This window comes from Diadema setosum, chromosome 22 (genome assembly GCF_964275005.1).
Source record: "Diadema setosum chromosome 22, eeDiaSeto1, whole genome shotgun sequence".
NCBI lineage: Eukaryota > Metazoa > Echinodermata > Echinoidea > Diadematoida > Diadematidae > Diadema > Diadema setosum.
In genome coordinates this window covers 4,351,240-4,459,745 of record NC_092706.1, presented here as the reverse complement: position 1 = coordinate 4,459,745, position 108,506 = coordinate 4,351,240, and the positions used below count along the sequence as shown (strand labels likewise).

General features: G+C 39.1%; 4 protein-coding genes across 4 annotated transcripts; 1 reads left to right on the top strand and 3 right to left on the bottom strand.

The window, feature by feature from the left end:
- Positions 1-13,975: 13,975 nt before the first annotated feature.
- On the bottom strand, positions 13,976-20,789 carry LOC140245386 (Golgi SNAP receptor complex member 2-like). The gene is made up of 6 exons (XM_072324962.1): positions 20,732-20,789; positions 18,836-18,900; positions 17,875-17,983; positions 16,349-16,481; positions 15,420-15,560; positions 13,976-14,260 (listed from the first exon to the last, which is right to left on the bottom strand). Exons 1-6 carry the CDS (start codon positions 20,758-20,760, stop codon positions 14,099-14,101), a joined length of 639 nt encoding a protein of 212 aa, XP_072181063.1. The 5' UTR covers positions 20,761-20,789; the 3' UTR covers positions 13,976-14,098.
- An 8,436-nt stretch (positions 20,790-29,225) lies between these two features.
- LOC140245566 (shiftless antiviral inhibitor of ribosomal frameshifting protein-like) lies at positions 29,226-44,431 on the bottom strand. The gene is made up of 5 exons (XM_072325130.1): positions 44,345-44,431; positions 38,546-38,716; positions 36,449-36,600; positions 33,757-33,904; positions 29,226-29,450 (listed from the first exon to the last, which is right to left on the bottom strand). The coding sequence occupies exons 1-5, from the start codon at positions 44,429-44,431 to the stop codon at positions 29,226-29,228; spliced, it is 783 nt and encodes a 260-aa protein (XP_072181231.1).
- A 9,546-nt stretch (positions 44,432-53,977) lies between these two features.
- LOC140245006 (solute carrier family 35 member F5-like) lies at positions 53,978-105,564 on the top strand. The gene is made up of 13 exons (XM_072324598.1): positions 53,978-54,161; positions 61,610-61,756; positions 73,872-73,931; positions 78,120-78,207; positions 90,304-90,360; positions 94,255-94,388; positions 95,421-95,502; positions 96,276-96,363; positions 99,019-99,185; positions 100,868-101,027; positions 103,161-103,251; positions 104,029-104,225; positions 105,151-105,564. The coding sequence occupies exons 1-13, from the start codon at positions 54,057-54,059 to the stop codon at positions 105,239-105,241; spliced, it is 1,467 nt and encodes a 488-aa protein (XP_072180699.1). The 5' UTR covers positions 53,978-54,056; the 3' UTR covers positions 105,242-105,564.
- On the bottom strand, positions 69,213-70,493 carry LOC140245372 (uncharacterized). Its single transcript, XM_072324946.1, has one exon. It carries the CDS (start codon positions 70,491-70,493, stop codon positions 69,426-69,428), a length of 1,068 nt encoding a protein of 355 aa, XP_072181047.1. The 3' UTR covers positions 69,213-69,425.
- Positions 105,565-108,506: the final 2,942 nt, after the last annotated feature.

The following is a 108,506-nucleotide window of genomic DNA, read 5'->3' as shown; positions in this document are numbered from 1 at the left end:
ACCCATTGATGAACAATACAATGTATATGATTATGTAGGTATTTCATCATGGCAAAGAATTGCGTTGTGGAATGTGCGTCAGTTTACAGCTACAATTAACTATTTCCCTTCCCCATCCCTTCCCCTTCACGCTTTGCATGATGATGTCACCATCAAATATGACCATTTCGAAATAGCCTTCATGCATAATGTTGTCGCCATCAAAAGCTACCATTTTGAAATGATCGTCAGTTTGGTTTGTGTCGAAGGAACTACCCATTGTATAGTGTCGTGTTTACGGACATTTCTTTCACGTAAAAATATTTTTCTTCCACGTCTTCGCTCAAGATGAAATAAGAATTCGTTCAGAAAGTAACTTTTAAAAACACTCAATTCAGAGACTCCAACCCAAAGCACCTTCTGATCTGGAGATTATCCCGCCTGAAACCCCTAGCAAACGGGAGACTCCATTTTGATGTGTACGAAGTGCGAAGTTCCTAGGTTTCTAGATGCTCTCTGGTGCTATCTAAGGCTTATTTTTTCAACACACGATAGCAATAAGTAAGAAATCCTTTCCAACGGGAGACACAGAGCCAGGGCGGGAGAAATTAAATCTCAAGCGGGAGAACGGGAGATTTTGCAAAAATGGGTTTTCGGCGGGAGATCTCCCGTCGAAAACGGGAGAGTTGGAGTCTCTGTCAATTAACTTTATCTAATGTGTTAAATAAAAGGGGGCACCGACATCTTTACTTAATTCTAATACGGTGTAACCTCACATACTTTTTAAGGCAAATGTTATACTAAGACACCCAACCCCTACCCACACATAACGGAAGTTCCTATAATACATGTATACTCTTACAGAAAATTGATCATGCGCTACCTTTGTGTCCGTCTTAAACTGAAAATTATGTGTGTATGTAAAGACTTTAATAGCAAAACAAGTTAACTCAACTCGTTTGAATCTGAAATACATTTGTATTTGCAATTAAAGCTGCTAAAAAATCAAAGAAAATAATAAGAAGATATGGGATACTTTTAATCATAGCTTCAAGACTATTTCTTGTTGTGCATAACAAGTGAAGTATCACTGGAAATGTTATATTGCTCTGTCTGATGATGGACTTACTCTGAAATGTTTACAAATGGCACTTATCTCGTTTGGTGATCAATCTCTCCAGGGAGGTGGAAGAGCTTCCATCTCCCTGATCTCTCTATGTATTTTTGAGTATTTTTTTTAAAGCTGGTATCTTATCCACTCAATCTCAGGTCAATTCAGTCAATGGTGGTCTCCTATTTTCTTGTTTCTATAGGTGAATGTGGTATTACAATGCCCAGCAGTGATATCTTGAAGTAGGGAGGGGCTGTAGTTGGAAAGTTAGTATAGTTTAATGATTTTGATTGATCGTAGTCATGATGAGGACATTATAACATAATTCCATAAGTGGTTGCAACTGATATCATATGTAAAAACTAACCAACGTACTGCTGTGAAAACATGTGAAAGTCTAAAATCCCATAGCCTTCCCGCCCGATGATGGTAAAATTTCTGCCTTTATTATCGTCAAAGTTAGCTTAACAATGGAGTGACAAGGCACTGTACTCAAGCTCCATCATCTCTCCTTTTTCTTCTGTTCTTTCTCCTTCTCCAGTTTCTCTGCACGTGCGCTTTCGCCGAATTGCTAAACTTTGACTGAAAACTCAAAGGATACAATGAATGAGCGAAACACGGATGGGGAATGTAGCCTACTTGGTAAGCAAATATTTGAATTCCCCAATTGTTGCACTTGATACCAGCGTTCAAAAGAGCTACAGACCCTAACCAAGAAGAAGAAGAGGACAGATGGGAGGGAAAAAAAGAAGAGGAAGACAGCGGAAAGGGCGGGAAAAAACTTGAGGCGATGCACTCTGAGACGGTCGAATTGTAACAAACATCCGTTTCACTGTAGTGGTCTGCAACAACACTGTCGTTATGTGGCTCGACCCGAATGCATTGGAATCCTCCCTGACTCGTAAAAATCAGCCACCCTCGACATTTCAACAGCAACATCCTTATTTTTCGTCACTCAGTCGCGGCAGCGCGGCAAATGCCAAGAATTCATCGAAGATTCGGTTTCCGCCGAATTCTGGAAACGCGACTCGGGTATACCGTAGCGTCCCCCTGGAATTGAGGTTGCGTCCGTGCCAAGAAAAGTGAAACATTGCGGAGACATAATCGTTGTGCGGAAGACGACATGGAGACGAGGTGGTTCACGTGTGGTAAGCTGTTAAACAATATCATACACGCAATCCATATCAACCAATGTGAACTAAATGAATAGCAAAATCTGTCGTTACCTATTTACAGCGACACAATATTTTGGAAACTTCGATTTCAGTCTCACAAAAAAAAAGGCAACAAATTTGATACTTCCTGACAGTAAGAGCAGAAATGATAAAACAAGCTCAAGTGGAAAAAAGAATTGTTAACGATATGTTTATAATGTGACATTAATGTTTCCTGTCGTGAATGCAGTGAGCTCAAGATTTTCGGTGAATGAATGACAGAACATGCTGAAAGCATGCCAAAACATAAAGATAACATGCTGTCCGCACGAAGGAAAGTTTGATCACGCACTTGAAACATCTGAGAGTTTATTTCATTATAAATATAGGCCTACTTAGTTTCGTATCAAATGCGGTACAAATCTACGGTCACATATAAATGCCCTAGATGTGTTTTTGTACTGCAAACATGAAACTAGTGAGCGTTACTCCGGCTTTCGGTAATGGGCATGTCATTAGAAAAATAGAGTCAACGTAAACGATTAAAATAAAAATCCTCGCTAGTTTATATAGACCATCATGATATAAGTTAGCAAATAATTTCCGTAAGATTGGATGTAAAATGCTATAAAAAAACTGAAACCAACACATCAGGTTTACATTCAAAGATCAAGCAAACGACGGTCAAATAAAAAAGTCACATGCTGATGTTTCATAAATTCCACACTGATAATTCCATAATATGACTTTGTTGTAGGAGAAGCAATGTTTGCCATGTCTTTCTACGTCAAAATGCATCTCTAATAGCAGGTAATATTCATATTTGACCTTAACTTGATCAAACACACAGGCCCACTCTTTTCCGTTCTGACAGTCTGAGGGACGCTGTAAAGTGGGCGCGTCACGAGTTCGACACCCACGAGTCATACAGCCCATGAGCTCGACACCAGGCAAACAGGGCCCACGAGTTCGAAACTGGGCAAAAAAGGCCCACAAGACCGGCACATTAACCCCTGTGATATAATGCTGGTCTCGTGGGCATTTTTGTCTATATAGTGCCGGACTATGGGCCTTGTTTGCCTATTGTCGGACTCATGCGCTTATTTGCCTTGTGTCGAGCTCATGAGCTGTACGACTCGTGGGTAGTGTGACTCCTGGGCTGTTTGACTCATGGACCTTTTCCAATGTCAAACTCGTGGGCCGTATGGCTCGTGGGATGACCCCAGTGGAAATGCCCTTCTATAACCAAAAAGCTTGTGTTTACTCGACGGTTTATTAACTTTAAAGCATCTCCTAAAAGTCCTTATTGTTTAGTCATCAAAACTTTTTACTAGGTTATGGAACATCTCACCGCGTAACAAAATCCTACCGACACTGTTAAAGGGGAAATCCAGTCCAAATATAAGTTAGTCTAATAAGAAAGAGTAAAATATTACGAGTTTAACAGTAAAATTTTGATTGAAATCGGATGAAAAATAAGGAAGTTATGACATTTTGAAGTTTCGGTAATTTTTGAGGAAACAGTTCTTGAACGGTCCACATGAACATGCAAATGGCAAAGTGAGCATGTCATCCCCTCACAATTTGCCATATAGTTTGTACATAAAATTTTGAAATTTCCAGTTTTTCAGTCAAACGCAATCATGCCCGAGGCTCAAATCCTGATAACAACTGATACCTATTCTGAAGTTATTCAACCAGGAATAACATGTTTCAGACTTCAATGACAGAAACATTGAATTTTCGTCATTTTTTGTACACGATCAATGGAAAATTGTGAGGGTATGAAATGGTGAGCTCACTCATTTGCATATTCATATATCCACTGTACAAGAACTGTTTCGCAAAAATTAGCAAAACTTCAAAATTTCATAATTTCCTTATTTTTCTTCCGATTTCAGTCAAATTTTTTACCGTTGAATTCGTAAGATTTTACTTTAAAAAAAAATCAGACTAACTTATTTTTGGACTGGATTTCCCCCTTAATATTGGCAGTGGCGAACGCAAAATAGGAAAGACCGGAAATCCAGAACAAGCGTCGCAAAAAGAGAATTGAAAACAAGGGAAGCATAAAACGTTCATGTTCCAAGGGTTTATACGGAGTTACACAAAGTGGACGACAACGAAGTGATGATTCCCCTCTACTGGGCTAATGTCGCCTCCCTGTCGACGGGGAGAACTGCTCAGGCCGTGTGGTCCTTAAATCAGGCTCGCTTTTATGAGACATGCGGTTATTACGGTTCTAAATCATGTGATGATATTTGAGACTAGCTGTGGTCGAGCACAGAGACAAAACTGACCGCGGCAGAAAAATTATTTTCTCATTTAAAACTTTTTTGGGGGGGTTGTTTTCCAATGGAGATAGGGGTCACTGTCACCTGCTTTGGCACGATCAAGGTGCTAAAAATCTGCCTTTGGATACTTAATTTGATCCGAGGATACGCTTTTCCTGCCCCCCCCCCCCCTCAAAAAAAAAAAAAAAAATCCGAGGAAGTGTTTCTGTATCACAAAATACACAATTTGTATTTTTCTTCAGTTAAGCCTGAGTGGAGTTCAAAGGTGTAATTTACCGGAAACTCGTGATTAGTATACAAAAGCAAATATAGTTTTGGGCATTCATGCCGCCTGTTATGGATCTATAATATACTGCGATTTCTTGTGAAATTCAGGCTTTAGACTGCGAAGCATAATTATCTCAACAGAATACAATCGGGCAATTTGTCAATTAGTTGCAATGAAAACAACTTGACGCAAGAATTCAATTGATTTGAAAAAAAAAATCATCTATTCATTTTACGATCTATACACAGACAGCTATCCATCTGTTTACATAATAGTATATCTCTTCACATAACTAAATATCGATCTACCTATCTCAGTCATCTGTCTGTTTACACTCCGACCTCTCCTATCCGGCCTCCCATTATCCGGATCTCTCTATTACCCGGATGCAATCTCACTGTGATTTCTTTTTTTTAATGTAATAATATATTATGTAAGAAAGGGGATTTCAAACTCAAACAAAATTCCTGCACAAACTCACATGAATTACATAATATTTCCAATATAATTCACATACATTCACTTCAAATTGTCATTTAAAATAGCATGCATTCAGACATGCACTACAGCCAAATTTTGCGCTGATGGCAAGAAAAGACTTTCAGTGTACGCTATACCTGCAATATAGGTTACACGTACATTTGCAGCTGCGTGTATTAAACATCGAGTCTCCCATATCCGGCCAAATCCCTTATATCCGGATGAGCGCCGGTCCCGACAGATCCGGATAGGAGAGGTCGGGCTGTACTATTAATTTCTGTAACTAGCGAAATATATGTATTTTCAGCGTGTCGATGGCTATCGTGTAAAAAAAAAAAAGAGTGATTGTAATGCATGTACACTGCAGGCCTATGTCTTAACTTCTGAGCATTATCTACATCAGTATCCAGCTCGAAGGATATTATAGCGTACATCCATAATTTAGGCCTATTATCATGCATACATCTCTTACATTCAACTTTTGTTCCGGTGCTTGATAAACCAATAGTGCAAGGCAATCCACTGTGCCAAATATACTAACCTCTTGGGGATCGGAGGAAAACTGTTTAATGACGATGTTCTTGCTTCTAATCTCCGCGCTCTGCACAGAAACGAAAATATATAAATTGCATCCGCCCGTAAATTACGCCGCAAGACATTTTTATATATCAGCGTTTTGATTTAGTGATTATGGAGCTGGAGCTCAGAGAGCTGTGTTTATTTGTTGGGACGAAATACCCTGCGATATACACGGTAATTTGCAGCAGACAAAAGACGCGACGGGAATATGTCAGAATTTACTGCTACGTACAGGCTCAATCCCTCGTCAGACTTTGGTTGGCATTTTCGTTTCCTTCCAACTCATTTCCGTATTGAGTTTTCAACTCAAGATTCATTTCAAAAGAAGTTGCAGACATATCACGTCTGGGAGTCTTCAAATGGAGCAAAGGTTAAATTTGTTTTGTTTTGCTTTGTTTTGTTTTAAAGTCGCTTATATCATGTTTACAAGACGACAATGCGTCTAGTCGATAAGATTATAATTTCGTGGTGTTCCGGAAGATATCAAAATTACATGAGATATAATACAAGAATATGTCTCAGGTTCCTTTTCAAATTCTTGAAGTTAGACGATGAAATATATGACGGTCAGGGGTCAAAGGTTACTGTCATAATACGAGTGTTGTTGTTCTTGCGCAAATGACTCGAGAATTGCACCGTACTCGTATCCTGGAGCTTAATTTCGGTGCAACTGACGACAGATTCTGATAATTCCTAGATGTTTTTATATAGTCTACAACATACAATCGAAATCTCATTTCCTCTGACGACCAGAGTTTGCAAGAACATCATCCCATGGTATCTAACATAAAGGGGTGACGAATCACGGGGGGGGGGGGGGGGGAATAAACATTACAGACTGTATTCTATTTCTTCTCACACTCACATTGGTATACGCAGTAGGGCCTACACGCATTACACATAAATCGGCCGCAATATGGCTACTACAGCAAAGGCGTAGGACGAACCTGTTTTGAGTCACAACATCTTGTAGTTTACAGGGATTCTTTCGGCATTTTGTGGTGTTTACTTCTTTTTTCCGAGAAGTCGACCGAAGACAACGGTAATGTGAACTCATCACTGGTGAGATCACTTCCCCCCAATCTGTTCGTTTTGTTTTGTTTTGTTTTGTTTTTTTGCTTGTTTTTTAAACCAAGGCATATATCTGAGCCTTTATATGATTCCTCTTTCTATATGGGCCAGTGAAAACTGACTGGAAACTCCCAGGTTACACGATGTACTCTTTTAGCGAACTTCCTTAACGTCTGATTCCAATCATCGTGGTCTATTCTTTGTCCGGCTCCTCTCTTGGGGCATTTTCTGCCGAGTAACCGGCAATTTTACTGCGCGGACAACCTCCGATCGCTAAACCGCGTTTCCGTTTGGCATCGAAAGAGGGCGGCGTCACCCGGAAATTTGGCCAGTGCACGCCCTTTTATTACCGAGTTGGTTCAGCGATCACCCGCGCTCGTTCCCTGGCACTAATCGTCCAGTCAGCCCTTAAAGTTGGCTCGTGTTGTAGGCAAGTCTGTCGAAACATGTAACAATGGCTGTGGAAAAGAAAAGAAAAGAAAAACAAAACAAAACCAAAAACTTTGCAGTTTGTCAAAAGTGCCGTGGAGGCACGGGGAATACGATAGACAAGATTATTAATTTTGTGCTCTGTCCTTCTCCTGGTCAGTTTACGCACACTTATTATTTTCATTGTACTGTACAGGTTGAGGACATCGACGAAATACGAAAACATTGAAAGATGAGAAATGATGATGAGAGTTGTCAACGATCGAGATATATTATTGATGAGGGAGAGAAGATGGAGGCAGGGAGGACGACGACGATGACGATGACGAAGAAGAGGACGAGGAAGGAAAAAAAAAAGAAGAAAGCAGAAGAGGGAGGAGAAAGAGAAAGAGAAGAGGAAGGAGGAGCTAAGAATATGACATTTTATTTTGACCATTCACATACATAACTTGTCATTACCCGAAACACTGCATCAGTGGCGGATCCAGAGGGGGGCGCAACCGGCGCACGCCCTCCCTTTGTTTTTCGTTAAAAACAAAAGAAATGAAAGGAAATAAATTAAATGAAACCCGGAAGTGGGCACCAGAAATATTACTAGCGCTTCCCCTTCACAGTATTCCTGGATCCACCCATGTGCATCTTTGTATTTTTGCAAAGGTCCAAACAATCGAAAAAATCTAACAGGGTACCCAAAGTGATAAAACAAAAGTAGTCATCTCCAATGCGCCGTCGTGCGGTGCGTCGTTATATGCACCATCATACTGTGGAAATGCGTCTACATCATTCGTTCGTTCCTTCTTCAATAAATGGGACTGGGGCAAATTATTTGTATAGGGCCCCATTTTCTCTCTCTCTCCTTTCGTTCTTTAAAACAACAACAGCAACAACACTGTCGTCTAAAAACAATGCATGTATGACATTTCGATAATTTATTCATTCATTCATTTTATTCATCCATCTGTCCACGTATTTACATACTTATATGCGATTTAATTCATACAAATGTATTCTCTCGTCGTGTAACCTTCATTCATTCACGTACTAATACATGTAGTCTTTACCCTGATATATTCCTTTACACTAACAACCAATGTTAACTCCACTCCACCAAAAACACATTAATTTAAGACGGAGACGTGTGTTTGCTTTCCGATTTAATAGACGCACAATTATTTAGACTTGGAGCACAAACATACAATTGTATAAATTGTATTTTTTTTAAAGAGTTTTGGAAGGGGAATAAAAAGAAAATAGCGAATGTTTACAAGAAATACATGTTTGAACATGACGCATATTTTATATATCAATGGCCTATTGAACTTCCAAGATGGAAAAAAAAAAACCATGTTGAATTGAACAAAGTGTAATCTGCGTCAGTAATCAGTTCGAAGGTATAATATTGAAATACATACGGAGTAATGTGGAATTTTGAATGTGATGATAGTACTGAGTCCAAAGTGTAGTTTCAACATATAAAGCATGAAAACTGGGTGAGAACAGTAAAGCTTTCATATTCAGCTTAGATCAAAATCTCAATTTTTGAAGGAAACCAAAACCCAATGAGAAATGTGGATTGAGTGAAAGCAGCAACATTGGTACACTGTAGAACACATCAGTGAAAGTTTTAAGAAAATCGGACAATGGATGCAAAAGTTATTAATTGTTAAAGTTTTGGTATCGTAATGACTGAATAAAGAGACTACTAGAGTTCATGATATCATGTGTGGACAACAATATAAAGAAAATATAAAGAAATTTCCACACAAATTCATTTTTCATTAAAATTTTTCATTCCATCAACTTGATACGAACATATGTTGAGGGTAGTAATTATTCCCCGTTTTCTAAAAGCGGTTAGTCAAGTGCCCTTTCATTATGCTAGAAAAGTGAAAGCATGTTGAATTTTCTTTATATTTTCTTTATATTGTTGTCCACACATGATATCACTATAGTATAAACTCAAGTAGTCTCCTGATCCAGTGGTTCCAACACCAAAACTTTAAAAATTCATAACTTTTGCATCGATTGTCCAAACTTTCACAGATGTGTGCTACTAATGTTGCTGCTTTCACTCAATCCACATTTCTCTTTGGCTTTGGGTTTCCTTTAAAGGTCAAGGAGTCTGAATCAATGATCCCCTCAAGACTTAAAATGAAGGAAATCCAGCAAGACCAAATTAAACTCATCCCACATTCATTTTACATTCATGGCAATGTTATGTACGTTTGCAGAAAACAATAAATTGAAGCATGTAAACTGGTGCACACAGATTGAAAGAAAAAAAAAATCTATTTTGAGATGGCAAAAAAATATCCTTAACTTGTTTTAAAATTGAGGAAATACCAGGAACAGATCATGGTGAGTAGAATGACTGGCAAATTCATACTTTTCATTTCACAAGATAATTACCTCATTTGGACTGAAGAAAATTAAATGTACGCTTAACAGTACCATAGCACATACATACTATTTTGCAGGTGTACGGCTAACGAATAATTCTGATTACTCCATTTTTAGCCAAGTGTTATAAAGTGAAGAAGCAAATCTTATGATTGATTGGGAGCGTACATGTGTCCAGGTATTTCTTTTGCTTTACACATAATTTTGTTAAAGACCGGTCAATAACAACATAAAGTATACTGACTGGTCATTAGCACTTTTGTGTCAAGATAGTGAACGGGTGAGATTCTATCGTCTTACTACTCGTGAAAATGGCTGCCTTGGAATTTAAAACGCCTACATTTGAAATTCTTTTGATGACAAGTATCTGCTTCATCACTTTATAAAACAAATAATACACATCGTTTTGTTTGAGCATTAGTATAATGATACCTGCAATCGGTACCTTCGAAACAGTCCACACTCCTTCCAAAGTACCTTGTGGTGTTAAGACTTACTGTGCATACCCAAGACAGTGAACGACTGCTACTTCATGAAGTATGTCTCATCAAATTGTAAGGATGATGTAAAATATAAATTGTAATTACACAAATATTTCTGCCAGAATGAAGGGCTCAATGTGACAATAAAACTCTTTCATAAACATTCATGCGCAAATAACAAGGTTGCATGACGGCATAGCAGTATTTTAAACATTTAATTGCTGCATAAATCATGTTAGCTGGAATTGTGAGTGCTGAATCGTGAATCACCCGCACACTATATATTTGAGTATCATGAATTCAGTGGGACACACTTGTGTACGTGCAATAGCCTATAGTTAGATTTAAATCAACACAGAATAGCCTTTCTTGCATTTTGCATGGGCTAGGAGTCATAAAATTTTGCAATGACTTTGAATAGGGAAGCTAAGTTTGAAATGTAACTGATCGTAACACTGCTTTGCATATCAATGCTGCAATTTGCAAAATAACCATAATCCACTAGAACTTGGCATTTCTGCTGTAGATGCAGACTAGCATATTACCTGGCATTTTGTTGACTACTTCATCGTCCTTGTGCTTGAATTTCAAATGAACACATATTCATCCCTTACTGCACCACGTAAAGGAAATCTTAATGGAACATCACCGTAAAAGTGCAAAATGAATGAACGAAGCAATCCAAATGAGACAAAAGGCATAATATGAAAATTGACGTGAACAAACTCATCTCTATTCATGTCAACCACCACAGGGATGCCATAGAGGCAGTACAGATGAAAAGTGTGGTGTTATCTGCCTAAGTCGAACAGCATACATACATGTCGAATGATTAGCTAAGTCATTGAAAATAAAAAGTCACAATTTTACATTTATAGCCTGAGGCATTGCATCAAAATTATGACCAGCAGGAACCCTCAGGATCCTGCTTGAATCAGGATCCTGAGGGATCCTATTCCTGCTGGTCATAATTTTGATGCAACGCCTTACTGTGTTATTCCTCTGCTAGGGCTGAAGTTGAGTGTCGCATAAGACAATATGTTTTTGATATGTAAACTGACTGCAGCTCACAAAGACTGCCACTTATGAAATGTTGGCTGCAGATGTCATGGTTTCTAAATCTTTTTTTTTTTCTTCCAGTACAGGAGGGGATTTGCAATGGACATGCCAAAAATTAGCCAAACTCGTGGTGGATTCAGTTTCCCCAAGGTGTCTCTTACATTACATGTGTAGTCACAAGCAATCCAGTGATAATTCACTTGCAAAGTCATTGTCAGATGAAGCAGCACACTGCCTGTATTACACTTTAAAGGAACCGTATAGTTTCGGTTGAGACCAAACTTCAGGTTTGTAACATTTTTTGGTTAGGTAATGAGAAACCTCTTACAAAATATGAAAGAGCATGGAATTCTGAGAGGAATTCAATGTTTACTTGATGAAAATCGTATTTGAAATGGCTGAGATATCCAAAATAGAGCCATCTTGATAAAAGGTGGGACCCATCTTTTATTTCGATAGCTTTGTTTTACTTTGTTTTTTGATGTCTCAACCATTCCAAAACCGATTTTCAGCAAATACACTTTGAATTCCTCTTAGAATGGTATGCTCTGTACTATTTCATAAGGAGTTTCTTGGTATCTCACAACGAGTTAAAAGCCCAATCCTCATCTTTACCAATACTATACCATCACTTTAACACCGCTACAAACACTCTCTTTGATCATGGTTACCAAGATGAACATCACACGCCGGAGGCATCTTCACTTCTAGACCTCGGGACCCTGCTCCTGTCTTCAGTGGAATGGCAATTTTTGATCATCTCTCCGTCTATTCCAGTAAAAATTAGGTCATCAAAACTCATTTTGTGCTGTGGCAGGTCCAAAAGTTCTCTCTCTCGCACAGAGGTGGAATCAACCTGCGAGTGCCTGTGTCCAATACCGAGCAGCTATAAACAATTCAAATATGTTTTTTTTTTTTCTTTTGAGCCAACACCTAAAAATAACATGATGTCATACCCTACCCTTGAGGATGAAACAGACATCAGTCACTGCCAATTCCAACTTTGATTTTGATGACAACACATTCATGGAATTCCCAAGAAAAGGATATATCCAAAAGCACCCACCTGAAGAACACAGGGCACCACTTTGAGGACAGAGGTTGACATCATTGACAAGGAAACAAGATGGTTTGAAAGAGGAGTCCATGAAGCCATGTATGTGAATGCGGAAAACCCTTCACTCAACAGGGGAGGGGGACTCTGACACAACCTTTCACCAACATACAAGTCGGTAATCCACAAAATTCCTTGAAGTGCAGACAATAAAGGCAGTAACATCTCCCATTCACCCTCCACGGGTGAATGCTCACCAGCCAGACAGAGCTGAAGAAGTGACTCAGACGAGTCACGAAACTGTTCTCTCTGTGATTTTCACAAGTAAGTCCAGTCGAACAGATTTAATTTACACGCTTTTAGAATACTACCTGCATGAATCAAAATCTACATCGATATCTTTGGAAAATGGTAACAATGATAATATTTATTCTAACTCAATGTGAAACGCCTTGAAACCAACATGTTTAGCAAACATTTGACATTCCAGAGCCCAGAGGATTATCCTTCAACCCTTTCTATGCCAGGAACTTTGGACAGTGTGTACAATGCCATGGGGGTTTCTGCACCAATACGCACTCAAAGGACAAAAAGAGTCAAGAATGGTCCAGATACATGAATTCACAGTGGTCCTCTACACACTAGTTTGAACATTATTTCAAATATAATCGGTTAGAGATGTTTGCACTGTAAAAGGTAGACCTCTTGTGTGATTACAGTGCACTCGCGTTATAACGAACACGTTATAACGAAATTCGGGTTAGAACAAAGTAAAAATTAAGGCCGCAATATTATGCACTCTATGTATTTTTATCATTTATTTGTTCAGTTATAACGAATTCCGATATAACGAAAGAAAATTGCCGGTCCTGAGGACTTCGTTATAATGGGAGTCCACTGTACATTAATTTAAAGAGGTCACAACCCTAATATAACTCAGTGGTGATAGTGCACAAAATTGAAGCTTTGCACTGGTCCCTTGCCTGACCATTTGCTCTTTTTGTGATTATTTGTGTACTTATTTATGTATACAAAGTGTACATCTACACATACAAAAGAGATGTATATTACATACGTACATGTACATGCACTAGGATCGTAAAATACAGTGCATGTATGTATGTGGATCCTTTTTTATTGTGTGTGTGTATGTACGAGTGCATGTGGCTATGAAGAAGTGCATTAAAGAAATGTATTTTTACGATATCTGACTATTTGTGTCATGACCACCTCAAAGCATGATACTACTCTTGCTAGCTGATCATCATTTACAAGCACATGGTAAAATATCTGTGTTAAACATCACTACGATTTTGTATGTGACAGGTTGATCTAATCATGATGTTTGCATCATTTCATGAAATATGATACGATTTTGACAAGAGCTGATGCAAATTTGGTATCGCTAACCTGGCACAATACACAGAACTATCAACATACAGTAAACGCACCTTACTGCAGCAGATAGAGCAAGCTCATGGTTGGAATACATGCCTCTCAGATGTAATACAATTGTTGACTTGTGAGATATTCATAATTTGTTTAGAACTTTTCAAGTGCAGCCTGTACTTGCAGATGACCATTCTACCTGCCGTTTCAGCGAGCGCATCTGGGGAAAGACACGCGAAGGCACTCGAAGGCTGAAACCAATGTTGATCACGTGAAAGAGATGCCTTTGCGTGGAGAGCACTTTCAAAGAGAGTTTACCGTGAACACTTCACTGGCATCAGTGGAGATATCAACCAAAGTACTTGTAGATGAGGTACATGATGACGAGTGTCACAATCATCCCGCCAAAGAGAATGATCTTGTCCTGGAATGTCCGCTTCTCGATCAGCCGCATCACGGTGTTGCTCAAGCCGAGCATGTTCGTCACATCCAGCATCTTTCGCTGCGCTCCCTGAATGACATAAACAAGGTGTGATGACATGTGATCAAAACCAGTCAAACTCTGGACACAACATTTCTTTCTTTTAGTGCTTATCTTGCTCTCACATGTTCTGACAATTCACTGTAAGTGTTTAAAGGACAAGTCCACCTTCATATACATGTGGATTGAGTGAATGCAACAATATTAGTAAAACACATCAGTGAAAGTTGGGGGAAAATTGGACAATCCGTTCGAAAGTTACAATTTTTTAAAGTATCTGCGCAGTCACTGCTGGATGAGAAGACTACTACAGTGTAAGATGTCATATGCGTGCAACGATATAAAGAAAATAAAAAGAGAATTTCACAAAACTTCGCTTTTTGAATAAAGTGCGCATTTCTTGAACTCGTTACTGACATATGTTAAGGGTAATATTATTCCCCCTGCCTTCTGAAAGAGAGAAGTCAAGTGTTCTCTTGTTATGTGAGAAAAGTGAAAATGTGTTGAATTTTCTTTATTCTTTCTTTTATATCGTTGTACACATGTAACATCACAAGCTATAGTAGTCTTCTCATCCAGCCTTGAGTGAGCAGAAACTTCAAAAATTCATAACTTTTGAACGGATTGTCAGATTTTCCTCAAACTCTCTCTGATGTGTTCTACTAATATTGCTGCATTCACTCAACCCACATGTCTATGAAGGTGAACTTGTCCTTTAATAAGGATGAGTACTGTGAAACCAGCAATCTTCACGTTTATCTTAAATTCATGAATTTTCTGAGAGGCAAGGTTTGCAAAATCAAAATGCACATGAAAGTTCTTGTCTACACTATATTTGTTGACTTCTCTGTTACAAATAAATGCCGGTCCATGATCATTACTTGTGACCTTGCATCACAGAAGCAGCAAATGTTCACCAGATAAGACTTTTCATTTAAAGTTCAATTCTAAAACAGGATAATTTGGCATGTAAATGTCACAAACAAGTAAACTCATATATGAAATGACATGCATTAGTGAATCAGGAAGCTAAATACAGCATGTGCACAATTCGTTCAATTAAATTTTATCAAATTAAAAAATCCATCTATCTCTAATGATCTTTCCTTCTGACTTTTGGGACATTGTCATTGTTTGAAGTATAATCATCTCAGCTTGAAACTGTTTATATGCACATTCCTGAACTCACCTTCAAGATCCCTCTCTGATCTCTCAGGTTCCCTATCGTTGCTGCCCCTGATGAAATCAGGTTGTCTATTTCTCGATGGCTGTTGTGCAGTGACGTGTTGTGCTGAAGTTCATGGTCAATCATTATTGAGGTGTTATCATCCTGAAAAAAAAAAAGAAAAGACGTAAAAAGATTGCAAATGCATGCCAACCACACGGATATGCCAGTTTCTTCCTACATTTCTCCTTTTTATTGTCGATTAGTAGCCAAAATGAGACGGAGAAGTAGGTGTTCTCAATCACAAAAGCAACCTTTTTTCTTTTTTGTTAAAGAGTGTGCGGAACACTGGGCAGAGGTGTAAAAGGCCATGCAGTGCTTCCCTATCCAAATTAACAGTTATTTTAATTCTCGGTATCGCCAATACCTGGGTGCCACGCAACAAGCATTGCTTTAGATGCATTATGAGATAGTTCGGGGAACAAACTTGCAACCGGTTTTGGCTGCATATGCACTCAGGTCACGTACTGTCTTAATCCATGGGTATTTTTTGTTGAAGATTTCTTTGCTTTCCATCACGTTACCAGCACATTGAAGCCTGGCAGTAGCGCACCATGGCTCCAGTGACCACAAATCAGTAAAATTGAGAAGTTTTGAACTCTTTTTTTTTTAGCTTAAATCTAACAGGAGAAAAAAGCAGCCACCAAAGAAAAGCAGACAAAAATTGCATTGCATCACATGGAAACTGAGACACGCCCAAGACAGCCACAAGCGACAATGCTCCCAAGGAATCCTACAGTGCATCTGTGACACAGGGCCCTGCAACGTGCGCAAAAGCTTTTTGCCCATTGGCGATGCCGGGAATTGCTTTGCCAAGATCTGTCTGTATGGGGTGGGTGGAGATGGGGGTGGGGATGGAAGGGATTGGGGTTCCTGGTTTGAGGAAAGCTCACGTTGGCTGTGAATCGTCTTGTGAGGAGCTCCTCCCTGTCTCTCTCCTCCTGTTCTCTCATCTGTCGTCTGTGCTGGATGTTCCTCAGGGCGGCGTTTAGATGCTGGCAGTCGTACTTCAGCTGGTCCACCTTTCTGGAAGTCAAAAGAAAAACAAAACGAAACACTGAATCGGTGCAAATATCTTCTCTCTTGTGAATTCACAAACATTTTCATTGATCTCTTCAGTGAAACAAACACAATGAATGGACCAGGTAACATTAACATTTCATAAATATGTTGGGAAAGCAACTCTTGCTAGAATAGCAACTTCTTGTAGCAACAGCCAATCACGACGCAGGATTCTTGTCATCACTTCGACACTTGCGACTGCAGCAACAGTTGCTATCATAGCAACATTTTTTATGAAATGGGGCACAAGTTTTCACATGTGTCAAAGCTGCCCTCTATGTTTTCTTTGTTACAGTTTGATGTATGTTTTCAAGATACTAACTTTTACTTTTATTTCATGCCCTGTAAGTATTGGAATAAATGTAGTAAATGTGCTAATTGCACTCTACAATGTGTGTGATGAAATATGTTTGATCTACTTTGGGCAGAGTCATGAAATATCTTTTTTCCTCAAAGAATGGAAAGTAGCAGGGCTCAACATTAGCGGTGGCCCGGGGCCATGATGCCTAGCCACCAGATTTTCAAAAAGGCTATCTTTTGGTGGCCCAATCGGGCAGCTAAAATTCAAAATGAATTTTTATGTTCATACTGTATGTATTTTGGGCCACCAAAATGTCATATTCAAAGATTTTAGTAGCCCGAATGGGTGACCAGAGAAAAAGATTACTGTCAAGCCCTGAGTAGTGGCATTTCATGCACAAAGATCAGGATAAAGATAATGATCAGTGGTGCGATAATAAGAGCTCGATATCTGAGAAACCCTAATTACTTGACTCTTTAGCAGCATTTCGCAAAATCGTTATGAAGTCCTGATTTGCAAAAAAAAAAAAATAGACTTGCTAGATTGTATATACAGTGCACTCCCGTTATAACGAACACGGTTATAACGAAATTCCGGTTACAACGAAATAAAATTTAGGGCCGCAACATTATCAACTCTATGTATTTTTATTGTTTATTCATTCGGTTATAACGAAATTTCGTTATAACGAAAGAAAACTGCCGGTCCCGAGGACTTCGTTATAACGGGAGTCTACTGTATGCCGTATATAATGTTACAAGCCTTGTCACATTACTTCCAGATAGATACTCTGCTTTAGTGTTTGCATTTCACCAGTTTTAGTTATTTTTCCCACCCTTGTGTGGGGAATCCTCACTGTAATGATTGCACCTTATTTTCACCCCTCTGAGCCACATGTGAATAAATGTTTTCCAGCATATTCGTATCACTGGACAACCCTTAACGTGTGTGGACATAAGAAATTGAAGCAGATGACCCCTAAATATGATTACCTTTAATATATATGTGGGCATTGGGGAAGGGGTGGGGGAAGCAGTAAACATAAGTCACACTCACAGCTTTGCATTTTGTCGTCTGGCAGGGGGCTCCTTGTTCACCATGATGTCCAGGGTGTCACAATTGCTTGTCACTTTGTCCAGTCTGGCCCTGATTTCATTTTCTACCACTGTTGAGGGAAATCACACCAAGCAAGAAAAAGTAGGGTTTGTGAACTCTATCAGTACCACTACCACCCCACTAACAGTGAACTTCAGGGGGACTAAAGAACAATTCATATCAAAGGAATAAAAGAAAACAACAACATCCATTTGATGAAAGTTTCAGTCAAAGCAAACACAATGTGTTATGAATGTTGTGGCAATGTAAGTGATAGTTAGAAATCTCATTTGGATATCCTATGGAGATCTTGAAATAGAGATCTTGGTCACCTGACTTTAACACTACGGAGGCAAAGGTTAACACCCTCATTGCCATCATCATCATCATCTTGGGTAAAATTTATACCACTTTGAGTGGTAAAAGGGACAATGCGCCATTGTTACATCATTATATTAAAGGCGTGTTGTGACCAAGCTAGTGGCGCAGCTTGCATGGTTGGCATGGGCACAGCGCATATTTTATTTTTATGAGCTTACAAAGATGCAGGATTTAATTTATATTCATTTTTACTTGAGAGACGCATAGATATACAATTACATGCTCTGAGCTTGTCGATATCATATACAGTAGTTGATACGTTTATTATGGTTTAGATGCACTGGGACAGTATGCAAAGGTTAATACAGTGTACTGGAGTTTGAGGCAATCATAGTATCGGTGGACTGGGGTTGTTTTATTTGTGTAATAAATGCAATTTCAACTGGTGATCATGGCTGTGTCAGACCTCGTCATTGAAATACGAGTCCGGCTTGCAACATTTGTATGAAGTGTGATTTTCAGTCATGTTGCATAATCTATATTTGTATTACGGAATATACTAGAGAGTCAAAAGTATCGACACTGCCTATCTAATACATACGATGTGCATCTTCTCGTTTTGCCTGTTCCACTCGACTCAGTCCATTTTGAACATCCAGAACAAGCCTGCATGAAGCAAAAGCCAATACACATAAATTGTAGAAAGAAGAGGCCAAACATGTTATTAATATAGCATTCTGGAAGCAATAAATGTTTACAGTAAGTTCCACATCACTGAACATTATACACTCTCAGCTGGACTGGTTTACTGCAGCATTCTGCTAATATGCAATAATTTCATAAATGCACTAAGGTTAAAAAAAAAAAAAGGTTAGTTTGTGGTGGTAGCACCATGGAATAGTGGATGAAGTGCTTCATTTGTAAACATTCCAGGTTTGGGGTTTGAATCCTGCCTGGGGCATTTATCCTTGGACAAGATGTTTTGCTGACAATGTCCTCTTGACAGAGGTGTAGAAATGGGTAACTGGTACGCGTGATACACAGATATCCTCCATAAACACTCTATCAAAGCACTGAACTCCATAAGAAGAAAAAAAAGTGTAGGCCTATTGCAACTGATTGACAAATTGCCCTACATCGACGTAAATACGCACCGATTGTTTTAGAAGTAGCCATGATAAAAGAAATCATGGACGTACATACTTGAGCAGTATTCGAACCTACAACCTCCTGATCTCTGGACAGGTGTCATCTCCAATACACCACCGAGCTTCTGCCCGACAGCAAGTGTTGATTCTAATCCTTATAGCATGCAGCGGGTACTCTTTTATCATGGCTACTACTAAAACACTGATCAATTCAGTGCTTTAATAATATGCATGTCGATGTAGGGCAATTTGTCAATCAGTTGCAATGAAAACATCTTGACGGAAGAATGTCATGAATTTGAATAAACTGCAGTGTACAAACATAGGCCTAATTCGTAAAAAAAAACCAGCACTTTCCGTGCCAAATTCGACTGTGCACAAAAGCATAGGTTTTACATTTTCGACGGCATTATGGTCAAATTAAGGGTGGCTTGAGCTTGCTTTACTGGTGGAAAGGCAGGCAGGCTATCCTGGGTTTTGGGGGGCTACATGTAAATCATTTTAGGCTTCTAACTTCAGCACAGCCCCTAAGCAACCTAACCCTACCCCTAAACTCTAACCCTATTGACCCCTAACCTAAAGCCACCTAAATTTAATTCATATTATTACTTTTATACATATTGCTTTTTTTTTCAATGTCTAGCAGGGGTTAAATGTACATATGGCTTAGGTAAGTTAGAAGCCTAAAATAATTTAGCCCCCTAACGTTAAACCCTAGTGCCCCCAGGTTGAATGCTGCCAGGATTGCAGGACCGGACAGGCAGAGGTGGAAAAATTTAGCAGATATCTTATTCTTACAATTTATCATAACACAATTCACAAAGCAACTAGAATCTAGATCACAAATGGAATGTGACAATTTAGTGCAGGGTAGAAATAGAATTATACCATAATCAAAATAAACAATTAATTTAACAGTGCCATTAGGCCTAACATTAGTTAGGCACCTGCTACTGTTATGAATAGCATTGGTTGCCATTGTCTACATTGAACTAGATTGAAGTGTGACTGAGTCTGTAGTGTTATTATGACCCTCTGTCATCTGACTCGAGGATGAGGTTCTGGGAAATTCACACAGCCTTGACAGGCGGACAAACATTCACGCGAGTTTTTGTTGTTTTAAACAACATGGAACAGAGAACTATCATCATTATTATCCAGAAAGGCCAAAATTGTCAAATCAACACCCTATGAATGATGACCTGTACTGCTGTAGAACAAAATGGCAAACATGTAAATAAATGCATGGGACTGCATACTATTCTGCCGGCTCCCTGCTCACAAACATACGGCATAATTATCTTGCTTATCCTAAAGCAGCGGCACTCCGATGTAACGAATTTACTTACTTATTTGTCTCATGGTACAATTTCTCCATATTTCTTTCCTTCGTCACTAAGGCAGTGATACGCTGCGGCTGACTACTTATATTCATATGTTAGACCAATAATGCGCCGTACACGTTGCGTTTACCGCACTACTACTGCGGCACTCTGCTCGTCTCTCTGGTCATGTCACAGTGTACACGTTGCCTAAAAGTGTGTGTGTGTGTGGGGGGGGGGGGGGGGGGATCGAGGGACCCAATGAGGGAGAGATGGGGAGAGAGAGAGAGGAGAGAAGAAGAAGAAGAATAAGAAGGGGCGGGGGGGGGGGGAGAGAATAAGAGGAGGAGAAAGAGGGGGTCTTGAATTGAAGGGGGTGGGGCACAACATTTCAAGAGATTATATTTGGTGGACTGATAGGGGCCATCAAAACTTTTTTGAGTGTGTAGTGTGCGTGTTGTTTTTATATGTTTTTATCATCCAGAATATTGGTAGTACAGGAGTAATAACTCGCCGCCCAGTCTCATCAGCAGTGGTGTTTGCCTGCCGCGACAAGGGATGCCATCATATCGCCGCTAGTCTTTATGAACAAATCTTTTTCTCTCACGGCCAAAACACCACTGCCAAATTACGTCAATCCATCAGTAAAAGACTAAGCATATACTCACTCATATAATTATGTAATAATTTTCATGAATATGTTGGGTCATGGAAAATCATGTTAATGCCTCAATTCAACATTAAAGGGGCCCTGAAATCGAAATGCATGTTGATTTGTGTTGATTTATGATACCCTCAACATCACTTTGCGGTGAAACGAATATCTAGAAACATTCCATATATTTTTAACGATTTTTTTTTCATCTATTTTTCTTTAGATTACTTGGGAACGCCCACAAAGAAAAAAAAAAATCCTTCGAAACTAATATTCCTCAGATGACCTCATATGCCAATCATCGCTAAAGTACTGAAATGTTTAACAAAAGACATTGGAATGCACCTTCCCCTCCACTCAGCAGAACTTGCATGTTTCTGTGATATTAATGTGACTAACAAAAGACATGGCGAGGGAACATGCAAGTTATGTTGAGTCGAGGGGAAGGTGCACACATTCCAATGTCTTTTGTTAAACATTTCACTACTTTAGCAATGATTGACAGATTAGGTCATCTGAGGAATATTCGTTTGGCAGGATTTTTTTGGGTGTTCCCGAGTAATCTAAAGAAAAATAGAAGAAAAATCGTTAAAAATATATGGAATGTTTCTAGATATTCGTTTCACAGCAAAAGTGATGTTGAGGGTATCATAAATCAACACAAATCAACATGCATTTCGATTTCAGGGCCCCTTTAAATAGTCAAAATTATGTAAGGCATTAGGAGAACCGAGTCACATTATTATTACTTGAAGCCCTGTGCAGTCTGATGATATACCGACCAATGTTCACGTAAGTATAATTATTGTAATACACCGTATTCTATTTCAATTCTATCCCCCTTTTTTTTTTACTTCTCATAATAGTCACAGTCCATGGTATTTGAACACTTTATTTTACAGGAACTTGCCACTTTTAACACGATTATCATGGTTTTATTTTAATGTTGTTTTATATCATGGAAATAGTTCTTTTGTTTTGCTCTATTTTCGGGCCACCAAAATTATTGTCGGGCATCCGCCCAGAAAGAAAAGAAAAAATATATACAAAGGCCATAATATATCAAATTATGAAATTTGATGATTTTGGTGGCCATCAAAAGAAAATGTTAGTGTCAAACATTGATTTATGAATGCATGTATGGATATAAAATATTATATATATATATATATATAAATATATATATATATATATATATATATATATATATATATATATATATATTATTCATTTATCTATTAATTCATGTGTATTCATTCGTTCAATCGTACACATATACTAATATGTCTGAAAAATTATCTACACTGCATATTGAAAATTGTCAGCCCTGACAAGTTTTCAGTCTCTGACGATTACCATAGTAACAGTTGGTGGCCAGAGCTTCTCAGCCAATCAAAACCAAGGATTTGACTGAACTTGTCAGAGATTGAGAACTTGTCAGGGCTGACAACTTTCATAAAAAGGTGCCCTGGACGACGGCAGATAACAAAAGTGACCACAAACTACAAGGCAAATCAAGAACCTCTGGAGAATGTGCATGGATTTATTCCTGTTTTGCGAGACATTTTTTTTTTCATTTATTTCCATACTTCTCGTATATGAATATTACATCAGAAACAATAATACAAGTTCTTTTACCTTGTAAACAATGTGCAAAAACAAACAATATACAGTATGTCCTAAAAAAAAAATTACAATCAAATTTTTCGTATTGACAACATCCAATATGATTAAACTGTCTAAATGCTACTTCAGGGTCTTAAAATATAACATCTTAGCTCTACTTTGCAGAAACCCCATTCAGTTTGGATAAGCGGTCACAGAGAAATGTGGAATGTTGTGAAGCATGTCATGAGTCTGATTCTAGTCTGAAGTTTAGCACTTTGATGCTTTTGTGTGTGAAAACAATAGACAGAACTTGGAGAGAAGAGATTTATTGACATCCTCTACAAAATTCCTCATTTCTCTTTGACCACTGAAGCAAATCGAATGGGGTTTTCTGTAAGATGTGGGCAATGAGTTATAGTATCATACCCTGAAATTGTATTCGGATTGATTCACTATTTTTCAAGATATCATTGCGAAGGGTCCCGTTGTATTTTTTTTTTTTGGGGGGGGGGGGGACATACGGTACATGGTAATAACACATCAATTGTAATAACTGGTCGAAATCGAAATGGGGTTAAGAAAAGTATGACGGGACCTACATGAAAGCAAGCTTGTTTGGCCCCGAGTAATCAGTGTTTGTGAAAAAGAAACGGAGAACGGATAGAAGAAAAGACCAGGCGACCAAATAAGAAAAGCGGGGTATGCCTATGTGATAAAAAAAAAAGAAAAAAAATACACTAAAATGTGAACCATTATTGTAACCAAGCTATCATTCGTTTCCGGAGTAGAACATGATTTGCATATAGAGCCTACTTTGGTATACACTATAAACTGTTGTTGCATTAAAACTATCACAAGATCGTGTTCAATAAAACACAAAAGTAACATGTACAGCTATTAAGTCATTTGGTGCCTGTCGTCAAGCTCTGGGTAGAAAGTGAGAGAGAGGTAGAGGGAAGGAGGAAGAGATTGAAATGAAGTAGAGTGTGGAATTGCTGAATTCGGAGAACCTGGCGGCAAGGCCCAAAATGCAATCTGCAGCGTGTTGACAAGAATGTTTGATCGGACAATAACATACTACAATATTACAAAGGACATTACACATTTATTTAGTGTCTGTAAGATATTCACTCAATAAAAACTCTTTTATTATGCGTTTAAAGGAATATAAAGGCGAGCAGCTTGCTATTTCGGGGGAGAGGTCATTCCAGTATCTGGGGCCCGTATACATTATCGTGGTTTTTTTTTGTGTGTGTGTGTTTTTTTTTTAAAGCGAAAACTGTTCGAGTACGTGGAAGGTGAAATTTGTCACTTTGGCGGGTAGGATAATTATGAATCAAATAGTTTTTCGTGAACATGCGAGTAAAAACCATGCGGTAACTTCTTGGCAGAAAATTTATACATGAATATGCCGACGTTATAACTTTCAGTTATAACGTTTTCAGTATTTTATTTTTGAAGAGTAAGTTATTCGTGTGGGACAAATATCCGACATGGTTGATATTTCTAATGGCGCGTTTTTGAATACGAAACAGTACATCAAGAAAATTTCTAGTTGCATCAAGAAGATTTCTAGTTACATCAAACCACGAACGGGTGCAGACATCCTCAAGAAAAGTGTTTGACAGATTTAGTCTGAAGGTTAGTGAATAAAAGGTAAGAGTAATTAATTACATAATGCTACACACCTCCTATACCATGCTTTAGTTAACTCAATAAATTGAGTAAACCTTAAAAATCCACAACAGTAGAGGTAGCATAACATGTCACACTGAAAGGAAATTTAATTGAGATTAAAAAGTGGAAATATAAGATAAAAAGAATACTCCATTAATAAAATATGTTTAAAATCATTTTCACACGAGTATAACGACTGCCAGAGTCATTAATATCGAACCACGCTGGCGCATGTGGAAATCTGCCTTAAGTCATGTTTTAACCACTTATAATCTTGCAATGGGAATATGATTTTTTTCTTCTTTTTTTTTTTATTGAAAATGGGGGAAATAATGATCGTGAGTACTTCATAAAAGGCATGGCATAGTTTTGGTTGAGATGAAGGATTCAGATTTTAACTTTTGGCGAGATAATTAGAAACCACTTATCAAATATTAAAGTACATACAATCCTGAGAGGTATTCAAAGTTTTGATGAAAATCGGTTTTGAAAAAAACAACAAATTAAAACAGAGTGGTCCTAATTAAAGGTGGGTCACACCTTTTATTAGGACCTTTTTGTTTTTGTACATTTTAGCCATTTCAAAACCAATTGTCATCAACACAAAGAGAATCTTAGTCTTTCCATTTGAACTTAGTATATAGTGCATTATATATACATGTAATTATACCGGTAACTCTTATAGTCAGAGAACGTGGATGGAGGTACAATGGTTATATAGCCTATAACAGACTTTTATACCGCGTTTACAGAGCTATTCCAGACGATTTACCAGTATAATAACATCGTGGAGTACATAAATCGATTGTACCACTTGTAGATTAGTAGAATTTACTGTGTGGATGGTCCCTGAGCAGAATGAACCCATACTCTAAAAACCCAAAACAAAGTAAACTGAACAAGGATGATGACACAGAATGATAGGCTGCTCACAAATTCCAGTATCAATAGCATGCAATAGCAGCTAGTCCCATTGCACCTGGGTAGAATTTTGCTGATTTTCTTTCTTTCTTCTTCTTTGAGCACCCAGTCATATATCATGGTTTCTTATGTGAAGCTCCTATGTCGCCATAATTGTATATACATCGTGATTTGTTATCAATTTTGAAAATATTCTTATTTCTCATCCCAATCAATATAGACTCTCCAACTGTGTAACCATTATAGTGGGGCAGATATGTGAAAAAGGCTCACATCCGGCTGAAAGCATGAAATTTTGCATACAGGGGTATTTTGAAGCGCTGATTTCAAAAACTGCCGGATCCAAGAGATCGGACCACGGGGTCGGCCGCCATTTTGAATTCCAATATGGCCGCCGTCAAAGATCCCTATCTTCAGTTCTGAATGACATAAGCCATTGGAATTTGATACATACAAGCATGGTGATATGATGACTTCAATAACAGACTTATATGTCTGACAAGCTGCATGGCAACCAATTTGAATTTTTATACACAGTTGCCATGTTGGAGTGTTGAAAATCTCTATCTCGGGTTTGTAAATTAGGCTACCTGATTGAGCGCGCGTTTGTAACTCATTAAGTGCGCGCTGCTGTATTTACATTGTGATGTCAGTGAAAGGGTGCATTATGCTTCCTTTTTGCTTCACTTTTTGACATGCCCGGGAAGCGTGTTTTTTTTTTTTTGTTAGTCGTGATGTTTGTCTTCGTAGCCACATTGGAATTCAAAATAGGAGGCATTGCGTTTGTCAGATACATCACATTAGTTAATGTTTCAACTCAGTATGTTAAAATACTTGTTTACACCTAATTTCAGCGTCACTCACAACTTAGAAATCGAGATAGGCATGGAATATTTCGTCGAGGCGGCCATATTGGAATTCAAAATGGCCGCCATTCGATGTTTGTCAGACACTTCAATTCAATCTGTCATCAAATTCAGTATGTCAAAACGCTCATGTGTACCAAATGTTGGTGCCACAGGTCATTCAGAACTGAAGATAGGGATCTTTCAATTTGTTTTGTGATGGCGGCCATATTTGAATTCAAAATGGCGGCCGACCCCGTGGTCAGATCTCTTGGATCCGGCAATATTTGAAATCAGCGCCCCAAAATACCCCTATATGCAAAATTTAATACTTTCCGCCGGATGTGAGCATCTCGACCAAAGATGGTACATATCTGCCCTACTATTATGACTAAACATGACGGCGTTCAATTGCAAAAGTCGGAAAGTCATCCGGAAATCTCCTTCTGTTTACTTTTCCTACTAACTTTAGTCATTTTATTCCGGAAAACTGACACATGTGCCCCGTTGCATAAAAGTTACTGTTGTGGTAACTTTGCCATCCAATGGTAACTACCATGGTAACAATACTCAACAGCCATTCAAAATCAAGAATTCCATGGTAGTTACCACTGGATGGCAAAGTTATCACAATAGTAACTTTTATGCAACGGGGCCCATATGGAGTATTATACAACACAAGTATAGATTCTTGCCATCTGATTGGATGAATGCGAGTCTCATGACATTCAGAAGAATCAATTATCCCACGCTCACTCTTAATGCGCAGTGCAATATAGACGTCAGTATATTGAACGGTAAACCAAGCGAGCCAGATGTGCAATAAAGATCCTATAGGACACAGTGAACTTGTGTATCGTATAGTAAAGCATTTAAATGTATGTGCGCACCCGTTTGCGCTGCCAGCAAGACCTAGAGCCAGATCTAAATCTAGGCCCGTTAGTCCTCCTCCTAGATAGGCTTAACGTTTGATCTATTTTGGTCCAGACCAGGTCTATATTGTGTGTTGTATAAAACAAATATGTTTTATCATTCGTGCGACGGTTCGAATATTACAATCGGTGTAAGTTTAACTGTTCTATTCAACTCCGCTTCGCGTCGTTGAATAAAACGGTTAAACTCGCACGCTCATTAACATTCGGAACCATCGCACCCATAGACATTGAATATTTTGTATATTATATACTGCTGAATAGTATATTCTGCTTCACACTGAGTATAGGCACAACGGAATAAAAAAAAATCAAGTTCATCATTATCAACTATACAATGTACTGCAACAGACGAGGGTATATACCCGTTTCATATAGCAATACCTAAATTTACTGCATGCAGTAATGGGCTTGACATGCATGAATCAAGCAGCATCGAGTATTACAGCTGTTGCTGTTGTTATAAACAACGTATTTCAGTTGTTTAACCAACATTGCTATCGAGTCTGCATGGCAATAATCAAAATGCATGAAATCACGTCTTTGCATACCGGATTTACGACAGTCAGAGTTATTAATTATTATGCCTGTATTGTGTTTTTTCATCATCAACACTGACAATGAGGATTTAAGTCCAATCAAGTAAACAGCCGACAAGTGACAAGGTAGCAATAGACAAGATAGAACTGTATATGATATCTGTATCAATTAACTTTATATTATTCAATTAAAGTCATATATAGAACAAATACTCGGAATCCATGTGGAACGGTTAAAAATTCTGTAATATGACTAAAAATACAGATTATTCACGAATAACTTATTTGGATTTCTTTCGACTCCAATACAGATTCTCAGCACAGATGACTGTATATCAGTACTGTTTTACAGTAGGAGGACATTTTGAGTCGTATAGACTGTTTTACTGATAATCCTTCATTATAACTTCTGAACTGGGTTTACGCTGGCTTAAAGCATATAAATGCACGGAGAGTTTTACAAGAGTTTTATCAGTCTATCTGCAGAGAGATAAATACAATATTGTACATGATAAAATTGGCATGGCAACGTTGATGAACGCTCTTATACAATATTACACAAATGCATTCACTACGTAAAGTCAACCTTATAAAGTCTCCGCTTAATTGAGCATGTTTATGACTTAGAATGATACCATTAATGCGACTTTTCACAGCTCATGGAGGCTTCACATAAATCGGGTGAAATTAGACGAACAGAGAGTAGGAGGCTTCGTTAGAATGGAATCTAAGTAAGAGGGTATACTGAAATATCAGAGTTTCACTTTTATCTTTTTAATGAAACGCTGGTTTTACCGCAAAACACGTTCAAAGCAGGTATACAGTAATGATGTCATGCCCTCACAATTCACACATTGATCCTGTTGACTGCCCTTGTTTTCACGTGAAATCAGAGAGAAACAAAACTTACATTTAATTTTCTTGCGCCTCCAGGGCGGAAGGGATATTGTTGCCAAAATGTCCCACCAAAACCATAATCTGAACGATACATATTATTTTGTTTAGATATCAATGGGAGAGCAAGTTGCGATATGATGAGGTCATGAATTTGATAAGATTATCATTCATCACCTCATCAAATTTGCAAGCGTGTTACGACAAACACCACTAATCGGTAGTACACGGTACACTTTAACCTCTAACCATAAAACATTAACCCTTTCTGCGCCTGAACTTTGGACTGAGTGTTTACAACGCTGTGGGATTTTCTGTGCCAATCGGCAATGAAGGCACCCAAAGGGTTAGAATTAATTATGTATAATGTGCATGTCTTTATTGGTAGAATTCTGTCAGTATTATGCAGTCCTGGCATCATCGATCACAAATACGATCAGAGAGATGGCCCTAGTCGAACTCGAGATCGATCTCTGACATTGTATTTTGAGTGAGGAAGGTGGAGACCGTAGACCCCGTGCTTTCGTGTGGCACGCTGAAGTATTGTATATGGGAGTACGACGGGCAAGGGCGGATGTGGCCGTTGTTGCAGGCTTGGCAGGCGTGGCGACCCCTTGGCCTTCGATCATCATCATCATCCCTCGCGGGCTTGGGTCCGATTTTGTCGGGTAAAACCTTTAACAACAAAGGGAAAACAGATAAGAAATCATCAGTTTTCACCGGCAACAATACTAGTATTGACTGACTGAGGGCGAGGGGCCATATTTTATATATGAACATAATAATCCCATATCAGATTCTTATATACAAGTACATAGACAATTTTCTTCTCGTTTAAATCATTAATTGCCTATTGTGGTAACGTAATGAGCCCTCGCCTGATAATCATGAAAGGATAATCAGAGTTTAACATCTTATTTATTTTCAAAGCATTTTAACATGGTAAAAAGAAGGAAGGTTATGCACCCACCATCGAATATTGTTTTGATTTGGGACTACATGGTATGTTTTCCAAAATGGCTCGAAAGAAGACAGGACATCATGCGAATTCATGCGAAGTGTGCGGATCAGAGAAAATCAGATAGACACTAAAACTCAAGTTCGGAGAATTAAAGTTTTGTGAGTTATAACGATGGCCACCGCAATATCTGATACTTTATGTGTGAGAATCTGCTTAAACCATCGGAATAGTGTCATAATGCAGTCAAAACTGCCTATAGCGGTCACCCAAGGGAGACGAAAAAGTGGCATTTATAGGCGTCCGTTAAGACAGATTCTTTAATATGCTTTTTCTCTATTCAGGAGGGAACTGTTTTAGTGGTCGTATAATGGCAGGTGGCCGCTATTGACAGGTGGTCGCTAAGACAGGCTTGACTGTATTGTTTTTCAAGATAACTATTAGTTAATCTTTGCATCTCCCACTTTGAAATGTGCTGCCAAAGCAAGTAGTTGCTGAAAGTTGAAAGTTGAAAGTTATTCACTCACAACCCAAACTCTGGGTATCGGAGTCCAATGAAAAACATATAGCACATTATAATATCAATAAATAATAATTGCAAATAACTCTGAAAAGTGTACAAAACAACTATAACAAAAAAAATAAGAATGAAATGCGATTGATGAAAAGAAAAAAAAATGTACAGAAATATACAATATATACACGATATATGGTAAAAAAAAAAACAAACAAACAAACAAAGGGAAATATGACGAGAGAGGAGAGAGAAAGAAGGGACATGGAGGTGAAGAGGGAGAGTGAGAAGGACACAAGACTGGTGAATTAACAAAAGATATACGAGTGACTTTTGGTTCAGGAAAAAAAAAGAAAAATACAAACAGAAAAAAGAAAAATGCAAAGACATACGGAAATGAATTCATACGCTAAGTGAACAAGAATGAAGGAAATATGGAGACGGGAACGAGAAGAAGAAGAAGTAGAGAGATGGAAGAAAAAAGGAGGAGAGAGTGAAAAGACAAATAAATAAATAATTGATCCATCTTCATAGTGTTTGGGTATTTCCAGTAATATTTTTTTTTTTAAGTATTTAAAAAGGTAGTGAAATTCATCGCCAATTTTCTCTTCATTACAATGGGTACAAAATCTTTCGTTTCTTGGAATCTGATTGTATCTTCCAGAAACAATTGGCAGTTTATGATTAGCGCAACGGAATTTACATAAAATTTTTGCCTGTGAATCATTAAGGTGTCGAAAATACTTTTCAAAATGAAGATCCTGTTTAAAAATTCGATAATTTAAACATTGAGAATTTTTGTCTACATTACTATGCCACTCTTGTTTGTAAATATCATTTAATCTGGTACTAACTAAACTTTTGAAGCCAGCTAAAGTGAGATGTGATGCTTGGCTGTTCCAAATTGCAGTAAGACCTAAGTTGTTAAATATTTCTTTTATCCTAATTACCCATGTCATCGAATTTTCTTGCCTCGCCGATAAAACATATTGAAAATTATACAAAACATGCGCTATCTTTGACATATTATTATTACTGTTAACCAGTTTAAACCAAAACATTAACATCCGAAGGGTCACTGTTTTTTGTAATCTATCTTTACCTATTTCTCCGTGAACCATACAATTCGGAGTTCGCTTATGTAATCCAAGAAGTTCCTTACAATATCTACAAAAGAAAGTTTCAATTTGGGCGAGGTCTTCAAAAGCCCAAATTTCACTGCCGTAAAGCAAAATAGGCATGATCAAATGTTCAAATAGCTCTAGTTTTACGTCGATTGGAAGAAGGAGAGGTAAAATTTTACTTTTCATGGAATACAACGCTCTTTTGGCTTGGGTTACTTGTTTGTTTATAGCTTTCTTAAAATTGTTATTATAATTGAACGTCGTTCCTAAGTAAACATAATCATCGCAGACACAAATTTTGTCATCTCCGAAAAGAAAGGTAGGAGCTGTTCTAACTTTTCCACGGGAAAAATAACTATCTTAGTCTTAGCAGTATTAACGGTCAGATGCCACAGTTGCCAATAATCAAATAAAGCATCAAGAGCTCACTGGAGTTCCTCGGCATTTTCAGCCAACACAATCGTATTATCTGCATATAGTAATGTGAATAAATCAACAAACATATTCACTTCTTCGGTAGAACACGTTTCATTGATACCTGACGAAAGAGAATCCAGGCCAGGGTATCTCTGAGACAGAAATGACGAAAAATCGTTTAAATACAACGAAAATAATATTGGTTATAGATTCTCGCCTTGTTTTACACCTATGTTACTCTTTAAAGAATCTGATTTAGAATTGTTATAAAAAACGCAGGATTTTGACTTTCTATAGATATCCTTAACGACCCGGAGTAATTTACCATTAATTCCATGGTCAAACAATTTCAACCACAGTGAAGATCTATCAACCAAATCGAATGCTTTTCTGTAATCAACAAAAGCTGTATACACCCTTTTCCTTCTCTGTAAATAAAAATCAAGAATAGCATGTAATGAAAATACATGGTCCATAGTTGAATATCCGCATCTAAAACCAGCTTGTTCCTCTCCTAACAGGCATTGTGATTCTACAAACAAAGTTACTCTATCATTTAATACTGCCGTGAATAGCTTCCCAACACAGCTCAATAATGTAATACCTCTGTGGTTGTCAACACAATCTCGTGAGCCCTTCCCTTTATGTTGGGACAATGCCACTGTCGAATACAAGGTTAAACAATTTGGTTATCAACTTGACCAAATTTTTTGAACTATTCTTCGCAACCACACACGTGCGCGCGCGCACGCACACACGCACACACACACACTGTCAAATACTCATCGGCACATTGATTTATTTCATTTCTTTCTCTTCTGCATTATTTATACAACATCGATCTACCTTTTCATGATTACAAAAAGATACAAATAGTCGGGAGGGGGGATTCCTTACAAAACAGTGAAAAAAAAGCCAAAAGATCGCAAATTTTTACTGAATAGCTAAAAGAGAAGGCGCTGGGTATCACTTTGAGTGAATGGTTAGAGCGCTCTTTGTCCAATTAGGGTGATCACGTGTTTGTTTTTGGTGACACCATTGAGCTATACCAGCTCTTTATGGTGACACCTAACTGCTTAAAAACTGCTCAAAACCCACAATGGCCCGAATTCACGAAGGCGGTACAAAATGAAACCATGGTTTAAACCATGGACAAAAACCACGGAGCGCCAAGTGTCGCACAGAATTTCGTTACGAAATTGGTCATTTCGTCGACAAAATGACCGTTTCGTTAACGAAATTATCATTTCGTGGACGAAATGTTCATTTAGTTACAAAATGTTATCATTTCGTTACAAAATAATCATTTTCATCGACGAAATGACCAATTTCGTAACGAAATATTCCGTGCGACACTTGGCGCTCCATGGTTTTTGTCCATGGTTTACACCATGGTTTCATTTGTACCACCTTCGTGAATTCGGGCCAAAAAGTCGCATATTGGGATTCTCTGTATCATAATGGAGCAAAAAGTCATTTGGGTTGACCGACTCAAATCTTTGAAGTTTGAGTGACCATTATCTTTAAATCCTCTTCTCTCATTTTTTTTTGTTGTTGTTATAAAACTGCACCTCCTAACTCTCTCATATTTTTATCACTATTTGAATGGGTAAGGATGGTCCAGTTTAAAAAAGTATGTCATTTTAAAGCTTAGAGATTACTCTTTCAAACTATGTAGAAAAGTGAATATTCATTTTGGCCTATACCTTTTTTTTTTTTTGAGGGGGGGGGGGGGGTTGAGCCGGGAGGTCACCTATATACATGTACTTCCGTATCCGTATTTCGGATAACACCGCCGTTTGTGATGCTACAATCAGAAAGAGTGTCTCTGTCCTATATAGTGATTTTGTTTGATCTCGATTGCGTCCTCTATTATTATTGTTTCATGATGTCAATTGCAATGCTCGTGAAGGGCAAATTTAAAGGGGGTTATGCACTTTTCATTGAGTATTCTTTCGTAAAACTTACCATTTGATCGCACCTGAAGCAGGGTGCAGGTACACCGGCCTGCGCTCGTCCTGTGAACACATTCCCGCAGTTCGGGCAGCGGTACTTGCCCCACCCGAACTCCCGCTCTTTTGGAATCGGGTCGTAACGAACATGGCACCTTTGACATCTATGTTATCATAGTATTAAAAAGAACCCCAATAAGCAACAGCAGCAGCAACAACAACGACAACAAAACAGCAAAATCACACTTGTTGAAGCGCAATATATGACATCATGTATTTGCATGTATACATCACAGCGAGACAAACGATTTTACAATGAATTATATTCGCGATTCGTTTAGTATCAAGTCTAATTAACTATCATCGGAGTTCAATGTACATGTATATCATCACAACTATACATCAACGTCATATTATACGAGAATTGCTCAACATATTACATTTGAATTATTCTCCTGAGAATCAGAATTATTTTGTCAGCCAAGGAGTGTTTAAATATCTTTCCACATCGCAAAAAATTATTATTTCTATACTCCGTTCATGTAATTTATTGTTATGTTCAGTACAATGGTTGGGCAAATAAGAAAAAAAAAATGTTCTAATGGCCAGTGGTGAACACTATTCATCATTCTATAAATGAATGCGTGTACATCATATACATTACATGACAAAAAAAATTTACACATTCATAGAGTTTTAATTAAATTATAATTCAATAAAGTTCTTACCGATGGAGATAATAAACAAGCTTTTGGAGGGATAGTGTGTGAGTGTATTGTACTATTCTCTCCTATAAGATACACCCGTTTATGGGGACTTATGCAAAATTTGTGCATCAAAATCGCATCTTACAAAACTCTTATACGTGTACTATAATCTCATTTGAACGTTGTCATAATCTCCACTCCTGCTTGACAGTCTCTTCAAGGTTGCATTTGATATACAAGTACAGGGGCGGATCCAGGAATTCTGTAAAAAAAAAAAGGGGGGGGCAACTAATATTTCTGGTGCCACTTCCGAGTTTCATTTCATTTGGTTTCTATTTATTTCTTTTGTTTTAAACGAAAAATAAAGGGGGGCGTGCGCCGGTTGCGCCCCCTTCTGGATATATATATAGTTGCTGGTTCATAAAACCTTAAAAAAAGAAAAGAAAAACAAAACAAAAACAAAAACAAGCACCAAGATACTTCAACAAGGATTGTCTCGAGTAATCATTATATTCCACTTAAAAGGAATCTACAGTTAAGCCTGTCTATAGCGGCCACCTGTCATAAAACAATTCCCTCCGAGAGAAAAAGCATGTTCAAGAACCTGTCTATAATGGCCACTTGTCTATCTAACGGCTACTTTTTTTTCGTCTCCCTTGGGTGGCCGCTACAGACAGATTTGACTGTATACTTTCTACGGTTTTAGTACCGACCCCTTTCGTCTTTCCTGTCCCCGAAGTCGTAGTAAAACCAATCGTATTACTTTCACTGTTACAGCAACCATGGCAACTAAGCAATGAAACTAACTTCCCATTAAATCTACCAGGTCAGTATACACATTATAAAGAATTTTGAAAACTTGTCTTTTTTTTTTCTCAGCTGCAATGTTCTCGAGTTTGAGTTCAAATTCATTTTCATATTTTCCACTTTCTCAGTGATGAGATTATAAAATGAGTGAGAGTAAAACAAGAATACAAAATATATACAACCATGTCTCTTTATTGGAGAAGAAAGAAAAAGAACACCAAAAACATACTTGACACAAATATTCATATGGTCATATCATCTGAGGATGTCACAAGTAAATGTCAGAAATATGATGGGGCCTACATAAAAGCTATGATGCTTGTAAAACTGTAGGTTCCCAAATTCATAGGCATGAAATTATACGGAGAACGGATTGAAAATCTATTTTCTTTTAACTCATACAATATAACAGAAAAGTAAAACGTATAAAATTGTCACATGGTCATGTAAGGAAATTGATCGAGCTTATGTGTTCATATATACGGGAATGCATGATGGCAGAACTAGAGGTGGTTCAGCAATGCGACCCAACAGACTGCATGAGCGAGCTCTGATATTTTGAACTTTCGCTCTATAAAATAAAGGCCCAAGATCACTCTTAAAGGAAACCAAAACCCAAAGAGAAATGTGGATTGAGTGAAAGCAACGTTAGAGTACATCAGTGAAAGTTTGAGGAAAATTGGACAATCGATGCAAAAGTTATGAACTTTAAAAACGTTGGTGTTGGACCACTGGATAAGGAGACTATACTTGAGTTAATGACATCATTTTAGGACAACAATTATAATATAGTAAAGAAAATATAAAGAAAATTTAACATGCATTCACTTTTCCAGCGTAATGAAAGAGTACTTAACTAACCGCTGTTAGAAAGCAGGGGGAATATTACTACCCTTAACATATGTCAGTATGAAGATGATGGAATGTGTAATTTTCATGAAAAATGAATTTTCGTGGAATTCTCTTCATATTTTCTGTATAATATTGTCCACACATGACGTTATGAACTCTAGTATACAGTAGTCTCCTTATCCAGTCATACAACACCAAAACTTTAAAAATTACTAACTTTTGCATCGATTGTCCGATTTTCCTCAAACTTTCACTGATGTGTTCTACTAATGTTTTTCTACTAATGTATTAATATTGATAGAAATACAGTTAAGACATTTTCATCTTGCTTTCTGCATTTACCTTGAGACCGGCTTGTACTCGAAAACTTTTCTCCACCAAACTTTAGCGCACGGACGGCATGCGAACTCTCTCCGGTCGCTAAGTTGCATGTTGTGTCGCTCGACATTTTCGGCAGACAGAGGAACTACTACAGCGGGCGGTTCGGGCATTGGCTGAAATCGAAGTAAAATACATGCAGGCTGTACGTGTCGATCGAAGTCATGTACAATGTACAATGTACAACGTGCAATGTTATTGTGTTTGCTTTTTTATTATCATTTATGATGCATATACAAAAATAAATGCATATTGCAAGAATGATGCAAGAATCGGACAGTTAAACTCAGGTGGTCTCCCTGATGTGTTTTCTTCGATGTTCGTCAAAAATACTGAAGTTCATTCTTACCCTACTAGACAAAAAGATTCTTTTCATCTTTCTCCTGTACGGACCGTATCTGCTTTAAAAACAATAACCACTACAGGACCTAAATTTTGGAATGAGTTGGATAGAGCAATAATCCAATCCCAGTCTCTCTATTCATTTAAGCATAAACTTAAACTAGTTTTTCTGAATTCATATCTATAGCTATTCTTCAATCCTCCTTGACATTCTCTGATCATACTTCACATTACTGACATTATCGATTATGTAACATGTGCCTCGCTCGTGATTTCTGTATTATCTCCTGAACTTCCTTTGTACACATTTGGTATCTCTGCTATTGTACACTGCATCTGACTTGTACCTCGCTCGGGTGATCACGCAACTCTCAAGAAGTCTTGTGCCGCGGACATTGTTTTCTTTGCTTTTTCTTTTTCTTTTTACTTTTTGGCGTTTATATTTCTCCAATTCACAAATTGTCATTCCTTTAATTACATATACCAAGTAAGAAATAATCTCACATCCGCATCTGGGAATCTACACCCTACAAGCAATGCTTCTACGTAGATTCCTCATATTTCACATGTTTTATTGTCTTATAAGCTGTACTTGACAATTCATCCAGGCTTTTGTATTGTGATGTTTATGTTCTATGCATTTCTTGAAATGTGGAATATGGAACAATAAAAAAAAAAAAAAAAAAAAAATGATTTTATGTGCACAATTTTGCGTGGGTGTAAAGAGACTTGTGTAAATGAGACTCTATAAAAAGATAGGAATGTAACTGGGTTTCCTGGTATATATAGGAATCATTTCAATCTTATGCCAGCTTGAAAAAAAAAAGCTTCACTTATTCATATAATTGTACTTATACTTCAATACAACTCAGAGATCCCCTGACATCCCACTACTTGTTTATTTCTGATGATGTGAATGGGTCTATAATTCAAGAATTCTGGAGCTTCTGGAAATTCTAGAGAAATTCGTTATAGGATTAAGTCTAATAATGGCAAGAAAATGAAATGATAATCATGTGGATTGCACAGCGTAAAACATGTCTTGCTCATGGTGAACACCTGGTTATGGCCAGATACACACCGTATACATAGGTATACTGTTAATACGCTTATTTCAGCTGGCTTCGCTGTGGTTGACGTCACGAAAGGCAGGAAAGGTGGAAATTAGTGCATGGATAAAAAAAACCCACAGACATTGTACTTTGATCGAAGGATTCCTGTTTGTGATCTGAAGACCTATATTCACACGCATCAGCAAAAGACATCGTGGAAATAGATTACTCAGTACACAGTTCAAGCCGGAATTCTGTGTTCGCCGAGTTGTATTATTTACACTTATTTCGATAGGTTTTTGAAGTGAATCTGCGATTCTAGAGTATTTATGAATATCCACTTAATCATCAACTTGATGTTAGAAAACTTTCTTATAGTGATGAGTTACACACAAACACACATAATCATTATAGGCCTACATGTAAGAAATCTGAATGAAACAAAACAAACACACACAACAGGCATGCAAATGAAATGAAATGAAATGCACGTAACACACACACACACACACACACACAATTGACTTCAAGTCCGACTGTATTGAAAGTGTATCTAGTCTGATGGGAATTCTTTCGCTGTAGATAAAAGTAAATAATTGTTGAAGGAAGAAGAAAATTAATGAATTTCAGGCATACAACTTCTTGGTATATAGGATAATTGCCTCACCACTCCTTTCAATCGTATGTGGATCAAGCGCAGAGCAAGTTCTTTTTGATTCTCTGAGCCCCGGACGGTAAACTCCGTCGTCCCGTTCTGTCTGACAACGAAACGCACGCCGAGGCTACCAGACTCTCGTTCGATAGCCCGACATACGGCTCTGATTTTGTCTTCATCTGGCTGGAAGAAGAAAAAAAAAAAAGAAAAGAAAATGGCAACAGTTACTGCAATTGTTCCTTTAAACTAGGGTTAAACTAGATACCAACAGAGACAGAATAGCTTGTTAAAGTTAAAGGGGTGGATCTTGGGTGGTACTGTTTCGGTTGAGACGGGGCTTCCGGTTTCCAACTTTTTAGTGAGGAAATTAGAAAATCTCTCATGAAAATACGAAAAAGCATAAGAATTCTAACAAAGGTTCAAAGTTTATTTGATGAAAATTGGTATGAAAAGGGCTGGCAATATCCACAAAGAGGTCCTAGTAAAAGGTGGGACTCATCTTTTATGAGAACCACTTTGCTTCACCTTGTTTTTGGATAGGCCTATGACTATGTCCAGCCATTTCAAAACATTTTTTTTTTCATCAAATAAACTTTGAATCCTCTCTTAGAATTGTATACACTCTTTAGCATTTCATAAAGTGATTTCTAAGTATCTCGCAAAAAGTTAACAGCTGACTCCTTATCTCAACCAATACCAAGATTATCACCCTTATAAGCTCGCTCCATATTCAACCTAACTCGTGTAGCAGGAGGAGGCAAGAAACTATATAAGGCATAGACTTATCACGCGAGTTTGAGGAGTTGTCTTCTCGTCTCAGCAAATCGCCCTCTTTCCTTCGGTGCCTTTTTATAAACCGTCCTTAACAAGCCCAAGTGAGTTTGAACATCACGTAGCCTCCTTGATTTCCACTTCTCGTTAAGACGATATACTGCATGTGCTTTGCAATAGGCCATGGGGTGAGCTGGTTTTTTCGCTTGTTTCGTTCCGACAACTGCGGCACTAAAATGTCTCCACAGCTACGTGTAAACAAATAACCAAAAAGGCTACAGGAAAAAGTTCGACACAAACCCTCCTGCAGTATTTTGGTAATTTAGGGGGAAACAGTGAACTTTTTTGTCACTGAGGAGCTGAATATGTACACTTCGCCGTGTACGATATTCATTCGCGAACGATCATGTGATGTATGTTATCCAATCCGAATCGAGAATTTTTGTTTACGAGTCAAAATGGCCGCCCCCTGTGAGCCTGTCAACGCGTCTACGTCGTCTGCTCTGCCGAAACTTTTAAGATGCGTAATTATGCATGTAACATCGATGAAGTTTGGAAATTTCACGGCTATGACAAACCTAAGATAGACGAAACCTATTTTGTGTGCCAAAGAGTGGATCAAATTGAGTGGGGGAGACCGTGGAATCGCAGACCAGAACGAAGTGACTCAGCTGCTCAGGGGGGCTGACTGCAACCTACATAGGATAATTTACAGGTTAGTTTACGTGCATACAGTCGTAGCAGTCGACACTGCAGTGCAGTCTCTATATGCGTAATGTTAATGACCATGCATGATGACTACGGTAGTACAAGTACAACGTTAGCTATGTTATGAACGTTGCTTATGTATGTTATAATGGACGCTAATGCAGTAGCTTAGCCGTTTGATAGCGTGTCTGTTACATTTTAGATAAATTATCTTGAATTTCACCTTGGCATGGCATAGCGCCGTTATAATGTAACCTAGATCAGTAGATGAACTGATACATGTTGTTCTATGTACAACCCAGCCCCATAAACAGGTTAGGTTGATGTAGCTGATCGGTGATATTGTTTTGTAAAAATCTTGACACACAGGACTGGATTGAAAAAGGTCTAAAGTGCATGTAAATTTATATTTTCATAATCATGGCCATGGAGTATTAATATTAAAAATCCATCCTGTCTCTCTCACCCCGAAATTGGCGAATCCCCCCTCAAAACACCCATTTAGCATCTCATTAAATTAACTTATTAATATTTGATATAAATAGGTCTAAAAAACCAACAATGACAATAACATAATTTCAACAATTAAACTCCCTAAAACATATGATTACCATTATGTTGAGCCAAATTATAAAGCAGTGGGTGGTGGTGATTGTGAAAGGCCAAGGATTACTAGTATTAATGATGATAAGGCAGTTGTATTCATAATTATGATAATTGATATTGCATGTGATCAGGTGCTGAAAGCTGTAGATGTAATTTAAAATCAGTAATTGCACTGCAAGTACAAGTTGAAGTAGTTGATGATGACAATGATCATGAAGTGTTAATGATTACCTGGCATAGTACTAGGGCCTATTGGTAATTACAAGATTCAAATATTGGCAATCAATAGTCTACCGTACATTTAATGATATATTGAGTGTAACGTTCAACCCCTCCCCCTAGCGTTTAGCCTTTTTTTCCCCCTAACAAAATCCAATGGCTAATAATTGCTGTTCATTTCTCCATTGTATTAAATAGGATTCCATGAAACGTGCTACAAGAGGTTTAAGATAGCAAACGCCTGAATCTCGCTAGGAAACAAAAGCTGAAGGAGGAGCCTGGTCCGTCAGCAGGAGCATCTGTTTCCTCCCCTAAGACGCTCACAGCAAGATCAAGATTTTCTTCTGGAAGCTCTTCAGGTTCAGCTGTGTTGCCTGTAAAATGCATCATTTGCAACAGAGTCAACCTGCTCATTACTTGCCAAGGGAAATAGGTCAATATGATTGATATTGAAGAATGAAAACATTGTCATGTTACTATAAGTTGTCCTTGATAAAATGGAGCAATATATATCTACCACTGAAACATTCACACACATACACAAAGAACTTCAGTTCAAAGTTCAGAAACAACAGAATGTACTGTATATGCACAAATGCTTTGGTCAATGTGATTAATGTTCAAGAATTGACATCTTACCAAAGTTGTGCATGATAAAATGTCTTTGTAATACAGATTGCTTCCTGTATTTTGAATGCCAATGTTTATGCAACATGTTTTGACTCCTTGCCTCAGTATGTGATTGTTCGCCCTTTAGCAAACATTTCTGCCCACTATTATGATTTGATTAGGGTTGAATTATTCTAAGAACAAAGATGTTTTCCTGAGTGTGGTTTTTTTTCATAAAACTGAATGACTATGATTAAAATTTGTTTTTTCCACTCTGGGGGAAAAAGATATGTAACTATTATTAATACTGAAACAGAATGTTCATGTAGAAAGGTCAGTACAATGTAGGTGTGAGTACAAAATCAGTTTGCTAAAACTAATACCAGCCAAATGAAAATTGTGCATAAGTTGAGTCAGGTTTGCACAGATCCTCTGATATTGGAAGTTAATTGCAATATTATCATAATTTTTAATGCCAAACCTGTTTTATTCTCTCCAAGATTTTCAGGTACACATTGCCTCCAATACAGAATCCAACAGTTTTCACTCATGAATGGGTCAACTATAATATTGCCTTTATTTTATATATTGGCATTCTTCAAAACCTTTACACCCTTTCAAGGATATTTGGACCATGGAATGTTCCAGGAAATTTATTAAAACTAGAAAATTTGACTGATTATCATTTTGAGCTATCTTACATGAAAGGAGGTAGTGTCCCACCAACCTAATGATAGCAATGAAAACTTCAGGAAATTTTATGAAGATTAAATTTTCTAAAGTACTGTAATATTTCATGAACAACGTGATTGCTATGTGATCTAAATATATTAAAGCTTCTTAAGAAGAAGAAGAAGAAGAAGAAGAAGAAGAAAATAAAAACATGTTTACTGATAAACAATATGATCTGTTTAATAGTAATGTCTCATGTGTGTAAATGAGTTAGTATGTGTGCGTGTGAGTGTATATAATATGTCAGCGTTTTTATGCACCTGTGTATGTGTAATGCACTGATCAATACATGTATTATATCATTGTGTGTGTTCTTGTTTATGATAATCTTTTTTTATGATGCTGATGTGATAAATGGCCAAGGCATGTAGAATAATATTGTAATACTCTTGGGTATCTTCATAACTATGTGTGTGTGTATGTGTGTGTGCATGTGAGGGTGTGTGTGTGTGTGTACAATAAGATTCTCCCACATGCAAGCGGACACACACACAAACAAACGCTCTTAATTTTTTTTTTTTTTTGCCTTGAATGATAAGTCATTTGATTAATAACATGTCTTTGAGCAGAATATAAGGCATTTGCCTTGACCTCTGACGGTCAGTCAGTGCTCTCTCTCATTATGGTCTCGAACCACCTTGTTCTTGTCCTCCTTTGCATAGCCAGCATCAGGAAAAGCTGAAACATGAGATATAATGCAACTATTAAACCAAAACTTCATTTTTTTTTTCTAGGTATATGGCTAAAAGCAGTGCTTTACAAATGTGTATATGTATTTCAGCTTAGAAACACTATGGGAACTATACTGCGGCGAGCAGCCCCATACGCATAACTGCGGCCAGCAGCCCCATACGCATAGCGTCATGGGGCTGTGAACTGTAGCATACAGGATCATGACGGATATTGTATTGCGGACAAATATCAACTTAAAATCGGGAAAAATCTTCAATTTGAAGACTTATTAATAAATTTCAAGTATTGATAACAGAGTTCGTGCAAGGTTTGCTTCTGCAAATAGTTCCTTTCTGTTCAAATTGATGACTAAATGTGACTCGGTCGAGAGGAAACTGGGAGAGCTACACTGAATTGACGGCCAGCGCATGCGCACACAGACATCATATCCAGTCAATGGATTCGAAATTTGTGCGCAGTGATATGTGCGCCTGCGCTGACCGTCAATTCAGCGTAGCTCTCCCAGATTCCTCTCGACCTAGTCATATTAAGTCATCAATTCGAACAGAAAATGACTATTTGTAGAACCAAACCTTGCACGAACCCTGTTGTCAATACTTCAACCTTATTTATAAGTCTTCAAATTGAAAATTTTTTGTTCGATTTAAGGTTGACGGTTGTCCGCGATACTACCCTGTCATGATCCTAAATGCTACAATCCGCAGCCCCATTACGATACGTGTATTGGGCTGCTGGTCGTAGTTTATAAAATATGGATTTTCGCGAAAACTGCAGGATATTTCGAGGAGAACTTTTTACTGTATATTTAGGATGTACAAAACATCACATTTCCGCATTCAGAAAGTAGTGCCAGTGTTGCTGGAACGAAACCCATTTTCTAAGCCTCTTTTTCAGCTTCACCCCATGGCCTACAAGTTTAGAGGACAAATCCACCTTCATACACACGTGGATTGGGTGACTGCAACAGTATTAGTAGAACACATCAGTAAAAGTTTGGAGAAAATCGGACAATCCGTTCACAAGTTATGAATTTTAAAGTATCTGCGCATGCAGTCACTGCTGGATGAGAAGACTACTGCAGTGTATGATGTCACATGCGTACAACGATATAAGGAAAATATAAAGACCATTTCACAAAATTTCATTTTTTGAAGAAAGTGCCATTTCCTTGACTTGTCACTGACGTATTATGTTAAGGGTAATATAATTCCGCCTGCCTTCTGAAAGAGGCAAGTCAAGCGTTCTTTTATTGTGCGAGAAAAGCCAAAATATGTTGAATCTTTTCTATGTTTTCTTTATATCGTTATAAGTATAGTACTCTTCTCATCCAACAGTGACTGAGCAGAAACTTCAAAAAATCATAACTTTTGAACGGGTTGTCAAATTTTCTTCAAACTCTCACTGATGTGTTCTAATTGCTGCATTCACTCAATCCACATGTCTATGAAGGTGGACTAGTCCTTTAAGTCTCACCTCGTTAACAGTTGTCCTGTATTTGATGCGCTCCCTTCCGATCCGATGTCTCTGTATATTAAGGGGTAAAAAACAAACAAACAACATTAAAGACCCATCTAACGTTGGACTTACTGTAGAAGAAGGTTATGCTATAGCCATTCCCGGTTGGATAGTGTGATTTTGATGCAAACATTACCGTCTTGTCAGCACTATAATGCATTGGCACCTCTTATAATTTTGGTGCGTATTCCATGTATATACTGGAGGAATCTCACTTATCGATGGAAATGGCTGATTTCTTTACTTCTGCCCAAAATCAGTAGGAAATATGCAAAAATTGTCATATGATGTTAAAGCAAAACAAGAACTTCAATCTTCAAAAGTATATTTTCATTTTAAAGAGAGAATGAAACTTCGCTTAAGAGACAGTAAGATGTTAAGGCAAATGATACATTTAAAAGATAAAGATATAGTTTGGATACAGATTAGCATTAGACAAGTAAGCAACAACAGCAAAAAAGCATACTTATAACGTCAATCTCCAGAACAAGCAAACAAAATTTTGTAGAGGTTAAGGTTTCATATAGCGGAACCTTTGATTAATTAGCCTTTTAGATAAAAGCTTTCATGACCACAGGTATATGCAGCATATTTTTCCCCGAATATGAGTAAAAATGCATTATCTCGGTACATTAAGACTCACTGATGGTATTACTTGAACCCTTTATTTACAAAAAAAAAAAATGATAGCAATAATAATAATAACACGCGATTTTATTTAGCCATCTCGCTGTCCATTGGATAATGATGCTGTATCAATCAACACAACTTCTTCCCAACGCCATAAAATGACGGTATATCATACCACCTAGTTTTGCTACACTTAATTCGAATATATTTGGTGCCTTACGTTTGAATACTGTATTACGAATAACGTTGGTGTGTGCTTATTGTTGCTGTTTTCATTTCACCATGATTTTGTTCCGATTTCGTTACAAAACGATGGCTTGTTATTATTTTTCAAAAGCCCTGAAGATCGAAGGCCGTAAAAACGGTTGCAAGCTCATAGATATTTATGTAATAATTGTAATGATAATAATAATAATAATAATAATAATAATAATAACGATAGTAATAATAAAAAATGATGATGATGATGATAATAATAATAATAATAATAATAATAATTATTATTATTATTATTATTATTATTATTATTATTATTATTATCATTACTATTATTATTATTATTATTATTATTATTATTATTATCATCATCATCGTTATTATTATTATTATCATTATTATTATTATTATTATTGTTATCATTATTATTACATGTATTATCATCATCATCATACGCGTTTATGGGTGAATGGGTGGGTATGTTTGTACCGGATAGCTAGAACAGACTGAAATGGAAATGAATTAAAAAAAGTAATATGTTTGATATCTATTTTTGATATATTTGATTTTGTTTATTTCTGCAATTCCATGACAAGCGTAATATACAAACAAATACATTTTTCTTTTGTACAAACCATAGGATTTTTGAAAAAGAATTGATAAACTTGATGAATACAAAATACTGACAATAATTGTTTGATACAAATTACACAGTACATTAATGATAAAGAAAGATAATTCAAAGGTACAATCTAAGGGGAGCAATGATTGCAGAAAAAGGCTGTATCCTGTGCTTATGCTTGAGAACGGAAACAGCCCAGTTGACAAATATAAATAATGTTTATCCAGGGTGAGTATTGGGATGGGAGCGTGAGGACGGGGGTGGGGGGTGGGGAGGGGTGCGAGGTGGATTGCATGTACAAAGTGGTGAGCGCATGAAAGTGGTGAGGCCTTCAGTGTGTTTTGGAGATTAAAAATTATTCAATTATCATACAACGAAATATTCCAGACAGATGTGATCCGGTAGGGGATTCCATATCTGGCCCGTCGTGACTTTTTGATCGGTGATTAATTTTATGAGAATTCTTGGATTAGTAACATGAAAATGGTCAGAAATTCGGGTTGGATATTTATGTACATTTTTATTATAAACAAAATATTATCAAAAATGGGGGGGGGGGGTAACAAATTGGAGACAAATTTGAACATAAAAGATGCCGTTTGTAGAATGTTTACATAACATACTTTTAAAGTGTTGAGCTGATGGAATAGAGGATCCGTGTTGGCAAGATAGTGGAAACTTATACAGATATAATACCAAGGGCTTTCTTTTGTAAATGTAAGATTAGTGTTTAATTTAGAGATATTCCCCCAGACTATATTGCAATAGGAAAGAGGAAATATATGGAAGTATGAGTGAATTATAAAGAAGAAACAGCGTGTGAAGTGGAAGATAATAATCATACCAATGACTCTATAAATATTGAAGAAACATTTTTTTTAATATAATTTCCAATTAAGATTCCTATCCAAATAAACGCCGAGAAATTTAGTGGAATCCTTTTGCTCAAGTGGTATGAAATCAATTTTAATGGTTGAATTTGTAGAATCCTGTATGCTTTTTGTTGTAAAATAAATAACATTGTCTTATTAATAATAACGATCTTCAAAGTCATGTTATTATACGTATACAGCCAAACATAATATGATGTGCTCTACATTGGTATATTATTATTAGGATGATTGTGGTGACGTTATTATCATTGCCCTGTGAGATTTGAGTAGATGCCCTGTGAGATTTGAGTAGATGTCCTCCATAGTTGATCATATAAACGCATATTAATGTAAAATACTCTTAATATGAGATAGCACGACCAGATAGTACATACTTTATTACCGTGCTTCGCAGGGCGTCCCGCTATGCGCAGCAACAGGGCTGTAGAGCCATGAACCTGACGGAATGTGCCTGCGACTACTAGTCATGTAGGCCAATATAAGATGTGAAACACTTCATATAGCTTCATAGACGTGCTGTCTATTATATTTTGATCGATTTTGCAATTATAAAAGTACATCATTATAATGTTATAGCTTCCAGTTGATTTGGCAATCTTCATGTAAAATCTACATCGATATTATGACATTAGGCCTACGACGGAACAGCGTACCGGCATGGGATTATCATGACACAGACATGTATCTCTTGCTGTCATAATACATATACATTAAAATGATCGGGCATATCGAAATGCTCATGGGAACATTATCTTAATACGTATGTGGCGCTGAGTATACCAGACTATCGTTCATGCCGATACTGTCGGTAACCTAAGTCCAACTCATGATACTATATGCGGTGATGTGATATTATAGGGCGTCCTAATTAAATACACATCATGGAGGCTGCAATAATAGGATTATATGCTCACCCGTGGTTCTTCTGCCATCTCGAATGTGATGTAGACTTGCTAGGTTGAGTTCTGATCGTGTCAATTGGCAGGGCCGTCACTAACTGCGACCAGCCTGAACGCGAAGCGTGATGTGAAGGTGAAGCTCCCTGGGGTATACTTTAGGCCGTCACCAACTTTTTTCAAGGGGGTGCGTTTATATTTCTGGTTCCACTTCCGGGTTTCATCACCTAACAAGCAAACAAATTTGTGCGGCATACAAGATGAGTATGTTTTCTTTTTCTTTTTTCAAGGGTCTGTTCAAAGGTTGGGGGGGGGGGGGTGCGTTTGCACCAACGCGCCCCCCACGCCCGGCCATTATGATTGGTATGAGATCTTTCGCGTTTTTTTATAGTGACAGCACAGAGGTACCGATAATATGGACCGTAAAAGTGCATGATTGCCCAGTATTTAGTGTTAATACTGCAACAGCTCATATGGATATGGACTACGCATTCATAAATATGCTGTCCATATATCCGGCATTACTTCCGAACATACCGCACGGCATGTGTCTTCTGCTGAAACTGTTGCTGTGCGATGTCTATTGATAGGCCTATGTGACACAAGGTTTTGATTGGCGAGATCCCAGCTGCAACGGTGGTGAGTGTGCTGATCATGAATGTAGCAACCTCGCTATAATGGAATCACGTCATACTGTAAAGGTGGAATTTTTCGCGGTGTTGAAATTTTCGCGTATTTCGCGCAACCCGAAACTAGCGCGAAAAGCTTGCGAATATTTTTGCTTGCCATATGTTCCTGTGCATGATGTCTTGGTTCCGCGGAATTCAAAACACGCAAAACTCTTCTAACCCGGCAAAGCGCGAAAAATTAGTCGCGCGAAAATATCCACTTTAAGGATAAACGACTGGATCTAAAAAGAGTGCTTCCAACACTCCCTGATAGAAGCGCACGCTTAGCATAATTAGGGAGCTTTAGATTTTAGACGCGCGGACGTTCAAAGGGAAAAAAACATGGTCTGAGTGTGCGCAGTAGCGCACGTCAAGTTACTGCGCACGCTCAGACAATGTTTTTTTTTCCCTTTGAACGTCCGCGCGTCTAAAATCTAAAGCTACCTATTATCTCTTTGGTACAATACATGCAGTGTCATACTGGTACTGACCATGACGTTGGGCACGCGAGCGCAAGAATCGATGCGAACAGCGCGGGGATTCCCATACAAGTATTGTCACATGACCCGAATATCATAATGCTCAGAGTAAGCAGTGCATGCCCTGGCAGTCTGGTCAGCGATCTTGATGAATACAAAAAGAGACCCGGGACCCATGTCCAACAGGGCATTGTGCCCCTGGGAAATCTGCGCTCTAGTGATAACACCTGTCAAGTTTGGCGAAAATCTGACCATGCACGTTCGAGAAGAGTACTTGAAATTTGAGAAAATTTGGCCCCAACCTTGACATCCCCTCCCCCCTCCCTCATCTCGGGATCTGCCATGAACAAAGAAATGAACAAAAGAAGATGAAAGTGTAAAAATTGGGCCCAGTTTTATTTGGTCCCGATCCGCCTCAAATCTACCCGAACAAACTTTAAAAAACTAGTCATGCACCAATCTTACTTATTAATAGCACTAAATCGGCTTAAATTTGTTAGGAGAACACGATTTTTATAGATTCCTTAATTTTGGTGCTTTGTCTGTCTCCCCCCCCCCCCCCCCCCGGCCTCCACCCCTGGGCACTGTGCTGCAGGGGACCCCCAGGTGGGAATTGTGCATGCCCATTTATTATACAAATACCTATTCTATTTATTTCCCTATATCCAGTGGCGTACCGTGGGTCAAGACATTGGGGGGGGGGGGGCACCTCGTGAAAAGTAATTTTGAGGGTGTGTTTGCTTGTGTGTGCGTGCGTGTGTATGTGTGTGTGTGCGCGCGTGTGTGCATGCGCTGTCAGTCTGCAAACTTAATGGGGACTACAATACATAACGGAATGTGATACATTCCATAGCGCAGTCATTGAGCAACATTGTAATTTCCCTCACATGGATTATGGAATGACGGTGTGAAACGACAAATTACTGGCAGCAACATCAAGAGAATCGCATAACCATGAAATGCGAGCGAGCGGAGCGAGCGAGCTTGAAAATGTTGACATTTTACAGTCCAAAAACTGCCGTTTGTAGCTATATTTTTTCGCTTTGGAAATTAAGGGGGGGGGACCGGGCGCAACTGCTAGCAATTACTGGCAGCAACATCAGGATAGTGGCATAACGATTAAATGCGAGCGAGCGAAGCGAGCGAGCTTGAAAATGTTGACATTTTACAGTCCAAAAACTGCCGTTTGTAGCTATATTTTTTCGCTTTGGAAATTAAGGGGGGGGGGGCGCACCGGGCGCAACTGCTGGCAATTACTGGCAGCAACATCAGGAGAATGGCATAACGATTGAATGCGAGCGAGCTAAGCGAGCGAGCTTAAAGTTTTGAAATTTACAGTCCCAAAACTGCCGTTTGTAGCTATACTTTTTTTTTTTTTCGCTTTGGAAATTAACGGGGGAGCACCGGGCCCAACTGCTGGCACTGGCAGCAACATCAGGAGAATTAATGGCATAACGATTAAATGCGAGCGAGCTTGAAAATTTTGACATTTTACATTCCAAAAACTGCAGTTTGTTATAGCTATATTTTTTCGCTTTGGAAATTAAGGGGGGGGGGGCGCCCGGTGGCCCCCTCCACCCCCCCCCCGGATCCGCCACTGGTAGTCAAAGGTGTCGGTTTATGTTCATGATTGGGTGAGGTATTACCAGCGAGGGAGCGTCGAAGTGACCAGGCGGGGGAAGGCAGTCCAAAATCTGCACTTTAGAGCATCCCCTAATATTGTTTGTGTGTTTGTTTGTGTGTGTGTGTGTGTGTGTGTGTGTGTGTGTGTGTGTGTGTGTGTGTGTGTGTGTGTGTGTGTGTGTGTGTGTGTGGTGTGTGTGTGTGTGTGTGTGTGTGTGTGTGTGTGTGTGTGTGTGTGTGTGTGTGTTTTATATACATTGAAAAGTTAGGAAATAGCCCAGGTCAAGTCTTATTATTGGCAATGCAAGGCATTTTAATATAGACTAGTATGTAAAGCAACACTGCAAAATCAATGATGTAGCTTTGATATTGCAACGAAGCGTATAAGGTACTGTAGTAAAAGGTGTACATTCTACATCACATTGCGCAACATTGCAGCGACTCTTTTTGCCGTTTGGATGATCAGATGTACACTGCGTATTGACCAATATGCTGCTTATATTCAGAATGCCAACCAGGAATCACGCTGAATCATAATCTTTTGTGGGCTCCGGCCTTGTTGAACAATGTTTCACACCATATACCTCTTTGATTATGGTTAAAAGAAATCTTAGAAAAATATCTTAGTTTTTGATCACCCTTTCATGACGATTTCAAAAGCACTTTACTAACCCTTGAATTACAATTATGGTAAGTTTTGTTTGTTTGTTTTTTGTTTGTTTGTTTGTTTGCTTTTTTTTTTACCAGCGGGATGGGGGGGGGGGCACGTGCCCCCCATGCTCCCCGTAGTTACGCCACTGTCCCTATCAATAACATCTGCAAAGTTTGGTAAAAATTTCACCACACATTTTCAAGAAGATGATGAGAATTTAGGCCCAAATACGGACCCCAACAAGGCCCCAAGGGGCACCCCTGGAGTCGCTATGAACAAACTTGAAACTCCTCACATCATATAGCATATACTTGCCCTGTGAATATCATTTGTGATCTAGAGGACATGATTTCTGAAGATTCCTTAATTTTGGGGCTTTGTGTGAGCCTTGGGGGCAGGAGAGCTCACAAACCTTTATTATACTCCCATCGCATGAAAAGTTTTCTAATGCGATGTATACGAATCACTCACAGTAATGTTGTCGCACTTCAATTTAGTTTTATAGCGCCATCTTCTGTCCCCCACCGCACGAGAGCGCTCCCTCTTTCTCACTCGTTACTGTCTCCCATTAAAGTTTGATAACCTTATAACTTTAGTCTTATATTTCCCTGTTACTTTATGATAACTAACCATAGTTAATGTTTGATATGAACATCACCACATTTATCATTGCTAGGATGATGTTCTAATGATGCAATTTAGTGTGATCGATTCAATGTATTTATGATTGATAATGATACAAAAGCATCATCTAATATTGAGCATCGCACCATGCATTCTACATCATCATCATCTAAGTTCTTCTTCTTCTTCAGCTGCTTCTTCTTATGCTGATGAAAATCATTAATTCTTTTACGAAGTTGCAGTATAGCTTGATTTTTGCAATGTTTGGTACAAATTGAACCAAATTGCTATAGGACTTGGTTGTGGTATCATTGCATTTTCTCCCTTTTTAATGTACTTATCGGGGCCGCGGGGCGGGGTTTCGCTCATCAAGAAAAACTCTGAGAAAACTCGGAAAAATATGTTTAAAACAACAACAACAACATCATCATCATCATCATCAACAACAACAAAATTATCGACCCACACCCCATTGGCAACCCCCCCGCCAGGTCGCCAACCCTGAAAAAACGATCACCCTGCCGTGTTGCTTGATTAATACCCTGCCTATTCTTTTTTTTTTTTTTAAACTATACTGGGGGTGTTTCATCAACTAAGTCAGCGCTGACAAGTTGTCATTTTCTGACAATCACCATGGTAACAGTCAGTGACTAGAGCATCTCAGCCAATCAAACCAAGGATTTTGCTGAAATTATCAGCGCTGACAACTTGTCAGCGCTGACTATATTGATGAAACACCCCCTGGGGGGGGGGGGGGGGGGGCGTTTCATCAACGAGTTCGTCGGAGGTTTTCACCGACAAATTTGCTATCGGCCAATCAGACGCAAGGATTTCAGTAGCTTTTAACAGTTGTCAGTGTAAATCACCGACAAAAAGTTTCATGAAACGGTCCAGATCTCTAGACATTTTTGTCCTCTCTCTCATTCTCTCCCTCCCTCTCGTCATATTTTCCTTACTTTGCTTCTTTTTTTTACTATATCATGTATAGCCTATCATATATTGCTTCGTTTTTTTTTTACTATATCATGTATAGCCTATCATATATTTCTGTACATTTTTAAATATTTTTTTCACTTTTCATCAATCGTATTCCATTCTTATTTTGTATATTTTGCTATATTTGTATATCTTTAAAGTCATTTGAAACTCGGTTTGAATTATTGTATTTATAACGTGAAATATGTTTTACATTGGACTCCAATAAAAAAAAAATGGGTTTTAGCCATAATTATTAAACTTTCAACAACTTCTATCTGTCAATTTTCAATGGGCCATAGCACGGAGAGTCAACGGCGCGCGACATTGCAATCGCTAGATGATGTCGTAACCATCGCGCGTGCAATGCTCACGGCACACTGCGTACGTACGTGCGATCGATCAAGAGTACGAGTACGGACGAGCGCGAGAGTTCAGTGCGCCCAGCAAGTGTATGGAAATCGAACATACTAGTAGCCATAATCATGCTTACCCTTGCTTGCGCTGGCGATCTGCGCGCGAGGGTACGGTTATCACAGCGCTATAGCTAGCTACAGCTCTATACTCTGTGGCTCGCTACACAAACAGCTGTGTTTCCAAGATTTGAGCAGATGCAATGACGTTTATGTCCTACTTACTGTCACAATTTTAGATGCAACGAGATCATGCGGCAACAGTGCGAAGAGTTTGGGTGAGAAAATGACATTTTGGGATTATGAGTGCTCTCTGACACTACAGAATTTCAATGGAATTCTTGTTTGTGATGTGTGCAAAGAGAGGCAGCGCACGATGGAATGAATGATGCTGTTCGTGTTGCATACCGTACACTGTGACCGGTACGAGCGGCTTCTTCCACAGAGCGCGGCGGCCGAGAAGTGCCACTCCTACTCTTCTTCCAATTTTACTGGGTGCTGCCTCAGTCATAAAACTACCTCTCTTAATGCTTGCTAGATTAATTTGTGGTTGCAAAACTTGGGATTACATAATAGTGTAAGGCAATCCACAGGCCACACATACATGTACAACTGTAGGCCACACACAGTTATGACCTTTTTTAAATAAGTTTGGGTAGAAACTACATGTGATTGCAACTGCGACCAGCCCGAACGCTTCCACAGCTGCATAGTGTCAGTTACAGTAGGGTTCTATAATTTAATGAATTGTGTTGTGTACAAGGAGCGCCCTGGGGTGTTAGGTAGAAAATAACCCTTGCTTGTCCCTGCTAACTGTGATTTTAGCCAAAATCGTTGAAGTGAAATACAGTGCACATCTTGTTATTCTACTAGGTACGACACGATTGCAACGGTGTGAAGTGCGTCAAGACCCGAGCGCTTTCTGAGCTGAAGTACCGTCTGTGGCTGTACATGTCTGGATTGCGCTGCCGTTTCAGCCATGAGTCTTACAAGTGGACTAACTCGCCCCAAACGCATGGCTATTGGAATCCTCATGCTGCTGTTGGTGGATGTGATATGGGTCGTGTCCTCAGAAATTACGCGGGTGAGTTTGTGGATGCCGCTTATTTGTCCACGAAAACCTCCAGAAGTGGCTATTGATTTTGAAATACTGCTGTAGATACGCATAAAATGTACAAATATAAAATATGTTCTTTCATACATTATATGGCATCTGCTCAATTTGATGGTTGAGGTTTGCTAAAGTACAGTAGCCTGACTAGTAACCGCTCACTTTGATACTTTATTGTGAATAACTTTACCAAATTATATCCTTCTCGATCCAATCCTGTGAAATGTGGTTGGCGATATTGCTCTTTCTTATGTGTATTACGATCATCTGCTCACGAAGTCCTATAACGGAATAAACGCGCGATACCTTCGTCGTTACATCCTGTACTAGTAGCCGCTCACCCCTGACTAGTAGCCGCTCACTAGTCATGGCGCGCGCGCCGCACATTACAAGGCTCTGAATGATGCTAAGTCCCTTTCTGAATGATGCTAACTAGCAAAGGGCAAGTCTGCCAACACGTGTGCCGAGGCTGAGATAAACATAAACTTTTGGCAGCATACGGTGTGGTGGATATTCTATATAATTGTATTCAATTCCCATGTCCGAATTCGAACAATCTAATATCACATTAATGTTCGGTTTGTTGTTGTTCACTTTCTTTATTGTGTAAGTATGCTGCATTGGACATGTGTCGTTATTATTATTATTATGTGGAAGACGGGTCTGCTTATTTATAGTTGCGAAAATAGAATTTTATAAATGGGAATCCCGTTATAACGAGATCGTCGGTTCCGGGTGATTTTGCTCGTCATTATATCCGGATTCTCGTTGTATCCTAACGCTTGTGGAATTTACACTTTATATATAAATGCTCTATTAAAATTTGGCTACCTGCATTTTATTATGACGACGTCATATTGATGAACAGAAAAAAAAAGAAATGCGACAGGAAAATGAGAGAGCATTCTCGCGATGATTACAATTATTTTTGTTCTAGACACATGTTATCAAATATTTCAGATTTGACAAATCATATAATCATATCGTATATGGGGCCTTCCTTTTGTTAGCCCTATGCTGATCAATCTGCACATTAATTTTGAGAAGAAAGAGAGATGAAACAAAATTTATGCAACTACAGGTAATCGCGCTATTATTATCAACGCTGCATGCGTTTAGCGTAACTCGCGTGGATGAAAGCTGTGAGTAAAATCCGAATGTATCCTTCATTCTATGACAAATTACTGATATAAACCACGTGTCCTATGGTGAAAGTTCACACCACAATTTACACTCTCATCTTTTATTTCTTCCAGGGAAACAGCTTCTCGGTTGTGATGCATGAGGTTGAATGCGTGAATGTTTTACCCGACGACTTTGATGAGTCAATGCTGTTTTATAAGAAAACGAAAACCACGTACAGATACCGGCTAACTGTGGATTGCAAAATCGAGTGAAATAGTATTTGTATTTCGATAGGCTAGTTGTCTTAATCAAAATTTTAGCATACGATCCCATCGTATTTTAATTTTGACATTTAATTCAATTCATCTTATCAAAGTTACGTAAATGGGTATCTAACTGAGCGGCCAATGTTTGCGAAAGCAGCGAATAATGGCAGATTCTAACTTTCGTCAGGGCTCGGTAACGGTTGCGATCAAACTCAAGAACAGTTTTTATTTTAACAAGCAGTTCTTTCTATCGCAAAGGATTTTTGAACATGTTCAAAGTTCCCAAAATATACAATTCGCTGTGTTCGCCGCTCACAGATATTCCCGTTACGTATATCTTTGGAAACATTTATAATACATAAACATTATACTGTATATTATTATACACCATATTTTTTCTTGTTTAAGCCATTAGATAACGTAATTCGAATTGTAGCGTTTGTGATGACATTTCGGCATAAAATTAATAGCGAAGGCTATAGCTTCTAAATTTTCCGATGCTGTTCCATCACGGCCCTCGGAAAGAGACTTTATGAACTTGTAGCGCCGTTATCACCTTGATTGCTTCTGTTTGGCACTGGCATAACTATGTTAGTCTGTTTGCACGAAACGATAGTTCAAATAATTACGGAGAATTAACCTTTTCTGGTTTTGAAATAAAGCGTGATTTTGCCCATTGTTATAACTTTAAGTTCGGCTTAAAAGAGAATAAGTTGTCGTTGTATAAAAATCCGCACAAGTTCATTTTTGCTTTTCTCCGTTTTTAGGCCAGAAAATTATCTCGCAATAGCCGGAACTCCAAATTTCCATTTAGGCTAACATGCAAATTTATTTTGGACCGGACGATTTATCTCGTTATAAGCGGATTCTCGTTGTATCCGATCTCGTTAGAACAGGATTCCCCTGTATACAAGTTATGAAATAGCCATTATTCATAATGTACTGAAATGAATGATTCGTGAGGTCTTTGATGTATAGCGATCAATTATTAAAACATCTAAAACGCAGAATAGACCCAATGCAAATAAATTCACGTGCATTAATACCAGTGCCCTCCGCTGTTTTATTCTAATATTCCTTTTCTTTTTTCTTTTTCTTTTCTTGCTTTTTGCTTCTTCCATTTTTTTTTCTAGGATCATTTCAAGTTGTACAAACGTGGCAAACAAGGAACTTTCCAAAAGAAATCCATTCATGTATAATGTCAATGTCTCACAACTTTTTCAACAAAGCTTTCGTTATAAACATCATTATATCACCCATCCATTAAAAGCCTAGACGGCGTGCTCTGTCAATGTCTGTCGTATCTATAGGCCTACAGTATAGATTTCAGAACTGGCATAAATTGGTTTTAGGCTCAAAACTTTCCATAAAACAAAAGGCTTATCGGTATACATCATTCTACGAAATACAGAAACGTATAGCTTGAAAACAATACATTTAACCTTTATACCAAATTGTGGACTTAGATACCACCCGTTTCAAGGTCACATAACTAATAAAACTGGCAAAATCAGGGTGTTAAAATTCTTACACCAACATGGTGTAAACATAATTATCTTAACACCGTTGATAACGCCAGGATTCACTCAATAATCGGCCACCATAGATAAAACGTAATGTTTAAATTAACCTCAAAGTGTGATTGCCTGGATGTCATGGAGTCAAACCACGCCCGTAACCAGGCTTTTTTTTTCCCTATGGAGGCGGGGAGGGGGGGGGGGTGTGCGTAATCAAGAAAAGAAAACTGACTTTTCATGCATGCAAACATTGTTGTTTCGTTAGCGCCGACAATCTCGCTCAGCGGGAGGAGGAGGAGGAGGAGGAGGTGGGGGGGGGGTGCCTCATACCTTTGTGATCACACATTGATATAATCTCTTGTTGATCATTGCATCCCAATTTCCATGGAATTGATTATAAGTATATGAGAAAGGACTAGAAGTATATACATATTTATACAGTTCACCACACAAGCTTTTAATTCTATATAACATGAATGGAAAGTCCTCCAGACATTCTGGTGAATTATAGGGAATGCTGAAAAAGAATAAGAACATACCAGTCATGAGCACTTCGAAAAATGTTATCATAAAAAAAAAGTATCTGCAAACATTTCATAAACAGGCAAATCTACAGCAAGGCTGGCGATCTTTTCAAACATTGTATACCTTCAAACATGTAATACTTATGATAATATTAAAATCTTATACGAATGCAAGAGTATGTTTGTGCTTAAAATTTCGGTCATGTTAGTAATTTTCGTCAAATATGTCTGAAATAAAGATGCATGAAAACAAACTTCAGTGGTATAACTACATATATATGTTTTTTTTATATATATACAGCAAAAATATTATATGGGATATAGTCATAACGGCAATATCACTTTTGAGTCCTGTAAATACCTGTATTTCTCAGCCGCTCGCTCATACGTATTATTTGTGTTATAATGTCGACGCACATATTTCTTCTGAGAAAAGAAAAAGTCAATATAATCTATATACAGTTATTCAAAATATCATTTTGAAAATTCCATTTAAATACAATATGAACAAGATCATTTTTTTTCCACTGGTACGCAAGTTTATCCAAAAGGAAGAAGGGAAGGGAGAGAGACTGCGATCATGCTCCCCTTTCAGTTCAGCAGAAAGGACACCGATACATGTATTTTGATATGTCTTCTTCAACCTTATCGTAAGTTCACTCCATTCCAAGTGCAACCATGTGTCGCAAAAATCACAAGAAACCCATTGATCTTCACGGCTTCTTCTTTCCTGCATGCTGGACATACATATCTAACATCATCTGATTCAATTCCTTCCTTTTTGTTCCTCTTCTTTTTTTTCTTTTCTTCTACGCTATTCTTCTTCGTAGAGTCATCTTCTTTGTTTTCTTCTCTCTAGTTTTAAATTTCTTCTTCCAAGCTCACTTCTCTCTCTTTTTTCTTTTTTTTTTTGCGCTCAGATTCTTCCAACTTCATTTCTTCCTTCTGTTTTATTTCTTCTAATATATGGTTCATTTCTTCCTTCTGTTTTATTTCTTCTAATATATGGTTCATTTCTTCTATCCTCATCACAATCCCATCTCTGTGATCTTTCTTTTTCCTGTACCCAACTTCATCTCTTCTATCTTCTTCTTTAGATCTTCCCTCTTCTTTCTCAATGTCTTTGTGCCTTCTTCTTTTTTTCTTTGTTTTTCTCTCTTTCACTTCCTTTCTTTTCTTCAACTCTCTTTTCTGTTTGGATTTCATGTGAGTTTTAAAATCATCCCCTCATATTGCTTCAGTAGCTGCAATATCCTTTTTTGACTTCCTGGAACGTGTACTTCGGGAAACTCGATATAATGTTCGAGAAACGGGGACATTTTTATTTGAAACCTTATTTCATTTTGGGACTAACGAACCTTATGAATAACGATCGAGTTGTAACCGTATATATACATGTATTATATATATGGTTATATGTATGTATATAATCATATATTTATTCATAGCAATGTCACAATAGAGGAATGCGCTAAATGTCAATTGATTTGATTATAATTCAAAATCTGAATTTTCGGGGGCCTCCTACTTCGTCGGAAATCCAAGAGGATAGTTAGCGGGGAGGAGGGGGGAGGTAATAAATCAGTGGTCTGAAAGCGCACGCGCCACATACTGTACACACGTAATTATAGTGGGGGGGGGGGTGAGCGGTAACTAGTCAAGAGCCATCTCTGTACGAGCTTCGAACTTTTTTTGTTCGCGTACGCAATTCCACGTAAATACGTACACTACTATCGTTCGGTTATTTGCCGACAGTTGTCAGGTCGACGACTAGCGCCTATTCGTACGACTTATCTCAACTTTGCGGGATTTTAACTAAAAAATCACGGCCTACTCACTAACTTCAGAAGACGAGACCTTTCCGGCCATCGGGAATCTCCAGATGTGGCTAATTGCATTTAAACATCAAAAATAGTCGTGAATACTTTGAATATTGCAATTTGTTTGAGCATCGAATTCTTAGCATTGCGCACACGCGTACTGCAGTGCGTGCAGTGCGTATTCGAGAATGTAGGGCAGATATTCGCGGTCATCATCAACTACACTCGTGCGCTAAGAGGTGAGCGGTAACTAGTCAGGCTACTGTACTGTATTTACAAGGTTCTGTGCAAGAGTGTAATTCAATAATTGTGTATATATTGAATTTGTAATGCTCTGCTTTACCCTGGCACATTTTTGCTAGAAATGCAACAATATCTTTTAATTGCGATGATGATGATGATGATGCATATTGTTGAATTGTTGTTCAGTAGTTAGCAGTCCTTGCAATACATTTGTAATCCTAAGTATCATTGATGTATAATATAAACCCAGTGGGATCAGAAATTCAGAAATTGAAAATTGTCCGAATTTGAAATAATTTGCTGTTACCATTGCACCTGTGAACACTGCATGTAATTGACATTTCATCTGGTACCTTTGCTGTACACTGTGTATTTATCTTAAAAAGAAGTCAGTTATAGTAATGTAGAGCTTAAAGAATCTGTGGAGCATCAGAAAAAGCTTTGGGAAAGATTTCAAAAGACCACCCTTTTGAGCACACAATTTACTTACAGTAAACTTGCTGAGAGTCGCAAAAACATATTTGCAAGTTCTTGAAATCATGCTGTGTAATTGCCTTTGAAATGTACTTTACGTTTTCATCCAAGTCACAAAAAACAAGACAGAGAATTTGAATCGACATTTCCCTTCATAAAAATTGATGTGCTGCCTGATCCATTCAAATCATGTATTGGCTGCCAGAAACTGCATGTACCAGCATATTATGACATGCACTCATTTTATGATAAAACCACTATTAAACAGTAATATGTCTAATAGGGCACAAGTGCACACACACACACTCCTGCCAGGGAGGGATGAATCACACACAAAGTGCACAATTCAACCTGTTCAAAATCGTGCAGATATTTTCGCGGTTTGCAGAAGTCGCGCTAACCAAAAGTAGTGCAAAATATGCAAAAATTAATGTTCCATGAACATGCAGTGTGTACAGTTTTACATTGTACACGATTGTGGTGGAAATACATGTAGTACCTGTGATGATTATCAGACTTTATTCATTCCACCTTGAAAATCTTGCTTCAGTTTCACTCTCTTGAAATTTTTGCTTGATTTGGCAAGCCCCAAGACATGGTGTACTCTGTTGTATATTAACTTTTAGGTTGGCATGTATTTCTTTGTTATAAGAAGAATGCCAAGAATGTGAATTCATTCCCTTTATGGAACCAATCGAGCCTATTGTTAGAAATCCAAGCTGCGGATTATTTTCGAGGTATCCCGTGTGTAATGGGCCAGTTATAGGCTTACATGTATTTCTTTATTGATGGACCCAAAGGTGCATGACCATTCCAGTGATCCCAGAAAATGCACCGAGAAAGTTTTGTTACAGTTTTGGTTGAATCTATGTGCTATCATGAGTGGATAAGAAGACTATTTGTGATGCTGCAGTTCAGACACGAGGACAGCAATAGAAAGAAAAAGAAAATGTAATGCGTAGAGAATTTCATTTTCATTTTCTAGCGTAATGAAAGAGCACTTGACTAACCTCTTTCAGCAGGAATGTTTGATGTTTATATAATGCCAAACATTTGTCAATTGCAAGAATAATGGAGTGAACACTTCTCATGAAACGTGAGGTTTGTGGAATTCTTTCTTTTTTCTTTATATCGTCCTACAGTGATGTTACAAATTGTTGTAGTCTTTTCATCCAGCGATGGCATCGCCAAAACTTTTTCATTACGTACTTTTGAACAGGTCGTCTGATTTCCCTCAAACTTTTAATACTGATGTGTTCTAAATTTGCTGCATTCAGTCAATCCATTTTAAATGTTTTGGTATCATTCCCTGATCATATAATGAACATCAGTTAACCCCCTGAGCCTCATTACTACCATCTCAAAGTTGTTGATATTGTTAACACAACAGTGAATTTGTACAAACTGCTGCTGATGATTAGCGATAACTCCTTCATTGTCTTCACCATGCAGTTCATTTTCATGGACATTGGGTATAACAAGCCCTTCTTCTCAACGTACCTGAAGACGTCAATGTTCATGCTGTACCTGTTGGGATTTCTGTTTTGGAGACCGTGGCGTCGACAATGTCTGGACTGTATGGACAAGCCCAAAACCCTGGTGAGTGCCCATTGTTGAATCACAATATTGAAGATTAAAAGATTTGTTCAAGACAAATAACCAGCTGGCTTTTTAAATGTTAATTAGAAAGTCAAGTGGACAGCACAGGTTCTAATTCAGGGTTGCACAAACCGTTTTAGTGCAGCCATATTTCAATAGGACATGTACACTCTATTTATGTAAGTGTGTGTTCGAGCACTCTTAAAGCATATTGTACCATGCTGTACCCCCGCCAGAGGAGTGCTTGAACATTCCCAAGATTACTGTATTGTACCATATTGTGCCAGAGAGTGCGTGAAGGCAACATGGTCTAAAAGCATTCCATACCAGATGTTAGCATGAGAAGAATAGTGTGTATCACGCACTACAACATTATACAGCTGCATAGAATTAAAGGGACTGTACAGTACTGGTTGAGGTGAGGATTCATGTTTTGAACATTCCTAAGTGAGATAATGAAAAGCCTCTTATGAAATATGAAAGAGCATGTAATTTTAAGAAGGATTTAATGTTTATTTGATGAAAATTGGTTTTCAAATGGCTGAGATATCCCAAAAAGTGCTAATGATAAAAAGCGACATGCCACAACTTTATTAGGATCTCTTTGTTTCACCTTGTTTTTGGATATCTCAGCCATTTCAAAACCGATTTCCATCGAATAAACTTTTGATACCCCTAGAATTGCATGCTCTTTGACATCTCATAGAGTGGTTTCTGAGTATCTCGCAAAACGTTAAAAGCTAAATCCTCACCTCGACCAAAACTGTACACACCCTTTAATTCTCTTATAAATTGTTTTACACTTGTACATATGTACACTATGTAATGTAGGCATGCAAGGTGAACGTGTTGATTGCTACACAAATTGTGACTCCCACTGACTGGAGTCCAAAAATAGCTCATGAGGTACTGTACAATGTATATCTCCATAGATAGAGCGCTCGAATGCTTCCAATCTGGAATGGTATGGTATGGTTCGGTTCAATTCACTTTTGAGGGCTCGAATGCGGTCCAGCACCTTATTAGCATGGCATTTTATGCTCTAGGAGAGCTCCTGAAGCATTCTACACTTTGTACCCGATGAGCAGACAATCGGGCCCTAAAGCACTCAGATACAGTGTAAACTCAATATTATGGTCACCAATGCAGCATTCAGAGCACTCTGGAAGTGGTACGATCTATGTGGTGTGCATGCTTTGCATATCATTGAGTTTCCTGTGCTTACATGTACGAAATTTACCATGACAGATGTGCCTCTCTCATCCACTTTTTGTGTGGTCTCGGCTGGTGATGAGTCTCTAAAGCCCGCCGCACACTACACGACTCGCGAGTATACGACCTTAGGACCATAAGACCCAGTCGTATGACCTGCCAACGCACACTATACGATCAGACCTTACGAGTAGGCTTACGACTGTTCTGTCTTCAGTACATTTTACCAATGAGTATTAAAGCGCACGTAGTGTGCATTGCGTGCGCTTACATTTTACTGTACATGTATCTTGATTGGCTGAAAGCCCACCACCTGGCGTAGAAATTCAACATGTCAAATCTCTACGACACATTCACATTGGCATTAGAGTCAATATTTTTGCGTGTTTTTAATTTCGCGAATAGCAGCTGACTCGCAAAATTGGCGAAAATAAAAACCTTGCAAAATATTCGGCGTATACAGTACTCTGCCTTTCATTGACATTGATCTGAAAATTAACTTGAAATGTGAAACTTCAAACTGGAGCCTCTGAAATAGCTTTCCAGCTACATTGTAGAGAAAAAGAGAGATATTCAATAGATTGTGTACACATACACTGTACATTGTACCAAGGTACAGTGTACAAAGGTATGCAGCATATTCTACATGTACAATGTATTGAAGGCTGAAACAACCAAAGTTACCTGGTTCACTGCATGAGGGTTTAATATTCTCGTCTTCCACAATATCTGCTCTCAACTACTTGTTATTAAGTTGTAAAGCTGTTGAGATGGTCTTCTTGGCAAGCAAACACAACCTGGGCTGTTTGAATAGTTGCCTTCCCACCGATTCTTTGCTGTACACAATACAATGTCTGACTTCACCAGTGCTCCCTTTGAAGTCGAGCTAAGACCAGTTACAGAAAGTACTGTAAACATATCACCCAGACCCTTTGAATTGTGCCACAACGGTGCAAAACCTCCAGATCTCAAGCCAACAACATCTATTGTGCACACCAAAGCCTGAATACCCCTAGGGGGAAACAGTGAAAGTTCTTTTAAATCTTGTTAAATGGGAGGAAAGAAGAAGAAGAAGAAGAAGAAGAAGAAGAAGAAGAAGAAGAAGAAGACTTTTTTGACTTTTCAAAATGGTACTTTATTTACATCACTCTTGCACACTATTCACACAGTGAATATAGTGTTTACATACAAATTATTTTAAAAGAGGGGGTACATTCGCCCTCGACATTTTCATTCTTTTTTTTTTTTTGCATTTTGATACACCACGTGTGGTTCACAATTTCCATGGGGTAAAGTCGAGGTGTTAAATACATATCAAATGAAGTATAACAGTATTTGATGACTGCATTTGCAGTCGGCATGATTATATTGTCATGACAACTAAAGGAGGTTTTACAACGGTGCTGCAGTCAGCTTGTTAGCAGAAAGTTCGTAACCATGATATTGAGAACTAACTGTTGTTTTCAGTGGGTATACATTGTATATGCATGATTAACTCAGATATTCTTATTTGGCCAGGTTATGGCGTACATGCTGGTGACAGCGGATGATATATAAACGTCGCAAAACACTGTGCGGCGTAATATTGGGAGCAATAAGCTCTACGCCGAAAGAGAAGAAAACGTTATGACTTTTCAAAAAGAATGCTTTGTTTACATCATGCTTGCAAGCTATTCACATTGATACATGTTATGATGTGTGCATACAAGTCAAAACAATTGATGACTGTGCTTACAGTCAGCATGAAAATTTCTCATGACGAGCTAGGAGTGACACAGTAAACAATAATTTTTGCACTTTTTTTTGCATTTTTGCATTTTTGCACGCTTTTCACATGGTGAGTGCGGTGTAAACATACAAAATCAAGAAAAAGGGGGAAAACATTTTCGCCCTCGACATTTTCATTTCTATTTTTTTTTTTCTTTTTTGGCATTTAATACATCGCGGGTGATTTGCAATTTCCATGCGGTAGAATCGAGGTGTTAAATACAAATCAGGGGATTAAGTCGATGGTAATTGGAAATGAACAGACTCTGTGTAGCTGTCGGGTCTAACACTAATCGAGGACTGCGTTTGCAGTCGGCATGATTGCATTATTAAAACAACTAAGAGAGGTTTTTACAAAGTGCAGTCAGCTTGTAAATAGAATGCTCGTGACAATATTAAAACTGATTAGCTGTTTTCAGCGGGTGTACGTGAGAAACTCAAATGTGCTTGTTTTGCCAGGCTATGGCGTATCCGATGCTGTGTTAGGAGCGGATAATGTATAAACATAGCAAAACATTGTGCCGCGTTATAGGGAGGCAGTGAGCTCTACACCGAAGAGGGGAGAAACTTTGTGGCTTTTGAAAAAGACGCTTTGTTTACATCACACTTGCAACCTATTCACATTGGTACGTGTTATAATGCGTACATACAAGGCGAACAATATGACTGTGCTTACAGTCAGCATGGAGAAATCTCACACTTTTGCTCAAGGTGTGTTGAGCCAAGAGCGACACGAAAGCAAATGGAGGTCATAATATTGACAATAATATCTTATATTCTTATATCAACCATGTGATGTTTTCCCCGTGCATCGTGAAGAGTGAGTTGTTATGACACCATCGTTTTGTGAAGGTGCTCGTGTTGTTTTGTAGCTTATAAAATTCATATTCAAGAGTGATCCTGTTCTTTATCTTTGTTGTCCAAAAGGGGATCGGGTCTAGGAACCGAGAGGTACGATAGAGCCAATAGAGGGTGCTCTTTAGGCTGATGATTAGGTAATTGGATAGGCACACGGCTTCCCTGCTTCGACCCCGCGCGTGTGGGACCAGTGTCCAGTAGAGGTCGAAGTCGAGCTTAATCGTAGGCAGGAGACGCGATAGCAGGTTGTGGAGAAGGTCCAAGACAGGTTGCATGGCCTCGCAGGTGAGGAACAGGTGAAGAATGGTCCCCCTTTCGTCGCACCATCCACACATTGGCGAAATGTCAGGGTTGAAGTGGTGGAGGACTGTGAGTGGTGGCAGGACATTGTGTAACAGCTTATACTGTATATCTCCATCTCGTTTGGAGGAGGGGGGACGATGAATGTCCGACCAGTGAATTGTCTTTGTTGGTGACAGCACGCCGTTTTCGTGCCAGGCTGTTGAGGTGAAAGACGGCAAAGAGTTCACTGATTTGTTCAGGATGCGGTATATGGAACGTGTGGGCGTGATGAGGAGGTTTCGATTGTCACTAGTTCTGGCCGGAAGGGGGGAAACAATGCCTGCGGAGATGTGATGAGGGGGATGTGTGGATGACCGAAGTCCGTCAGTGGTGAAGAGGGCAGGGAAGTGTTCGATGAGAGATTCGTGTAGATGGGAAAGTTCGTGATCAAGAAGGCGGAGTGAAGATCGTCGCAGAAGTAGGGGAAGCTTGATGTCGCTGGCTGGGAGCCACTTGCCATGGGTTGGGTTGATGAGATCTTTGACGAGTTTGGTACCACTTGCGAAGAGTCTGGCGGGGAAAGCCGTGTGACCTACTACTGAACTTGGAATTAATAGGGGATGGTTCAGGGGTGTATTCATCACATGGTTGAAGGAGAGGGACGACGCTTCAATATGAGCTCCGGATATTCTCCAAGCGCTAAGTAGTTCAGCATGAAAGGGTGACAAGCTATGGTAATGTTTTGGTTCGAGGTCAGTGAGAAAAAGTTGAGAGTCTAGTTTGAGATTCTTGTACTTTTGGAGATTGTGTGAGCACATTTTGTACGCGGGGTGAGGAAAGAGGTTCAGAAACCGTTGGACAAAACTAAGGCGAAAAGTAAAAATTCGTGCTTGGAGACAAGCTAGACCAAGTCCACCTTTTTCACATTCCTGGAACAAGGTTTGTTTCTTTAACAGATGTCTTTTATTACACCAAATAAAATTGACAAGCATGTCTTGTAATTCAGACAGAACACGCTGGGGTGGTGAAAGAATAGCGAGACAATGGAATGTTTGGGAGGCAGCTAGTTGATTGGCAACTAGGGCCCTGCCTTTGAGAGAGAGACTTTTGGAGAGTGAGCTCCAACGAGACAGAGTTTTACTTAGTTTTTCCTTGCATTTAATCCAGTTACAATTTATGTGTTTGTTGTTACTACCTAAGTGTACTCCGAGGATGACAAGCCCCTCATTACTCCATTTAAATCCGAGGGGCTTGTCACTACGATTTGCCCATTGGCCAAGCCACAGTCCCTGTGACTTGTCATAGTTAAGACATGCTGCGGATGACTTGCTGAATATGCAATACACATCATGAATAATATCAAAGGCAGTGTCAGTGGTAACAAAGATTGATATATCGTCAGCGTACGCTGACACTGAAACACACGTGCTGGTGTTAGGTAATAAAAAGCTATGGCCATTGAGTCTGTGCCTGAGTGTGTGAAGAAAGGGTTCAATGGCAATGGAGTACAGAAGGCCGGATAGTGGGCAGCCTTGTCGGATCCCCTTTTGTAGGGAAAGCGGTGCGGTGAGGGACCCGTGCACTTTAACCATGCCTTCGGCGTTTTCGTACAAGAGTTTGATACAGGAGATGAATGAGTCGCCGATACCCATGGCTTTCATGGTGTTAAAAAGAAAGACATGACTGACATTATCAAAAGCTTTCTTTTGATCGAGATTAACAATTGCGAGTCGAGTATTATTATAATTGGCATAATTAATTACATCTCGAGTTAGGTGTAAGTTATCATGTATGGTGCGGCCCGGTACACAATAGGTTTGATCTTCATGAATAATTTCATCAACACACAGTTTTAGTCTGTTAGCAAGTGCTTTGGCAAATATCTTATAGTCTGTATTTAGAAGAGATACAGGACGCCAATTGGCGATATCTGCTAGATCTCCCTTCTTTGGGATGAGAGTGATTACAGCTCTTCGGAAGGATGGTGGTAAACTTCCGGAGGCTATTGCGTATTGTAGAACTTCAATGTAGTCGTTTCGGAGAGTGGGCCAGAAGGTTTGAAAGAACTCGGATGTCAGGCCGTCAAGGCCAGGGGACTTATTTTTTCCGAGTTGTGAAACAGCTGTGGTAATTTCGTCAGGCGTGAAGGGGGTGTCGAGAGTTTTTGAGTCTTCAGCATTGAGTTTTGGTAGATCAGACGATATAGTCTTAAAAGAGTTCTGATCAGTGTCGACACGTTTATAAAGCCTTTCATAAAAGTCATGTACATGGGCTTTTATATCACTTTGATTTTCAGTGATAATGCCTGTGGGGAGTCTGATTCTGTTGATTGTTTTGGAGGAAGAGTTTATTTTTTCAAGGTTAAAGAAGAATGAGGAGCTCGTGTCTACTTCGTTTGCGAGTTTGAATCTCGATCTGACAAGGGCTCCTCTGGCCTGGTTCATAAGTAATGAATTAGATTCATTCCTTTGTTCAGCGAGGGCTTGTTGGAGGTCAGGTGACATATTTGATTCAGCCTGGAGAGATTTAATTTTTCTGTTTATGGTAATCAGAGCTTCTCTCTTTTCAGATGCAAGTTTGGAGCTATACATTTGCGTGAGTGATTTAATATGTATTTTTCCGAAGTCCCACCATAGGGAGACGTTGGGAAAACTACTCTTTTCACTTCGCCAGTTGGACCAGAAATGTATGATGGTGTTTCGATATTCTTGATCTTCAAGGAGGGTGTTATTAAAGTACCAAATATGCTTGGTTCTTTTTTGTGAAGAGGGGGGTTTTATTTTCAGGATGACAGCAGAATGGTCTGACAGAGCGCAGGGGACAATAGAGCATGAATATATGGATGGCATTAGGTTGAAAGGTGTGTAAAAGCGATCTAGTCTAGCTTTCGAAGCGCGGTTAGTGATGCTGGGGTTGTTTCTCTGCCAGGAGTACTCCTGGTCGAGGGGATGTAGTCTACGCCAGACATCACAAAAGTGGTTGCTCTCTAGGACATGTTTAAGAGAGTCAGATATTTTGCGTCTGTGCTCTTGTGATGTACAGAAACGGTCTAGTAAGGGATTTGGAGTGCTGTTAAAATCTCCTCCAATAATAATTACACCATCTTCATGTTGTGTTAGGTCAACGGAAAGACGGCGGATAGCTTCCAATGCAAATTTGTCGTCTTGAGGTATCAATACATTGTATAAATGATAAAGAGTATCGTTAGACTCGGCTTTAACATATAAGATGTGGTCTTCAAAGACACATGCAGAGTCTACAACATTAACAGTGTGTTTTAGAAGGGTCGCTACTCCTGAGCCTCGAGTACGACTGGGAGTGCACACCGGGGTGTACAATGGCCATACATTCCAGCAGGGGGAGTTTTGAGGTAAATCGTTGATTTCTTGAAGAAATACGATGTCAGGATTACAGGCAATGTTTTCAATGTATGAGCTAATGGAAGCATTCTTCAGTGGTGAAGAGCAGCCCCCAGAGTTTAGGGTGAGCAATGACAGCGTCATAAGGTAACGCAGAAAAGCATGTAGGGATCTATCCATAGCTAATGTGTTTACATACAATCGTCTAGTTTGTTGATTAATTTACTTATTCGCTGCTGTGTGCTCTTTTTAAAGAGCGGACTGTTTCTGAGTGGTCTTAGTTGACGAACAAGTCCAGGGATGTTTGGGGTGAACTTCCTGGCTATTTCGAGGGGTTTTTTGCGGGACTTAACCACTTTCAGAAAGTGAATAAGTTGTTTGTCAGAGAGGGGTCCTTGGCTCGAGGGGAAGGATGATGCCCAATCAACGGATTCGTCATCGGATGTCTGTGCATCTTCCCACATAGCTGCATCGGTGATGCTGCTATCCTGAACAGAGGCAGGGGAGGGAGGGATTGGGGAGGGTGGGTTTGACGTTAGTGTGGGAGTAGCTGGACTTGGGGTCACGGGGGTGGAAAGTGTTGGTGTCGCCCGCCCGGGGGTAGGGAGTCCCGAGGAGGCGGGGTTGGAGGATTTTGTGGGGGTGGGAGTGGGGTTTGAACTTGTTGGAGAGGAGGCTTTTTTCATGAGTTTGCGTGGAGGGGTTCGAGATTCAAGTACAGTGAGCTGGGATGTTTCCACAGCTGAAGTTGGTGGGTCTTGTTTCCTTTTGGATACAACGTCAGAAAACAGCCTAACCGGTCTAGGTGGTGAGCCCCAGACTGATGAACATGAGGGGGCGTCACGGTGAGGGGATCTGTTACTGTCATCGGGGGGCGGGGCAGTGTCGTTTAGTTGGCGGGTAGGGGAGTTTTCTTTTTGGGGGCGGGGCGATTCAGTAGGGGTGGGGTCATGGTTGGCATTTGATGGGCCAGCACCGTGGGTAGGGGTTTTTGGAGGGGCAGTGGTGGGGTCGGGGTGCTGGTTTACTGATTTTTTCGGGGGGTGTTTGGGGTCCGATTTCCCTTTCCCGATGGGGTCCTGATTTGCGACTTTCTTGCACGCCCGGCTCACGTGACCAAGCTCGCCGCATTCAAAGCACCTTACAGAGTCAGTAGACACGAAGACACGGTAGGTCCCCCCATTGTAGCTTATGTTCAGATGGTCAGGTGGTGTTACATTGGGCAGAATCATGACTTGGACTTGGCGTCTGAAAGACATGATATGGGAGAAGTTTTTGTCTTTGAAGCCAAGGGGGATGGGTCTGATTGGGGACACCACTTTGCAGAAGGTTGAGATATGCTTTGACAGAACATGATTTGGGATTTCTGGGTACACATTAGAGAGTGTAAGCTTGGTTGTGGGCAGTGCCAAGGGATTAATCTGTATGAACGTGTTTTGGTATGTCAACCCGCTGTTGACTGCTTCTAGAACAGCTTGTCGTGATTTCAGGTAAACAGCAATGCGCTGATTGCTTATTCGTGATGCAGAGATAATAGATTCGGCAGAGGTAGTCAATGAGAGAGCTTTCACATACTCATGAATTGAAACATCTGGCATGGCAACGAAATAGATTCCATTGTCCCTGCTCACGGAGCTGAAGGGCTCCGTTCGCGTGGCGGGAGCGTTGGAAGCAGCTGGTGCGGGCTGCGAGGTACTAGTCCCCGGCTGGTCCCGGGGGACCTGTGCAGCCTCGCTGGCCATAATGGCCGCGTACACAGGTCAAGAAATACTAGGTGAAAAAAACCCTTTTATATACAACAAATACACATATATTTTGTGGGTGGACTTGGTCTAGGTACTGCTACGAAACCGTCTCTCACATAAATGAGAGTTGTAATCAGGTGACCAAGTGGTCAGAGCGTGAAAAAGTTGAACTTACAGGAGCTCGTGAAGGGTGCGTCCTTCTCCAAGAAGAAGAAGAAGAAGAAGAAGAAGAAGAAGAAGAAGAAGAAGAAGAAGAAAAAAAAAAAAAACATCTCTACAACATAAACTGCAGGTTCTACTATGGGTATCCAGTTTGAGCTTGTGTAGCACATACACGTATGTGTGTTATAGTATTGCAAATTGTGACTTTAATGGCCATTAGTTGCAACATAGAAAATTTATAACATGGCCCCTCATGCTTTCGTGTATCTGACATGTCACTACATTTGGAAGTTTGAATACAGTGGTATACTGTTAAAAAGTTAATTTGTACATAAAATGTATTTGGGTTATTTTTTTTGGCGAGTGTGAACCGATGGCCAAAATTAAAGAGTTCCAGAAGCGATGAAGAAACATGGCGATGCAAAAATTACAGCTGTAAATACATGGTATAAAGTCCAGTGTGAATGAGGCTTATGACAAGAGGATTTTTATGTTGGTAATATACCAAGGAGGTACGAGTACTGAGAGTTTCAAACCTGCAGTTGACAGCAAGAGCCGCCATTGTGGGATGATATCCGACATACTTGCAGACGGTAACGTTTCACGTTTCATTAAGGATCAAAGTCCATCATTAAAATAACGGAAGAGGCTGACAGCTTGTGACTTTCGTTTCTAATCCAGGTGGTGTGACGCTATTCGCACACTATTTTCCAATGATCTGACTCACAAAGTCATCGCGCGCAAAAAAAAAAAGCAACTATCTCCATGCATGATTTTTAATAGACAAAAGAGATTTTTTTTTTTTTTCAAATTTTAACTTGCTCTATATTTTGGTTAAAAGCCAAACATCACAATCAATACCGTCCTTCATACTGTACTTATGGTTGGACAATTTTACGGGAAATTAGAGAAACAAAGAGCGAAAGACCTGAAGATGAAGTATGAATGCTCGATGAAACACACAAATGTGATAGGCATTTACAATTTCACACTCCAGCTGAGAATTACAAAGAAAACCAAATTATTCATAGTCATTATTCATCGAAAACATACGTACTTCACTCGCTGAATAGCACAGAGCATAATACAATGTAGAGTACATGCGCCAGGCAATCATGCCAGACTGCAAACACATGAACCAGAGGCACATGTTTTCCTGCTTATTGTGCAGTATACTGTAGAAGGCAATGGACAAGATGAAGGATTGCTTTTCTCGTTTTCCATCTTTTTTAATTCTTTTTTTTTTATTTGATTATTAAAATCGGAAGCAAACAACCTTTGGCTAGGAGTCAATGTGTGAGAGCAATTCCTCCCCCCCCCCCATCTCAAACAATTCATTTTGTATCTTGCCATTGTTCAGTGTACGCACACGTACAGATGTACACTGTATTCGTAGAAGGCCTCTCTTCAGCCTACAGAAATCTTGACTGATGCTAACAAACTTTGCTCAAACTTTTCCAACTGTCCTTGAGGTCATGTTATTATTCTTTAGCTAGTCTAAGGATAGAGTACTATTAAAATGTTTACATTTTTTGTCGATTGGGAATGATTAGCTTACACTCGGATATACATGTAATCCATGCCCTCCAGATGAGATTGAGTTGATATGGGGATGTGTACTGTACCATTGTACATGTAGGCCTACACATGTAAATAGCTATATATTTTGTTTGTATTTTGATAATACTTTGTAAAATTGGGACTTGTGTGACAAATTTCACAAGTGGCTGAATATGTGATCAAGCACCACCTACAGTGGCAGAATGAAAAATAAACTTTACAGTGTATGCTCCATCTTCGGGAGAATACGTGTAGTTTGTGACTTCCCACCCAGGAGGTGATGATTTCTGTTCAACATATGACATGATTATGTTACAGGATGCAGTGTTTTAATGAGTTGCTAATTTTCAAGTATCAGTCAGCTCACAAAACAACAACAACAACAACAATCGTGAAATACGGCATACAAATACATGTACAGTGTACATGTACAACTGTGCAGTATGGGCCTATAATTGTTGCAAATTATGTATGTTTATAGGGATGGGGGGTGGAGATTATCAGAACGCTTTTAGAAATTATGCACTTGAGGAAATGAAGCAAGAAAATGAATATCAAGTCATGTTAAAATTGTGTCATATTAAAGAAATGTGGATGTACATGTAGTAAAAAGACCCTCATATTTTCATTAGAGCATAAATTGCTGATCAATGCGTTTAATGAAATATTACATGTATAGAGATACAAAAGTATGTAAGGTTTGTAGTTTGCTTGTGAAACAATTTAGTAAACAGTTCCATGATACTCAGTCAATTACGCGTAGAGCTTGTTTTAACCGGCAGAAGACAGACTGATTGTTTTTGCTTTTTAGTACAGACTTTCATATGATATTATGCTGACAAATGAAATATAATGTTTTACATTATTGGATGCTCGAGTGATATTTGTACTGTATGTCATTAAAGCTGAGCATCAAATAACCCTTCCTATACAGTCCTTTATTATTTACGCCTGCATGCATCATGACGGGTAAAACAGAAGAAACATGTTCATCCACACTCTGTAAACTTTGGCAACATTCTGTTCTGTTGATGACTCTTTCATGTTCAATGATAGTATGTATGCACCCTGAGTGCTCTACAAAGTAGATTTGGTACAATACAGTATAAGTTACACATATTATTATTGTTATTAGTTTTTTATTTGCCTCCCTTTTATTGCTATCGGCAGGTTATTGATGAAGATGATATGGACAATGATGACACCATAGTGGCACCAGATAACCTACTGGTAAGTGAAAGACTGCTGTGTGCAGACTTTCTTTGCAGCTTGTGTATTGGTGATGATGATTGTACTTTGACACCGTAACCTACTCCAGGCCCCAATTCGGATCCATTATATGTCTCATTTCATACCAAGAGTGGGTAGCCGGGGAAATCCACAGCAGATGGGGGGAGTTGCCCCGTGCGTTTGATTGCTTGTGTCATGTTGTTACATTATGTAAAAATGACACAGAAATACATTGTATGTCAGAAAATTGAAGGGGCATGGGTGCACAGTGGCACCACAGAGGTAGAGGGAGGGAGAGATGGAATCTGTGTTCATAGATTCTCCATTTGAGATTAAATTCTCTCATCTTTCGTAGTAACATCTGTTGTCATCTGGATGCTCTCCTAGAGAGCTGCCATTAGAAAAGGTCACAGCCACGATCAAAATGTATCGCACCTACATTATGATTCGTATCTAGGAATCCACGGTCACATACATGTACAGTGTACAACATGCACACTGTCTGTGTTCATCAAGATGTGTTTTACGATATAATGTGTACTGTTAGACTCGGTATCTTCAACAAAAAGCAAGAATTTGAGGATCAATTGAATACCATCAGGAAACCGAACTGCCGTATAAACTGTCCTATAAACTTTTAGTACCATCTGTTGTCATCTGGATGCTCTCCTAGAGAGCTGCCATTAGAAAAGAAAAGATCACAGCCACGATCAAAATGTATCGCACCTAACTCGTTGTACAATGTGATTTGTACAAGAATCCAGGTTCACTACATGCACACTCTATGTGTTCATCAAGATGTGATTTACGATATCATGTGTACTCTTAGACTCGGTATCTTTAACAAAAAGCAAGAATTTTAGGATCAATTGAATATCATCAGGAAACGACTGGTAGCTATTATTTGAAATTTGAGAGTGTGACAACATTTTCGATGAACGACCCTTTTAAGGTTATTCCAGAAATTGCTAGGTCCATACTTTGGCAGTTTATCGAGATGAGCTGGGGTTGAGCATTTTTTGCCTGAAAGTCATAGATCTAAATCTAGACATATGGTTCATTCTTTACCACAAAATAGGGCTATGAAATCAGTTTTATCAGAATTTGACCCTTACATGATGTTTTGAGACGATAAATTTGTATTAGATTTATGAGCGAAATTTTTGATAGATTTGTGAGAGAGAATGTCCAAATTTCTCAATGGCCTCTAGAAAAATCTTAGATCGTTTCTTGCCAGTCAATAAGACAAGACTAGTCATATTTTTCCAACTGTGATCTTGTGATGGGCATGAAATGCTGCATGTTTGTCATGTGGCAATGCACAATAAGGATCCTGCTAGAGATGTAATGTCATGTTGCTTAGCAACAATCTAAACATTCAGCTGCTCTGTGATAAAATGTATGATTCATATGGAAAGGTATCATCCTTAAAGGGTGTGTACAGTTCTGGTCAAGTTGAGGATTTAGCTTTTAACGTTTTGCGAGATATTCAGAAACCACTCTATGAGATGCCAAAGAGCATGCAATTCTAAGGGGTATCACAAGTTTATTCGATGAAAATCGGTTTTGAAATGGCTGAGATATCCAAAAAACAAGGTGAAACAAAGAGTTCCTAATAAAGTTGTGGCATGTCGCCTTTTATTATTATCACTTTTTGGATATCTCAGCCATTTGAAAACCAATCTTCATCAAATAAACATTGAATCCTTCTTAAAATTACATGCTCTTTCATATTTCACAAGAGGTTTCTCATTATCTCACTTAAGAATGTTCAAAACATGAATCGCCACCTTAACCAGTACTGTACAGTCCCTTTAAACACCGTGCTTTATGTGTGATTGTTCCATGAACAGTCATCATAGCCTATGGTGTATATGCCAGAGATTTTGACGGAGGCGTTTCTTATTGCGCGTACTGTACAACCGTACTTGTAATTGATATTGCTAAAATTAGCAAATTATATATATTAAATTGTGAAAAAAAAGATCCCCTAACAGAATTGCTCTGTAGGCCTACATTATAAATGAGGATGAATGATGCTTATTTCTCATTTGTTTGCTCTCCATAAAAGTCCTGATTGGCAGTATGGTATGCTTCCAAATATGGTGTACAGTTAAAAGTATTTGGGGTTCAGATTATCTGGAACAAATTAAATTCAGTGAATGCAGAAAGATGAATAGACTCCGCGTGTTCATAAATTTTCTATGGATGGGTAATTTAATTGTAAAAACTTACTTTTGAAAAAACAGAAAAAAAATAGAAATGGTGTATAAAGTCATAAATGTGTTTGTGTGGATATGGATTTCTGTATTGATTTTAAACATTGCATACTCAGTATCATTGACTATGATCCTGCATACAAAGGTGTACAAATCCATACAAAAAGGTACAGATGCACATGTACAAAAGACACCACATCCCCATACCATGTAAGTGTCAACAAACATGGCCAACAAAAATATGGGTTAGCAGGATACTGTTATTCAATCTTCATGGCTACAAAAGTTTCAGGATTCCGTGAATACCGTTTATTAAATAGTGTCAGGGCATTTGTGTTCCTGCCCATGACCACTGTGCGGAATATTTTCCTTGGGTAGTGCCTAGAATTCTAAGAACAGGGAGGTGGATCTCTACAGCCGCAAGGACTCCACGGAGGTGTTCTATTAAAATCAAAAGAGCGGAGAAATGTCCGCACTCTCTGACGAGTGCATTGTGCAACCTGCTATCGCCTTTGATGAGTCACCCGTTACCTCCACGTATATGATCTTTTGTTTTTGTATTGTTTGTGTGTGTGCGCTGTGTCATATGGGGCAGTGGTCAGGGCTGAGTCATTTAGCAGGGGGAATCATTATATTATTTATCTATTTCTTCATTTAGGCCCTATGTATTTATTAATTCATTTTACATGTACCTTACCGACAATGTATTTTGTATGTATGAAAAAATGTATAAGTTCATGTACATGTGTGTATGTATGTAGGCATACATTGTGTATGTATCAGTATGCCTTTTATTTCAATCTTTGTTTGTTTTTTTTTTCATACATGGCAATTGTTATAGAGAAGTAGGCCTGATGGCAGATCATCTTTGTAGGCAATTGGAATACAGTGAAGGACATTGTGGAAGTTGTGGTTTTAGTGTCAGAACAGCGTACATGTAGCAAATGGTGCCTTGAGGAAGGAATGTGGTTGAAAAAGCAAACAAACAAACAAACAAACATATCTGTGGCAGTAATTGGATGTGAGGAAGTGTGTTCCTCCCTCCCCCCCCCCCCACAATAGGCTCCATACAATTGAAGGGGTCGGTGCAATATAGTGCTAACCCACACAATAGTAATTTTGAGATTTGAATCACTGTTGAATGTTTGGAAAGTCCATACATTGTACATTAATAAAACATGAATGCATTTTTTACCATCTTATACATTGTAGGTTGAATTCAAATATGATATTTTCACAGAGGTTAGAGTGTTGGCTAAGCATTATGAAAATGCATGTAACTCAATTTTGACAAAAGTGTGGGTTAGCACTATATTGCACCGACCCCTTCAATTATCCAAATTATCTGTAGGGAGAGTGTCTGATCTATGCCAGTGTGTGTGCTTAGCATGTCTATTTAAAGATGTGTGTCATGTAGTGTAATGTGTTTGTGTGGATGGATGCCTGAGTTAATGTTTGGCAGAGAGAGCTAGAGAGTACATTAGGTAGATTACAGTACATTGCATTAATGAATGTCATTGTGTCACATGTCTCTCAGTTTAAAGGTAAAGGTAGCTTCTAGTTCTCCTTTTAATACTCACTTTTCAATTTGCATCATGTGCTCATTTGGCAAAACAGTGCCAGGGTCGATATGGTTGAGGTGAATCTACAACGTATATGAGCTTTAATAAGATTCAAATGATAACCCTATGGCTGAATTTTTTAAATTTTTTTTTGGCTGTATATTGTAGTATACACTTGTACTTTGTAGTTGTCTAATCAGTATTTTTGATGCCTTAATAACCCAACAAATTCAATATTGATATTTGTTTGTATGTTTGTTTAAATTATCAAAATTGTGTTGGCAGGATCTGAAATTTGAAAAATGCTATTCTGACACACACTGCTGCGATGTGATCAGTTTGCTCCAAAATGCGATGTAAGAAATAATAACCTTGCAACATTCTATTTCTTGTGTTTTGCCTTGCAGAGTGAGCCGCTGTATGTTCCCGTGAAGTTTAACGACAGCGACAAAGAGGGTAGTAGGAGCAGTAGCTTCAGTGAGCCCAGTGATTCCAGTAAGTACCAGTAATAGAAGCAATGCACCAGGTTTAATACTCACACAGATTAGAAAAAGGTGTTTGGGATTTAAAGGGGCATTCCTCCCTGATAGCATGTTGCTTTGCATGAAAGTAGAAAAATTAAAGGAGTAGATCAGTGAAAATTTAAGGAAAAAATTCAGACATGTAAAAAGATTTAGAATGGATAAGTTTTGGAGAGTAAGAGAAATTGGCAACTCTATGATGTACGTGTTGATCAGCTTTTCATTCTGTTTGTACACAGAAGGTCACAAATTTTAATTTCAGTATATGTTCTTGAGAATAATAAATTTTTGCACGTCCTCGGCAGGTACAATTGTAATTTATGCTTTGGCAAAAAATATTTGGGAAAAATTAAAATTAGCAAAATTTTGTGTACAAAACTACATTTGTATTTCCCTTTGATGTCTTTTTTTTTTTTTTTTTGGGGGGGGAGGTGTTTGTAAGATGCAATCTCAGTGACTGAGTATTTTTTTTTAAACCTCATTGTACAGTATGTGCAAAGAAAAAAAAAAAACAACAGAAAACACACCAGGATGTTTTTGAAAAGTTATCACTATCAGTTTGTTCCTTTTTCTCTAGTGTGTCAATGTCAGTGCTACTCATGATGTTTAATTATTAGCAGTTACTGCCGACTGGTTTCTGCTATATATATTTGTGTGTGTGTGTGTGTGTGTGTGTGTAGGATATGCCACACAGTACTAGTGATCTACTCCATACAGCCTATTAAAACTAAAATTTATAGTCCCCCCCCCCCCCCCACACACACACACATGCACACCCTGATAACCATCACATTCTTTACATGTTGTATAGAATGCATCAATGAAAGCCTATATACAACTTACAAAATGTACAAGTAGGTTTTCATCCCAGGGTCTGACTTCAGTGTTTTCTGTTATTCATTTGGAGGTCAACAAATTTTTTTTTCCAGCGTTAATCTCTCTACCTCTTGTTCAGAAATGCATTGTGCATAATGTACAGTATAGTGAGGACTGTTATGCATGCTGTTTACTTACTCCCTGTGTACATTGTGCTGATAAGATTGGGAATTGTGTGTGATGTGTATGGTATAGTGTACATGTAGCCCTGCACGCAGAGCGTTACCTGCATTGTAAAATTTGTAGTAAAAGGTTGCAGCCTCCCTGCGATTCATACTGTACATACAGTGGTAGGCCCACAGATAAAAAAAAAGTAATAATAAACCCCTTTCAATGTTTCAAGTAATTCAGTTCATGATCTACTATGTACATTGTAATCATGTGTATCATGTATGTACACTACAACTGTGTACAGTAAGATTTCAAATGCACCAGTTGCATGAACTATTTGACCATTCATGATAGTCCTTGAAGGTGTAAAACAGAGTTAAAAGAAATTTTATTAAGAAAGGAATAATCAGTTTTTTTTTTTTCAAAAGTGTAAACCAATGTGAAGCAATAAAACTTTAAAGGTATTGTGCCTCCTTTCCAAATCTTATGTACCACCTTTATTTTATTATACTCTTGTTTTTTTCAACATAGGAATATCCTTTGATGGTTACTATAAAAGCTCTTCAGTGGAACTTTCACTGAATACCACTTCTTGCTCTAGAGGTTTTGTTTTCAAATTATCCAATGGATGTTTGGCTGAAAAAGAGATAGGGTTGAGGTTTTTGGTCTTTCTATTACCAGTTCCTGGTTCACTGAGCCATTTCAGTCTGGAAGACTTTTTATGTATGTCTGTAGCCGTATCAACTAAACTTTTAGCAAGCTTCATTGAAGAGAATGCATCAGTTCCGCACTGTAAGTACAATGTAGATCTGGTACCAACTGTTTGTGTACAAGAAGTGTCCCATTGATTTTATGGGATGTTTTATTGATTTTATGGGATAACCCATGGTACATGTATGTGCATAGCACTGCGTGGATAGGCAGATGTATCAACCCACTGTTGCTTCTCTAATGTGACTGAAAGAAAAAGAGCCCAACTTTAAAGAAGTTTCTAGGCAATAAACTCATACATTTCAAGATAGACTCTGGTACTGAAGTACAATCATTTTTACTGGTTTCTGGTCTACAGGCAACACTCAACCTTTGACCCTAATCATTCAGACCCTCTTCTACAATCCCAGTTTGATTTTAAAAAAAATGTATTTAGTTATTTTAGTTTTAAGCTGGAAATGATATTCGGGTGAACAGCTTCTGTGTCTGCACTTAAAATAAAAACAAAACGTAAGGAAGTTTACAAATTCTCCCACAGGGTTACTTTTTTTTTTGTGCTTGGTCGGATAAGTTTAATTTTGCATGTCTTTTAATTCTGCAGAATCTAGACATCAGTTTTTCATACCGGGACATGTGACATGCAAAAATATTTGTGTGCTTTTATTTTCACACTAGTTTCAGGTTGCGCAAAATGTGTGAAAATTTCTACACCATGAAGATTTCCACTTTTACAATACTAGCTATATGAAATGACCCAGATCATATTGACCTCTTTGGGTGTTAGAAGTAACATTAAACATTGGGCAGGAATGACCTTCTACCCTTTATCGACTCCTGAACAAACTACACAAACCAAAGCTCATGGACAAACTTACCTTGTCTCGATATCACAGACCAGTCTGTTTAACTGGTCCCTTACAAATACTGGAACTGGCATCATGGCGCAGCAAGGGAAATTAGGTCAGTGACTTTAAACCATAATCTAGGCCCAATAAATGGGACAGGATTCACAACTCTACGAGATGCCAGATGCCGTAACTCTGCCATTACCACAGCCTGAATGTGCCATTGGGGTTGCATACAATGAAATTGCCGATGGCAATGGAAGGGTTGACATTGATTTTACAGGGGGAATGAAACCCCAAAATACATTGTACTTTATATCAATGTGCATGGAGTGAATGCAGCAATAGTAGAGCACATCAGCAGAGTTCAACGACAATCGGACAATCTGTTTGAGAAAAGTTATGAATTTTTAGACTTTCGGAGCAGCCGTCGCTGTATCAGAAGACTGCTACAGTTTTTGATGTCACGTATGGGAAATGAGATAAAAAAATATAGTAACAGTAGATTCTACAAAATTGAATATAATTCATGAAAAGTGCACATTCCTTCAATTTGTTAATGTTATGTATAGTATTCCCTCTGCTTTCTGAAGGAGGGAAGTCAAGAGCTCTTTCATTTTTTGCAGAAAAGTGAAAATGTGGTTGGTTGTCCGTTCCTGCATCCAATCAGAAAATAGAACTTTGTCAGGCACTGGAGTGTGAATCCACCGAAATGGGTTTTGAGTTGAGGCTGTGGGTATGAAAGCCTGCGATGGGTTGATAGGTTTGATCGGAATCCCATCCGAGATAAAGTACATGCTCTCTCAGGGGGATAGTGCCAGGGATATAGTATCTATATAGGTCTTGATGGTATCTGAGGGCCTCGAGAGTATAGATCGCCCGGTGTGTGGAATTGATGTCATTCTCATTCAGATGAGTGCCGTCTGGAGAAAATTATTCCATTAGAGAAATTGATAAGTTCCTACATACTGTACATTACAATGGGACATGTTCACACAGATAAATACATGTAGGCGGATATGCATGCATGCATACTGTACTTGTAGGCTCTTATCCACAGACCACAACATCCTCACACACACACACACACTAACACACTAAACACACTCAAATCCACCCACAAATTTCTTTGTGTGGCTTCAAACGTACTGTACATACAATGTACATGTATGTGTCTTGAGTCATGTGGATATATATATGTGCTATTCCATGGTTTTTTTTTTTTTTTTTTTTTTGTACATGACCCTCTCTTTTCTAGTTCAATTAATATTTTCAACTCGAGTCGTAAATATTTATTTACATTTTTTCATAATATATCGTTTCTTGGTTTTTCCTTGAAATTGTATCGAAAACAAAAATGTGATATTGGAAATGAAATGGTATCGAAAACAAAAAATGTGATATTGGAAATGAAATTGTATCAAAAAACAAAAATGTGATAATGGAAATGAAATTTGATTTGAATTGAAATAGAAATTTAAATTGCTGAAACTAGAAGAGTTAACTAATATTGTAAACTGAACACAAACTGGCTTTAATAACCTATTGAGGATGGACTGATTTTGCCACAACACGCATTTCCCATCTACACTTGCCCGAGTGTATTTGAGACTCGTCCTCAACTTGTTAAACAGGCTGAGTAAAAAAAAACAGAAAATGCATTGTATAATAAAAACAGCATTTTTCCTACCCTGAAATGCACAGATCATGTTGACATTTTATACTTGGGATGGGTTTTGGCATGTGAGGTAAGGCCAGTACTGTAAATTGATTTCTGAGTCCTGGCTAGACAGGAGGAGAAAAGTGATTTAATCCTCGGGGAGAGCCTGACCCGCTGCTGATTTCCCAAAACACAATATAATTGTAACCAATGCACTGAATACGAGTTAATGGACAACCACGTGAACAGCCATACCTCCTTCAAAGAGGCCATGGTGTATTGACAGCATGTACGTGTACTCTCCTGTAGAGCCAGTATGTATTATGTGGCTTTTGAGTGTACAAACAAGCTTTTTTTTTTTCCACATCTTTAACACCTAGGTGTACCCCTCCCCCACCCCCCACCCCTATTCTGGTATACTGAGGGCATGGTGCAGCTGTAATTTACTGAGTCATTAACTCCACCACAGTAAACACAGTATGCGGAACACAGAGATATTAATTTCCTGCAAAAGAAGCACAATATTTTCTTTCCATTTTTTTTTTTTTTTTTTTTGTGGCTCATTCTGTTGAGACATCACAATGCATATGAGATGCCCTCCACTGACTACATTGGAAACTCACATACAGGTATAGTCCATGGATCTATGCAAATCTCGGCAGTGGGTAGGAAGAACATTACTAGTATGTGATGACTGCATAAAATGTAATGATTTTCATCTGTTCACAGTGAACTCGGCTATTAAAACACAAACAGATTTTTTTTTTCTTCCCCCCCCCCCCATCAAGGCCTCAGCCTTTTTGTAAAGTTCTCTGTTTATTTCACATTTCACATTGACTTTTAAACAAAGGCTTAATTTCAGATTGTACAAAAGGAATGGTTAATGAAGTGTATTGTATGCATTGTATTTGTTGTATATTTGTCTATTCGAAATGGAAATAAATGAAACGAAAACAAAATGAAATGAAACGAAAACGATTAAAACCATGCCCTAGCAGTTATACCACGTGCAGCTCGTTAGCATGCTTAGCAAGCTGCACATGCTCGCACTCTCGTTCGAGAAATACTGCTATGGCTTAATATCAATTATAAAACATCGCATGGCAATCACGATTGCGAAAACTCTGAAACTGATATACTTCTGCCCTACCATTTTGAATAATATTTCAGCATTTTTGTTGTTACCCAACTGAAATTGTGTTATCACAGTGTCATTTCACAAATTTTTTATACATAGGTCTCCATCTCAGAGCAAAAACAAACAATTTCTGCAGCTGTATGGGAACTGTGTTTGACCTTTAGACTACTTTCATAAATTTGGGCCAAGAGCATTAATTTGACTGGGCCAGGAAATCATTCCTGGTATCATATTTGATGGAAGGAAGTCTCCTGCACATACAGTGATGTTTAGAAAGTATAATGCATAAACTCTGCATCAAAATTACAGGAGGCAAAATGCTTGTGTTAGTAGGAGTTTTAGGGCCATCAAACAAATATTTACGTAGTACCGGTACTGAAAATGCTGGGAGTATAGCATAATTTGAATGCCAGTGACTGCACAGTTTGTGGTCATATGGGTATATATTGTAATATAACCGGATTTCTCCAGTTATTGTGTGGGATCTTTTTTGGGTAAGTTCGCGGACACCTCATGCAGACTCACAAGGATCACATCATATCGCATCATCACGTAGAGAAAGCATCAATAATTCACCGAGATGACAATCGAAGTGCGTGCGAAGAAGAACTTTATTACCGTACTCGCCAATCCGGCTACCCGTCAGGACCAGTCGCCTGACACGATGCACCACTGTATCGCCGCACGAATGGCCGATACACACAGCGTTACAAGACTTTAGTGTACAATACACTACAAAACCACGGGGGGACTCCGCGGACACGTCCGCCCCCGACGAGCGTCAGCTCACCAATCCTCGCTCCTTCTGCCCGAGCGAGAGTATAACCACGTGCGACCCGTGACCCCCATCGAAACTCATACGGTCATGGGGTCACCGCACGCCCCCTACGTCTTAACCAGACGTACCAGAGACACCAACTTCCGTGCTCTAACCTCATTTCATTACACAGCCCCTCCCTAAGACTAGTCAGTCCCTTGACTAGGGCAACTCGGGCTTTACATAAACAATGAAATGACCAAAACCGGATACTACAATCCCGTATCCCACACAAACGGAAACATAAACAATAACGCGAGAACAACATTTTTACATAAACTTCACAAATTACTTAAGCGTATAAAGCACATTTACCTATTCTTACACGCTAAAACAACCAAGTGTATGACGTACATACGCGAAACACTGGTTCGCAACTTTGCATTTACATGTATTTACATAACTTAATAAACACACTTACAAAAAAGATGTGAAAACCGCATCATTACTGAACAAGCGAGGTATTCATCACTAGGCCTATGCATCATGGTCTCCCGCCTAGCTTAAACAACGAACGCAGAAGTTAACTTCCAAAAGTATAGCTTTTCCGATAGTTTACATTGTATTTACACGTATTTACACACAAAAAAAAATAAACAAAGCTCTCTTAATAGCAGTCCATATTTTAAAGACAAATAGAACACTGTAACGTCATAAGTCGTTGCGCCTTCCGCTAGGGGTTCCCGTCCTGCACTCCAACCATAGCGTCTCCGGAGAACTCCTTGCGCCGTCCCACTTGGTGTACCAGATATCCTTATCGTAAGTCATCTCGCAGACCACATGACAGATATGACAATATGTCACTGCTGGTGTCAACCTGTCGAGGTAGCAAATGGCGTTGCAGGTATGGTGCACCTATTGCAGGGATCCCGCAGTTTCCTACATTATATACATTAAGTTGCGGCTGTACACGAGTCACTACAATCATCTGGCGCTCTACCCAGCATCCCTGATACGAGTCATCGTATCGCTGAGGAGAGTTTCGCTTCCTTGGTTGATTGCGTCGGAGATCAGTATGGAAAACGTCTGAGAAATGGATTCATCTTTGCCGGTGTGCGAATCGATAGGGTCAGACTCTGGTCGAACGTCTGCAGCTTCGTTGAGGAACTTCCGAGGTGCATGGTGCCAGGAGGACATGACGATCCGGCTCCTGCAAAGGAGCATCAATACCTCCACCAGCCTCGATCCACGACTGCAACAACGGCTCGCCAAAGCACTGTTTCATTCGATCCACGTGCACACCGCTTTTCTTTCCGATGTTTTCTCTTGTGTTCGGCAGGTCACGTCCGACAACCTTCCTACAACCAGGAACGGACCTTGTCATTTCCGTTGTCATGATGTGTAGCAACGCAGAATTGCATTAAAATGCACCAGCGAACAGAATTTCAGTCTGATCGTGAACTTTAGTCATGCCTGTGCAGGCATAGCAGGCATTCGATCTGACGGCACTTCTAATGGCACTGCAGGCATAGCAGGCATTCAATGTGAAGGCACCGCTGGCACTGCAGGCGCTACTATTTCTTCTTGACGAGTAGGGTCCTACTGTATTTTCTTCCGGCGTAGACTTCTGCCTCTCAAACAACTTCAACTTCATGATGTCGGTATTGACAGATGAACTTGCAGGCATACCGGGCATTCAATTTGAAGGCACCGCTGACACTGCATGCGCTATAGGGTCCTCTTGACAGGCGCTATTCTCTCTTTATCTTCTCCAGGCTGCGTAAAGTCTAAAACAATACAGGCGCCTTCGCCTGCAAGCGCCTTTCCCCTGCAGCAGGCGCCTCCGCCTGCAGGCGTCCTTCACTGCAGGCGCCTTTCACCTGCAGGAGCCCTTCAACTTCAACTGCAGGCGCCTTTCACCTGCAGGCGTCTTTCACCTGCAGGACGAAATATACGCAAGATGAATTTACTGATCCAGACTCACCCTGCAGGCAACGAAAAATATAGTAGACATTCGTAACGAGGGCACTACTATAGCACTGCAGGATTAATCATCTCTCCTCTAATGCAAAATATGTCACAATAACATGAAAATGATCGTTATAGCAGTCTCCTGGTCCACGCAACCCATCCCACCGCTGCCACCAATGTAATATAACCGGATTTCTCCAGTTATTGTGTGGGATCTTTTTTGGGTAAGTTCGCGGACACCTCATGCAGACTCACAAGGATCACATCATATCGCATCATCACGTAGAGAAAGCATCAATAATTCACCGAGATGACAATCGAAGTGCGTGCGAAGAAGAACTTTATTACCGTACTCGCCAATCCGGCTACCCGTCAGGACCAGTCGCCTGACACGATGCACCACTGTATCGCCGCACGAATGGCCGATACACACAGCGTTACAAGACTTTAGTGTACAATACACTACAAAACCACGGGGGGACTCCGCGGACACGTCCGCCCCCGACGAGCGTCAGCTCACCAATCCTCGCTCCTTCTGCCCGAGCGAGAGTATAACCACGTGCGACCCGTGACCCCCATCGAAACTCATACGGTCATGGGGTCACCGCACGCCCCCTACGTCTTAACCAGACGTACCAGAGACACCAACTTCCGTGCTCTAACCTCATTTCATTACAATATCAAACTCTCAGCAGTTTTCAGGTTTTGATCACATTGAATGGTTTTGACGTCTGCAGCTTCTATGCCTGCCTTTATCTCTTTTCGCTGAATTTTTAGGGGAAAAATATTGTATTATACAGGTGTAACTTTTGACTAAAAATACCTCCCAGATGTAATGTATTATTTTCCTCATCCTTCTCTGATTATAGTAAAATATAGCCTCAGTGAGACTTTGAAAGCGGCTGTGCGATCAAGTAACAAATCATGCTGCAACATGAAATGCTAATCCTGCAGATTTGGTTTCAGGGATGGTTGGTTTTTTTTTTTCTCCCCCCCCCCTTTTTTGCCAGCAAACGAGTGAAAGCCCTTATTGCTCTTTCCAAAACGGGTTTTATTAGTGTTACTGGTACACCCTGGTCTTCTGTACAGAACTGAAGTATATTGTAATTTGTATCACACGCCCACTATAAAAATCAGAAAACCAGGTACAACGTCCCAATCCAATCCAGGGGCGGATCCAGGAATCCTGTAAGGGGGGGGGGGGGGGGGGGCAAACAATATTTCTGGTGCTACTTCCAGGTTTCGTCTAATTTTTTTTCTTTTTATTTCTTTTGTTTTAACAACAAATAAAGAGGGGGGTGCGTGCCTGGTGCGCCCCCCCCCCCCTTAGGATCGGCCACTGCAATCTGTGTTTTAAATGTGGTGGATGCTTTGCTTTAACTGAACACTGTGTGCGTGTTGTGATGAGTGTGTCCGCTTTAGAGGGTGAAAGTTCACTTTGGTGGCATTTACATGAGATCCCATTGTTATTGCTGATCACTGAGTGGCAGTAAATGCTGAAATCCTGCTCAAAGAAGAGTACTGTTGCGTGAAACAGCATAACTTACTGTGCTCTTTTGTGTACTGTTCATGTGCATCATACATGTATGAACACCCCCTCAAAACACAAACTAACAAAAAGACCCACAAAAAAAGCATAATTTACACTATTGATTTCTGTGTATGCCGAATATTTCACGAGGCTTTTATTTTCACATATTTCATGAATCATGTGCTATTTGGAAATTATTTAAAAACATGCAAAAATATTAACTTTCATTCTGCATACATTTCTCCGTTCAGTACTGTACTCAACAATCATAAATTGAACCACGTGCCAAATTGTTGAGAAGTCCCGATCCACGAAAAAGTAACTGCCATGGGACAGTGTGAACTTGGGGGAGGGGGGCGTGGAAAAGGAAGAATTATTCAACACAAGCAACATTAGGGCCCAGTCACACTGCCCAAAAGTCGCATAAACGCATGAATCACGTAAGAAATTTGAGCCTTACGCGATACATGCGCGATTTGCGCATTTCATGAGTTTATCTGACGTGGAGCCTCCGTAGTTGTCCGCCGATGTGCGCTGGACCTTGCTGGATCGGAGCTTTACGCGATTCCAGGTTTTGAGCAGCTCAAAATTGGGCTTCACGTAAAAGTTTACACAGTATTGTGAGTGTTTTACGTAATTTTTGCGTAGTTTGCGTAGTCCTTATGTGAACAATGCACAAAATATGCTTGGAATATCAGTGTTCGTTCGCGAAAATGTTGCCACTAACGCATTCATGCGCGATTCATACGCAGTTCATTAGTGATAATGCGCAGATTATCCGTGGTTTTCCGTGGACCTCAGTCGTCGCACACAACCATGAATTCGCTCCATTTGGGGCCTTTGTGTGCCTATGCGCTGAAAATGCGTGGTTTGCTAGTGATTTTTGCGTGATCTTTCCGTAGTTCTTGCGCAATTCATCGGTGATTTCCATCGCGTAAATAAGTGAAAATTCTCGACAGACAAGCACGCACAACCAAATTTCTTGCATGATTCATGCGTTTACGCGTCTTTAAGGCAGTGTGACCGGGCCTTTAGCGTCAAGCGCTGCAGAAATGTCATCTTGCAGTATATGACTTCCTGTAAGATTATACCAAGTGCCAACCATTTGATCTTGGTGGTGACACAACATTTGCTCCTGCGACAATTGCTCTGGTATTATTTTCTCCAAGGACTGAGAGTTAGGGCTGTGATACTATAGGGTCTTGATGCGAGGATTAGGATTAGGGTTATGTTTGTGGGTAGGTTTCATATTTGGCTTAGCACGCAGATTTTTCATGGAGGCAACTGTGGCAGGAGCAAATGTCGTGGAACCAATCTTGGCTCCTTGTAGGTCATTCACTGTATGTATGGCATACAATGAAAACATTCTTGTCCCTAGTGCTGTGCTACTGGCATTGCTACATTGTACATGTATAGGGTGGTAGTCAAAAATATGGTGCACACTCAAGCAATGAGCAGAGGCCTTATCCTCTGATGGAAAGTGTTTTTCTCTTTGTATTTATTAACATTGGGATGACCAAACTTTATGGCCAAGTTTCGCTCAAGCAATACTCAATGAAGAGTGGAGATTGTGTGTGGTAATATGGAAACTATGCCATAGAAACCAATTTATGTGTTTAAACTTCATTAAACATGTGCTTGATGAGGATTGCATTTCCGATGAAATGCTTTTGTTTTTGTCCTGTAAATGCAGGATAAATTTCCCCTCATTGATGGCATAGGACGATGGAAAAGATGTTTTGTTATTGTTGCAGGTGATTCATAATCATTCTGCAGTTGTCAGAATCAAAATGAAGTTTCAATTTATCTTGAATGAGTTCTTGTAGTGCAAGTGCAACAATAAAGTTTACTCTGATATTGTATTAAAAAGAAAAACAAAAAAGAACAAATAGCCTACAAATTTTAACCAACCATGGATAAAATGTGATGCATGAAAAGGAATATCTAGATACATGTATACCAGTAGATCTCAAAGTACCGTCGACCATTGTACATTATGTTTGACGAGTATGTATGTGAAAAGTTATTGGTCAGTGTAGTAGAGTAAATGTTTAAATGCTCTTTCTGTACATGCAGTAAAATTGTGTTAAAAATGAAATTCAGTTCATGTGAAGTGCCAGCCCTCAAAAGAACCATCAGGCTCATATCTAAAGCACTCCCTCTAAAGTTAATATGTGAAAGTTCAGTGGAAGGTTTTATAGACGTCTGCAATGGACGTGGGAAGAAAGAGCGAAGAATTCTTCTGGAGAATGCAGCGGTAATCCCCTCAAAAACATTACCGAAATGAGTGAGAATTTGTGCAGTGTGTCACTTTTAGCCTGTAGTGTGCATACACTTTAATTATCTCCCATTCATGTGCGACTGTGGAGACGTCGATGAGCTGCAGGGTAATTTGCGTCATGTGAGAGGAGCGCGAAGGTTTCTCCTAATTGCGAATTCTCTCTCATTTGCTTCTCTCTTTCCCCCGCAGCCTCATTAAACGGGAGAGTGCGATTCAGCAATTTGATGGAAGTCAGACACTTATCAGGTGAGTGAACTGTGGGAGATATTTGTGGTACTTGAGATGAGATAAGATAAGATAAGATGACGAATGATATTGATTTGTAAGTGTATTATTGACAGCTCAATGTTTTGGTCTCTGCAGTATCTTTATCATGGGAAATCGCTCCCCTTTTTTTAACCTGCAATATGGTGAAAGATCATGAAAGATTTATCGATATTAAGAGTGAGGAAATTTTTATTATCCTCCCAAAATGACAACAAAACAACGAAACCAAGAATGATTGAGTCATTTGTTTATTCTTGTGGATATTTTGGATGTGAAAATTGAATTCATTAAAAGTATAGCATAAATCAAAAACCAAATACAGTATGGTGTCTTTCATGAGAGCAGATGATGAAATCAAAACTGAAAGCAAGGTACAATAGCCGCAAAGTGCACTATTTATATTGGTCTGTCACACGTTTTGTTTCTAGAGGAAAATCTTTTGAGATGGTTTGTCGTTGAGCAGATACTGTATTTATGCTTTTTAAATTGCCAGTGATAGAGAACATACCCTTTTTAATGCATCTGTATGTATCCAAAATTATGTCTTTTTGTCTGTTAGTACTGGTACGTACTGTACGTGAATGATCATACATCAGTGCCCAGTGTTTACATTATCAACTATTCATTCATTGATACTTTGTTGCCAATGTGACTAATAACCAGGAGTATGATTTTTTTTGGATTTTTTTTTAAACAGAAATTCAAATGAGGGTTGAAAATTGTATGTGTAAAAACATATAACGTTTTTGCTGCTTGAGATGAGTCACTGCGAAAAAAAAAGTTTAGAAAAAAGAATGTTTTATTTAAATGTACATGTACATAGAGCACTGCATTGGATATTCAAAACTGCCTACTGTCATAATCATGTGACTGTTTGCAGCTGTACAACATGCTGGTAGGACGCCACTTTAATAGTTAACCATTATGATGTGGAAGTGGTAAAATAATATTGATGCTGTGTTGGACTCATCCTTCTCAGATTTTTTTTTTCTGTTTTCTTTTATCTTGTTTGCTATTAACCCATTGAGGACGGGCTAATTTTGCTACAACACGCATTTCCCATACACACTTGCCCGAGTATACTCAGGACTCGTCCTCAATGGGTTATGCTGTGGCTACGATTTCATTGCCTTCTTTCAAGGATAACTTCTCTTTGACTGAACATATAACCTTTCCTTTATTTCAATGGTATAAAGCCATAAATGTCCAGGACATATTCAAATACCCTAGTGTAACGTTCTCTTGGAATGATGCTGCACCTGTGTTATGAATGTATGACTAAATGACAGATGTGATTCACAGGCATAATGTCCATGTTTCCTGTCCTTGAGTAGGGACAAAGGAACAGGTGAAATTAAAAAAGAGAAACACCCCCCCCCCCAAAAAAAAAAAAAGGTCGTAAAGTACTTCCACATAAAGTGCATTTGTACTAGAGTCTATGCACGAAGGCTTGACCTTGTGAAGTTAAAGGCGGGGATATTGATTATCATATCATATCACATCATATAGACTACATGTACATACGAGGGTAAAATACTCTTATTTATCTATTTGTTTATTTATTTTTATTGCCAGTATTGCCCATTGTCTGTAGAATGACAGTGTGTACAAATTAATTTTGTGTAAATATGGCTTATACATGATTTTCTGTAGTTGGGGTCATGAGTGATTTTTTTTTTTTATTTTTTTTTTTTTTGGGGGGGGTTGTCTAGGAATCATAGATTATATGTGTATGCTAAGTACAAGATGAAAAGACTTTTATGCTTTTTCAGTTTATGGAACATGGATAAGTACTTACACACCTTAAGCACAAACACTGCAATAGTCTGCATGTATTCAAATTATTACTCAGTGTAGATCATTGTCATTATCATCTTTATGCACAGGGAGGTACTAAAAACCTTTATCATACTTGACTATCTCTTTTTTCTTAAGTCTCAATGTCACTTTCTCGGATACCTTCCAAATTCTGTTTGGCAGACACAGTACCTTGCCAATAGTAGGTGTCTATTGCAGTGATAATGTTTATGCCACGTGTTATGATGTACTAGTAAAAGGCAAGAAAGGTTTGGGGGATCCCCCTCTAAAGAGCATAATATAGTCTGACTTCCCTTTCACAATCATGTCAAATAAAACAACTTTCATCAGCATGTACAGATGAATGAAGCTCAGACAAATAAACTGTGTTTGATGTGAACTACATTTTCATTACTACTGTTTATTTCTATGAAAATAAGTTTTGATATAGTCCAAAAGATCCACAGACCAAAGATCAACAGTATGCATGAGACTTGGGACAAGGGAGAGTTAGCTTTTCTACATGCGTGTAGGTATACTAAATGTTTTCATGGCCAGAGCTATTCTGGGCGTGAAAGAAACAAAATCACTATGGAGCCCACGCTACAAAAAGTTTGGCATGCAAACACTCCTTTTTTATACAGTATCCCAGTTAACCCTCCCTCACCTTTTTTAAAATAAAATCACAGCAATGGCCATTGCAGGTACTCCAGTGGTATACCATGGAGGAGGAATATTGTACCTTCCTGTGTTTTTATGTTGTACCGACCAAACCCACCCCTTTTTGGAGGGACAAGGTCATACACGTGATTTTGATCTTGTGATGTGCTGACCTGGGTCTTGTGGTGTAATACAGCGTTGGGTATATATTGTATTCGTGTTTGATTCCAACTGCAACAAAATAGACAGTGGTGGGGGGGGGGGGGCATGGGATGGGTAAAAATACACACGTATACACCACCTTGGCCACTTGCCAATTGAAATTCAAACTAACAAGTCAAACTTGGCATTTGACTTGTTAGTTGATATGCAATTCTGTGCACCGTTGTCCCGTGGAAACGACGGTAACATGTCTTTCTTGTCATGTGGTTTTCCAGCTTTGCATCGAGTGGAAATGTCATTTAACTGATCAGTTATAATATCATCTGCTGTAAAATGTAATTGAAACTACAATTAGCCCATTCTGTGCCAAGGACCTTAGTGTTTATAAAGCTGTCAGGTTTTCTGTACCAATCAGCACTCACAGCAAGCAACGGTTAAAGATTCTACAGCCCTCAGCTTTTGGAAAAACTCTGTAAGACTTTACCAAACTTCAGCCACGAGTGACATTCCACTTTACAATCTAAATGATTGTAAAGTAAAATCAAGCAAAGTTTGATTTGAGATTTAGACATGAAAGAAGAGGGTTGATGGAATACAAGGGCAGTAGAACGTATTGATAAAATAATTGGATTGGGTGTGCGAACGTAATATGCAAAGAACATTGTAGTTGAGATGTCCTGGCATAATACAAATCTTATATTGGTTTGCAGATGAAACAGAGATATCCTGCGCTTGGTTAATATGTTTGAGTGGCTGCAACCATTTTCTCCTCAAGAGTTGCAACTGTTTTTGTTTCTATATGTCTGTTTGTGTTTTGGTGCAAAACGAATATTGAACAGAGAGTTGAAGAATCTAAAAGTCATGCATTGTTTTTGCTCTGATTGGTGTGTGAAATATGACAAGTGAAAAAATGAGCAAAGAAAATGGGATTCCGTCGGGATTCGAACCCGAAACCTCCGGATGCTAGCTCAGTGACAAGTATCATACGACAAATATGACAAGTGGTACAAACTGATCCTGCTGTCCTATAAACTGAGAGACTACACTTCATCATAATGGTGTGCAAGCAGATTTTTCCAGTCCAGCTGAAATAGGCACATTTCCCAGCCTAGATCCTTTCAAATACTTTAAACTGTACACCTTTTCCTTTAATTTCTTTTCTTTCATGACCGTGCATGACTCCAGTATGTGGCACCAATGTTTATGATGCATTCCTACTGTTGTCTTCCAACCTTTGTGCACTGCACTCTATAGAGTCGATAGCCGATGAAGCCATGATGGCCAGACTGTCCTACAATGCCACGCTCAGGGCCAAGGAGAACCTGCAACAAGCGAGCAAATTCACCATTCCTCAAGTCGCCAAAATCAGCTTCATGTTCTGCATAGTGGTGAGTTTGAGATTAGCAGGACAGACTGGTCTTTCTTCCAGACTTTGGGTTGCATTTTTTTTTTTTCATCTGTAATTTCACTCAGACAGTAGCAACTTCTTTGCATTTGGCTTTTACACTTCCTTAACATTAGTAATTGTCCAGCTGATATCCCACTCCCTTCCCTCATTTCATATATTCTACCAATCAGGGTGAAAAAAGAATCTGAATTTACTGTCATTATTTGTTGACCAATACTGAAGTAGTGATCTCTTACAATTTACTGCTCTAGTAGGGTTCATGGAGTTTGGCCCAATACTCTTCCAAAGATAGGCAGAAAAGTAACTGCTGAGCGTGCATTTCAAATTGATGTTTGAATATATTGGATGCTACTTTCCATTTCCTACTGTGTGTACTAAACATCAACAAACAGGCTAGTATGGATTGTAACTCATTTACTTGATACTGGTTTTATTCCCCCCCCCCCCCATTTGTCAATTTTTTTTTTTTTTCACAAAAGATAATGCATGTGCAGGATATGACACATAATGTGGATATGATACATAATGTGGCAGATGTCAGTGGTGAAATACATGTACATGCAGAAGCGTATCAGGGCAATTACCCTGGCTGATTACTGGTTAGTGTAAAAGTTAGAGTAAAGATTTGGAATAGGGTTAGGTTTAGGGTTAGAGTTTGGGTCAGGGTTAGGATTGGGTTCAGGATTAGGATTAGGGTAAAGGTCAGGGGAAGGATCCGGGATAACTGTCCAGGGGGTAATTGCCCTAGAACCTTGCAGAAATCCATGAAAACTTCATACACTCTGTCACATAGTCCTGAAGGTCTTTTTGTGAACTGCAACAACACTGATGACAATGGCAAGAACAGCAATGACAACAGCAACAACAACAGCCCAATCTGAAGCACGCTCAGCAGTCATGTGTAAATAGTTTTAAAGAAAAGTGGGAAGGGCGATTGTACAACAATATTAAGTGATGTTGTTTCTAACCATTACTGTTTTTTCTCTCTCTTTCTCCGGTTTTCTTATCTCAGTGGTTTCTTGCCAACTTTGCCTACCAAGAAGCATTAGACGACACACAAATGGCGATCGTGAACACGCTATCATCAACATCAGGTAAGCCACAGGCTGCCGTGTCAAAACTGAACCATTTGGAAACCCTAATGGTAGCCAACAAGTTCACTGATGATTTGAGAAATCATGGCCAGGCTTTCATCACGAGGGGTATCTGTGATAATTTGTCCAAATTTGTATGGCCTATAAATTTAAATTTGGCAGTATTTGTGAATTACAGGATCAAGAGCAGTGGTTAGAGAGATGAAAACTAGTAAAATGGCTCGAAAAGGGGGTATTGAAGACAGGCAAAAAATTTGAAGAAAATGAGCATAATTGTGTGAGCTCTGGCAAATTATAGTTCTTCCTTGTTGGCAAGAAAGAAGATTAATAAATCGAAAGGGATCTGTTCTGTGCACACAAATTTGGCACTTACAGTATGTAGAAAGTCAATGCAAGAGTGGTCAACATTTGTAGTCTTCCACACACAACTGAAATCAAGCATTTAGCTTTGATGTACTTTGTGTTACCTCTTGTTGATGCAAGATGAAGCACTATTCTTTGTATGTTTTCTCTGGAAAAATACTCCTTCACTATCAAGCTCAGATTTTAAAAATGTAAGCTCAAGATGTAATGCCACATGTAGAGCTATTAGAAGATGTAACTTGAGAAGAAAAAAAAATCAAATTGAAAACTCTGAATATTCAACAAGCAATAATCAATTGGGCTTGGTATGGAGAGTTATTATTGTAGAATGTACAGAATTGAAGGTTTGTAAAACAGACAGTGTACATTACTTTTCTTTCTCTGACTTTTTCTTCTCATTCCTCCTGCAGGTTTATTTACCGTCATTCTTGCAGCCCTGTTTCCGAGCTCTGTTGGAGACAAATTCACTCTTACTAAATTAGTTGCAGTCTTATTAAGGTGAGAAAAAGCTGTTCCCAATTCCTTGACACATTCATCAGTATTAATAGGCCTTAAAGGGGAATTCCAGTGCAGTTGAAAGTTAGTCTGAAAAACCTGGAGTGAAATTTTTTGGGCAAAACAATGAAAATTTTGTCAAAATTGGATGAAAAATAATGAAGTTGTGACAATTTGAAGTTTATCAGAAAAGAGATCTTGAACAGTCAATATGAATATCCGACAAATAGTGGAGTGATGATATCATCCCCTCTTAATTTGCCATTAAGTTTGGACATAGAATTTTGAAATTTTGTGCTTTATATTGAAGCACAATTACGCCCCAATCCCAAATCCTGATTATATCTAGCTGATCATAATTCTGAACTTTTTAAACCTGGAATGACATCATGTTTTACATTTTGGTAGCAGAAACATTGAATATTCATCTTCTTTTTTTATACCCCCGCCAAACGAAGTTTGAAGGGGGTATATAGGAATCAGCGGACGGTCGGGCGGTCGGTCGGGCGGTCGGTCCGTTGCAAATCTTGCGTCGCGAACTACTTCCTCAGTTTTCAACCGATTCCCATAAAACTTGGCACAGATGTGTGCCTTGGATTGTAGATGTGCAAGACGTATTTTTTGACAGTACCCAAAAGTACGTTGCCATGGTAACGGCATATTATGCGCAAAAATGGGTACAAATCTTGCGTCGCGAACTCCTCCCACAGTTTTTGATCAATTTTTATGAAATTAGGTACAGATGTTCATCTGAATATGTTAATGTGCAAGACACATATTTCCGCAGTGGCAAAAAGTGCGTTGCCGTGGTAACGGCATGTTATTGGTAAAATATAGGGCAAAATGCTTCATGGCAAAACTGCTTCATCAGTGTTCTTCCAATTCTCATGGAATTCATATTGAATGTTTGTCTTAGGATATAGGTCAGCATGACACATTTCTTGACAGTGACAAAAAGTATGTTGCCATGGTAACAGCTCACATATTATGAGCCAAAATGATGGAAAATTTTGTGTTGCAAACTACTTCCTCAGTTTTTGCCCAATTTCCATGAAACTTGGTACAGATGTGTGCCTTTGGTTGTAGATGTGCAAGACGCATTTTTCGACAGTACCGGAAAGTACGTTGCCATGGTAACGGCATATTAATGGCAGAAGATCAAGGAAAGATCTTGCGGATTTAACTACTTCCTTAGTTTTTTGACCAAAGCTTATGAAATGTTGTTTTGACCAAAGCTTATGAAATGTTGTTTGGCGGGGGTATAACCAGTCGCTGTAGCGACATTTCTAGTTTTTTTTAAATGTACATGATTAGTGGAATATTGTAAGGTGATGACATCATCAGTGTTCTCATTTGCATTTTCGCATCAACTCTACAAGAACTGTTCTGCAGAGATTAGCGAAACTTCATAATTTCATAACTTCCTTGATATCTAATTTTGACTAAATTTTCACAGTTATATTGATCAGATTTCAGTCTTTCTGAAAAGACTGACTTATAATAGGACAGGTATTCCTCTCTGCAGAGTTGCATGGGATATTTTTTTCTTCGTACTAAAAAAAAAGAAAAAAAAAAGGTAGATATTCAGATGTTATCAACCTGTTGAGGACGGTTTGATTTTGCTACAGCATGCATATCCCATAGATACCTGCCCGAGTATGCTCGGGACTCATCCTCAACGGGTTAAAGTAATTGAATAGATAGTTAGATGAATATGCTAATGGATGAATTGCTTAATAGAGAAAAAGATGTAGAGAGAGAGAGAGAAAAAAAAAAGAAAGAAGTATTAATGTCATTCCTTTATTTTATGAGTGTGTATCTTTGGATGTTTATGTTAAAGGTAGGGGATACCTTTTACAGACCTCCCAAAATGCAGCAAAACATTAAATATGAACCTTAAGGGACTTGTTTAGGCCACTGCTGAGAAATTTGGAAGTCAACAGTTATCTACAATTTGAATTATGCACAAAACTCAACTACTCAGTAGTTCTGTGTGTCAGCCACACTTAAGCCTTTTTGTTGCAGTCTTCTGTATTTTTTTATCTATAAACACAAATCTAAAAGTATAAGAGCTGGTGTAATAACATATAGAGTGTGTGGCAAGAATGTATATAGAAATGTTTGTAAGTTTTGATGAAATTTCTTCACAAAATATACATGATGGACACACATGCAGTGCATGGGTCTGCAAAGGTAGCCTAGTAATGTACTGGAATTTACGGTGAGCCCCCAAAAAAATTCAATTCAAAATCTAACGGTCAATGAAAATGTATTAAATGTTACCTTCCACTTTCAATACTTCATGGGAGTTTCTAAAATGATACCCTCTTCAACATACCACTGTATTTATACAACTCTTCATTCAAGGCATGCAAATGGGATTCTCTACCTTTAAACACTGCAGAAAGGAACTGTGAACATAATGCATTTCAAGTACCCATATGCAGTTTATTCAGGCTGGTACAGGCTCTCAGATGTATGTCTACTAATCCTTGTTTGGCACAATTCAAAACCTGAGAGTGAAGTGTAGGTGTGGCAACACATCGCATTGAAACTGAAAGCTGAAGATGAAATTTTGTAGGATTTCCCTCAACAGGAGGAGAGAGCCATAATTGCCCTTACTTACATACTTCATGCATTTCATTTTTTATTTTCCAGTGTTGGGGGAATATTTATGGTAAGCTACTCAGATAACAACCAGAAAGACAAAATCAAACTTGGCTCCCTGTGGGCACTAGGGGGCGCCTTCTTCTACGCAGTGTACCTTGTGGCATTCAAGCGGAAAGTGGATCACGAGGACAAGATTGACATTCCTATGTTTTTCGGTGAGTATTACTCCTTCTCTGTAGAACCTGGTAGACCAAGAGTGCCAAATATTGGAAGAAGGCAATGATGCAGAATGTGTTTGTATTACTAAGGCAGTAGCTGATGTTCAGTAAACTTACATGTATGAGGAACCAGATGTATCCATACTATAAAAGCTGTGCCATGAGCTATGTCAGTTGGAACCCATGAAGCACACTCAGCCTTGCCTAATTTGACCTCACGCAAGTCAAAAAAATATGATAAGTCGAAGAAAAATCCTACTCGAATGGATATAAATGTGTCTTAAAGGTGCATGGTCCCGGTGTTTTAGTCAAATGCGTACGCGGGCGCACGGCGCTAGTTTCCTATAGAGACATATGCTATTGACTCCTCTTTGGCGCTTACGCTGTGGCCCACTTCCCCGAGTCCGAAGAAGTCCGATCCACTGTAGTCAGTGGTCCGATCACAGTTCGGCTCATGATTCGGCTGAGGGGGATGACAGCTTTAGCAAACTTCTTTTGTGATGTCATAATAAGAAGCACATACTGTATGCACACACCCTGGCATTACTACAGACTGCGTGATGCACAGAGAAGACAACGAAGGCAACGTTACTTAGCAACACCTACGCGCTTTACTCTTGATGACAGCTCAACTTCGGCAATCTTCGTATCAATGCTAACGGTGATCGGCTGTATCATCAACAGCGCCCTCTACACTACCAGGACTATGCACCTTTAAAGACCCATTAGCATGGGGGGGGGGGGGATACCACAGGGAATAATTTTCCTTCTCGAAATTGAATAGCAATTTTTGTCGATGGACATACATTTTCAACAAAATGGTATACAAATCTATGTGAAGAATATGCTATGCAAATTGCATTTTGTATAGCAGTTATACCAAAATGCATAGCAAATTGCTATGCGATACCAGGAAAATTATTCCCTGTACCATGGAGTGGGAAGGCTGGCCTGGCTCCAATATATTCAAGAGTCCCTGTAACGAACTGTATACAGCTTTATCACTGATCTATATGTAAGTACACACGCAGCTGAATAATTTCAACTGGAGTCGACAGTTACTAATGAGTGTACGCTTCAATGTACATATTTGCTGACAGGCGTTACAAGGTTTGTATTTGTGGTTTTGGAATACACCCTGGTGGGCAGCGAATGAAGATTGATCCACTCAGACTACACATGAATCCTCACCCTACCTGGTCTTTAATCTACTGCATAAAGTCAAAATTATTCTTCTGTCATATGATGCAATACAATGGAGTGGGTGAAGGGTTTTAGCCTTATAGGTTGATATCTCAGCTGCGGCTCCAGTCCAGGGCAGCACCACCTGCCTGGGCAAGCTCCACAAGCTCGCCTGGGAACCTCAAAATTCGCATGACTCGAAAGGTTTTCTTAGGCCCTTTTGGATTTGACTTAACTGTATCAGTTCTTTTTTTTTTCCCTCGCCAAAATATTTGACTTCTGATGAAGAGAGTATACTGTGTCAGTGTGTAGCATTTGTGTATTCCTTCAAATTGTTAATACTTCAGAGGCATCAAAATGCTGTTGTCATTTTTGTTGACATTACCGGTACATTGTTTGTCTGTGATGGCCTGCATCATGTAGAATGTGCTTCGTAAATGGTGTGAGCTTCTGTATTATGAATGTTTCAAACTCCCGTTTTTGTCCCGTGCCTGCAGGTTTTGTCGGCCTCTTCAACTTCCTGATGATCTGGCCAGGAGTGGTGATCCTGCACTACACCAGTATTGAGCCCTTCCAGCTCCCCTCCTCACGGGTCTGGATCTACCTGGCGGTCAACGGGCTAATAGGGACCGTCCTGTCGGAGTTCCTCTGGCTGTGGTGAGTGGTACCTCCAGCACATTTGTCATGGGAGAAAACAGTCTCCACCATCGTCCACGCCTAGTGATATAGATGGAAGGGTTCCAACAGGGAGGACCTTTGTTATAAGTTTATTGTGTACACCGATCTGACTTGGCAGCATGATCCACCATTTCTGCAGTGTCCCATGCACATATGTTTAGATTTTTATGGATTTTTAGTTAAGGGCAGATTCTTTAAGAGCAGACTCTAAGCTTTAAAATGATGTATAACTCAATTCAAGTGGACTCCCCTAACCCATCTAAATATTGGAAAGAAAGCACACACTCTGGAAAAGTGTGAACTGAGAAAACAGGCTCTGAAGTAAAGGGTGTATTCAAGCGCTTAATCTTTACCAAGCCATGCTAGTTGTGCAATGAAAGAAGCAAAACACAGGATGTAAATCACCTGAGCAACAACAATGAAAGGATAATCAGATTAAGCTGAAATTGAGCATGCTCTATTAACACATTCTGGCCATGATTAATGCCAGCTTTCAAAGCAGTAGCATTATCCCTGCAAATGTTATTAGACTTGAAAGTGAAGAGTGTGTAAAGGATTTCAAGAAATGAAAAGGGAACTCTAAGACATACCTGATCTTTCTATTCTTCCCTGAAAAAAAAAAAAAAAAGGTTGTAGAAAAACTGGTGAAAACACACTTTCCCATTCATGTTATGATCCCAAACTAAAGAATAATGTAGAAGAAGGATACATGTAGCTCTTTCAGAAAATATGAAAAAGTCACGATTGACTCAGTTGACCCATTCACCTTTTTTTGAGTCCTCACATAAAATCAAGGGGTGCAACTTTTTGTTCGTTTTTGTGATGCACGGTCACATACAATGCATATGGTGAATCTGTGATAGATATTGTGACTGTCTCACAGGACACCCCAGTGTCAAACAATGATAACAAAAGAGGTAGGTTAGAAGTCAAAGGCAGCCAGCCAAATAGGTATTTAGTAAGGGGGGATTAAAGCCAGTGGGTGAACAGACAAAAGGCTTGGGTGGGCCAGTGATCCCAAGGATCATAGGGGGCAGTCTGTGAAGGGTGAAGATGAATGGGAAGGCAAGATCAAACAAGGTAAGGAACAACAGAAGGATAAAGAAAAAGAAAAGAGTGAAAAAGCAACGGCTTGAGTGGAGGGGGGAGGGGGGCTGAACAAGCAGCGAGCCCTAAACCTGGCAAAGCACAAAAACATATCAACGTATATATATTTTAAAAAGGCAATACAAACTATAGGAGTGGATCAGTATCAACACAAAGCAAAATTCCAAAAGGGAGAAATATATGCATATAATGTAAATGCAAACAAATGCAAGTATGCGTGTGTATGTGGAAATGGGCTATATGTAAGTAACACTGACAAGAAGTTGGAACAAACTGGGAATAAGAGGTGTACATAAGGTAAAATGCGTAAAGTAAGGAATGACACAAAATATGTTAGTCATTTCCCTCCTGGATGTTGAGGCCATGGGATTGGATTGTGTGAAGTTGTCTCATTCAGAGCTTCTCTCTGCTGGTTCGGACTGTGTCTGGACGAGTGCCAAAAGATCCGATGTCTTGTAGAATCGTGTCAGTGATAGAGGGATTAGGGAGATTGAAATGGTGGCCAATTGGAGTCTCAAGCTTGGCTGTGTTGACAGTTGATCTGTGGTCTGTTTTCAGCAGCTTTTTTTTTTTTTTGCTAAATTTTGTGTGTGGTTAGATTTGCAACCATGGAATTCAGGGATATATGGAGAAATCAGTATCATTTACAAATTTTCATTCATCCATTTACACAGAAGGCTCGCTAAGACTTAAGGCCTACTAACTTGTATTATTTTGTATGAAGTACCATACCATTACATGTATGCATGCATATTGCATTTATGTCAGGATCAGAGAGAATATTTTGGCATGTGTTGGATTCACAAACAGCACCCAGCTTGTGAAATTCACGAGAATATAAAAATCTGTCACAAAATATATGCCATATGCAGTAGTGCATTACAAAAATGAGTTTACTTTGGTACTTGGTGCCTGGTTTTGCAAAGAGCTTTATTAGATTGTGATCAATTGTCCTCACCATGGCCAGCTGACATAACTTTGTCTACACATTTTGCTTTTCTTCAGGGGCTGCTTTCTAACGTCATCACTGATCGCCACTCTGTCCCTGAGTCTGACCATTCCCATGTCGGTGGTAGTGGACATTTATTACAATAAGGTGAGCCATCCTCCAGCCAGCACCACCCCCTAGCCTCACCCCCTTGCGTATGGATGGAATGCGTATAGTCTTGGGTACAAATGTGGTTTGAGTGACAAAATGTTGAATGCTTTGAATGCTGGTAGCGTGTGTGTTTGTGCATGTGAATGTGTGTGTGTGTGTCTGTTTGTGTGTGTGTGTGTGTATGTGTGTGTGTGTTTGTCTGTCTGTCAGTCTGTATGAGTGAGAAAGAGAGAGGCATAGAGTTATTTGTAGTACAAATTGAATGGGTGAGAGAAGAAACAATATCATCTCAGCTTAAGTACTGCCCACTTAGCTTCACTCACACCGGTTCCCTTTTGTAGAATGTTGCTATCAGCTCTGGATTGGTACAGTGCAATCCCATTATTATAAACACGATTATAATGAAATTTCAGATACAGCGAAGTAAAATTCAAAGCCCAAAATGATCTTTATACACTGTATTTGTTTGGATACAATAAAGGAAATTTTGATGTATCAAAAAAAAGCAAAAACTGCTGATCCCAAGGACTTTGTTATAATGGAAGTAACCTGTAGTCCACAAGTGGACATCATTGTCTCTGGTTATAGCCCTATGTATGTTTTGAGTGCAGATTGACACAGAAAACCCTATAGCATTGTACACACTGTCCACAGTACCTGACCCAGAAGGGGTTAATCCAGCAGGAATATCTATACACAGATGTAGTGAAGATTTACCCATTGGTACATTCCATTCATTTTATTCTTCTTCTTCTCCCTCCCCCACCCTTCCAGGCGGATTTCACGCTGACCTTCATCCTAGGCTGTGTGCCAGTCTTTTTGTCGTTTATCGTCATAGCAGTGCTGACCCACTACAATGACTGGGACCCAGCGTGGGCACTCATCAAGCGTCTCTACCTCTGTTTCCACAGACTAAGCTGCTTACTCTGCACCATCTGCACCATCTGTCGGCGGAAAACGCCGCACGTCAGGTAGGCAATGACGAATAAGGCATCCCTATCTGAATATTGACTCCATGATGAGGGCTATATTCAATGCACAGTGACCAGGCTAGATCTTCTGCAAGTCTGTGGCATGTAGTGTGTCATACTGTAATACCCATCTGGAAAGATTGAAGCTCATTTTATACCTTTTTTTTTTTTTTAAATATGAAAAGAGATAGGAATACAATAGAGGGGAGAGGTAGGATATTGTGGCATAGGTTCTGTGTAAAGTGGTGATACATTCAAAAGTTGCAGCATACTGAGTTCATGCTTAATTTGTCTATAGTGGTCTGTTATGGGCTAATTGTATCTGCATTATTTGTTTAATGGAACCAAACACGCACCAGCGATGTTAAGTCATATAAGTCTGTTTATAAACTGTGCATTCCACCCATAATATGACATTGAGTATACTGTATGAGCTGAAATTTTCGCGTACAGATATTTTCGCAAATTGCTACTTGGAGGACATTTTCGCGTGTTGTTAATTTCGCGGTTGTGAGGGTCTAACTGAACTTAATTATTCGCGCGTTGTTATTTTCGCGTGTTGTTATTTTCGCGGTTCAAAGGCGATTCGCGAAATTCGCGAAAATAAAACCACCGCAAAAATTTCAGCTCGTACAGTACTGCAAAACCAGAAACATTCGTCCCATGAAACTTTCACAAAATGGAGCTGATGGCCTTTTTAGCTGCATGAAATTTTCTCACGTTGCCACTGGCATTCAATGCATTGGGTAGACAAGAACTTTCACGTGCATTTTACTTTTGCGAATCTTGGTTCCTCACGAAATTCACGAAAGTTTCATGCATGCAAAAATTCCTTGTGTAACAGTATGAGATACCATGTTAGCATATGAGATCTACCCACAGCTGTTAAGTTTCACTGCATTTCCTGATTTTGTTCCGATTCCAGGTTACCGTCGGCTGATGACAAGGATCAGTCGGAGAGCTTGATAAACCTCCACAGTGTGGACGGTAGCGGCAACGGACTGGACTGCTGCTAGCGAGCGTCGTGAGCACGCGCAGATTGGAGCTCCCTCTTGAGACGACACCGATCCACAGCCTCCTGCCTTCTGATATATCAACTCGTGGAGACTGCTCTCGGCCGGTCGAGTAGAACTCTGGACAATCTCGCCTTTCAGCCAACTCTCTTGACGACTCAGTCGGGGACCTGGCATCCCCGTCTCGCTCGCGGTGCTCTAATGTCTCTGAGTAGTCCCCATGCTGTGTGGAAATGCTGTTGCGACAAACGGACTTTCAGTGTACAGTACATAATTTTTGTTACTAGTATAAACTGTGTTGTGAGCAAGAGCCTTTTCTGCTTAAGTTGGGTTTGGTGAGATATGGTTTTGAAAGGATGGTTTTGAAAGGAAAGAGGCTAGGATGTACCTGTAGTTGGCTGTAAGTTGTGGAGCTTCAGACCCCGCAAGTACGTTTCTGTTCAATGAATGATCAGAAATGAATTTTTACTCAATGATACAAATCAGCAATGCCTGTCCATCACATCCTGGGAATAGTTGGGTTGTTTTTGATTCAATCAGCTCAACATTTTGAGGGGTATTGCTCAAGCTTGGTTTGGCGTGGGTAGCTCTGCATTTGCGATTTATTTGATGGTTTCAACTCTGTGGTATTCAACAACTTCTGAAGCACCAATATACCTGTTTTCCTCAATGAGTTTTCTTATTTTTAATGTAGGTGTAGGGCTCGATGTGAGGGAATTTTTGGTTGACAGCAGTAACTCTCAGATGATAAATGCAGCTGCAGGGAAATGTAAGGGCTTTCACCCAAAGTTTGAAAATGTTTAGCTGGGAGAGGAATAGTTTGTTGGCAGTGGGAGCTTCTTCTTCTTTTTTTTTTCTTTTTTTTTAAGGAGTCTCACAATAATGGCTTGACCATCCTAATGACTGTGAAGGCTTGCAGGTGACCAGCAAATCTGATTGTTACCAGATTTGAGAAGTAGGAGCTCTCACTGCTCAGATGCCTGAAAGAGTCCTCAAGCAGACCAAATTCTGCTGGGAGTGACCTTCCACACAGCAGCAAGGTTGCACACTCCATGGCCCATCAGTCGAAACATGCAACTCCGGTTAATCGCCGGTGCAAAATACTGCAATTCAAGATGTGTGCAACCATTCTTTTTTAATCCAAAGAGCAAATGATTTGTCAGTGGAAGGGAAGAAAGGGTCACGCTGAGCTCCGCACCTCCAAACATTTGTAGAGGTCGCATCATTCAGCATAAAAACTTCATCTGCTTGTGATACTCTCATTACTCCGCACTAGTCTTCAATGTGTTAAAGAAGTGGGCAGAATGGTGGTTAGCGACCCCCCCCCCCCCCCCCCCCCCCGGTGAAAACTCAATGGGCAAGAAGTCCTTCCAGGGATGTCTCTCAAGGTATGTGGTCGTCAGTGACAAATGCCAGTGCGACATTGGGCACATGGAGGGACTAGTTCATTTCTGGTGCAATGACATAACTGGGAGTTGTAGGATTTTAGGACAAGTGTTGAGAGATGAACTTTGGCCATTGGTATCGGTGCAGTTGAACCTCCTGAAAAGGAGGTCGGATGTGGGGAGATAATTGATATAATGAGGAAGTTTTGCAGGTCGTATTCCTTTTATATTCTTTCTATTTGTCACAGATATAATGAGATACCCAATGTAACAAGAAAATTTCAGAAATCCCAAGCAGCTCATCATAACAAGGTTCCTCAGTATTTGTACTCTACACTGGAGGGCATCTACTTAGACTTGTTTGTGTTTGGTTTAAAAAAAAAAAGAAGAAGAAGAAGAAAGGATTAGATCTTGTGTGGACTAACAGCCTTTTTGTCTTTTGCATATATGTATGTGGTGGTGGTGTTGGGAGGGAGGAGGTTAGCAGCAGAAGGTCACAACTCATCTCAGAGCAACCACCTTGTACTATATCATGTGTTTGTGATCCATCCGAGAATAATGGGTCTCATGTGGAGGAGAAGAGAAGACTCTACTGTCCAATGTAAATATGTTTGTGAATAACATAATTTGGAGATATATTTAGCATATCTGAAATAACTATTCTAATCTTTGTAATTCTGTTCATAAGCCAGCTGGTGTGTACATAGTTGATTATTGTTATTCTATGAGATATATAACAGAAAGAGTGTATAAACTAATTTTGACTACGCTTGTAATCCAAAATATTGTCTATTAATGATGAAGACTGAATTGCTTCTGTGCTCTGTATGTATTATATATATATAGTGACACATGAATCGCTCAATTAGAAACTCTGTACAGTGCACTTGGGGTGGGGGGGGGGGGGGGGTGGGGGGGGGAATGAATCCAAAGAAACACTATCAATTGAGTGAAACAATACATGACAGAACAGTTGAATGAATCTTTTGAAAAAGAGCAAAAAAGAAGAGATGAACAGAACTAAAGCAAAATTTAAGCATGTGCGAGATGTCTTGCTTTGTTTATACCATTGCAAGTTTCTGGATTATCTCATTCATGAAGATTAATAGCCCAAAAATATATTTTCACCCCCAGCACAGTTAAGCTCTTATCACAAACTTTTCTTGTGCCAATGAATAGATGATTCTTACCTCTCATTCCATTTGTGTTCTCAATAGGGATTTGGAACCACTCTCAAATTCATCTTCAAAAAAAAGTCACAATTTACAATTTTTTTTTTTTACATTTGCGAAATATATGGCATATTCAGGATTCCATGGAAGCTGAATATTGTAGAAATGATGATAGCGTAATCTTTGTTTTCTTTTTTCGTTTGAATTAATTAATTTGATGCAGGATGTGTTAGATGCAGGATGTGTGATATGTCTATTTCTTTCGTCTTTTTTGTACAACCATATTTCCTAGATATTGTGTAAGTTTAAGTCCGTCCGAGGGTGAAACTGATACCGTCATTTTGCTGGACTCATCATGGTGATATAATAGTGAATGTCAGTCGAGAGCAGATATTCAATTTTGGGTTAATTTATGCTTTATCACTGGTACAAGTGTGAAAGATTTTTTTTATAAGTGTAGCAAAAAAACGCTGCTGAAAACTGCTTATCCAATAGTGGCGAGCCAGTGAACTAAAATGGAGTCAAAAGGGGCCTGAGCTTTCGATCCTAGCAGAATCTACGTCAGAGGCCAAATGACAGACAGGGAAAGCAAAGCAATCACATATAAGGACTGCTCACAACAAGAACAGTAATGGGAGTGCTAGGGATACAGAACAAAGAAGACAAAAGGGGATGGTAGGGGAACATGGGCAAGGAGCCCAACTGGTAAAA

Bases quoted from the DNA above. Each gene is read 5' to 3' on its own strand.
- LOC140245386 (XM_072324962.1), bottom strand. From the start codon at position 20,760: ATGGAGAAATTGTACCATGAGACAAATAA. The intron at 18,901-20,731 runs GTAAGTAAATTC...TGCTTCATGCAG, and splicing joins TTGTACCATGAGACAAATAA to GCTTGTTCTGGATGTTCAAA. The intron at 16,482-17,874 runs GTGAGTGTGACT...TTTGACTTCCAG, and splicing joins AGACGACAAAATGCAAAGCT to AAAGGTGGACCAGCTGAAGT.
- LOC140245372 (XM_072324946.1), bottom strand. From the start codon at position 70,493: ATGTCTTTCAGACGCCAAGTCCAAGTCATGATTCTGCCCAATGTAACA.
- LOC140245006 (XM_072324598.1), top strand. From the start codon at position 54,057: ATGAGTCTTACAAGTGGACTAACTCGCCCCAAACGCATGGCTATTGGA. The intron at 78,208-90,303 runs GTAAGTACCAGT...TTTCCCCCGCAG, and splicing joins CAGTGAGCCCAGTGATTCCA to CCTCATTAAACGGGAGAGTG. The intron at 90,361-94,254 runs GTGAGTGAACTG...TGCACTCTATAG, and splicing joins GGAAGTCAGACACTTATCAG to AGTCGATAGCCGATGAAGCC.
- LOC140245566 (XM_072325130.1), bottom strand. From the start codon at position 44,431: ATGTTGTTTGTTTGTTTTTTACCCCTTAATATACAGAGACATCGGATC. The intron at 38,717-44,344 runs GTGAGACTTAAA...TTCTTCTTCCAG, and splicing joins ACAGGACAACTGTTAACGAG to CCAGATGAAGACAAAATCAG. The intron at 29,451-33,756 runs GTAAGTTTTACG...TTGTTGTTAAAG, and splicing joins GCTTCAGGTGCGATCAAATG to GTTTTACCCGACAAAATCGG.